This window comes from Talpa occidentalis, unplaced genomic scaffold, assembly GCF_014898055.3.
Source record: "Talpa occidentalis isolate TD23 unplaced genomic scaffold, MPIMG_talOcc4v2.1 talOcc4.10, whole genome shotgun sequence".
In the NCBI taxonomy this organism is placed as follows: domain Eukaryota; kingdom Metazoa; phylum Chordata; class Mammalia; order Eulipotyphla; family Talpidae; genus Talpa; species Talpa occidentalis.
This window is the reverse complement of record NW_023600993.1, coordinates 96,854,368-96,979,402: the sequence shown is the minus strand read 5'-3', so window position 1 is coordinate 96,979,402 and position 125,035 is coordinate 96,854,368. Positions and strand designations below refer to the sequence as shown.

At 51.7% G+C, this 125,035-nt stretch overlaps 4 protein-coding genes and 1 long non-coding RNA gene across 6 annotated transcripts in view; 2 read left to right on the top strand and 3 right to left on the bottom strand.

Moving 5' to 3' along the window:
• The window catches only part of CDH22 (cadherin 22), a 64,025-nt gene extending 61,248 nt beyond the window's left edge, over positions 1-2,777 (top strand). The window contains exon 11 of the mRNA XM_037499747.1: positions 2,233-2,777. Coding sequence (XP_037355644.1) covers positions 2,233-2,777 — 545 coding nt within the window. The remainder of the gene's footprint in view (positions 1-2,232) is intronic.
• A 40,864-nt stretch (positions 2,778-43,641) lies between these two features.
• CD40 (CD40 molecule) lies at positions 43,642-53,451 on the bottom strand. Its single transcript, XM_037499738.1, has 9 exons — positions 53,380-53,451; positions 50,302-50,380; positions 49,859-49,984; positions 49,473-49,619; positions 49,110-49,203; positions 46,594-46,655; positions 45,156-45,242; positions 45,015-45,043; positions 43,642-44,537 (listed from the first exon to the last, which is right to left on the bottom strand). Exons 1-9 carry the CDS (start codon positions 53,428-53,430, stop codon positions 44,397-44,399), a joined length of 816 nt encoding a protein of 271 aa, XP_037355635.1. The 5' UTR covers positions 53,431-53,451; the 3' UTR covers positions 43,642-44,396.
• Positions 53,452-58,154: 4,703 nt separating this feature from the next.
• On the bottom strand, positions 58,155-67,668 carry LOC119254519 (uncharacterized). Its single transcript, XR_005127292.2, has 4 exons — positions 67,329-67,668; positions 61,333-61,444; positions 58,521-58,575; positions 58,155-58,224 (listed from the first exon to the last, which is right to left on the bottom strand). It is a non-coding gene; the product is annotated as an uncharacterized LOC119254519 (long non-coding RNA).
• Positions 67,669-67,757: 89 nt separating this feature from the next.
• On the top strand, positions 67,758-95,957 carry NCOA5 (nuclear receptor coactivator 5). 2 transcript variants are annotated; one of them, XM_037499721.2, is made up of 8 exons: positions 67,758-67,877; positions 78,523-78,589; positions 86,294-86,611; positions 88,013-88,149; positions 89,109-89,235; positions 90,999-91,198; positions 92,711-93,031; positions 93,499-95,957. In XM_037499721.2, exons 2-8 carry the CDS (start codon positions 78,552-78,554, stop codon positions 94,086-94,088), a joined length of 1,731 nt encoding a protein of 576 aa, XP_037355618.1. In that variant the 5' UTR covers positions 67,758-67,877; positions 78,523-78,551; the 3' UTR covers positions 94,089-95,957. The 2 variants fall into 2 exon arrangements, with proteins under 2 accessions (XP_037355618.1, XP_037355625.1); XM_037499728.2 differs by having other exon boundaries at positions 67,759-67,877; positions 92,711-93,054; positions 93,499-93,587.
• Positions 95,958-98,447: 2,490 nt separating this feature from the next.
• On the bottom strand, positions 98,448-124,544 carry SLC12A5 (solute carrier family 12 member 5). The gene is made up of 25 exons (XM_054697980.1): positions 124,478-124,544; positions 118,838-118,932; positions 118,440-118,571; positions 117,985-118,131; positions 117,132-117,186; positions 116,543-116,673; positions 113,857-114,098; positions 112,945-113,156; positions 111,857-112,027; positions 111,439-111,537; positions 111,242-111,299; positions 109,575-109,749; positions 108,904-109,022; positions 108,496-108,594; positions 107,561-107,680; positions 107,209-107,313; positions 106,182-106,350; positions 104,007-104,202; positions 103,127-103,296; positions 102,633-102,764; positions 100,950-101,057; positions 99,777-99,899; positions 99,494-99,693; positions 98,764-98,897; positions 98,448-98,539 (listed from the first exon to the last, which is right to left on the bottom strand). Exons 1-25 carry the CDS (start codon positions 124,527-124,529, stop codon positions 98,448-98,450), a joined length of 3,336 nt encoding a protein of 1,111 aa, XP_054553955.1. The 5' UTR covers positions 124,530-124,544.
• Positions 124,545-125,035: the final 491 nt, after the last annotated feature.

The following is a 125,035-nucleotide window of genomic DNA, read 5'->3' as shown; positions in this document are numbered from 1 at the left end:
GGAAATGTCACCTGCCCCCCGGCCCCTTCACTGTTGACCACTGATGCGGACACGGCCCACCTCCTGCCCGCCCAGGACCTGCCCGTGGCCAAGCTGCACCTCCTCGGGTCCCCGCAGAGGCGCTGGCAGACTCCTCCATAGTTGAGAGGCCCGGGCCCCCCTTCTTTCCCCACCCCAGCCCATGGCTCAGAAACCCTTTTTCCAGAGGGTGCACTTTACAGCGGTTTCATTTTCCGAGGCTGTGCAAACAAATTTCTGCCTAATTGCCCACAAATGAAGAAAGTGCACATCAGTGCTCTAAAGGTGACGGGCGGAATCGCTGATCAGGCCTGGCACATCTGTCGCCCGCCGCCCGCGCTCCCCACCATCTGCTCTCACGGGCATCCCCCTAGCAGCTCCTGGCCTCCAGCTCCAAAAGTCGTCCATCCATCTTTCCTACTTCCCTCCTGACACCTTCCCTCCCTCTGGACCTGTCCCCAGCCCCCGCCCCCTTCCCTGTCACCAGCCACCTTGTTAGGTCACGAGCCAGCACCCTGCCCTGTGGCCCAGCAGCTGCTTCTCACCACTGGCTGGGGCATCCAGGAGAGTCTGGTGGCTGGCACAGTACCCAACACATGATGGCCCTCCATTCGCCCACCTCTGCATTTAATTCTCGCATCTATTCCTCAGGTCCCTTTTTGCCCACCCAGAGAGATGTCCTGTGTGCTAAACTATTGTAGATATCAGGATTTATCCGTGAACCAATGACACCCAGAGCTCCGAGTAGCTGGAAAGCAGAGGTCACCGTCACTGAGACAGAGAGACTGAAGTTGGGAAAGAGGAAAGATCATTATTTCCAAGTTGAACATGTTAAGTTGCGATTCTCTTGGTCAACCCAGAGGACTTGCTGGGTAGGAAACTGGCTGTACAATCGGGACGCCAAGGAAGGCCACGCTGGAGGCTGAGAGATGGGAGCTGTCAGCCTGTAAATGGAACTGAGAGCCCTGAGACCGGAGGAGGGCAGGGGAGAGGGAGTGTAGACCGAGGGCCAGGGGCGGAGTCCTGACAGCTGACATGGAGAAGCCAGAGGAGAGGAGAGGCCTGCTTAGGAGACTGAGGATGGAGGTCAGTGAGGTGGGGGAGGGAGAGAATGTGGCGTCCTGGGAGTCACAGAAGAGAGCAAAGGGAGATTCTTTCACTTGCCTTTCACTCACCAGGCCTCCAGCCAGCTCCCCCTGCAGGCACGCCCTCAGCAAGCTTTGATGCCTCCTGCATTACAGGCCTGTCCCTGGTCCTCAAGGGTGGCATGGGGTATCTTCTTTGGGGTAGGAAGAGACAGACATATTCAAGCAGCAGGGTCAGTGCTGAGTGGCCTGCAGGCCTTATTGAAATAGCGCTCAACCGCTGTGTTGCGAAGGTGCCCGCAGCCTCTTCAGCACCGGTTCAATCCCTGGCCACCGGGCAAGGGTCCCACATGGCGCGCAGACCTCTCCTGCCGCCCGCTGCTCCCCTCAGCAGTGTACTTCGGTCCTTCTGCCTGCTCTGCTCCCCGCTCTGGCTCTGTGAATTCTCTCACCCTCCCGCGCTTCTGACTGTACCCAGTGCTTGTATAAATAAATAAATAAATATTTTTAAAAAAATGAAATAATAGCTCTAGGAAGAGAGAGAATTTGCATTTCCAGCAAGTTTCTAGGAGCTAGACCTCTCTCCTACTGCCGGTCCAGGGACCTCTCTTTGAGAACCAGCGTGATAGAGAGAGGAACACCACCCCCCAAGCGGGCCTGGAGCTCTCTAGGAAGGGCTCCTGCAAGAAACTCCAAGAGCAGGGGTGAGAGGTCAAGGACAGGGACATCTGTCACTTCCCCAGCCCCATCTGCCCCTCAACTGCCCCCTTCACACCTCCCCCACCCCAGCACCTAGAGATCTCCTGGGATGCCTCTGTCCATGGGGCTGAGGATGGAGACCTCAGAGGTTGGCGTCAACCCTCAACACCCCATGAAATCTCAACGCTGCTCTGCCTGCCCTCACCCCAGCGGCGGCCTAGCCTCCGTGCACCTGCTTCCCCAGGTGGGCAGCTCACTGTCTTTCCTGATGGCCACTTCAGCACTGGCTGTAAAAAGGCTTTTTTTGCACAGAAATCTCAGGAAACTTGCACCTAAGACTTGCACCGGGCTGGCTCTGCAGGGGTGGGAGGGGGACAGAACGCCCTGGCGGGGCTCGGCCCTCACTCAGCCCCCTTCTGTCTCCCGCTAGTGCTGGTGCTGCTGATCCTCACGCTCAGGCGCCACCACAAGAGCCACCTGAGCTCGGAGGAGGACGAGGACATGCGGGACAATGTCATCAAATACAACGACGAGGGCGGCGGCGAGCAGGACACCGAGGCCTACGACATGTCGGCGCTGCGGAGCCTCTACGACTTCGGCGAGCTCAAGGGGGGCGACGCGGGCGGCGGCGGGGACGCGGGGGGCAGCCCCCCGGCCCCGGGGCTGCCCTCGGAGCGCCACGCGCTGCCGCAGGGGCCGCCGAGCCCCGAGCTGGACTTCTCGGTGTTCAGGGACTTCATCCGCCGCAAGGTGGCGCTGGCGGACGCGGACCTGTCGGTGCCGCCCTACGACGCCTTCCAGACCTACGCCTTCGAGGGCGCGGGCTCGCCGGCCGCCTCGCTCAGCTCGCTGCACAGCGGCTCGTCGGGCTCCGAGCAGGACTTCGCGTACCTGCGCGGCTGGGGCCCGCGGTTCCGGCCCCTGGCCGCGCTCTACGCCGGCCCCCGCGCGGACGACGAGGCCGAGGCCTCCTAGCCCCGCCGACGGCGCGTCCGCCCGCCCCACCCGGACCCGAGGGCGCCGAGGACAAAGCCTTCCCCCTGCTCGCCCCTGCCCCGAGGCTCCCACACTCCCAGGGCGACCGCACGGACGGACGGGAGGGGGTTCTGGGAGGGGTGCACTGCCCGGGGCCACCCCCCAGCCCCCCCAGTGCGGGGTGGGCTGCTCCGGCCCAGAGGTGCGGAATTTATGGCCGACGTCATTAAAGCTGCAGAGAACGGGCGCTGCGTGGCTCTGGGGCCTGGAGGGAGCCAGGGCGGCGTGGCTGTGGGGAGACGCGGTGGGCTTCGCACACCTGCCTTGGCGGGAGGATGCGGCTGTCCCCCGTGAGAGTGCAGAGGACGGCAGGGCTGATCATTTACTAAGTGCCTACTGTGTGCTGGGACACTGGACGGGACATCTTAGTCACCACAGAACCCGTGAGGTGGCACGCCGGGTAAAGGAGGGAGAAAGCCACCCAGAGAAGTGGCCGTGGCCTGGCCCAGGACACCCGGCCAGTGAACCCAGGAGCTTCTGGCACCTCCCCACTGCCTGGGCTCCGGCAAGTCACCTCACTTCTCTGGGCCTCAGTTTCCTCGTCTGTCAAATGAGGTTAATAACAGAACCTACCTCAAAGAGTTGAGAGGCTACAAAAGGGTTCGTGTGTGTGCAGTGATTGGGACAGTGCCTGGCACATAGTAGGTGTTCAATAAATGTTAGAGCCCCTGATGCTGCCAGTATCTTTGTCGTTTTTAGAAGAATAACTGCCTCCCAGGCAGGAGCTCTTTGCCTTCCCCAGTTGTCCTTGCCTTTTCCCCAACATTGCCAAGGGAGGAGGCAGGGGTCCCGGATAGAGGTCCTGCTCCTGCAAGAGGACAGGAGGGTTTCCAGCAGCTGTGTGGCCTCCTGGAGTTTTAGGCAACACTAGGGTAGGGCACCTGGCAGGAGTGCCAGGAGAAGCAGGGCTGGGCGACTCTGGACCTGGTTGAGAGGGAAGGGTTGGTGGGAGACAGAAAGGTCAGAAGCCACTGAGCATGATGGAGACCTCATCTGTCTGAGCCCAGCACTCGTCAGCCTCCCCGTCTGTGAACTTGAAGTTGAGAACCTCAGGGCTAAGTCACTTCTAAGAGCCTCCTGCTCTAAAACCATGATTGTAAGATAATAGCTTATTTGTTCTTCCGCCCCTAACCCCCAGAGATCCATTCATTCCACATTGACCAGCTGTAAATTCCAATTCCCACTAGTTGGGCCTCCTCCATCCAGGCCTTCAACTCCTGAAGCCTCAGTTTCCTCATCTGTAAAATGGGGCTAGAACACTCCCTCCCTTAAAGGGTTTGTCAAGAGGCTTAAAGGAGAGCCTCCCCTGGTGGCGCAGCGGTTGAGCGCTGGGCTGCGAGGCTGCCCGCAGCCTCTGCAGCGCCGGTTCGTTCCCTGGCCACCAGCGAGGGTCCCACAAAAAAAAAAAAAAAAAAAAAAGAGGCTTAAAAGAGATACTGAATGTTTAGCTCTGATCCCAGTGCCTTCCTGACACACAAAAGTGCTCAATAAATGCTCGTTAGCCTTATTTGTTTACCCTCCCAGGGATCATTCATTCATTCCCTCCACATCACCAAGATCCACTGTCACAGATCCAGAGGTGATCATTATGTCCTCAGTGCCTTATCTGTATTATTTCATCTAAGATACTATCAGCCTCAGTTTGCAGATGAGGAAACAGACTCAGAATGGTGTAACCCATCCAAAAGTCACGCAGATCATAAGTCGTAACTTCTAGTAACTCAAAGCTTGACTTAGGATCATGGGCAGAGGCAGAAACACCCAATAAAAATGGATTTGGTAAGAGTTATGGCAGAATTAACAAAACACCCTGGAAACTGAAGATGAAATAATTCCTGGAAGGCTTCCCAGAGGAGGTGACTCCACATGGATCTTTTTTTTTTTTTTTGTGGGACCCTCACTGGTGGCCGGGGATTGAACTGGCGCTGCAGAGGCTGCGGGCAGCCTCGCAACCCAGCGCTCAACCGCTGCGCCACCTGGGGAGGCCCTGCACATGGATCTTGAAGCATGAGTATGAGATTTATGAGATGCAAGCAGGAGCCTTCCAAGCAGAAGGAAGAGCATCTGCAAAGCCTGGGGGCGGGGAAGAGGCAAGAAGTATGGTGTGTGGTCCCAGAAGATGGATCCCAAGGTGGAGGAGTCACAGTGAGATATGAGGCAGGAAAGGCTGGTTGGAGGAAGCTGAAAAAAGATCTTGAAAGCCAGGCCAAGGAACTTCATGCTGCTCAACTTGAATGTGTCTTGGGAGGTCCACCGAAGGTGACTCATGGTAGGGATATGAGGTTAGTGGGGTCAACCCAAATGGGGATATTGGGATCTTCAACTCATTCCATGTAGGGCCCATAAGTCATGGTTCCTGTTTCCATGCTACAAATGGGTATGTAAGTTGGGTACCAGTGGGGGGAATGTGTGATCCATTCTCTCGCCCATGTGTGCCCAAGTCTCACATACAGCATCCCAGCAACAACTGTGAAGTTCGTTAATGCCATTTTCACTGAAGACGGGGATACGACCCAGAGGAGTGAAGTGACTGGCTCAAGGTCACCCGTCGGTACTGGACAGAGTCGGGACCACACAGGGCCCCTGATTCCCAGTCTCTGTTCCTTCCACACACACCAGTTGCCTTGACAGATTCTGATGCGGGCCAAGCAGGAAATCGCAGGCAGATTACACGTCTGCAGGGGAAACCATGGCGTCACCAGAACCCTAGAATATTTTGTCCAAACATAGGGAATGACTTCCCCAAGGCCGCAGCGTTAAAGATCTTGCCCAAAATAGAGCATTCTTTTTCCAGAGTTAACTTTGGAGCCTCTGGCTCCACCGTTTGCCAGCAAGGTGACTTTGGACAAGTGACTTACCCTCCCTGTGACTCTGCTTTCTTCCCCGCGCAGTGCCACACTCAGAACACCTACCCTGTAGCATCGTAGGACAAAACGCAGCAATAATGACTAACACTGAGCATTTCCCCGGTGCCAGGCATGGATCTGAGCCCCTTACATGAGCTCACTCATTTCACCTCACGACAGCCTGATGACGCAGCCCTCGATTTACAGGTGAGGAAACTGAGGCACAAAGAGGTTTGGTAACTTGCCCCAGGTCAAACTTCTGCTGAGTGGCGATGCCGTGACTTAACGGGGCCACTCTGGCCCCTGAAGCTGCGCTGTCAGCAGCACACACCATCCTCCAGCTGTGGGTATCCTCAGGCCTCCCCATAATTTCTGCCAAGTCCAGAGCGGGTTGTGGAGGGGAAGCCATGGTTCCCTCCACTCCCTGTGCTTCCAGTTACTGCATCCGCACAGCCGTCCCCACTAGTCTAGCCCCAGATGGGAGTGAGAGCCAATGAGCTCAGCCCCTTGCTGGGCTCCACCGGGGGCCCATGAATGCCAAGCCTGTTGTGAGCTTGCACATTTTTCTGATGACGGAGGTCACAGACAAGGGTCTCACTGTGGAGTGGACATCCTCTGGCCGTCTGTCTTCTTGGCTCCCCTAGGCTCCCCCCAGAGTTGCAAATTCTCTCCCTGGTCACGCACAGAGCACTGCCACCCAAGCACCAGGCTCTCGCTGGGCACACCGCCTCTGTCCAGGGGCACAAAGAGCCTCCATTTACCATGCTGCCCTCCTTGTGAGGCATCAGGGGAAACAAAAAGAAAAACTTCCCTTTTTATTGTCATCATCGTCATCCCTGTCACCATGAGATAAAAGAGCATTCTGGTCACAGAATTGATGTCTAATTGGCCAAGAATTTTAGAAGCGGGATGTTAATGACAATGATGTTGGTGGTGGTGGCGGTGGCGGGGGTGCGTTCACAGATGCTGGCTGTGTGCCAGGCTCCGCTGAGCCCTGTGCGTGAGTGTTACTGACACAGGTAACACCCATGAGGGATGGACTCTGGTTTCCCTGTGTCTAGTGCTTTACGGGTGCTGCCCGGCTTACTTCCCAGCAGCCGTACTCATCAGCCCCCTTGTAGGGAAGAGGGACCCAGTGGTCACAGATGAGGGGGCCTTGCTCACAGATGCTAAGCTTGGAAGGACCTGGAACCATTTCAATGCCCCATAATGAGCCTGCACAGAACCGGGACCACTCAATTCTGAATGGAGTTTCCGGGGGAATGTGGGGAGACGAAAGAAGCATTTGGAGGAGAGGGGAGGCCCTGGAGACAGATGGCCAAGCAGGGGCACAAGCTGGAGGTGGAGCCGAGGCCTCGGTCCATGCCTGGGTCTCTGCGTCTGGTATGCATCGCTGTGTGTGTCTGCATGTGGCTCTGGACAGGCACGAGGAAGGGGGAAGGCAGTGCTGAGCGCAGAGGTCAACAACTAACCTCCCACCTCCTGATTCAGGCGGCTCAGCGAGCTGGCTGCTGTCATAGGGGGCGGCTAAGCGCCGCATCCGTCAGCCAGCCGTCATCGCTGCCCACCCCCGGGTCACGAATCAGCAGCTCCACTTACCTCCTGCCAGCCAGAGCTCTCAGGCCAGCTCTGTCACTGGCCGCCCAGCCTTCGGAAAATGGAACCCTGTCAGCCCTCGCTCGGAGGCGGGTGCTCTCTGCTTCAGTGCATGCACATGACTGAGCAAGCATGCCCACCTATCATGCCAGCACAGGGCACGTGCACGTGTGCAGCCTCGGCCATCTCCCTGAGTGTGTGCACAATGCAGACAGTGCACGCACACAGCCGTGCACCCAGCATCTCCCTGCAGCTCTGCCACTGCAGCACGCCCAGGGTGGACCGGAGCACATGTGCACACACATGTACGTAGAGAGCACAAACATGCCTTCCATAGGTGTGTTCTCTTTAATCTATTTTCCCATTCAGGCATGCTCTCACACACATCCACAACATCTGTGTTCCCAGGTTCCCTCAATCAGTCCACAGTGCACATGTGTGCATCTTCCAGTGTATTTGTGCACATGAATTCCTAGCTCCTTGCCTGCCGTTCATAATGCATGTGCATCTTTGCATGCATGCAAGGGAAACATGCAAGGCCTCAGGAGCTGTCAGTTACAAACTAAATTCAAGTGCATGATGCATGTGAGCATAGAGGTCATATGTAAGCATATGCATGTGCACACCTAACACACATGATCACTTGTAAGCATCTAAACAGGAATCCTCCAACAAGCACTCAGGTCTACAACAAGTGTGCACACACATGCAGTGGTATAGACCCCCCACACCTGCCTGCCTGAATGCGTGTACTTCCCCTTCCAAACCACGTGTCCTCAGGACTGGTCACGCTATCCCTGTGCACCTTTGGGCAACTCTGGTTCACCCTTAGCCATGCTATATGTGCTTAACTCCACACATAAGCACACACACACACACACACACACACATGCCTTTAAAGTCTATCTCCCACACAGGCAGCGGGTCAGAGCCCTGGCATGTGAGAACATACATGCCCCCTCCGGGGTGCAGCCTGCCCAGCCCCAGATTGTCAGGTGTGCTGGGGACAGCAGGAATGGTGCCCACACACAGAAATCGCCACTCACGCAGAATTGCATCTGCCGCAAACTTCTCATCTGCTGTGCAAATGATGATTAAATGTTATTGTGCAAGAGAAAACGGCAAGGAGGGATTCATTAGCTTTATTGTCAGGGAGGACTCCATGGGCTCCAGCTCCCAATTCCAAGGCTGGCTTAACCCCTTGTGAGCTGGGGACTCCCTAGTGAAGGGTGGGTTTACAGAGAATGAAAGCTCAAGAGACATATCCCAGCACTGGCCCACATGAACCGACTCGCATGCAGAGAGCACTGTGGAGGGAGTTTCAAGGCCAGGCGCCTGCTCCAACCCTACCCCTCATTTGGTGCAGACTTGGGCCTGTTGTTTCTTTCATCAGATAAGCCCCCATCCCTTCCATATCCCAGGAATACAGACATACAGAGGCCATGGTCCCTCCCGGACACGTGGGGCTTTTCAGATGGAGAAAGGCAGACCAGGCTGATGAAACAACTTAAGCAAAAGCTTGGAGTCTTGGGGACATGGCAGCAGTGCCAGACTTACCCAGGAAACACTGGGGTGAGACAGCTCAGTCAGAGGACACTTTGTAAAGGGCCCAGTAAAGCCTTTCAAAGAGCTCAGATCTTTTCCAGGGAACAATGGGGAGCCATGAATGGTGTGGCTAGGGGTGACAGGTAAAATACAAGGTGCCCAGTTCAATGTGAATCTCAGATAAATAACAAATGATTGTTTTAACATAAGGATATCATAAAGATTGCACAGGACATACACTAAGTTTACATTGTTATAATGTACATGTTAAAAACATGTTTATATTGTTTACCTGAAACTCACATTATTTAGCCCAATCTGGAGACTCTATGTGCGGATTTGCATTTTTGAAAGACATTTCTGGCTGCTGCGTTCAGGGTAGATGAAAGGGTAAGAGAAGAGAGAGACCAATGAAGAAGTAAAGCCACTGTCTCACCTTAATTAGAGAACCACCAAGCTTTAGCTGGGCCCATAGCCCTCTATTACAAGCACCAACTTCCTTGCCTCCTCACAACTATATATTGCATGGATACATATTGCAGATAATACAACCTAAGCAGAAGTGTCATGTGGTAGCTTCTGGAGCACCTTCTACAAGACTGTTGGCTCATGCCTTTTGCCTCTTTTCCCTGCTCCTATATCCTTTTTGTTGGCTGAGCAGCTGAGATGGTTGGAGCTTAAGCAGCCATCTTGGGCCATGAGGACAAAGGCTGTACATTAAGAATGGTCAAACAGTGAACTAGGAGACTTGGTTTCTTTCAACCTCATAGGCCACCACACCAGCCCAGAATTGCCTGTCTTCACTCTTGGTTTATATGAGAGAGAAATAAATTTTCAACTTGTCGAAGTCACCGTTATTTTGGTTTTCTGTACCAAACAGCCAAGTCTAAATCTAACTGATTTGAGAAGTTAACATGGGAATCTCGGAGAGAAGCACTGAGGCTTAAATTGAGTCAGCAAGACGGGATTTGAGAAATACTTTAGCAGAAGACCCAGCAGGAGTAGGTAATTGACTGGATGTGGGCAAGGCAGGTGCAGAAGGTCAAAGGCTTAAGTGACAAGGACAGCAGAGTGGTGATAAGCCAGAGAATCCAGGAGAAGGCTTGAATCTCGAATCACACAAAATCGGGTTGGCTTGGGACATGTTGAGCTTGAGGGGACTGCAGGCCATGTCCATAGGGGTGGAAACTCAAGCCTGGAGCTCAGGAAAGAAGAGCTGCTAATGAGGGTTTGGGAGTCAACCTTGTCTCACAAAGTCATAAGAGCAAAGGAGGCCTGAGGAGAGTGCAGACTGAAGGGATCAGAGGGTCATCGGGGCAGGTGGAGGGAGAGGAGCAACTTGGGCCTCAGTTTCGCCAGCTGCAACTTGGGGAGGATGAGAGGGCTGGCTAAACTGATCCCTTAAGTTCCTTCCTCACCGAACATTCAAGAATTTTTATTTTTGTATAATTTATTTATTTATATATACTTTACATCATTGTTCATTTTTGTGCAATGTTTGCTTTCTCCTCCCAGGTGCAGTCCCTGTAAAATTCCCACCACCAGTTCACCCGTGCACCCTCACTGCAGTTCCTTGTGCCCTTCTCCACCCTGTTTTGACCCCTCTCCCTCCCGCTCTGCATGATCCCCTGCAGAATGTCTCTGATTTATATTTGCCTGTTAATGTTGGTTTTTTATTTATTGTTATTATTTTTTTCCTGATCCCTGAGTTGGTTCCCCTATATTCCTCCTATAAGTGAAACCATCTGATTGTTTACATTCAAGAATTTTTAAATGGGATCTCAGATCATTAATTTCTCCTCCCTGTGGTTCAGTTTCCCCTTTGGAAAATGGCACTAAAAATAGTACCTAGCTCATGGGGTTGTTTAGAGAATGAAGTGACCCAGACCAGCACCCAGCTCAGGCCCCGAATAACCAGCAGCTGTCAGAGCCCGGAGGCGGGGCTTTGGGTGGGTAAAGGTGGGGGAGGTGCTGGGAGGGGAGGGAGTCTTTTTCCCATGCCAAGTGGAGAAAGAGGCTGCAAGCCAGGAATCCCTCACCGAAACCTGCAGGTGGGACACAGAGCCAGACCTACTTGCTCCTGGAAAGATGACAGCCTTACAGGAGAGCTAGGAAGAAGGTAAGACCCCTGGGCAGGCAGGGGGTGAAGAGGGGCTGAGGTAGGGCCATGACACTGAAGACTTGAGAGCAGAGGCTGAAAGCAGGAAGGAGCCTAGTGGCTCCCACTGCAGAGCCAAGCTGGGGCAGCCCCCTGAATGCAGCACGGACTGCTGAGAAATGGATTTTTGGGGAACAGAAGAGAACTGGAAGGAGAAACACTTTTAACACCTCACATTCCTGTGTCAGCTTGCTCAGGCAGCCAAAAACAAAGCACCAAAGCTGGATGGTTTAAACAACAGAAATTTATTATCTTTTAATCCTGAAGGTTGAAAGCTTGAAATCAGGTATCGCAGGGCTGGGTCCTACTGAGGCCGTGAGGGAGGGGCGTGTGAGCCAGGCCTCCCTCCTCGGCTTCTGGCCGTGTCTCTTCACATCATCTTCCCTTCACGCGTGTCTCTCTGTGTCCAAATTTCCCCTCTTCAGAAGGACATCAGTCTCACTGGATTGGGGGCCCGCCTGAACCCCAGGATGACCTCAACTAATCACATCGGCAATGACCCCATTTACAAATAAGGTCACATTCTGAGCTCTTGCGGGTTAGGACTCCATCATTTGAATTTTAGGGGGGCACAGTTCAGCCCATAACATCCCCTATCCCAGATGTCACCACAGACTCTCCCCAGGCTCCCTTACTGGGAGGTGGGTGTCTGCCTACCCTTTGCTGGAAGCTTGTGCAGTCTGAGGGAGGAGGCCGTGGGGCCTGGTCACCAGCTAGGATAGGATGGGGAGGGGGCATAGATGTCTCTCTTCCACTTCCTTCAGACCCACCGAGTCACAGGTAACCAGACACACAGACACACAGGCTCCTTACTCAGAAAACCGGCCAAACACATGAAAATGCAAAATACATACACACACACAGAGACCGCCATGCAGAATCCTCGCATGCAAAGACACACAGAGTCACACATGCAGACACACATGCGCCCAGCCGTGGAGACACACTGACACGGGTCACAGCCCACACGCATCCCCAGACATCAGACACCAGCACACCGACCCAGGCACAACGGCAGCCAGGTAGATGGACAGACAGACATGTCTGTGACCTCATACCCAACAGACCTGCTCATGTGCATGCTCCTCCACCTACACATTCCCACATACCTACACACAGACACAGAACCATGGGCACGGGCCTCCGTGGCATGCACAGACCACAAACGCCATCTGCATTCTTTAATCCCACTGTGGCTGGCAGATTCTGCCAGGCACACACCATCCCTCTGGCCTCTGGCCTCACTGCTCACCACTCACTCCCTGGTAATTGGAGGCAATTTAATCCCCATCCCATGCAGCCAATCACAGGCTCCACGGAGCAGACAGCCATCAAAATGCCCCCACCCTGTGGGCAATGAAACAGACAGCCCTCTCCCCACCCCGGTTTTCCCTTCCACCTTTGTAGTTGAGATTGGCAAACCTAGAGGCATGTGCACACACAAACACACACATACACACACACACTCAGGTCCTGAGCCTGGGCATGCATGCACACACAATTACAAAGACACAGAAACACACACAAAGGCACACCCACTCAAATACACCTAGAGGCCCAGGAAACAGTGTAGCCAACACACAAAAGACACGGTAAGAAGGTGTCTATGGCTACACAGATGTACGCAGGTGGCTTAGTGCAAATGTGTATGTGTCGGCCCACTCAGACGTGCAGTGACGCCCTGTGATGCAGGACACACACACACAGCCACACTCTCCCAAGGTGCCAGTGGGTATGCACGCTGACTCACAAGGACAAGGAAGAGGTTTGCAGGCACAAAATGGCGGGGGCGGGGGTTGTGGGGGGGGCGGTATACACATTTGCAACCACACACCCAGAATACACAGGTCCTCACGTCCCGCCTGCCGAACCCACAGATGACACAGCTCCCCCCCAGCCAGGGTGATTCCCAGGAGGGAGGGGGGCCCGGCCCCACCTGTCAACCCGCTATTTGCCACTCATCACGGCCGGTGCGCTGACATTCAGAGCCGGTGCTGAGATGATCGCATTTAACTGTAATGTGCCACAGATTGCACTGACATTTGGAAAATATTCCACCTCGGGACCCATTCGATTTCAAACTTTTTTCCTGGAAAAGGAGAGAAATGGCAAAGGGGGCAGTTAGGGCCTGCAATGCTCTGAATAGGAGGTGCTTCCCAGCCGGGCCCCAGCGAACAAGACTCCCTGCCGCCCCTCCCGCTACCTGGGGGCAGGCCACGGTGAGGACAGCGGGTCCCCGAGGCAGAGACGAAGTCCCAGAGCATGCAGCACGTCTTCACAGAGGACCTACTGGGAGTGCCATCATCAAGTCTGGGCCCCGAGACAGCACCTGCTACCTGAAGAGCACCTGCTACGGGCCAGGCCATGGGAAGGTTTCCCCTTCCACCTGACACGCGTGACCTGACTTGCAATAACAGCCTCATGAGGTAAGAACTGTTCTTGCCCATTTGGATGATGAAGCTCGCCTCAGAGAGGCGAAGTGACTTTCCCGCGGTCCCACAGCCAGAAAAGGGTGGAGGTGACATTTGAACTCAAGTCTGTCTGGCTCCAGGGCCTTCCCGGTGGCGCAGCGGTTGAGCGCTGGGTTGCGAAGCTGCCCGCAGCCTCTGCAGCACCGGTTCGATCCCCGGCTGCTCCCCGGCCACCAGAGGAGGGTCCCACATGGCGCGCAGACCTCTCCTGCCACCCGCTGCTCCCCTTAGCAGTGTATTTCATCAGTCCGCCTGTTCTGTTCCCTGCTCTGGCTCTGGTGAATTCTCTCACCCTCCCGCGCTTCTGACTGTGCCCAGTACTTGTATAAATAAATAAATAAATAAATCTTAAAAAAAAAAAAGTCTGTCTGGCTCCAGATCCCTCCCTCTCTCCACCTACACCTGGTGAAAAGAGGTGTCGGGGCGGGAGGCAGAAGCTGAGTCCTCCCCAAGACTCCCACTGCCTTTCCTCTTCCTCCTCCTCTCCTCCCCCTCCCCCCCTGGCTTCCTCCCTCTCCCCCTCTCTGAGCAGCATCAATGTTCCCAAATGATGGCACAGTCGGGGGCAGCTTCCTGGAAGGGAGGCGGAGGCCTGGGCTGCACCTGGAAGCTGGGAGGAGTGGGTGGCGAGGACGGGCATCTGCAGCATCGATGTGCAAGCCTCGCAGAAAAGCCTCTGGAAGCCACCGCCTGTCAGGGAGTGGAGCGCTTGGCCCCTTCCGGCGCAGCAGCTGCAGAGCCGGGACTCGGATGGGGGAGGCTGGTCCGTGGTGACCCGGCCTTCTCTGAGGTGGTTCCCAGACAAGCCCGCCCTGGGAAACTGACGGCCGTCGGGGGAACCGTGCCTACTGGTTCCCAAAGAGAAGCCCCCAGGGGACCCTGCTTCACTGAAGCGGGAGTGAGGGTGGAAACAAAGGCGGGGTGGCGGGCGAAAGATATTTGGAAAGCAAGGTGAAAATGACATGGTCCCAGCCAGTCCAAAAAAAGATAGAATGGACAGGCAGATTATCTGGTTCTCTCATGAGCTGATTAATCTCCTTAAATAACTTGGAGTCCAACTTCCCAAAAGGCAAAAGAAAGTTAGGTTAATCTGCTCTAAATGATTCCTGAGCTACTTGGGGGTAGTAATCAATACACATGTTCTCTCTCTTCATAAGTAATTCTCAGTAATTGCAAGAAAGAGGGAGTGTGTGTGTGTGTGTGTGTGTGTGTGTGTGTGTGTGTGTGTGACTGAGTGAAATGATGTTCTAAACAGAGAGAATCCCAGGCAAGGGGATCAATTGGCCTCCAGTTCAGAGCCAACCCTGCCAGTGGGGGGAGGTGGAGGGACAGCCGCCATCACATCACGCCACAGGTCATCTCGAGGTCTGTCTGCCTGCCGGAGCTTTAATTGATTGAGACAGAAGGCTGAATGGCAAGGATAAGCCGAGATCTTCTGAAAAACCGAAGACTGGCCTCTCCCAGTGCCCACCACTGACGTCATTGGAAGCACCACTAATGCTCAGGATCAGGGAACACCCTGGATGCCACAGGGGCACCATCAATGTCCATTGCCAATGTCCTGGGGTGCACATCGGTGCTTGCACTGGTACCCCAAGGATGCTATCCAGCTGCATGCTACAAGTGCTCATCAATGATGACTTCGGGGCACTGCCGGTGCCCTTGCAGGCCCATCGCCTGTACTGTGAGGAGTACCCATCTGTGTCTACCCCCAAAGCCCCAGATAGGTACTCTCACTGGTGCCCCCAAGCATAAGAACTGTGTCCTTGCTCGGCATCCTCCATCTCCACAGTCACAGTGCCTGCACATGTAGGAGCTGAATAAACAGCTTTTGAATAGATGAGTGAAGAGCAGATGTTCTTGGAAAGAACAAAAATTCCTTTCTCCTGTTCACGATCCTACCACTCCATCCTCAGGAACTGACCCAATGCCCGGCCAAGAAGAGTAGTCCATAAACATCTGCACGATGGACAAGTGGGCGAGTGGATGGCTGGAGGATGGATGGGTGCTGGGCGGGTGGAGAGTGGGCAGGTAATGGATGCTGACTGGATGGTGGCTAGATGGATGATGGATACATATATGTGTGATGCATCCATGGAAGAAGGGATAACCTTGGGAGCACAGTTGGTATCATTTATAATTCAAGGCAATCAGCCTCCAAGACCAGAGTTCAGCGCAAAGTAATCCCGAGAGAGAGGACAAGCGTGCCTGCCGGCCCAGCCTGGTGGTTCTGGGCCTCCCAGTGGGCCCGACGACTTCACCATCTCCTTTACAGTGGGGAGTGGGGTAGAGGTAGAGATAGGAGAGAAAGGAAAAGCCTTTCACCTCCTGGCCCTACTCTTCCCCCTCCCACTCGCCAACACAAATACAATTTTCTAGACTGTCCCCAGGTCCCAGGAAAACTCATCACCTGTAATCTTCCCGTAAAAATATTAGTATCTGCCTGCCAGCTGGGGAGCCAGTTGCCATCAACTCAGCCTGGCAGCAGTGTAGGAAGGTAGCTGAGGCAGGGTAGACAGGCTGAGGAAATCAGCCCAGGCTCTCTGCAGACACCAGCCATGCACAGATCCAGCCAAGACCCAGTGCTCCCCAAAGTGCCACCCCAGGGTGGGAAATGCCCAGTCTACCTGCCACTTATCCCACCCACTGTGTGTGCCACCCATTCCCCTGGCGCACCTGATCTGCCCCCTTAGGAGTGTAGAGTCAGGGCCAGTCACTAAGAAGCCCCACTTCACAGCTGCGGAAACTGAGGCTCAGAGAGGCAAGGGAACTTACCTGAAGTCACACTACCAGGTGTGGCAGTAGCACCCAAACCCACGTTGATCTGGCTCCAAGGCCTGACTCCAGTGGACAGCAATCTGATGGAACCCAGGTCACACAATGCCACCAAGGTCAGCAGCACGCGTGACACTGGGCCAGCAGCAGCATCACTGCCAGCCGGGATGACTACGTGGCAACAAGGAGCAGCCTTCATCTCAGACACCTCTCACCTTGACTTGCCAGTCACCTGGCCCCATCCAAGATTCCCAGCCCCAAATGATTTGTTTTTTTTTTTTTTTTTTTTAAATATTTATTTTTATTTATTTATACAAGCACTGGGTACAGTCAGAAGCGCGGGAGGGCGAGAGAATTCACCAGAGCCAGAGCGGGGAGCAGAGCAGGCAGAAGGACCGAAGTACACTGCTGAGGGGAGCAGCGGGCGGCAGGAGAGGTCTGCACGCCATGCGGGACCCTCCTCCGGTGGCCGGGGAGCAGCCAGGAATCGAACCGGCGCTGCAGAGGCTGCAGGCAGCTTCGCAACCCAGCGCTCAACTGCTGCGCCACCGGGGAGGCCCCCCAAATGATTTGTATCTCAAGTCAGGGGGGAGTTGAACCTGGCTGGGGCACCTGCTGGCCCATAACACACCTTCATGCCAGCTAGAGAGAGTGACCTCTGCCTCCATTCTCGGGCCTGGCGACCTGGGTGGTGGCCAGACTGCACCACCACCCACGGCAGCATGCCCCTCACTTTGAGAAGACGTTCTGTTCTTAAATCGCAGAACCTGGAAACTTCAGTTCTAGAAACATTATTGCATCAATCAGTGTTTTGTCCCTTTCAGCCATTCAGATGCCATATTCGTGATTCCTGCCATATCCATGCACCACCTGGACTATCACTGCCTGCTTTTCTTCCACCAGCTCCCTTTTAACACTTAATTTTATTTTGAGAGCAAAACTTACATCAGTACATTAAATGGAAAAACAGTAACACAGGACATAGGTAGAGACATAAAAATAAACCCATAAAGTAAGACAAGGAGTGGTATTAATGCCTCTCTGATAATGTTACTGCTGTGGGCTTCCTGCCCAGCCCCACATCCTCTTTATCACCAAGGCGGATCACTAAGTGCTCCAAAGGTGCTAAGACACGCTAACCTAAACCCATCCTTTCTCTCTGAGGGAGTCCCGAAGAACAAAAGAGAGCTGAGAGGAGCCACCTTTCTCACCTGTGACAGGTCAGTGGCATTCAGTGCTGTATTTAGGGGTGCCCGGGGCCATGCAAACCACACGTTTGGAAGCTGTGCTGACTCTGGGATTCCCACACCCACCGCCTGGCCACGGCCTTCATCCCGTGCGGGAGACAAGGCCTCTCGCCCTGATCCTTCACTCTCTGCTGTGCGTCTCTGGCAGACCCTTCCCCTATAGGGGCCTCAGTTAGACAGAATATTCTCTGTGGATGCTTTCAGTTTCGGTTTTTTAGCATGCTGAGATTTAAAGGGGGCGTGACTATGTTGTCTAGGGTAAGTGTCGGCAAACTTGGTCTGTAAAGGGCTAGTAAAAATTTTGGTTTCGAGAGCCAGTGCACGCATCTGTGACATGGAGTGAAAGCGCCCCAGAAACAGGGCAGGAAACAGGTGGGTGCGGGGGCCGGAGGTTGTGGTAGAAAGTGGGCGTGGCTGGTGGGCACGAGTGGACGTGGCTACTGGAAGGTGTGTCTTGGTGGGCGTGGTAACGAGTGGGCGTGGCTAGCTGCCAACTAGCAGGTGCAGCAGGCAGACCCACTGATCTAGGTCTAGACGGACACCAGAGACCCCAGGGCCAAGTCTGCCATGGGCCATGGTCTGCCGCTGGCCCCCTGTGAGGATACCCCCATGCCTTCCCGGCAGCCAGTATGTGTCTGCTGGCCCCCATCCTTTTTAAAACTTACCGATAGGGGGATGAAAATCGTGGAATCCCTCAGCTGACAGCGCTGGAACTCCAGCCTCTCATTTCCATCTGGTGTAGCTAAGACACACCCTGGAGAACCACAGATTTGAACTTGAAATCCCTCTCCCCTTCTGGAGGAGCATCTTCACCCACTGGACCTATTTTTTCAACCATAAGACAAGCACTGATATATGCCCATCCCTATAAGGTTAGTTGCATGGATTAAAGAGTTAATCTCTACAAAGCCCTCAGCAAGTATCTTGGGGTGATAAGTCCTCAACACTGTACCTGTTATTATTATGCATAACAACATTGACAACCCAGGGTGAGGCATCCTTGCGCTGGCCTCCTCCCGAGCCCCTCCCATCATACAGCTCCCCTCAGTTCTGCAGGGTTTCCCTGCAGCCCATTTGCTGCCAAATCACTGCCATTGATTTCCTGGAAGATAGACTGGTGGGGGTGGGGGGCGGAGGAGTGTGATTTTTTTTCCTTTGGTTTCATTTTTGAATCCCAGTTTATTCTTATCACCTTAAGAGAAGAAGTTGAGGTTTGGGAGGTAGAACAGATCCTCCCTGTCACTGGGTTTTCCTGCTCTTTTACCCTTAACCTCCCCCTCCAAAACCCAGCCCATCTCTCCTACTCAGCATAACTTTTCTCTTCCCCAAAAAGGGGTGGCAATGATATTTCTTCCTTGCCCAGGGCTGGGCAGAGGGGTAAAGTCAAAGACAGGGATTAGAGACAGGTACTGTCCCCTCTCCTGCCGGGCACTCCCCCACCCAAGGCCCAGCCAGGGTATTTCAGGACTTCCTCTTCTCATCTACCCCCGGCCTTGGGTTTAGGGCACTGGTTCAAGGGGTCCCCCCAATTCTGCCACTTCCTTGCTGTGTAGTCTCAGGCACACCATTAAAACTCTCAAGATCTGTTTCTTCCTCTGAAAAGTGGGTACAGAGGGGCCATCTCCGCAGACTGTGGGAGGACTTGTCATCAAGTTCCGGGGGCCTCCAAGGGCTCTGCAGGCATGCGGTGTCCTCGGTGGCCATTGCCTGGCTGGGTGACAGTCAGGCCTCCTCCCGGGGGCTGCTGGGTCCAGGTGGAGTCAGGCAGACAGGCCTTCCCAGCTGAGTGTTTCAAGCTCAGGCTCTGGAAATGTTGCAGCTGCCACTCTGCTATGACCCAGCTGGGACCCACTGACAGCATCTTAATTTCAGCCCAAGCTCTTTTCCAGACGGGCTGCTAATTAGGGCTAATGGGCAGCTCTCCCCACTAGCTCCTACTGCCTCCTCCTCCTCCATTAAAGCAGGCCACTGTGCAGGGTCACTGGACTGACGCCCAGGTTCCCCACTGGCCAGTGAGTCCTCCAGGTTAAACATTGCTCTCCAAGTCTCTTAGCAAGGGTGAGATTCTTGTCGCTTTTTCGCCTGACAGATGGGAGCTGGGGGAAGGAGCTATAGTCCTCGGAGCAGGCAGGCAGGTACTCATTCTGTGACCACGTGCCCACTCTCCACTTTCTGCCAGGCTCTGGGAGGCACCAAGGTCATGCAGATAACTGAGCCAGAAGTCGGACCTTCCTGGATTCATGTCTTAGTTTAACCTTGTTCTGGCCGTGTGACCTTGAGCAAGTTACTTAACCTCTCTGAACCCAGGTCTCCACGTCTATAAAATAGTCCCTCCCTCACAGGAACGCCGTCAGGATGAGGTGAGACACATTGGACTGAGCACCGTGGCCAGTATTGCAGCCAGGGAGCTGGCAGGAGGCAGAAGGGACATAAAGTGTCTCAGAGCCACCCTGAGCAGCTGGAACTTGTGGCCGAGGGAGCAATAAACAGCAACTAGTATTCTTACCATGTTTACTTCTTTTCAGGGTGTTCATTAAGCCCCTCCAAAGCACTGCGGGTATAATCATAGCTACACTTATACAGTACGTACTCCATGCCAGCCGCTGTACCAAGTCCTAACTCATTTAATGCCCCCTGACATCCCGCGGCGTAGTTATGATCACCCCATTTTAAGATATAGCAAGCAAGACACAGAGAGGGCAGGTAGCTCTCCTGTGTACCCCTTGTTGGTTCTTCTTTATCTACCACTGTAAACAAACAAGCCCCCACTTAGCAGCTTAACACAGTGAATATTTATGACCTCCGGGTTCTGTGGCCAGGAATCCAGAGGCAGAGTAGCTGGTGTTTTGGGTCCACGTGGCTGCTGGGTGAGTCCCTTGCATATGGGGCTCTCAGGGATGCTTCCCTCATGGATAGCAAGCAAGAGAGGGGCCTCGCAAGGAAGCGATCTTGTAACCTGCTCTCTGAAATGGCAGCCCCTCACTCTGCTGTTTTGTATTTAGAAGCAAGTCCAGCCAAACTCAAGAGAAAGGTACTGTACACAAGCATGAGTGCTAGATGCCCTCACCCCACTGGGAGTCATCTTTGTTGTCAACTCCCACATCCAGGAAAGAGTGGAGCTGGGGCGGGCAGGCTGGCTGGCTCCAGAACCCGTGGTCTTAATCTGGATTCTCACCCTGATTAATATCCCATCTCTGCAATGAGTGAGAAACTATAGGCACCATCCCTGGCCTCCTGGAGTTCTCCATCTAGAGAGGAAAGTAAAGGGGGGGGTGAAAATGCATCAATAGAGGAAGGTAAGGTCAAGCAGAATGCCTTCCTGGAGGAGGTGACCCCTGAGCTGAGATGCAAAGATAAGGCAGGGTTGACCAAGCAGGGAGAGGTATGGAAGAGAGATGGGTAGCTGGGAGAATTTGTGTTCACATGGAACCACTGGTGCTTCATGCGAAGGCTGATGTGTTTCGGAGGAAGGGGATTGGAGTGGATGGAGAAGGAGCTGGAGGTAAACAGAGGCCATGTTATAAAAGGGCAAGTTAAGGAATTTAGATGTTATTCCAAACCAGGGAAGCTCATTCATGGTAAGATCTGTGTGTGGGGTTTTTTTTTTTTTTTAAAGATTTATTTATTCATACAAGAACTGGGGTACAGGCCAGAGGTGGGGGGGATTGAGAGGATTCACCAGAGACAGTGGGGAACAGAACAGGCAGACTGATTGAAATACACTGCTGAGGGGAGCAGCGGGCGAGGCAGGAGAGGTCTGCTGTGCCATGTGGGTAGCTCCCTGGCAGGGGATCAAACTCGTGCTGCAGTGGCTGCAGATAGCTTCATAGGTTGCGTCTTAACCTCTTGTGCCAACAGGGAGGCCCAAGATCTGTGTTTTAAGAAGATTTTCCCGAATGATGATGAGAATGGAAAAAGCTGGCTGGGAATAGGAACAGGAGTGAAAAGGCTCTTCCTTCCTTCTTCCTGGTAACACATATTTAACGAGGCCCAGTGTATGCACTGTTCTCGGCACTGAGGCTATAGCCATAGGTAAAACCAGGCTGTTCTCTCTTGGAAAGCATGTTCTAATGGAAAATAAACTACAAAATAAAGAAAGAAAATAATCAGAATATATGTGCTACCAAACAAACAAACAATAATAAAACAGCACAGTGTAAAAGCAAAAGTGACCCCACCTCATGGTCAGGGAAGGCAACCCTGACCTTAAACCTGAATGACAAGAAGAGGAGGCCACAGGAACACAGCAATGGAGACAGAGAAGCAGCGAGTGTAAAGGTCCCAAGGCAGAATGAGTTGGTGGAATAAAGGTCATTATGCTGAGACACACCAGCCATGGAGGGGGGCGGGGCAGGAGAGGAAACGGAAGAAGCCTCTGTCACCAGTAGGCTCCCGGGGACATGGGACTGCAGCCTTCAGTGAATATATGAAGAAACCCATTTCAGTCTGGGCTGACGGACACAAACACCAGTTACCTTCCCATAGCAAACTCCTGGGCACAAAGACATCGCCAAACTTCTAGAAAAAGCACTTCTAGCACACCACAATCATTTGTATTCATTCATTCATTTTCCAACCAGCTTATTCCAGTTCAGGGTTTTGAGTGGCAGAAGCGCACCCTGAAGTCCAGGTCCCTGGACAAGACTGTCTGTCTTGGTGTGCTTCTTTCCCAGACCCACCCTCACCCAGCCTGGGACATCTGACACCCCCCCCCCCAATGAACCACGCAGCACGTGCACATCTTTGGGGTATGAAGGAAACCAGCGTCCCTGGAGCAAAGCCATGCAGACTGGGGAGAAGGTGCAAACTCCTGCAGACGGTGGCCCCGATTGTCTCCCCTCATCAAGGCTATAGTGAAACCTTATTGAACAAAATGGCCTGATTCAAGGGTCTGCTGTAGATAGAAATGGGAAAAAAGAGAGCGTGGCACTGAGGCTGAGCCCTGGTGGCAAGAGACGAAGGATGAGGAGTGGCTTGGAGGAGACACGCCCCACTGTTTCTGGGTCAGCAGATTGGAATGATGCTGCAGGACCCAGGGGACCAGGGGAGCCATAGCAAGTGAGGATGAGTGAGAGACGGGACCGGTCCGGGCCCAGTTTGCCCGCTGGCCTCTCCCCATGGGCCCAGCCACAGATTAACAGTCATCCCCAGGGCAGACCCGGGCGAAGGCAGTCAGTGAGGCCACATTTGCATGTTTGTTTAATAAAAAGTTATGGATGTACAAAGACGGATGATTAATTACCCAGCATATTTTCCCTGGGCTTCATCCCTCCTCCCCACGTTACTACGGAGGCCCCAATCCTTATTCCTCTCTTCTGGCTGAGTCAGCAGATTCTTGTCTCTTCCGAGGCGGGGGGGTGCATAGACCCAATAAATATGTACTTATTAAGTGTGTATTGCAACCGCTCAGGCCTGCACAAGCAATCCTGGGCCGTTCTGCCTGAAGTATTTATGCCAGTACCTAGGGCCACTTTAGCTATTTATTTTTGCAAAGAAATTAAATTAGATAGTTTGATAGCTTTCAGTGTAATTATGAAAGAAATTTACATGAAATGTTTATAAGAAGGGGGATCATTAGGCACCCGAACCCCAAGGATATCCATTAGTTGGGGCCCCCCTTCATTCCTCCCCAGCTACTACAAGGGGTGGTAAAGTGTCCCTCCCAGGGAGAGTCAGAGGGGTGGGAATTCAAATTGGCTGGCCGTGTGCCCCAAGAGGGTGGCAGCTGTCTGTTTCAGCAGAGGGCTGGAGCCCCGTAGGTACTCAGAAAGTGCTCAGAGTGCATGGATGCCAGCCCTGCCAAGCAAGCGGTGCGTCCTCTCTGAGCCTTAGTTTCCGCCTCTGGAATAATGCCTCCCTCACCAAGTTGCTCTGAGAATTAAATGAGATAATGGGAGTGAAATGCTCCCTAAGCATAGCTGCTATTTATAGAGCACTTACAATATGTCAGGAAATGTTCCAAGGACCCTACCGAAACCCCGTAACAAATTTAAGCGGGTAGATGTCAGTACTGTCACCTTATCCCCATTTAACAGGTGGGAAAAGTAAGAGCTGAATAGACTTAATGAGTTACCCCAGCAGCTCGGGGCCGGCTGGGCTGAGCCCACACCTCTGGCCAGGTGCAACCACCCTTGCTTTCTTCAAGGTAGACAAGAGGCTCTTTCCCTGGCAGCGCAGGGTTAAAGACCTACTGCTTTCACCCACGCCTGTGCACAATCAGGAAAACCCAGCCCCAGGGAGGAAGAGCGCTGTGCCAGCGTCCCACTGAGCAAGCTGGGCTGGATCCCTCCTATTGCTGAGCTCACCTCACCACTCCCCATGGGCTGAGTAATTAGCTGAGGCTGATTAGCGCTGATTGCTGCACCCCCCGCAGGGCAGAGGAGGGAGCCCCACCTTGGGTTGGGCCTATGGAGTGGGGCAGTGGGGTGCTAGAGTCCCTTTCATCTACCCCACCCCTCGCCCAAGAGCCAATTGTCGACAAGGCTGGCTGCCTGGGGGCTACGGTCTGAGCCCCCATAGGATGCACCCTAGAACCTCAGGGCTGGGAAAAGCAGGCTTTAATCCAAAACTGGGAATCTGAAGCTGGGTTGAGGGCTCATCCGGGACCAGATCACTGGCTCTGCCACTTAAATTAGCTGTGTATCAAGTTACTTAACCTCTCTGAGCCTCGGTTTCTTCATCCAGAAAATGGGAAGATAATTAGAGTCCCTTTTTCCCTGGCTTGTCGTGAGCACAAAATAAGATTCTGCAGGTAACACATCTAATAGGAAGAAAGGCACTTGGGGAAACCTCACTGTTATTGTTATTACACAAAGTGGAAGAAGCGGAGAACTCTATTTAACCAGACACTGGGTGAGTGATGGCTGCAGGAGAAAGTTCTCCCCTTGGGAGCATAGAGGCCGGGTGTGGTGGCCCTCTTCCTACCCTGTGAAAGCCCCCTAAGTGTCAGAGGTGAGCTGAGGAAGAAAACCCATGTACTGAGCCTCTGTAAGTGCCAGGTGAAGCCAATCAGGTAAATCCCATTCCCAGATGAGGACCGGGTGCAGCCAGTAGGGTGCCTTGCCCCCATCACCACCGCCCCATGCAGGGAGTGGAGCCAAAATTCCAACCTGTGTCACTCTGAGACCCCAAGGCCTCCGGGGCAGCTGGAGAACCAGCCGGAAGCCCCCACTTTGCATGGAAAGCCACCTGGGCACGAGGCCCCCTGCCTGGCCTGGGCCCTGCCGAGGGCAGGAACCTGGCTAAACAGAGCACGGAGGATTGAATGGAGGAAGCTAATCAGGGAATCCTAGAGAGGATGCCAGACGAGATCCAATTAAAATGCCAGCTCTGTGAGTTCCCTGTTTTAATTTTCCACAAATTAGCTTGAAAGGGGGGATGGAAATGAAGATATTAGATTTTTTTTTAGAGCCAAGAGGGAAAATCCTTTGAGGATTATATTACTTGTTTCTTTAAAAAAAAAAAAATCCCTCTCAGCTGAGGGATTTGAATCCCTGCTCTACCCCGCCTTGGGGGCAATTTTCAGGGCCTGCTTGTCAGCGTGCAGGCATGGGATCCCTTTATAATATGAAGCACCATTTCCGGAATGAGCACCGACTTCCAACCTCACAGCTCAGGTCAGAGGCGCTACACCTGTTGCACAGAAGGTGGCTCAGGGAGGTGAGGTGATTGGCCTGGGGTCACACAGCTGAGGGGTGGGAGAGCCTGGTTCCTAAGGTCGTGTACTCCCCACACAGCCGGGCTCTTTTTGAGCCCCAGACGTGGTCCCAGACTCAACCGCACTCCCCGGTCCCTCTGCCCCCAATCTGTGGATTGAGAAGGGAGACACAGGTGGGCTCCAGTGGGCCTGCTGCATCCAGAAGGGCCAGTCAGAGGTTGTTAGTACAGACTTCCTGGCCTTCACCCAGGCTCTCCTGGTCTCCAGGGTGGCGGTGATTTCCGCCCCCCTCACACAAGCAGGAACCAGGTCTCCATTTGCGATTCGGCACCCTGGAGTCGGGACCCAGCCCATTCATCACTGTCTCCCGGCAAAGGCCAGCTCTGCTCCCCCTCACCCCTGTGACTGGCCCCAGCAATCGGCGCCCTTGATCTCGTTGCAGTGCCTGCTGCATCATGCACCTCCCACCCTCCTGTCTTCTGGAAATAATTCACTTTGCCAGTGTGGAAATGATGCAAACTTAGGCTCAATAACCACACCCCCTTCCAGTCTCCCAGGTAAGCAACAACCCCTTAAATCCCAAAGCCTGAGGGTCCTCCCAAGCCCTGGAGCAGGGTCCTGGCAGGGACAAAGCTCCCACCTTTCTGGGCTGCGTGACTTTGAACAGTGACTTAACCTTTCTCTGTGCCTGTTTCCTCATCTGCTGAATGGGTGTGATGAAAATCTAGCTCAAAAGGCTGTAGGGGAGGCTGGGACATGTGTGTGTCGGGGGGAAGATCTCAGACTCTCAGGCTCTGCACACAGAGAATTCCTTCCCAAACCGGGAGGTGAAGCAGCCAGCAGGGTGAGGCCCCCACATGAGAGACGAGGCCAGAGACAGCTGAGAAGATGAGACAAGACTTCCCTTCGTCTCCAGTGCCCTGACAGGGAGGGCTGTGAGGCACAGGGTGGCAGGAGATAACTGAAAAAACTTCAACTGCCCCCCTGGAGAAGGAGGCCAAGATGCATCTGAAACTGCCCAAGGCAGTGCGCCGAAAGCAGCTGCTCGGCACCAGAGCGGACAGTGGGAGAGCCAGGGAGGACATTGGGGGTGCCAGGGCGGACATTGGGGGAGCCAGGGCTGGACACTGGGGGAGCCAGGGCAGACACTGGAGGAGCCAGGGCGGACATTGGGGAACCAGGCTAGAGACTGGGGGAGCCAGGGCTGGCAGATCTCCATGAACTTGTTTACATGGGGTTCCTGAACCTGAGGGGTCCCCTCAGATCCTGGTGGCATCCTCAGGCCACCGGGAGGTCAGAGCCTAGTTTGGGGAGAGGCCTGAATGTGGGATTGTATCAGATCTGAGTGTAAGCCCAGGTCTGGGGCACTGACACTAGTGAGCCCTCTGGACTTGGAGCTGGTTCTGGTGGTGAAGCTCCAGGCTTGGGAGTCTGCACATCTGTATGGGTGTTATCAAGGCTGAGTTAATCCCCCACATCTAAATAAATTTGATTCATTCATGGAGAGATACACTGAATTTGGGGTACACTGATTGTGAAGCACCAAATCGAAGCCTAAGTGTGAGGATCATCTGAATGTGAATCCCCCAACTGAGGGATGGGTCTGTTTGGGTGCCCTGCATGTGAGGGTGTCCAGACTAACCCTGGAGTCATGTTGGGCAGGAACCAAGGCAGTAAAGAAGGGGTCTTGGGTAGATCCCAGGGCAGCAAGTGAAGTCCCATCCGGTCCCCCATCCTTTTGTTCATCCTTCACATGAAGTCTTCGGTCTCACCCCCTTCCCACCTCTCTGTGCCCTCCCTCAACCCCACCTCTGCCCTGAATCATTGACCCTCCAGGAACTGCTATTGCTGAACCCCAAACCTCAGGCACCCCACATTCCTTCCTCAGGGTGAGACAGATCAAGGGACCAGGGCTAAAGAAAACCCAATGCTTCTCCCCAACAGGGAAAATCCTTCCGGCCCAGGGAAAGCAGATCCAATTCTTGAGGAGCTTGGAGGCCTGCTGCCTTATCTGAGTCTCCGGAACAAGCATTTTGCATTTATTCCCCCAAATGTGTTGCCGAATTGCGTTCCAGCCCATGGCTCCCAGCCATCTGCAGAGAGAAATCCAGTTAGACCTTGTATAATAAGTTCCTGACAATCTTGCCGAGGACGCTGGGTCATAAAAGTCTCCTGGTTTTATCGCCGGTAACAGACACGGAGTGAAATTAAGTTGTCTTATCAAATTTAGATAATATATATCCCTCTAGAGTAGAAGACTCTGCATGGGGCTTTCATGGTATGAGCCCAGGAGGAGGACAGAGAGTGGGGGAGCGCTCCCAGGGCGGGGTGGGGTGGGGGGGCCTTCCTGGAGAGCCTGCAGACCTGACCCGCGGGGTACAAGAAGGACTGGTGTCCCAGGTTTCAAAGTGAGCCAGGCCGGGATTTGAGTTTTAAAGCCTTTCATGCTGGATGAACCTAGACACCTTACTCCACTTCTGAGGCCTCAGTTTCCTCATCTGTTAAGTGGGTATGACAATAATAGTACTCACCCCCTGGGTGGTGGTGAGGTTGCAAGGCAGTGCATGCCAGGCTCAGCCCAGTCTTGGTGAGTGCTCAATGCGTGTGGTCTGTAGCTGGGGACGGGGAGAAGGAAAACCAGCACTGAGCACTGGTGCTTTCTGGTGCATTCTCTTCCCATTTCACAAGTGGGAAAACTGACATATTTCTGTGCGCGCGCGTGCTCACACACACGTATACAGTTGGGTCTACGCTTCCATTTTCTCTTTCCTTCCTCCATTTCAAGTAAGCTTTAGAGGTCCTGGGAGGTAAGAGAAAAGCTCTGGACTCTTACTGCCTGCATTTTTTTTTTAAGATTTATTTATTTATTTATACAAGCACTGGGTACAGTCAGAAGCGCGGGAGGGTGAGAGAATCCACCAGAGCCAGAGTGGGGAGCAGAACAGGCAGACTGACGAAGTACACTGCTGAGGGGAGCAGTGGGTGCAGCAGGAGAGGTCTGCGCGCCATGTGGGACTCTCGCTGGTGGCCGGGGATAGAACCAGCGCTGCAGAGCCTGGGGATCGAACCAGCGCTGCAGAGGCTGCAGGCAGCTTCGCAGCCCAGCACTCAACTGCTGCACCACCAGGGAGGCCCTCTTACTGCCTGCATTTATATCCTGGTTCTAGCATGTTCTGGCTGTGTGACCAAGAACCATCCCAACGACCTCCCACCCCAACTCCAGCTTCCTAAAGAGGCAGACATTGCTTTTGCCCTTGGGCCTACCGTTTAGTAACTTGCCCAGGGAATGGCCAGACCTGGTGGTTGCCTGCTGCCCCTTTATGAGAGGAATGGCATCCCAGGGCCTTGCACAGGCCAGCCCAACTGCTCCTGGGAAAAATTGTCCCACCGTCAAACAGCATCTGCTCATGGAATTCACCTCCTTCCTCCCACGGCTGCAATCTTTTCTGTGGCAACCTCACCCTTGAGCAGACCCCGGAGAGCTCACTTGCTATCTGACCAGGCTATTGTTTGTTTCACTTCCCTAGTCTGGGCTTAAGACAACCCCAGCTCACCTGACTTAAGCTAAAATTCATTCATTCTAGAGGAAGCACACACTGTCGTCACAACTTTCTTTCGCACAGCCAAGGTGTAAGGGAGCCTGTGAGTGTTTATGGATTTCTCTGCATGTTCCACACTCTGGGTTCAAAGGAGAGAGGAAACAGGACACCGCAGCTCTGTGTTCCTAAGGGACAGTGTCTGGCACACAAAAGGTGTTTTTTTTTTTTTTTTTAAATAGCTAACATTTACTGAGTGCTTGCCATGTGTCAGGCATGAGTTACATTCATCAACTCATTTAATGGTATGTAATATATAATTCATTATAATAATCCTGAGATGCTGGTACCAGGATTAACTCCAGTTTACAGAGAAGAAACCTGAGGCAAAGAGAGGTGAGGCAACTTGCTCAAGGTCTCACAGCCAGAACATGCTAGAACCAGGATGTAAATGCAGGCAGTAAGAGCCCAGAGCCTTTACTCTTACCTCCCAGGATTCCTAAAGCTTACTTGAAATGGAGGAAGGAAAGAGAAAATGGAAGCGTAGACCCAACTGTATACGTGTGTGTGTGTGTGTGTGTGTGAGTGTGTGTGCAGGAAAATATACAACTCATCTCTCTCCCCCAGGAGCCAACAGAGTGCTTGGCAAACATTAGGTGCTTGATAGATGTTTGTTAAATGACTGTTTTCTCATCATAGGCATGTATTTCCTCCCCCACAATCCCAAGACCCCTTGGATTGGGACCTGAATTACCTTCATCTCTACAGAGCTGTCACTAGCGCATTGTGTATGGACTAGGCAAAAGCACCCACTCTGTCAGGCACAAGTCCATGGGTATGGCTTGGCAAGCTGATGCCCATTGTGCAAAGAAAAGAACCATCTTCTTCCTCTGGCATCTGGGTAATAAGTTGATAGGTAAAGCCCCACTCTCCTAGGGGTGAACCTTTGTGCAGTACACAACCTGAAGAACTGTCCATGGAAATCCTACTCTGGTTCCCAGGGGTCCAGCACTGTGCTTGGTCATGCAACAGACATGTTTGTTGAATGACTATTTGTCAGCAGTTGTCTCTCTCCTTCCCTGTATCACAGGTAGCCAGTTTGAGCTCCAGGAGAATGACTGGTAGAAGAGCCACCAGCTGGGTGTCATGCAGCCATGGTGCTGATGGGGGAGTTTGCAGACATAAGAGGGACAGACAGGGTCAGGCATAATTGGTAAATATTTGTCTATCTAATCAGAGGGCCTTTTAATTAGCAATTTCATCCTTGCAACTGGTTTATTTTTTTTTCTTTCTGCGGGAAGTCAATTAAATGTAACAGATGGAGGAGAACATGGGGGTTTCCTTGTCTCCCACCATCTGTCCCATCCCACCACAACCCCCAGCTGTGCCCACACCTCATTGGTGGGGCGGCCTGTCAGTCACCAGAGAGGAACAGGGTCTCTAAGCACTGATAAGCTGGAATAGGGTCTCTGAGCCCCTGGATGCCCCTTGGTGCTCCTGGGTCCCCTGGCCACCCCACACACCCAGGCTGATCTTGCTGGCACAGCCTGACTCCAGGCCCTGAGACCTTTTGCCAGCAGGGCATCTCCCCTCCTGCCTGCCTGGGTTACTTGTTTTAGCTCTTGCTGCAGGCCTGCCAGGGGCCACACCCAGAAGATACCCTTGTTCAGGTCCCCAAATATGTATTGAGTGTCTGCTTTCTGCCAGGCCATGTGTTGGGCACTGAGAACATAAATCAGGTTGTTCCTGCCTTCAGGAATTTGTTGCTCACTGGGGGAAACATTCATTCATTCATTCACTCACTTATTCTTTAAATATTCACTGGCAGCATGTGTATTCCGAGCTCTGTGCTAGGCCCTGAGGACACAGTGATGAATCCAACTGTTCCCTGACTTTAAATAACTCAGTTAAACAGAGGAGACAGGCACGTAAATCCATGTATTCAATAAGTATTTATTGAGCGTCTACACGAGCCAGCCACTGTTCTGGCTGCCGGGGACACAGCCGTGAGCAGCACACAGTCCATGTCCTTTCCAGGAGGGAGAGACAATAAACAGGCGCATGCATAATGGCAGGAGTGACGGGGATTTGAAGATGAAATAACCACGGCATTGTGTAGTGTGGAATCCAAGCGAGCTCCGAAACATCCAGACTCCTTGACATGGGCGACAAGAGCTCTGATCTCAGGCCAACTATGTAGGGCCGTTTGTCACCACTCGCTGGGGACCCCCACCCCACTCCCCCAGCAGCCACATCTGCTGCTGATCCCTCCAACCTGGCCTTCTGTCTTGAGGTCTTCACCCAGGCCCTCTCCTCTGCCTGCCACACTCTTCCCCTATTCTTTGCCTGGCCAGCTCATTAGCTGAAATGTCCCCTTTTCTCCCCTCCGGATCTCTCAAGCTGTGTTAAGTCCTCCTGCTGCTTTCCCACGTAGCCCCACGTGCCGACAGGCCCTGCATCCAGAATCTTTACCCAGCTTTGTTGTTCCCGGGTAAAGTGTCTCCCTCATCCTGTCTGGGAGCCAGCCCAAGGCCCAGACTGTGTTTTCATCCTGTGCACTGTGCCTCGCAGCTGCCTCTTTGCCTCTCAACCCCACCAACCTAGGCTGGACTGAATTAAACCAGGTAGAGAAGAGCAGAAAGGGCACCCCAGTTAGGGACCAAGATCTGCACAAACAAGGCAGCTAGAAAGATTCCTCAGTGTTTCAGAAATAGGCAGCAGCCCAGGGTGGCTGGATTAAGGGTAAGAGCAGGGCACGCAACTGGAGTTAAGCTTTGAATGTTAAACTAGGATGTCTAGACTTTATCCTTATAAGCCCATAAGCCAACACCAATCATTCACGTTCCTCCTCCATGATTTTGCCAGAGCATGCTTCTCTGCCTGACTGTTGACTTTTTTATTTCAATGATCACTTTTTCACTTTATTTTTTTAATGATAGCTTCATTGAGATATAATTCACCTGGCATAACATCACCTTTTTAAAAAGAGTCTGAGTCAGTTTTTAGCCTGTTCAGAGTTGTGCAACTATCACCCTATCTAATTCATCACCCCAAAAAAAATCCTGTAGCCTTTATCAATCACTTCTCATTACCCCTTCCCCAGCCCCAGCAGCCACTAAATCTATCCCCTGGTTCTAAGGATTTGCCTACTCAGGACAATTCATGTAAATGGAATCATAATAAATGGCCTTTCATGATGTTTTTTTTTTCTAATTAGCAAACTGGTTTCGAGAGCCCTTTCTACTGCTGAGTAATCGTCCGTGGTACCTCTCTTCCACATGTCATTCAGCCAGTCCTCGGTGGACGAGAATTTTGATTTCCACTTGGCTATTTTGAATAATCTTGCTATCAAAGTTTATTTCCAAGTTTTTGCGTGGACATGTTTTCAGTTCTCTTTGATACAGACCTAGGAGTGGAATTGCTGGGTCATCTTGGCACCCCATGTTTAACTTTGCGAGGAACAGCCCAAATGTTTCCAAAGTGACTGAACCATTTTACCATCCCACCAGCAATGTATGAGATTCTAATTTCTTCACACCCTTGTCAACACTTGTTAGTGTCTCTTTTTTATCTTAGCCATCCTGGTGGCTAAATTCTAATGGGACTGAAATGATAGCTCATTGTGGTTTTGCTTTGTGTTTCCCTAATTGGACATCATTTTGTGGGTTAATTGGCCATTTGTATGTCTTCGAAAAACTTCCATTCAGATCCTTTGCCCATTTTTTAATTGTGTTATTTGTCTTTTTATTGTTAAGAGTTATAAGAGTTCTGTATATATTCTGGATACAAGTCTCTTTTCAGATCTTTTCAGCTTTGTTCTTGAAAGGAAATTTTACATCACTCTCTAAAATGCAAAGAGAAATTACACTTGTCATAAATCAAAGGTGCTTATAAAAATAAAAACAATTCATTAATTCACCAGCAAATAGTTAATCATCTCCAATGACCCAGGCATAGTTCTTGGTACTCGGGTTATAGCAATGAACAAGACAGGTAACATTCCCACTAACATTTCTGGCTTATAATTATATGGGGAAAAGCAAATACCAAACAAAGGAAGCCGATCAAAATATCATATTCAGCAGAAAACTAAGTGGCAGATTTGGTCATGTCTGGGGGTGACATTAGTGTCGAATGACCAGGAAAGTCCTCTCTGAGGGGACCCTCAACTAAAAGCAGCGAAGTCACCAAACATGCAAAGATCAAGGGGAGAAGGTTCTGGACACAGAGATTAAGGTAGAACTGAGCTCTGTGGGTTTGAAAGAGAGTGAGCAAGGGGTAGAGTCACAGGGGATGAAGGACAAAAGAGAGACCAAAAAAAGAACCCCATCACGTGGGCCTTGTAAACCAGAGCACAAGGCTTAGGTTGATTGCAAGCTCAAGGGAATGCCTTTTGAGAGTTTTAAGTAGTGGAGAGGCATGATCTGATCCGTGTTTTTAAAAGCCCCTCCAGCTGCTACTTGGGGGGTTCTGGGGGTGCAAGGTGAACCAGTGCGACACGCTGGTGAGGGGAGGTGATGACTTGGACCAAGGGAAGGCGGTGCAGTGAAGAGCAGTGGCTGTCTGGGGTGTCTGCCGGTGAGGTGAGGTGTGAATGACAGGTTGGATGGGGCAGGCGAGGGAGACAGGAGAATCAGGCTAACTCCTAGATGTGTAACCATCTCCTGAAACAGGGCAGATTAGAGGGTAGGCAGAGAAGCCAGTAACTCGAGGCTCCATTTTGGACTTTCAGGTTAAGGATACCTATAGGACAACCACGTGGAGATGTCAAAAAGGCAGCTGGAAATTTCTCTGAGTCTGAAGAAATGCATTTAGGAATCACGGTGGTTTTAAGGCCACTAAACTGGATAGAGCTCCAGACGAGAAGGCGCCGGAGGAGAACTGGAGGGGACACAGCAATTAAAGGGCCAGCCAACCCCAGAGGAAAAACCAAAACTGCAGATTGCGGGGAGCAGCCAGGGGAGCAGGGTGAAACAAGAAACTGCAGAGCTGGAGAGCCAAGAGAAGGTGTTTGGAGCAGAAGGAAGGGTTGAGAAATCAAGGTCTAAAACAAATCAGTGTTGCTGAGTTCTAGCTAGATCCAGGCATCTGCTGATGGCGCAGAAACTGAGTCTGATCTCCCTTTGGCAAGAAGTGTGAAATGTGCTCCTTGTCACCATTGAAAGAGAACTGGAAAGTCTCCAAGGGATACCAGATCACAGACCACTTAAGGCCATCCCCCAACCTCTACAGAGCTTTCCCTGGCAAACTTGGAGAACCACTTCCATGAGCAAAGAGGTGCCATTAAAGGCCGTGGACAAGGGGTGATGATGAAGAATGGCCTGGGGGAGAAGCAACTAAGCAGGAAAAGCAGGAAGAGGGAGAAGATGTGAGGTCTGGATGAAGCAGAGGAGATCAAGCAGAGAGCCCCAGGGGGTCACCTGAACCCCTCTCAACCCTTCAACTTCAGAGCTAACACCTGCATTTCTACCTTGCTTCTGCTCATCCCAAATCCCACCTCTCCCCCAGTTCTCTCCTACCCTCCACACCCCCCATCCATTCCCACTTAACATACAAGGCTCGAATTTAGTGAGTGCTTACCGGGAGCCAGGCAAGAGGAATGCAAATTCATTTCGCACTTAACATGAATTACCTATTCAATTCACTCTCCCTTGCGCTTTATAGACGAGAAAACTGAAGTACAGAGAGGGCTAGCAAGTTGCCCAAAGTCACACAGTAGTGAGTGGGTGATGGTGGGATTCAAACCTATGGGTTCTGACTCAAGAACATATTATAATCAGTGCTGGAAAGAATGGAACCTGACCTCCCAGCCCTCCTAGTGTCTGTGAGCCACTCATTGGGTCCCTCCAGTGATGGGCATCTCACAACCTCCCGGGTCTGCCAGCTATGCTGGTCAGTTTCATTCATAAATCCCTCCTCTTCTGCTGTCTTCTGTAACTTCTCCTCACTGGTCATGCAGCAGAGGCTGGGGGGTAGCTCTGTGGCCTAAAGGCTAAATGGGGGGCTGTAAAGTTGAGTCCCCTGGACTCATAGCTGTGCAGACTTGAGCAAGTCCCCTCAAGTGCTCTGAGCACCCCTTTACGCTTTCGGGAGACTGGCTGATGGCAGAATCAGCTTTTGTGCTGTGAGGATCATGTGGCAGATGCTGAGCTGGTCGCCAGACCCACTGTGAGCTCCGGGTAGGCAGGAGCTGCTCCATCAGGCTGTCCTTCCTCCCCCAGCACCCCACTCCTACCCACATGGTGACTGGTCATCGGGACCGGTGGCCCTGCTGCAATTTGTCCCCACCCCATGCCTAGGCGTCCCCCTCTCTACCCCCACTGCTTGCCCTCCTGCCGCTCAGGTAAGCCCAGCTGCACCTGCTCCCTAATCAGGATGCCAGCCACCTCCCACCGCCCCCTGCAGGGTCCCCATGAGGGTCCTAGCTAATTCCTCTTCCTCAATCAGTCAGTGCTCTCCTGGCCTCTCAACTGATTGCCCCTTTGTTCCCTGCCAGGCCGGAGCCTCTGGAAGGTGCCCAGACCCGCCACCTCCAGATCGCCCTGTGGGTGCCTGGCACCTGGGTTCTGTCCCTGAGGCTATATCTGGGCCTGTGGTCTTCAGAAAGGGCTGGGGTATGTTGGGGGCTATACAAGCAAAACTACAGGGTGTATGTGGTTGTACAGGCACACACACACACACACACACACACTCTAAAGACAAATATCAACACACATGAGCAGGAAGCAAAGCACTTACACACACGCTGTGGACACACAAAAAACACACAAATACAAAACAACTGGTTGTTAGTCTCGCTCTCTGGTCTCTGTCTCTGGCAGGTGCTCTATCCAGTCCAGCCTGGGTTTCAGCTCCCCCCTAACCCCCCACCCCACCTCTTAACTCTTTGAATGGGTTAGTTAATGCCCAAGGCCCTAGGCCTGAGCAAGCACAGATAACAAGGCAAATCTCATTTCCAGAGCCAGTCTGTGTCTGGCTCCCACCCCCACTGAGAGCCTCTGGGCAGCACGCACACGGCAGCCCCGACCCAGCCTGCATCATCGAGAGGGGCTGATGGTCTGGCTGTCCCGCCCTTATCACCCCCTAAAATCACTGTGCCCCTTCCTGGAAAGAGAAAATGGAGGGGTCCCGGGGCAAGAGCAGGGCTGGCTACAGAGGGCCTGTCCTGTCCAGCAATCCCAGCAGAGCCTGGACTCTGGGGGGGGTGGCGCGGAGCGGGGGCCAGGGTGGTGTTCTTCCCTAGGGCTGCCCTTGCTCAGAGGGCTGGCTGATCTCATCCCAGCGGGCTGTCTGCATCTACTTCCAGCTCAGGGCTTGGGGAGGACAAGGGCCTCCTAATCCTGGCTGAGGTGGGCGGGGGAGGCTGGAGGGCCCTGGCACTGAGCCTGGAGAATACCCTGGGGACACTTCAGCCCTGGCTGTGTCCCTTGATCTGCAGACCTAAAGGCCATCGGTCTTGCTGGGACTTTGGGGAGGGTGCCCAGACAAGGCTGGCCGAAAGGGAGGAGGGAGGCCCCAGGGGCAAGATCTACTGCCCCAAACCATCGCCCTGCCCAGGACGGGCATTCACAGAAACACACCAGTCCTGCTGAGGAGGTTTAAGCGTCGAACTTCTTCCAATAGGCTGCTTCCAAGCTCCCCAAGAGCCCCAACACTCCAGCCCCTTCCCTGGCTCTCTCCTCACTCACTCCCAGAAATTAAGGAGTTAACACCGTGGGTGGGAGGGGGTGGAGAAGGAAGCCCACCCTCCCAGCGCCTCTCTGATTGGTTCCTGACCATTGGTTACAGGTGAGTAACCCAAGCTGAACCGCTCACCCCGGACCAGGGTCCTGCCCCAACTCCAGTGCCCTCACCCCTCCCCTTGAGCCCACCCTTTCTCCTGCACCCCCACCCCCATCCAGCTCCCTGCTCCTCCCTCTGGCTATGGAACTCGGGAAGGAAGGGCAACTCTGAACGCAGCAGGCTGGTGGGCCCTGCATCTAGCCCTGAGGTAAGATTCTGATTGAGCAGGGCCTTCCAGGGAGAGCTGGTGGCCTGCATGGAACACAGCCCCCCCAAACCAAGACTGCAAAGAGGGGAGAGTCAGGGAGCCTCCTCTCTGGGTCTCAGCCAAGAAGGAGTGGCCTAGGCCCCCCCCAGCACCCCAGCTTCCTCAAGTGCCGAAACCCCTGTCTGCCCCCACCCCCGCCAGTACCTCCATCATCTGTACAGATTTATTTCACAATAATTTCATTCCACCCGTGGCTCCAGAAAGATGGATCGGCTGGCGAGGTGATTAGGGAATCTGTGTTGGGCTCATAAATTTGCTGCCCCTCTATGAAGCTCCCAGGAAGCCCCCCACCCTTGGGGAGGGTGAGCGGAGGCGAGGGTGACCTGTCCCTCTCTCCCAGCACGTACTGCGTGGGCAGATGGGGGACGGACAGCGGCAAAGCAGGGGCAGAAGGGATTTCCCTGCCCTACAACTACCCAGGCTTCTCCTCCACCTTGGCTGCAAGCAAGGCTGTTTGTCACTAGGCTGGCAGGACCACCCGCCTTCCCCGCCCCTCACCAGCCCCCATCCGCCCCCGGGGAGGCGCTCGCCTGCTGAGTGCAACTACAGTTGGCTGAGAGAAGGGGGGGCCAGAAGCAGGGGTCCGTGCCCCCTCCGTGCCCCACCACGCCCACATTGGTCAGCAGATGGCACTGCGCTGGGCGGGCGTGGGGGGTTCCGACAGCTAGGCCCTCTCAGGAGGGGGAGCGCGCGTGCACGCTCACATAACAAGCTGGCACACACACGCAGAATAGTAGCACGCCCACAGCAGCACCTGCTAGAGAAGCAATCACAAGCCAGTAACGGAATCAAAGCAGCGTGGGCAAAGGAGCACGGAATCCGGGAGAGCCCAAGACAGGACATGGCTGTGCTGTTGTTCCCCGGGTGACGAAACCTCTCTGAGCCTCACCTTGTTCAGCTGCGAGGATGACTATGCGCCCTCAGAGGGCTTTGTCAGGGTCAAGTGAGAAGTGCCTGGTATGGAAATGGAGGCAGAATTATGGTTACTCTGCCCACACACCCCCCCCACACACACACACACACACTCATACCTCTTCATTCTCCTTTCTCTATCTCCCCAGAGCCCAGTTCACCTTTCTTTCCATTTCTGCACAATCCCTAACTGACCTCTCACCTCTGACCTCCAGGACCTGCCCAGGATGGCCCAGCCCAGAGGCCCCAAGGGCCCCATTCAGGTCTTCTTCCCTCACTGCTCCCTGCCAGCCACCTCCACCACCCTACCCCCCACAGGCCCTCCCCCTGCTCCTCGGCCGCAGGAAACCTGAAGTCACAGAGAAGGCTAGGGCTTGGAGGTCATTCAGGATGGGTTGAGTGAAAGGTCAGAAGCAAAAGAGCAGGGGCCTCCCCGGTGTCCTAGGGTTGCATCTCAGCATTATCATGATCACCTCTATGGCCTGAGTTCGATCTCCGGCCGGGGAGCTGACCCACAGGGTGCAGCAGGCCTCTCCTTTCATGCCCACTGCTCCCCTCAGCAGTGTATTTCAGTAGATCCACCTGTTCTGCTCCCCACTCTGTCCTGATGAATCCTCTCACTGCCCCCCTACTCCTCTGGCCTACACCCCAGCTCGTCTATGAAGTAAATATTTTTTAAAAAGTGAAAGGAGGAGGGGGCCTCCCTGGTGGCGCAAGGGTTAAGATGCAACTGTGAAGTTATCTGCAGCCACTGCAGCAAGAGTTTGATCCCCGGGCAGCCAGGGAGCTACCCACATGGCGCAGCAGCCCTCTTCTGTCTCGCCCGCTGCTCCCCTCAGCAGTGTACTTTGGTCAATTTGCCTGTTCTGTTCCCCACTCTGTCTCTGGTGAATCCTCTCACCCCCCTCCACCCACCCCCCCACCCCATGCCTCTGGCCTGTACCCCAGCTCTTGTATGCATAAAAAAATAAATCTTTTTTAAAAAAAGGTGAAAGGAGGAAAGGATGCCACAAACAATATGAATTCAGAGACAAGTCTCACAGAGCAAACTGAGGGTTAAATGGTTTTAGGTCCTGGCTGAATGTTGGAATCCCCAGAGACACTCTAAAGACACTGATGCTGGGCTACCCGCATCACCCCCCAATGGCACAGACGCAGGTCAGGGATGAGGCAGGGTAACTCTGGGTTGTGAGGCCCTCCAGCTCCGCCCACAGAGGCCCTCTGACTTTGGACTCCACGCACCCCCTGTCTGAGCCTCAGTGGTCCCCATCTGAGGTGTGGCGGGTGCTGGCGGGTGCCAGTGGGCACTGCGATGCTGCCTGCAGGCTCAGGCATCTTTAAGCAGTGCAGGAGGGGACCCTCTAGATGCCAGCTGGGTGCCCTGGCACCCACAGGGCCTGCCCTCCAGGCATTGTGCCTCCTGCCCCTCCCCTTCCAAACAACCCCCACCTCAGCCTGCAGTCTCCGCATTTCATTTCCCCAAGCCCCCCCCCCCCCCATTAACCCTTCCCTGGGGTCCGGGGTGGGTCAGTTACCTGCACTTGGGGATAGGTTTCTCCAGCCTGCCAGCTCCAGGAGGGGCACAGAGGCTCTGCTCTGATTTTATCCCCTTGTCACTCCTGCCCTAATTAGTATTCCGAGGAGAGCTGGCTCCACAGGCCCCGGGATTTGCTTGCCAGGCGGCCAGTTCCCTGTCTCCCAGTTCAGAGTGAGTAATTCTGTCCCTCCCAGGCCCATTTAAGGGAGTGAATAATTAGTTACATTCAATTAGGCCTCTGCTTCCACTGTGGCTCCTGCCTGCCTCACTTGGGGGGACAGGCGCACTAATGAGTCGGCACATGTCTGACACGGGGAGCAGGTGTTAAACTGCAATGACCCCCACCCCTCCGCAAGCGAGGGAATGGGGGGGGGCAGAGATGTCCTGGAAGAGTGGGGTGTGCAGGGGAGAAACTAAGGGTAGGGATGAAGGCCTGAGGGGAGAGGCGGAGAGGAAAAGGGAGGTGGGCAAGGAAGGGTGGAGAGAGAGGAAGGCGGCAGAGGCTGGGGGTGGGGAGCAGGACGAGAAAGAGGGACAAGAGGGAACCCACACCAGCGTCCAGCCGAGTCCTTCCAGGAATGGGGCTCCCACACAATGGAATTCTATGCAGCAATTAAAAAGCATGTAGTCGATCTATATTTATTGGCAGGAAGACACCCCCCAGAGGCTGCCAAGCACGGAAGGCTGCTTATGAAACAGAGTAATAATAGCCCAAGTATAAAAAATATTTTTTGGCACAGAGCAGAAGTCTGGAGGGACCTGTAGCTTGTGGTTGGTGGGAGGCTCACGGGGGGTCTCGTTTTCTTGTTTCCGGAAGGGGGTGCGATGCACAGGTATGACTTACCCATAATTAGCCCAAACAGTAACACTTATTCAAAGGAGAGCAAGAGAGAGATGGAATTGTGGGAGAAGGGAACGTAGTGGTGGTCAGGGAGCCAGGCGGAAGGCTGGGAGGGACAGGCAGAGACCGCAGAGGGTGGGCAGAGACAGCAGAGGGACTCCTGCAGGGAGGAGGCTGGGAGCTGCCAGCGCCAAGGCCCAGCGGGATGTGCCAGTCGGCTGGGAGAGAGGCAGAGAGCCCTGGGGACAGGGCAGGGGAGAGGAAGAGAGGAGGAGAGCCCCCTTTTGCCTGTTTGAGCAAAAGCTGCTCACAGGGCTTACTGAGCCCTCTGGAGCCCCCCAGCCTGGCTGCAGGTCCCAGGAGAGCCCCCTCTGCCTGTGAGCTTCCCCCACCCCAGACTCCAGGACCACAGCATGGGATTCTTTTCTTTTTTTCTTTTTTTTTCAAATTAAAACTGTATCTCCCCACCCCTGCAGGTGGGTTTGTAATTTTCTGTGCCAGAATCACTCTGGGGGAGAGAAACCCTTCGGGGCAGAGTCTTTAATAACTTCTGTTCCCAAGGAATCGACTGCAGGGCCCTGACAGCTTAAGGGGAGGGCATGGGGGAGGGGAGGTGTGCACAGGCCTGGGGGGCTGGGAGTGGCCCATATGGGGTAGAATTCAGAGGACTTCTACACCCAGCTCAGCCCTTGCACCCCAGTCCTGGCACCTTCAACCCCCCATAGCCAAGGCACCTGCGGGACCCAAGCCCCAAAGGGCTCTCACTGGGTTCTGAAGAAGCAGACAACTTGCCTAGGACACATGACTTAACTCAGCTGGATCCTCCCAGGGCCTCAGTTTCCCCATATATAAAACAAAAAGCAGATGCCTGAAGCCCCCTGTCTGCTTAAGCCCTGGCCCTCTATGCCATGCATTCTCAGCTTTCCTGGTGGTTTTGATGCCAGGAACTGGTAGCATTTAAACATCAGGACCTTTAGAAATCTGGATTCCAAGCTATACACAGCTCCCATTGCTTCAGGGCAACCAGGGATGAAACTGCTACATGCTGCCCCACCCCAAGTTGGGCAGAGCCTCTGCCTTACTGACTGCTCCAGGCCTGGCCTGGCCTGACCTGGCCTGCCCTGCCCTGCGCTGCCCTGGCCCTCATGGATGCGAGTTTGCAACCCCTCCCCTAGAGCTTAGCCGCCTCTCAGGCTTCCCCTCTGCCCTGGTCTCTCCCATGACCTTTCCTGTTATATGTACCTATTTCCCTGCTCTCTGGGTGGGGGAAAAGCTACAGGCTTTTGGGTCAATCTAATGAGGTCCCAAATCCCAGCTCTAACTCTCAGACCTTTACAAGTCATTTAGCCTTTGAGCCTCTGAGACCCATGCCTTCGGTGGGGCTCTCCTAAGACAGGCATGGAAAGCTCTCAGAGCCGCACCTGGCACAGAGTGGGCACAGGGTCCACACACTCTCCCAGCAGTCCCCGTGCCGAGCCCTAGCTGAGGATGCAAGAGGTGAGGCTTGTGAAAGGAAGGAGGAGCGGAGAAGGGGACACTGAGGGGACTGATGAAGTCACAGAGTAGAGGCTGCAGAGGCTCCGGCCATGGGGCCGAGGGAAGTAAGGGAAGGATGTGGCTTGAGGGTAAAGCCAGCTTCACACGGGTGTCCAAGAAGCCATAAGTCCCTTTGGACGTGGCCTTGGCGCCACCTTCCGGCTGACACACGCCTCACATCCATCCCCCCATACTGGCCAGAGCAGACCCTACAGTAGGTTGATCCTCTTGGTTTATTTTTAGAATTGGCAGGACCCCTAGGCCTCAGTGGGGTCCCAGCAACACCCACCACCAGAGAGTAACTTTGCCAAGGTCACGCAGAAAGCTCTTGGCTGAGCTCCACTCGGAACCCAGAACTTGCTACAGCTGCCAAGAATAGCAACTCCTCTTTGTCAAGACGCTGATACACAAAATCATACCTGCTCATGCATGAACCCGGCTGACTCTAAGGGGTGACTTCTCCTGGAAGCGCTCTGGGACAAGGCACGAAGGCAGGTGGTTTACTGAGGAGTTGAACCCCAAAGCAGGAGCAGCCGGTGGGAGAGTGGACAGGGAAGGGAAGGGAGCCAGGGCAGAAGGGCCCTGGTCCCTCGAGGGATCCCAGGAGACAGGACAGAACACACTCAGATATCCCCCCTTCCACACCCCACCCCAAGGCCAAGGAGGCTTTCTTGCCTGATTGGTTGAGCATTCTGGGACATTACTCCCCAGGTACATCTCCCCTGCACCACGCGTGTTTTCAAGACCAAGGAAATCTCAATGCCTGCCACAGGAGACCGGCTGTTCATAGAGAAATATGGACGCAAAGGGTGGTAGTTCTCCAAGTGTGGTCCCCAGACCACAGCATCAGCACCACCTGGAAAACTTGCTAGAAATGCAAATTCGTGAGCACCACCCCAGACCTACTGACCAGAGACCCAGGCAGTGGGCCCAGCACTATCTAGCATGTCCGGCAGGGGCTCTGAAACATGGGACAACGGAGACCTTCTGCCCTGGGTGCAAACAAAGGGGGCGGCGAGAGCATCCTAGTCGTAACATACACCCCCCAAAGCCACAGGTATTGTCTCCCCTTTGCCAGACGAAGAAATGAAAAGTTGAGCAGTGGAAGTGACCTACCCAAGGTCACCCAGATGAGTAAGTGGCAGGGGTGGTTATGTTGTGTCTTCCCACCATAGTGCCGTGCTTGAAATGAGTCCCAGGAGCATTTAGACTCTAGGTAGGAGGTGAGGGCGAGGGCCCACCCCCATCACCACCATTTTGCTCCATTTTCTAAATGAAACATCTCCACCTGGTACATCCAAATGGTTCTGGAAGCGCTCCTGGGAGGTGTGCCAAGCCAGGTGCCCCTCTCTTGGCTCCCAGCTGCCCTCACAGCCTCCATCAGGGACAAAATCGCTCCACCCCCACCCCCACCCTCCGGGCAGCAGATTACACTGGGAATTCCAGAGCAGCTTCTGGGGGGAGGACCCCTGGCTAAATCAGCCTGGCCTCCTCAGTGCCACGAGTCTCTCTGCCACGGCTTTGCACTGCTCTGCCTCCTCCCTTCCCTCCCCTCCCATCCCCTCTGCTCCCACTCCATCTGCTGCTCCTCCTGGCTAGGCTCCCCCTCAGTTGGCACAGCAGGAAAAGAGAACAGGATGGTTTATTTTTATCCTAAGATACTGCTGGGGGGAAGGGGGCACCATCTGACCAAGAAGCAGCCGCTCCTGAAGCAGTTGGGAGGTCACAAGGAGGTGGGAAGGCCAGGAGCCCCCAGGAAGGAGTTAACAGATGTAGCCAGGTCTGGAAGGAGCACAAGACCCAGAGCAGGACGCTCTGAGGCCCGAGGCCCACTGCCCACTGCTGTGTGGCCACAGGCAAGTCACATCACCTCTCTGGGCCTCCATTTCTACCTCTATTAAAGACCCCACAGGCCGTTCGGTGAACATGAATCCCATGGGAAGAAGGCTCTGCAGGGATGATGTGTCTACAGAAACCCCCCTGGAGGGGCAGCAGGCTGGGGACATTCTTATTTCTCCTCCGAAAGTGCCCTAACGCTGTGAGCCTGACGGTGAGTTTAGCAGCTCATGTTACCGAGCATGTCCACCCTCATTTTGCTTTTTACATAGATGATGCCTTTTTAATTACATAAGCATTATGTGAAGTCACTCTCCTTTTGCGGGGGAAAGATGAAGCCTTATGGGAAAGTCAAGTCGGCCTTTAACCACACCTCCCCTTCGTCTTCTTCCCCATCCCAGAACGACAACGCTTTGAGCTGTGTATCCTTCCAGAACCCTGGGACACCCACATAGAGAACGCACACCATGTTTAGATACAGGTCCACCGGATACATTATATTATTAGGGGCCACGTGCTTTAAAAAAAAAAAAAGGCTTCTGTACCCACCATCCTGCCACCTTTTTCCCCCCACGACAGTGATTTTGAGATTCTGCTGTACAAATAGATTACAGTTTTATTTCGCCAGCCCCCGTTGGTGGACAGGTACGGAGCTTCCAGTAAGTCACTGCCCCAGGCGCTGCTGTGATGATACGGGGTGCAAGTCTCTCCCGGCTCCTAGGAATCCCTGTCTCCGTCTCTGGGCACGGTACCGCTGGCTCAGAGGGCCTGGTGGGTATTACCATGTGGTCCTCTCCCCCCCTCAAATGATCTGCCTCCATCTTTAAAAGCAAGTCGGGAGACTGCTCAGGTGAGAGGTTCCCCCCGAAACCTGTGTTAGGGTTCCTTTCTCAAACCACGGGTACAGGTGGGGCGAGGCTGACCCAGTGCCAGCCGCTCGCCCTCCCTCCGCAGCAGCAGCAACTCTAGGCTCTCCAGGCGTGTGCCCATCTGCCCACACCAGGGCACCTGCCACCTTACAGTCTCTCCTGCACCGAGATGCGGCTTTCTTTGCCATCCTCCTGGGCGACGGGCTGGCACCCATGTAAGGTCTCCTGCACAGGAGATGAATCTTCCATCTCCACCGGCAAACTCTTACTGTTGTTGAGTTGGATCACCTGAGGAGCCAAGGTAGGTGGTTACCCCAGCAACACCTCTGAGGGTCCTTCCCTCCTAGTGGAGGAAGTGCCCCCTCCAGACGCCTTCCCTTTCCCAGAGGGTCAGGCTGATTCCATGGGTGCCTCCTGCCCCCTGCTGGCCACACCAACAGTGTCAAGAAACTTCCAGAGTGGGAGCCATTGGGTTCAGGGAGCTGTTCCTCTGGCACCCCCCCCCACCCTGTGCCCAGGCCCCCAAGACATGGCTCCCCAAGTACTTAATGCCAAGAGAGCAGCAAATATCAGACTTTGCCCATGGCACCAGGTACTCTCTGGTGAGATGAGCTCTGGAGATGACAAAAGCTGGCACTGAGTCAGTATAGGGTAGGGGGCACAGAGAAGGACCCCGAGTGGGTTTTAATGCCAGGTCAGCAACCAGGAGACTATCTTTCCTCCCAGTTTGCTAAAACTTTGTTCTGGTTCCCAGGGGTGACCAACCTCCTCCTCTGGCTTCTTGGCCACCTTTTCTGGGGGAAAAAAAAAAAAGGAGAGTTAGTGAGCCCAGATCAGGAAACAGGTGTCCAATTCTGTTGTACCCCTTCCCTTGCTTTCCCATCACCTCCTCGCCCAGGGACTCACTGATACAGGCAGACACCAACAGGCCAACCAGCACGACACCCATGATGATGGGGATCACCAGCAGGACTCGCATCCGATTCTGGAAACCTAGAGAAATCAAAACTTCAGCAATGGCTCCCCAGCCCCGTGGCTGGAGCCGCTCACTTTGCTAAAAGCCTTCCATTCTGAGGGCACCCGCCTCAGACACTCCAAACAGGCAGTCCCTGGCCAAAGGTGGCCCGCAGGTATCTGTAGAGTGATCAGCACATTTTTTTTAGCCAACATTTTTAAATTGGGAGACTGCATGTTGAAAATCTAGGTACTCAGATTTCTCTTAGAAATTTAGAAGCTCTGGCCCCAGTGAGCCAGCAAGCCCACTTGGCACATCAGCCTGAATTGCACAGTGCCACCTGCTTGCCGCACTCCCCAGCCCTCCCTACTCTCTGCCCATACTAAGGTCCAACATCATTTATGCCTGCCCTGCTCCTTTCCTTGAAGATGGATGGAAGAAGAGGGAATAGAAGAAGGGAAAGTAAGTATTCCTTGTACCTAAGCCTCTGTTCTAAGTGGGAAAGTGAAAGAAAAATCAAGAGGTGGGGCAGAGACTGGGATAAGGCAAGTAAGGTAGTTGCCTGGGACAAAATTTAGGGGGACACACACACAACCTCAGTAATCAAGATAAGAAATAACAATGTCACATTTTTGAAAAATCAGCAAACTGTGATCTTCAGGCCAGCTACCTGCTTTTTCAATAGTTTTATTGGCAATGAGGCTGGGATAGGGTGAAGCAAGTGAGGGAGGTTGGATTCTGTCTTTAATATTTTAGTATTTTGTTTACTATGGATTTTTTGCATTGTGATTTCTTTAACTATTGGATCAAAATGTTACATATCTGAATTACTGCATTTTCCTGGCACTCCCTTAAATATTGTGTCCAAAGCAAGGGCCTTGCTCACCTCACTTTAGTTCCTGCCCTGCCAAGAGGAAAGCGAATTTCAAGAAAAAGCAAAGAGAGTGTATCTTTCTTGCCCCTGACCTCTTTCACTCATTAACATGCCCAGTGCTTGCAGCCTGTGCTCTGTGCTGCCAGGCCCCTCCTCATTCTAAAATCAAAACAGAGGCTCTGGGAGGAAACTTGTCACACCATGCAGGTGGCAGAAGAGCACAGAAGAGCCCCTCCCGAGCATGAGAACCCCTGCCTGCCCCTTACACCAGCCTTCTAAGGGGAGTTCTGTTATCCCATTTCACAGATGGAGAAACTGAGGCTCAGAGAAGGGAAGTGGCTTGTCCAGGAGCCACGGATAAGTGGCAGAGCTGGGATGTTGTAACCCCAGACTGCCTTTCCTCTTGCCTCACCCCATCTTCCGTTTGCCCTCCCAATTGTTATGTGTGCCTCAGTCTCCCCCTTCCAGGCCCCAGCCCCCAAGCCTGCTCCCAAGGCCCATTCTTCAGGACTCACCACAGACAACATCTGTCTTGTCAGTCCCAGCCTGTTGCTCCACTAGGCCTTTGGCCTCACAGCTGCAGACAGACACATGCGCAAAGAGAGAGAGAAAGAAGGAAAAAGAGAGATGTTCAGTTTCCCCAGTGTAAGATTTCCAACCTCAGGGAGAGAGAGTCAACCACCCCCAAGTGCAAGTTCACTGAGCATGTATGACATGTACCCGCCCAGGCTGCCCATCCTGGGCACAACATAAATCTGGTCTAGGGAGCTCGTGAGTGCAGAAGAAGAGTATTGCACATCTTGAAGGAATAATAACAAGAGAGTTTCCAGTGAGGGCCAAGCTTGGTGACATTGGAAAGTGAACCTGGAGTATTCAGAGAAGAGACAAAACCCATAATGACTGGAACTGAGAGATGAGGTCTTCACACTTTAAGGCAGGGTTTCTCGGCCCTGCAGCTTAGCAGCATCCCTGGCCTCTACCCACTAGATGCCTGCAGCCTCTCCCTTCCTAGTCGTGACAACCAAAATGTCTCCAGACGTTATCAAATGTCCCCTGGGGAGAAGAATCGCTCAGTTGAAAAACCTCTGGTTTAAGGGCCATCCAGAAAGACTTCCCCGGGGAAGGAAGATGTGAGTGGCCCTGAATCTATCAAATTTAGAACAATGGGGCATTCCCGCGAAGCAGGGTAACGTGATGCAAGGAACTCGGTGTGCAGCCTGCCAGGAGGTGATGGGGAACGTTGGAAAACCGAAAACCGGGTGTTTAGTGCCAGATCATTGATAATCGGGCCTGAAGGTTTCCCCTGAGTTCATCTGGCGAGTCCTATCAGCCTCCAACCAAATGATTTAAGTGGTGACAAGACTCAGTGGCCTGCGAGCTCACAGGAGAAATTTCAGGAAAGTGGCCAGCCAGGAGGCCCTGCGGGTGTCTGAACATGAGCTGATGCAGACCTGGCCTGAGGTGGCCCCACGAGGAGTGGGGAGGAAGGGCCGGAGAAGGACATCCCAAAGGAAAAGCCCACGGGGAAGGGAAAGAGAAGGGCTTGGAAGAAAGCCCGTGGGAGAAGCGTCTTACATGAGAAGGGTGCGTGAGCGTTTACAAGATCCCTTTACAGGTCCCCGCCCAGCCTGCTGAGACTGAAGTCACCCCCATTTTCCAAAGGAGGCACCGCACACCTCCCCCAGGTCACGCCCTTTCTAAGCTACAGTGAGACTGGAACTCGGTGCTGAATCCTCGCACCCCCGGGCACCTCTGGCTGCCAGCCAACATTTGTCAGTAAAGACATGGGTAAAGATGTGCTGCGCCTACTAAGCGCCTGGAGCTATTCTAGGCTTAAGGGGCACAGCGTGGAGGGGAAAAGTCTCTACATTTGAGGCGTTTGCAATCTACTGGAGAGAGGCTGTAAACAAATAAGAAAGTTCATATGGGATGATACCATGTGTATGGACGGGGTGGGTGTGTGTGTGTTTCAGTCTCTGGAAGGACACGCGTGAGCAGTGGCTGCCTCCAGGGAGAAGGGGTGGCCGAGAGACGTGGGGAAAGGGAGGCATCACTGTGACCCTTGTGGCTTCTGCCCCGCGTGCCTATCTTATCCATTTTTAAGAATAAAATGTAAAGGGTTATTGGGCTGTGTTTAAGGGTATTAGACAGAAAAGGTTGATGCAAGAGGATGAACAGGGTGTTGGGGGGCAGCGAGCAACAGGATCGGGGAGGTCAGCGGCTGTGGGAAGGAGTCTGGCTTGGGTTCCGGGGGCAGCAGAAGCCACGAGGCATTTTAAGGAGGGAATGCTGTGACTTGAAGCGACCCACAGAAAGCACACTCCTGTGAGAGGCTGGGGAGGCAGCTGAAGGGGAGAGACGAGAGGCGGGGGGGGGGGGGAGCAGCAAGGAGGCCAAGGCGCCACCCAGACAAGGTGATGGTGACTGGGCCCAAAGTGCAGTGGTGGCCGTGGACCCAGCGAGGAGGCAGCCCCGAGACATTTAGAAGGCCGAGGGACAGGAGCTGGCGGCTGATGTGGGCTGAGGCCACAGGCAGGGGCTCGTGGAAAGAGTGCCCCAGAGGCACAGTGGAGCCCTTTATGGGTGACAAGGGGAGCAATTGGGGAGTCTGAGGTGCTTGTGGGTCACCCCAGTGGAGGGGCACCGTCGGCAGTTGGACATGACAGCCTGGGACGCAGGAGATGACTCTGGACAGGAGATGCTGATCAGGAACCATCTGAGGGAATTGGGAGCTGAAGCCACGGACACAGGAAATGGCCAGGAGAGGCAGACAAAGAGGCTGGAGAGTAGAGTCTAGAACCGAGGCCCAGAAAGCCAGTTACGGAGGGGGTGAGCTGAGGAGAAAGACATCGGGGTGTCTGTTACCACAAAGAGAGAACAGGCAAGAAGCTGCAGCCGTCTGGTGGGCCACGAGGCTACTCCAGATGCTTGTTAAGTGCGAGAGTGTGTGGGGGGGAGAGGGGCTGGGACTCAGGACAGGTAGCCAGGGAGGGAGGCAGGTCCCACGCTCCTAGGAGATAAGCCTTTATACCTTGTCCAAGGGTTACACTTTTCAGAAGCAGATGACACATTGGAGAAGGAGCCGGCGCCGCAGGGTTCACAGACGGTGTCAGAAGTCCCTGTAGCTGGAAGGGAGGAGAGGGCACTGGTCATCACGGTGGCCCCCCCGGCTCTCCGGTGGGGTGTGTCCTTCCTCCCACTGCCACCCCCCAGAAGGTTCCTCCCCCTCTCCTCCAAGGCAGGGGTCCATGGCAGGAAATTGAACAAGAAGTTTCCATGTCCTGTTCAGCCAAATGGAGGCGGGCTGGCGACTCCAATCCATTCCCTCTGCTTCCTGGACCCTGGTCCTCTACTGGGTGCTGGCCTTAGAGCTGATCCCTGATGGGGCGCTTACCCATCTGCTTGACGCCATAGCCCGGGGAGCACGTGCTGTGTGGGGAGCATCTCTCACAGCCTTTGCCGGTGCAGTGCTGGCCTTCCTCACACATGCAAATGGTGTCTGTCTTCAAGGTGCCCTTCACGAGAACCCGGAGCCCTAGGTCTGAGCAGAGATGAGCAAGAAGGATGGGGGCGCTGCTCGTACTACCTGCTCCTTCTTTAGACCTTCTTCCAGGTAGGAACAGCAGCCAAATTATTTAACAACCAGTACAACCAAGGTGCCAGCCTTTCAGAATGGACCCTCTCTAGTAAAACAAAACCACACTAGAGTGGCTACATGGTCGGGAATGAGCTAGAACATGAGCCCCTGCTCCCAAGCAACCTGCCCCGCAGCCCACGCACTGGGGTCACAGTATTTGTGCTGGTGACAGCGTCTCTCTTTGTTAAAGGTGGCTTGGAATTCGTCTCTACTGCAAGAAGCACATTCCGTTGGCGCGCTCTCTGTGCAATCCTTCACCAGCTTCTCTCCTGGAAAACATCAGGAAATGAGGCAGTTCGGGACAACCCAGTGAGTCAGACACTTATCGAAAAGAGATCAGACTGGGCTCTAGATTGAAAGGTGAGTGTCTGGACCCTTCCAAGCCTTCGTGTCTAGTGGGGGACATGGACGAGATAGGTACCTTCGTCCTGGGTAGGCAGAGGGAACCCAGAACATTCTAACAGCAGGACAAGAGTGGTAAATCCCAGGGGTCATGTAAGATTCAAGTTCACAGTTCACACCTAGGGTCTGCATCTGCTAGCAAGTCGAAAGGGTTCCCACTCAGGCTAAAGGAGTGGCATCTCACCTGGCTGGCAGAAATCACAACACAGGTTGTCTTTTGGGTATTGGTTATGTCCGCATGCAGTGGATGGTTCTGGGTGGATCTAAAAACAGAATTGTGCAATTGGAAGGGATCTTGACATCTCTGCGGTCTCCTCCTTGGCAAGACGGCCAGGACAGAGGCTGATCTGTCAGATCTGTTAGAACCGAAGTGGAACTCCAAAGCAGGGAAATTGGAGGCACCGATTGCTGGGTGTGTTTGTTTTCAGCTAAACTGCCAAGTTATGTGATCAAAAAAGTACCCAGAGGATCATTCTGGTGTTTTATAGTGTTGGCACTAGAACCTCACAGTATTCTCGGATCTTCTGTTTGGTTTGACCCTCGGTCTTTCCTCTTTCCAAAGATCCAGAAGGACCTGGGACTCCGGTAGCTCCCCTGAAACCCGGAGATTGTTGGCTTCAGCTGGCCCCAGTCCTGTGGGGGCTATATTTAGCACTGCCTCTTCCTTCTATTCTTCTGCTCCCCCTCCCTCTCCCTCTCCCAGCCTCATCTGCTTTCTCCCACCAACCCTCATCCTCTGCTCATCTCACCCCTCCCCCAAGAAATGCCAGGATGGAGAGGTTGAGTAGGTAAAAATCCAACTCCTTCACTTTGCAAACAGGGGGACAGAGAAATGGAGGCTGGGTCCTTTGCCCAGGGTCACACAGTGATAGAATCTGAAGAACTCATCACCTCTCTGTCAACTTGGGTCTCACTGCACTTTTTTTACCTCTCCCTGGTACTGCCCAAGCTATTATTTCTTTTTAATATAAATACATTTATTTTAAACCTAAGCCTTCTATCATTGCCATGGGCAGAGAATCAGCATCACTCCTCTCGAAGAAGAGGTGAGCCTCAAAATAAAGTCAACAGAAAACCGAAGGCATTAAATCACGTGCATTGCTTTGCTTTTGGAAGGCCCCCCACCCAGGCCTGCTCTTGATTGTTGCTTATAAAGGAGGATTAGTAAGCACTTGAAAGGTCTTAACTATGGTCCCCACAGACTTCTCCCTCGAACAACGAGAAGAGTTTTTACAAGAACTGTAAAGTGAACCTACGCTGTTTAATTCTACACCCTGTGCTCCCTAAAATCACCCCACACCTGGGAAACATCCAGGGAAAACAGCACAGACTTGAGAGTCAAACACGATTCCAGTTGTGGCTTGGTGACACTCGGTAGCTACTTTGCTTCTCTTAGCCTCAGTTTCCACATCTCTAAAATGGGAGTCAAAATGCCTGCCCCACCCCAGGTGGGTCTGAGAAGAGATAACAAAGGTTACATGCATATGGCCTGGCACAGAGTCTGCATAGTAGGTCCTCAGTAGTCCATAGCAGGTGCTCATTAGTAGATGTTCATTAAGTGGCAGTTTGAATATCATACATATGTGAGTATCCACTTGGATGCCCAGTACCCCGCTAACTGCCCGGCTGCCCAGCATCCTGCCTAACTGGTGGCTCTCATGCAGCCTCTGTGGGTAAATTACTTATAGAAATGATCTTGCCCCAAATGGGGAAGGAAGTAAAGGCTGCAGCCCCACCATCACATCACAACACACCACCCTGTGATGTTCTTCCTGCAACTCTGTAGACCTTCCCACCACCCTCTGGGAGCAACAAAAGCCCTGTGTGCATTTGCAAACATGGGAGAAATATGACTTCCTCCCCCTCCATAACTCTGGTCCTTCTGATCCAGAAAGGAGTCCGGGCTCAGGCTGCTGACTCCCATCAGCTGAGAGGCCAGCCCAAGAATCAGACAGATGTAGGTTTATATGCAGCTCCCACCAGCTAGGAGAATATTGGCAAGGTATTTCTCCTGAGCCTCAGTTTACTCATCTGTGTAATGGGGGAGTTAAGAGAAATCAGACCAAGAAAGCAGGTAAAGCCTTTTACTTGCAGTCTGACCCCCAGGAAGCTCTCTATAAATAGCTCCTGCCCTTGTGGCCACAGCCCAGTCTCTACCCGAAGCCAAAACTGGGAGGATGTGCTTGAGAAGCCACGCTCCTACGCTCGCTCCTCTGCGGCTCCTCTCCAGGCTCTTACTCCACCAAGAGTTCCCTTTCTTCTGTCTCCAGCTCCACCCCTTCCTGCCTCTTATCTCCCTAGGAGCCATTGCTTAGAGTGAAAATGAAAGCCCTGGGACCAAAGCAGCTTCCTCACCAGGTCTCTTCCCTTGCTGTCCACCCACAACTTCACATGGGTCATCCCCCGCCCCAGACTTCATGCCAGAATGTACAGCCCTTGAGAGTCAGGGGTGGCCAGAAGCCTTGGATGAACGAGTCAGGTACTTGGGGGAATCCCGCCTCCCAAATGAGGAACTACAAGAATACATTTAAAACAAAAAAAAATGAGTCAAGTGTGGCCTTCCGAAAATCCCGGAGATGTGCTCGGCCGGGCATAGCTGAGTCCTTCTGGTGCCTGTAGAAAAACCCCTGCTGGCCCTCCAGCCCCTTCTTGGGTCCCATGAACGGTCCATCTCCCCCCAGGAATCCCCTCTACCATCTTAAATTCATCATTTCAGGAGGCAGAGACACAGCCTCGGGTATTCCTAAACTGGATCAGCCAGGATTTGAGGGTGTTAAAAGCGCCTGGCTTCTTGAAGAAGTACCCGGGGCTCTGCACCCTCTCCTTGTTCCCACATCACGCCTTGGAAGAAGGCAGCGCGCGCCGGCCAGGAGAGGATCCCCACTCCCAGAGGCCGGCATCTGTCCACAAGGCAAAGGGACAGGAAACCCTCCAGACCCTCTCCCTCCTGCTTCTGAAGCCCCTCACCCACGTCTGCCCGCCCAGCCGCTGGGGCAATGCCGACCGACGCCAGCCTTTCGACCAGATGAAGATTCAGGCCAAACCCCAACCCCACCCACACCGCCCAGGAACCCCATTACGACCCCAGCCTGGGCGGCCACCTATTCAGCCAAGACCTGGCTATTTGCCCAGCTCCCACCTACCCTCCTGTGCACCCCCAAATAAGCTAAGGACGTCTCTTCCCCCAGTTTTGCTGCTCTTCCCATTCCCCTCTCTCGAACCCCAAACTCTCCCGTGGGGTGGGAGCAGGAACTCAACTCACCGCGGTCAGCAGGCAGCCCCAGAGGAGACACCGCAGCAGCCGGCGAACCATGGCGAGCGGAGGCGGCGCGGCCGAGAGGGCGCGGGACCCGCTTCTAGTAACTCGGGGTCCCGGCCCCGCCCAGGAAAGGGGGGGCCCTCAGGGACCAATCGCAGCCCACCTGGCTGGAGGGGGCGGGGCTCCCGGAGGCTCCGGCCCAGGGGTTTCCCGGGACTCGTCCCAGAGTCCGGTCCCCGCAGCTTCGGGACGCGCCTGGGGAGCGGCGGGGCTGGGGACGGAGGAGGGAGCAGGGCAGCCCGGGGCAAGCCTGGCTCCTCGCCCCCTGGACCCACAAAGGCCAAGCCGAGGGGGGTAGTAGTCACCCCGCTTTCGGGGGTGGAGGTGAGGACCGGGAGAGAAGAGAGATTCCCCCACGGTTACTGTGAAGACGCCGCTGCGACCCCCCGATTCTCCGCCGCCGCCCCCGGAAATCCCGGCAGAACCGAAAGCTCACCCCTCGCAGATGGGGGGGCCTGAGGAAGTCCCCCCCCAGCCCCAGAAAACGGGAAGGCCGCATCTGGGTGTGGGGAGCGGGAGAGCTGGGGAGGCGGCTGGAGGAAAAGTTTCCCGACAGTTTCGTTCTCTTTCAAAGGAAATTCCCTCCCGGGGGGCAGGCCCGGCGCCCCGCCCGCCCGCAGGCGCTGGACCTGGCGTCCCGCGGGCCCTGCTCCCGGCCCTGCCCCGCTCCAGGCGCCGTCAGCGCCCGGGGAGAGGCTTCGGCTCAGCCAGCCTTGGAGGGCGCGGAGGGCCCCCTGAGAATCCAGGGAGGCTGGGGACCCCCTAGCTCCACAAAGACACACTCACGACTGCGCGGGGGCGCGGCCTCCGCACCCCGAGTGTCCTCGCCCTACCCCCAGAAGGATGCCCGGGCTCTGGCTTAGGCCCTGCAGCTGACGGGCTGGATTCCCTTGAGCTTCCATTTTCCCCCCACTGAAAGCGAGGGCGCTTGAGCCACACGGGTTTTTGGGTGATAAACCTCTGAACTCTGACTCTGCGTCAAGCCAAAAGTCCAGGCTAAACAGATCAGGGAGGATGGGCGAGGTGGGCCCAGCTAACCCCAGGGTCCTGGTTTCTGCTGCAAAAGACACACTTGCAGCCCTGAGGCTTTTCCCTCTAGAATCCATGCCCTGTTCCCCTGGGCTCTGATTTAGAGGTTCATCATCTTTCATCTGAGTTGCCCCCCCCCAGACCTTCTCTTTCTTTTTCTTTCTCTTTCTCTTCCTCCAGTTCTCTTTGAAAACCCCAGCTCTGATCTGATGATCTAATTGGGGCAGTTCCCTTCTTAAAAACTTCTTCGGGATCCCCTACAAACTCCTCCAGGTGGCAAGCCCATCCCCACTCAGCCCAACCTCTCCCCTACACTCACTCATTGCCATGCCCTCCGGCACACACTGACATCAGCCATGCCCACCTTCTCCCCATTTTCCAAACATGCAGTTGGTTTTTCTTGTACTATTTTTCTATCTTCATGTCTCCTTCCTTCCCTTCTGCTTCCAGTTTAATTTTTTAAATTTTTTAAAAAGATTTATTTATTTCTATACAAGAGCTGGGGTACAGCCCAGAGGCACAAGAGGGTGAGAGGATTCACCAGAGACAGAGCGGGGAGCAGAGCAGGCAGACCACGGAAATACACCTCTGAGGGGTGCAGCAGGTGCGACAGGAAAGGTCTGCCACGCCATGTGAGTAACTTCCTGTCTGGTGGGGAATCAAACCGGCGCTGCAGAGGCTGCATACAGCTTCATAGCGCTGCATTCAACCTGCTGCACCACCAGGGAGGCCCATCCAGTTTAAATTTTGCCTCCTCTTCAGTTCAGCCTCCTCTTAACACTGAAACAGAGACAGACCCCAACCCACCCCAGGGATCGTGCATACTGGACCCTATAGCTCCATTTACCTGCATTTGATAGTGAGCTCCTTGAGGACAGGACTGAATCTCTCCCAGTGCTGGGCACATACACACCAATACCCACCCACACTTGCTGGGTGAATAAATAAATAGGTTAATGGGTTCAGTAACTGCTCATTCTAAGCACAGCCTCCATCAGGAATGATGGGGAGCAGGAGATGCAAAGTTGGTCATGCCCAAAACCAACTTTAGAAACCTAAATATAAAACTGAGGCCACAAGAAGGGTGGGGGTGGGGAGCAAAGGGAGGAGGGGGCTCCATGGACTATGATGGAAGATCACTGGTGCTTTGATGGTGGGTGTGGCATGACTTACATTTGTAGAGGTATAAACCAATACATCCCTAAAACATATGCAATTTTGTAAATTAACATTACATCAATAAACATTTTTAAAAAATTTAAGCTGGGGTCTCCCTGGTGGCGCAGTGGTTGAGCGTCCGGTTGCGAAGCTGCCGGCAGCCTCTGTAGCCTCTGCAGTGCCGGTTCGATCCCCGGCTGCTCCCCGGCCACTAGAGGAAGGTCCCACATGGCGCGCAGACCTCTCCTGCCGCCCGCTGCTTCCCCTCAGCAGTGCACTTGGTCAGTCTGCCTGCTCTGCTCCCCGCTCTGGCTCTGGTGAATTCTCTCACCCTCCCGCGCTTCTGACTGTACCCAGTGCTTGTATAAATAAATAAGTAAATAAATCTTAAAAAAAAAATTTAAGCTGGCTGTGCCAATGCTGACCTTGAGCTGGTGGTCGGACACCAACAAGTGAGGAATGCTGGAAATCAGGGTCCAGGGAAGGTCATGAATGCCCCTGAACAGACCCAGGACTAAGAGAATATTAAACTATCTTTTCCCTTTTTAATCCACTTGGAAAGAAACAAGCACAGTTTTAATTCCTTGGGGAGGGGGGAGGCGTTACTATAATGACGTTGGCCATTCCTTATTCTTTATTTGCTTGATTCCAAAATTGGGCCCTTCACAAAACTGCCTTGGGAGGCAAGTACACAGAATTAAAACATTAATTATATTATATAAAACATCATAGCAGCAATTAAGGCAGCTTAAATTAATGTGTGAAAGAATAAATAGTAGCCTTCGGGTTGCCCCATGGGGTGAAGACCAGATAAGATAAAGGGAAGATATTTTAGTGTATGCATATCCCGAGGAGACGTGTGCTGGCAGGCGCATGCCCTGCAAAGGCATGGAATCTTCTTGGGCTGAGAAGTGCATGCTGCAGTGGGGAGAAAAGAAGGTGGTTTATGAAGAAGGTGGCAATATACCAGAGTCCCATGGGGGTGGGGGGGCGGGTAGGAAGGGCTTGGTCATCGCAGGAAAGCAAAAGATATACAAAAAAGCCAGGACCCAGGATTAAGAATCACAGAGGAAATGGCCCTTATAAGGATGGGGTGGGAGGGAATCACAGGGCTGGGTATATGAGTGAGAAGTGTGCCTGGAGGTCAAGTCTATGGTGGTGCCAGAATCTGGTGACCAGATAATTCTAATATGCAAACTGATTGCGTTGCTCCAGGTTTATAATAGAAACCATGCTGCCTAAGCTCGTGGGGTCCCTGGCCTGAGTGTCTGTCCTTTCAGCCTGCAAGCTGCTGCTCCAGCACCTCTCCCCACATGGCCCCACTGTCACCTCTGCCTGGAAAGGCCTCCTCTACTCTTCATTGAGCCAGTTCTTTCTGGTCCTTCAAGGCTCACACTTGGGTGCTCTGATTCTGGAAAGCCCTCTCCGACAGCCAACCTTGGGTGTGCACAGCTTCTACCCTGGGTACTCCCTCAGCACCCTGGGGCTGCTTACCTAGGCAAGACACCAGCCCTACCACACCATATTTCAGTTATTCTGCTTATTCATGGAACCAGTGTATTGAGGCGACTCAGCTCGCTGGGGCATAATAATGAAGCTTTTTCCCCCTAATGTCTGCCTCCAGTCATGCTGTGCGGGCGCTCCCTTTTCTATCCCTTAATGACATCTTGGGCAGATTGCATTACTTGTGGATCACTTTCTGTTGTTAAACCTCCATCCTGGAAAGTTTTATTCTCAACTCAATTTAAATCTCATTTTATCTTCTCCTTTCCTCATCCAAGGGTTGACTTGCGCCAAGACCCTACCTGCTTGGATAAAAAATGGGGGGTTTTGGCCTGGGGACCCACAGAAAAGGGTCAGAAACAACCGGACAAGCCCAGAAGGAAAAGAGCAAAATCAACATCAAGATAAAAGCTGCCGTTGTCACCTCCCCACGGGTCTCACCCACATCTGTGTCACCCCGTCCACGACCACAAGGCCAGCGCAGTTTCTTCATGTGTCTCTAGGCTCCATGCGCCTCCTCCAGGTCTCCTTCTGGCTCCATCCTGCTTCCTTCCTCAGTCTCTTCTGCAGCTTCTCCTCTCCCTACTCAGCTCCACCCTCTCTTGGGTGGGACAGGGAACCTCCCCTTTTTCTGGGGACCACCCTGTTACAATTCCTGGAGTGGAGGACCAATGCCCACACAGCCCAGCGCAACATGCTGTGTCCAACATGGACACTGAATGGTGTTTGTTGAGTAAATGCAGGACTATGAAGAAATGGGGCAGAAGAAATCCAGCAGGACCCACTAGCTCATTGCACACCTTCCTGGGTAGCTACTCTTCTCCACCAGATGATGAGCCTCTCCAGCTGGGATTCCCAGGCCCAACTGTGCACAAAAATCTCCCCTTCAGGTTGGGCTGGAATTTATCAAAGAGAACTAAGAAACTCAGGAGAGAAACCAGATAGAAATTAAGAAAACCTGAGAACCAGCAAAACAAATGGGTGAGTTGACAAACTTCTTTATTGTGATCTAATTAAAGCTACTTACTGACTTGGCTGTTCCTGATTCCTAGATCAGGAGAGCTGGGGTCTGGTCCTGTGGCCATCCTAGGCTCGTGTCTGTAATAAGAGATGGTTTTGATGGGGGTGGGAATCCAGTTCCTTTCCAGGCTCAACACCAGCATGATCTGGCTTCTGCTGACCTCTCCCTCTGTTCACCCACCTGCTGACTACGTGCCAGCCATCCAGACCTCTCAGTTCCCACCTCAGCCTTTGTCTGTGCTGCTCCCTCTGCCAGAATGCCCCTCCCCCTGATGATTCTCCTCCACCATTCAGGTTTCTGGCAAATGGCACCTCCTCAGAGAGGCATTCCCTGATTACTTCATCTGGAGTGAGTTCCTCCACTGCCAACCCACCTTCCCCACTGCTGTCTTCTCTCTTCCAGCACCTGTTCTACTCATTCTTGTTGTCCTTGCAAGCAAGAGAAAAAAGAGGTGGTGAACTTAAATACAAGAGAAGCTACTGGAAGGGTTTCTCCCTCCTTCCCTCTCTCTCTCCCTCCCTCCCTCTCTATCCCTTTAGGGAAAGCCAGCTGCCATGTCCTGGGGACATTCAGGCAGTCTTCAGAGAAAGTCTCTTGACAAGGACCTGAAACTCAGGTCACCAGCCACGTGAGAGGTGAGAAGTGCACCCTTCTGGTCTGAGGCTTCCAGTCAAGCCTCAGATGACAGGAACCCCAACTGTTACTTCGGCTGTGAGCTCATGTGATAATAAACATGTGTTGGTTCAAAATCCCTGTGTTGAGGATAACCTCTTACACAGCAATAGATAATGAATACACTCTCTAACTGACCCTGAACTTGAGTATCCTCCCCTCAGGGAGGGTTTGAAGTTTGAAGTTTGGAGGAGAGACAGCAGAGGGTCCACACTTGGCTTTCACCCCACTTTTCACAGTGCTGCTCATTAAACCACCCAGTGGTGGCTTCCTTCCTCCTAGGGTCACCTCTCAAATGGAAACTTTCTCTCAGTTTCTGTTTCTTGATTTGCAGATCAGAAAGTAGCAGCAGGAGGCAGTGGGGCTGCATGGGTAGGAGAGCAGCCCCTCCTGTCAGAGATCTGGTTCTAACGCCTGATTCTGCTCCTGACTGTGTGACCTTGAGGGTGTTCTTGATGATATAAATGACATTCATCACAAATATTAGAACTATTAGAAAAATTAGACCTAAGAAGTATAAATTGCTCAACTAAGGTTATAAGGAAGCCTGGGGCTCATGTTCAACTTCAGAACACTCTACTCTTCTGTATTCCCGTGGACCAGAGGTGACACAGGCATGGGGATCTCACCTGTCCTGGACCTGAGGACTCCTCCCCTTATAGGTGCAATTGGGATTTTATCAGCGGAGTCCAGCTGAACTTTCTGAGCTGGTGGGAACATTCTATGTCTGCAGAGTAGGGCAGTCGCTAGCTACCTGTGCCTATTAAACATTGGGGATGTAGTTAGTGTAAACAAGGAAGTGGAATTTTTATTTTGTTTGCTCATATATGTACAAATAATCACATAAAGCTAGTGGCTACCACATTAGACAGCTCAAGTGTAGAGATGGGGGTTTCGGGCAATGGTGCAAAGAATCTCTCCTAGTTCATATCTTCTCCCCCTATTCTTACTCTTTCCTCCTGTCACCTCTCTCAGCCCCAGCAATTCATCACCCTTACACATCTCCCTCCTTCTTACAGCCTAGGTCTATGGAAGAAAGCAGCAGGAACTGTGACAACCGTTGTATTTTCATACACCCAGCAAGGTGAAGCAAACTCCTTTGTGACTCCCGTGTTGAAAGACAAGACGAATACCTGCTATAAATAAAGCTGAATAAAGATCCTTTTCTAGATGGCTTCCATTGTTCCCTACTCCCTTATCATATTCATGCTGAGATAATTTCCAGCTTCTCAGATCCTCAATAGTTATAAAACATACCATTACCTCATTTTCATTTCATTAGATTTACAGGTCACAAGACTACTTTGATCCTTACCAAGTTCATCATTAATAGTTTCAGAATAATGATTCTTTCCGCTTCAGCATGAACCCGATACAGAACTTCCTACTTGTGTATTCTTTTATCTCCTACTTCCCACTTTTAACTCTCTGTCTAGACAATAGCAGTTAATGGAGTTTTGGAAATGCCAGTGTGCATTTCACATCCATGAACACGGTCCCCACGCTGCTCTGTAACCTCACAGCAAAAGCAGTCATTTCTTTCCAAACCATCTAATCCTGATGGATGTCATGAGGAAGTCTGCCTGGGTCACATAGCTAATAAACCAACAGCTCTCCGAGGCTATGTGCCTATGGTATCTTTAATTAACTCTACAGAGTCCTTCAGGAGACGTGGGCTTTGGAGGCTGACAGTCATGGATTTGAATCCTGACTACATTGCTTACCGGTGAAGAAAACATCACCCAACCTCTTTAAGACTCAGTTTTCTTATCTGTAGCATGGAAGAATGAGATACTGCATTTGCACGGTAGTGGAAGTGTTATAGGGCAACCCCAATATAAAACAGGTTGCCTGGCTGTAGGTCCTCACCCGTGCACTTAAAAGGGACTTATTAATACTCCACTGCAGGCATACACAAAAGGTTCATAAAAGGTTTATTTACAAGGGAAAGGGAATTAAGGAAATGTACAACTCAGGGAGAAAATAGGGAAATAAAGTCTTTAATGCGTCCTACCCGATCTGCCGACCTGGAAATCCAAAGGCACTCTCCGAGCTGGCCGGCGCTGCAAGCTGGCGGGGAGCCAAAGTGGGGGATCCCCTCCAAAGCCCACGTGTCTGGCTTTATACCAAACCTGGCTGCTTAACCCCACCCTCAGGTCCCAGCCACCTTCCCTTTGGTGGTGACGGGATTTGGAGTTCCCAAGTGTCTTTGGCTTTGGCCTGGAGTGGGGGTGGAGTCCACAAAGCCTGCATGGAATTAGGACATCCTTTTCCCCCAACAGAAGGACCGAGGATTTATATGTTAAGTAAAATATTGGAGTCGTTAAAAGCATGGACTCTACTACTAATACACTGCTCTGTGATCTTGGGAGATTTACCCACCTCTTTGAGCCTCAATTGTCACATCTATAAGATGGGAACAATAACACTACCCACCTCTTGGCATGTCAGGGGGATTAATAAAGGACATACACAAAGGCTTCAGAACAATGTGTGACTCAGGAAGCATTCACCTACTAGTGTGTCCTGGGAGAGCTGCTCAGTCATTGACCATTCTCTTTATAGCAGATTCTTCTGGTTTTCTATGTTGTGGCCTCCTCTGGCCATCGGAGAGGTACATGCACACTTCCAGAAAGGAAAAAGAAAAAAATCTCTTGCAAGTGCATAAAATGTGATTAAAGGAGAAACAAAGAAAACCAATTAATTATACTGAAGTGCAGTCATCAAAATATTAAAAAGACAAAGATGAGCCATAATGCAGTATGTGTGTCTTTATTAAGGGATTACATAATATGATCTAGTGGCAAGCCTTACATACCTATAATTTCAAAGTTATTACAAGTGCAAACAATATTTCAATAGTTCAACACATATGCAACATGTGTAATGTGCTGTGTATTAACAAGTGGCGTTGATGTAGCCAGCTCTGCTATTACTTCTGTTTGTTGCCCGCTGCATAATGGAAAGAGATGCTGTATTTTAGTCAGTGGTAAATGAAAATGAGGAGGTAGGTTTTTCCCATCCAAGCTCATGAAGCCAGGTTAAGCAACCCTTATTCTCAGTTGCAGGTCCAAAGACACAGATTAGGAGCTGACCCCAAAACTCGCCTCCTGTCCCATTACATGGCCTCTGGTTGGAAAAGTAACAACTTTTCAAAACAGAAGCACACAGTCTAACATGAGTTTGCAGAAGGGGACAGGCTTCTACAGGCTCATGCTTGCTGAGCTGTCTTGGCTGGCACTGCTCTGTGTGTTACATATGTTAAAGCAACAACATTCGCAGTTGTCCTTTGAGATAGGGCTTATCACTATTCCTATCTTACAAAGGAAGAAACTAAGCGATTAGGTAACAGCCAGTAAATGGTGGAGCCAGGATTTGGACCCAAGCAGTCTGAATCCATAGTCTATGCTCCTAGCTACTATGCTATTCTACCTCTGTGCCTGAGTAAGGAGGGGAAGGGATATGTAAACTAACACCTCTAGGATGAGTAAGAGTTAATTAAAGAAGTGAAAGGGAAGGAAGAAGGAAGGATGAAGGCGTTGGAAAAGGGACAGGAGAGTATCTTAAGCAGAGGGAAGGAGAGGTGCAAAATCCCTGAGGTATAAAGAATATGGTGTGTGGTTAATGTCTCTTTTGCTGTGCAGAAGCTTTTTAGTTCGACGTAATCCCAGGTGTTGATCTTTTCCTTGACTGTCTTTGCTTTGGGTGATGAGTCTTCAAAGATGTTACTGCGATGCATGTCTTATAGTGTTTTACCTAGTTCTTTTTTTTAAAGATATATTTTTTTAATTTATCTTTAAAGATTTATTTATTTATACAAGAACTAGGGTACAGACCAGGGGTGCAGGAGGGTGAGAGGATGCACCAGAGACAGAGTGGGGAACAGAGCAGGCAGACTGAAGAAATACACTGCTGAGGGGAGCAGTGGGCGAGACAGGAGAGGTCTTCCGCGCCATATGGGACCCTCGCCGGCCAGGGGGATCAAACCGGTGCTGCAGAGGCTGCGGACAGCTTCACAGCACTGCGCTCAACTGCCTGCGCCACCAGGGGGGGCACATGTCCAGTTCTTTTATCCATTTTGAGTAGATTTTTGAGCACAGTGAGAGGTAGTGGTCTAGTTTCATTTTTTTGCATGTGGTGGTCCACTTTTCCCAGCACCATTTATTGAACAAACTGTCCATGTTCCATTGCATAGTCTTTGCCCCTTTGTCAAAGATCAGTTGTCCATGTAAGTGTGGTTTTATAGATGACTGGATCAAGAAGATGTGGCACATATACAATATGGAATATTACTCGGCAATCAAAAAAGATAAACTCATGTCATTCGCAGCAACGTGGATGGAGCTGGAAGGAATTATGCTCAGTGAAATAAGCCAGAAGGAAAAAGAAAAATACTGGATGGTTTCACTTATAGCAGGAATATAGGGGAACCCAATAAAACATCAGTGTAAAAAAAATAATAACAGTACAAAGCACAACAAAGCAAAAATGAACAATTATAAATCAGAGCCATCCTGCAGGGGAGGAGGCGGGAGAGGGATCAGAGGGAGGGAGGGAGGAGCACAGGGGACTGAGGTGATGGTGCACAGGGGCATTGGTGAAGGAAATTCTATGGGGACTACACCTGAGGGGGGGAAGCAAATATTGTTTAAAAATGAACAATGATGTAAAAAAATAAAAAAAATTAATATAAAAAAAGAATATGGTGAGTTTAGGGCACAAAAGTATACAAACGGGGTTGCAAGTTAGAAAGCAAGAGGAAGATGGTATCATACATGGCATAAAAGTTCCACATTTTGCAGAGACTTGAAAGCAGCTTCGTCATTATTCTAAGGACATAGGGAATGATAATCAAGTTTGTTATATAATAATATCGCTCCAGGAATAGGAGAGAAAGAATTGGAGTGGAAGCAAAAGGTTTAGTTTGGAGGCTGGCGAAATGGTCCAAGCTAAGGAGGATGATATTTTGGACTACAGGGACACAGAGAAATGGACAGACTTTAGAAAGATTTGGGGGAAAGTATCTGGTCCATCAGATGTGAGGGCAAGGGATACCTCTGTAGCTGACTGTATTTCCCAGTTGTATCTCCCATACACACTTTATGCTTAATATCATAGATATTATCGACAAAAGAGGAATCAAAAAAATCTCCCCAAGAACAAAAACAAGGGCCAGGTGGCTTTACAAGCACATGCTATTGCATAAAATTCCAGTTAAAAAATATCAGTCTGACAAGGACACAGCATCACTTCTATGTAGTCCTGCCCAAAATGTATAACCTAAATCTAACAACAAAGCAATCTCAGACAAGCATCTGTGAGGTATGTTCTATAAAGCAAATGGCCTGGAATCATCAAAAATGCCAAGGTCATGAGAGACAAAGAAAGTCTGAAGAACTGTTGCAGGTTAAAGTTGACTAAAGAGACTTAAAAACCAAAGGTAATATGTAATCGTAGACAGGTCAGAAAAAAAAGGGTTCCCTTTGTTCTATAGAACATTCATCAGACAACTGGTGAAATTCAAAGAAGGCCTTTAGATTAGATAATACTGAGATGATACAGAGAAAGAGACACACAGGAATTATAAAGCAAACATGGTGAAATATTCAACATTTGGGGCATCTGGGTGAAGGACGTGGAATACCGTGCAACCCAGAGGATCAAAAATTCAAGACACCCATCTCCTGTGGGTGTGATCTTGGGGAGGCTGTATAAGCGCTCTGTGCCTCAGCTGACCTGTAAAATGGACACAATCAAAGTATTTATCAAGGAGAATATATGACACAGAATGCTACAAACTATAAGGGGAGAGGTGAAAACAAACCTACCATTACATTAAAAATTTAAACAATTGAATGACAAGATACAATTAAGAAGGCCAAACAAATGCAGAAAAAAGACCTAAACCTGACTCCAGACATATGCAGACCATGTAAATACTGTAATTCTTAGGCATCTTAAGAAAAATATAAATAAACCCAGTAGAAAAATGATCTAGACATATCAACAGGCTAGGAAGAAACCTGGATAAACTGTAAGAAAGGATGCTCAATGTTACTAAACTCAGGAAAATTAAAAAAGAAAAACAAAGATATCATTTCACACTATCATCAAACATAAGCAAAAATAAATGAAAAAAGTCTGAAAATATCAAAAGTTGGCAAGGATATCTAGAAATGGTACTTCTTATACATCATTGGCAGGAGTGTACACTATGCTTCTTCGGAGAGCAATCTGGCTAAACCTTCTGAAGTTCAAGATGTGCTATACACCAAAGTCATCAATTCTACACCTACTTGTGTATCCTAGAAAACTCTAACACGTGCAACAAGGAGAGATACACTAATATGCTCCATGCAGCACTCATGACGATAGGAAAGAAATTTAACTGTTGGGCCTCCCCGGTGGCGCAGTGGTTGAGCGCTGGGTTGCGAAGCTGCCCGCAGCCTCTGCGGCGCCGGTTCGATCCCCGGCTGCTCCCCGGCCACCAGAGGAGGGTCCCACATGGCGCACAGACCTCTCCTGCCGCCCGCTGCTCCCCTCAGCAGTGTACTTCGATCCTTCTGCCTGCTCTGCTTCCCGCTCTGGCTCTGGTGAATTCTCTCACCCTCCCACGCTTCTGACTGTACCCAATGCATGTATAAACAAAAACAAACAAACAAATAAATAAAAACATGCCTCTAAAAAAAAAAATGTTTAAAAAAAAAAAAAGAAATTTAACTGTTTCTTAGCACAGATACATAAACCGTGGCTGACCCACGCAATAAAATACTGTGCGGAAAATAAACTGAACAAGTTAAAGCAGTAGTTTTCAGACTTTAGGATAGACTGGTGAAGGGAAAAAATGCTGGTCCTACCCCTAGAACTTCTGATTCAATGGATTTCAGGTGGGGCCAAAATTTTGCATTTCTAACAACTTTTCAGAGATTGCTGGTCCAGTAGCATCACTTTGAGAACCACTAAACTCGTTATACATTTTGACACAGTTAAATCCCAAAAACCTAGTACAGTTAAAACAAAATAAAAGCTAGTTGTGAAGGATACATAGCATATACGTAAACATATTAAACAACAGTCTATAGTTGATACATATACATGTATATATTTTTATAATAAAATTACATAATATACATGGAAAAGTATTTCAGAAGAGTGATTACCTCTGGGAAGGGTGGAGAAGGAAATGGGGGGAGAGTCTTGACTGTTAATATATCGTTTTATTTCTGAAGTGCAAATTTTCAAAGATATTTGCATTTGCTCAATCATAGTGGTGAAGAAAGGTATGCATTATTTTATGTACTTTAACATATGTTTGAATTTTCAGGAATTTTAAAAGTTGAAATTGTATAGTATCTACCACATAAGGTTGTTGTGAAGACCAAATGAGATCATGTGAAATTTCTGGTAGATAAAAATAGCAAGATGAAGTTGAGTCATCAAATCTCTGTCCCTGTATATCTAACCAAAATAATAATAATAAATTAAGATATAAAAATTTAAGGGAATCAGTTAAACAACAAAAAGGGTACAAAGTGATGGCACAGCATCAAAAAGTGGGTAACCAAGGAAAGAAACGGAATATTCTGGACTAAGTCAAATGTGATTCTTAATCTGCCCCACAAAAGGATACTAGGAGAGCAGAATACTAGGAAACTTTTCACCTAGAGGGAGCTTACAACCTGGGACAAAGTAAAAGAAAATTTCCTGGGCGTAGAAGTCTCTATCTGCCTCCAGGAACAATCACCTGGAATGGGGAAAAAAATACCTAGATTCCATTTTCCCATTATGATCCACCACATGGATCTGAAGCCAAATATCTGTTCATATGCATTGGACATGCCTTGCACTATTCATAAGGAGAAAATCTAGACAATAAAGTGTGTCCCTAGCTCTTCAAGTTTTTACCTGTTTGCAACTACATACTCTAACGATTATTCACCTAATTCTATCTCTCCAATAGACAGTAATATCTATGACAGTATTTGTTCAGGACAGTACACAGCAAGTAGGGTATAATAAATCACAGGGCCACCAACTAGGAGTAAATGAGTGGAAGAGTGAGCGTATTAGCAGGTGTCAAAGAAACTGACTTCCCATTGTATTCCCTGACTTCCCACTGTATTCAAATGACAAACCTAACGTTTTTTACTTGGCATGCACTGTACACCAGCAGAAAAACGAGACCCCATGGGGGTCTCAGGCATTTCCTAATAAAAGGGTCTACCTGATTCATACAGATGGCTGTGAGTAATAGAGTGTACTTACAATCAAGTGAGCAAATTCTATTCCCTGTGATAGATATATTCTATAGGCCAATGAACAACACAACATTTTACATATTTCACAGTCGACAGTTACATTCTGAGAAATTTATTCTTGACATTGAATGAAGAAGGAAGAAATAACTCAAGAAACCGTGACTATATCACCAGAGACTTTTAGCCTCTTGTCAGTTAAATAGGCTACACCGCCTATTTAAATGTAAATTAAAATAAATCATTTTCTCTACCTCTCTGCTCTCTTTGTTCCGTGTGATCCGGAGGTTACAAGAAATAACCTCCAATACAAACCCCTATAGGTGTTTTGGGTTTTGTTCTATTTAGAACTAAATCAAAGTATTTTAGGATTTAAATGTTCTACTTCCACAGTTGACGAGGAAAGCGGGCGGTCTGAAAACCAGAAGAAAAGCAGCGCCTTTGGGGTGGGGGTGGAGGGAGCAGAAAACAGGTCTGAGACCCATCCCCAGCCTGAGGACGCCGTTGCTAGGCAACCCTCGCGTGCCCAACCGCCGCGGGAGGGCCGCCGTCTCCTCGTTGCTAAGGAGCTCCACGCCCCAACTCAGCCCTGCCGTAAACCCGCGCGCTCTTGCGACACCGCCGCGCCTGCCGCTGCGTGCGCGCCCTCTGCCCCCACTCTCCGCCCCGGCCGCCATTGCCTCGTGCCCGCGCCGGTCGGTTGGTGGCGCCTTTGTCCTACGGCGGGCAGGTGGGCTGAGGCGGAGGCGACAGCGGCGGGCCTGAGGCGAAGGAGCGGCCGGGCGCCCGCCGCACTGGTAGCGGTGAGTGCCGGGAAGCGATGGCCGCCCGCCAAGGCGAGGGGCTGACGGGCCGGCGGTTGAGGGGGGGCCCGGGCCGGATGGGGAGGCCGAGCCGGGAGGGCCCGCTCGACGCGCGGCCGCGGCCTCCGCTCCTCCGCGGGCGCGCGCGGGGCTGCGCATGCCCGGTGCGGGGCGCGGCCTCCTGCTCCCGTCAGGCCCGGGCCGGGGCGGCCGCGGGGGCCTCGGGTCAGCGGCGCCGCGCCCCGGCGCCCCTCCGCGCACGCCGCCGCCCCGCGTCCTCGGAGCCGCCCGGAGGCCGGGCTCGCGCGCCCGCGCCCCGTTCTCCGGGAGGCGAAGCCGCGCGCCCGCTGGGCCTCAGCGAGGAGGCGGCGCCGCGGGCGCTCTGACCCGGGCGCGGCGGGGCGCCCGGCCGCGCGTTCTCGGGGTGCCCGGCGCCGCGCGGCGGGTCGAGCGCGGCCCCCCTTCGCCGCCGCCGCGCGGCCCCCTGACAGCATCCTCGAGGCGTCTCCTTGTCCTGTGACACCCCACCCATTTTATAGCGCGGACCCCAGGCCCGAGCACGGGGAGCACTGTGCCTGAGGGGACCCTGGAACCTGGCGACGCGCCCTCGCCCCGACCTGCTGGCCCGGGGCGCGCCTGGCGCCCGCCCGCCCGCCAGGGGCGGCTTTTAGGACGGCGTTTCCCAAACTCCAGCCTCGCGTTGCACCCTGGCGCCCGCCCGCCCGCCCGCCCTCCGCACGGCCGCTCACCACACGTCACTCTCTCTCCCTCTTCCTTTCTCCAATGCGTTTGTTGAAGGTGGAATCGTAAATCACACACCGTGCCATGGAAAGCCAGTTATTCGAACGCTCATAAAAAATAATAAATACCTATCTATGAAAAGAAACAGCGCGTCCTTGTTCCTCCTGAAGTTATTCTGCGTTCCACGCTTTGGGAAACGCTGTCCTAGGAGTGCGGGGTTCGTGGCGAGCCTCTGGCTTCCGCTCTGCGTCCAGGAGTTTTCCCTGAGGCATTGCCGAGTCCACGAAATGCCCCAGGATCTTGGGGACTGATGATTAACGTTACACGCTTTCTCCTTGTAAACTGGGCTCATTGTTAGTCGGCAGCGAGCGCCTGAGGGAGCGGCCAGGACCCGCCTCTCAAGGACACGGGGCGCCTCCTGGGCGCCTCCTGGGTGCCTCCTGGGTGCCTCCTCGCTGCTCTGGTTGCGTTGCGGTGCAGCACCCGCCTGACAGTTCACAGAAGAGATTTCCGCAGACGCCCGTTGAGCTGTTTTGGTTTTTGACAACTCTAGACTTCATGTTTTCTGTATGAGTCAGTCTGGGTGTGAAAACTAACTTTGTGTTGACTTTTTCGAACCAGTAAAGCCCAAGCTTTGCATTGTGGGAATTGGCGCTCACGTGGCTGTTCAACATCACTTTGTTCCTTCATTCTGGTTTCTTTGCCTTTCTTTTGGCTTGGCTACTACCAGATATCCTTTGAAACCTCTGACCTTTTAGCCTAGAAGATGAGAACAACGATCTTATGTGTAGGACGGGCTGGAGGAAACCATATCACAAGGCCTAGTGACAGGGGTTTTTCTAGGTGCAGGTGGCTCAACGTCACATGCCTGTGAACGCCACATGGTTAAAGGAGGCATTGACAGATTCACTTATTTATAGGTTGACAGCAGTCTCTTCTATTTGTATTGTGCTCATAAGCTCTGTTTTTGTGTGTGAGAGCAGGCTAACTTTATTTCATTGAAAGGAAACTCAGAAAAGTCAGCTCAAACCAAAAGTCAGCTCAAAGGTTTTTGCCCCCAAACTGTAAAGTAAAAAAAAAATAATATTCCTTGGGGTTATTTTGGTATGAGCACAACGGAGAACTTACATCAGGGCGCAGTAATTTTTTCCACATTGCTAAGCAGAAGTTCTGTTAAAGAAGAAACAAGGATCTTATTTTACTTGAGTCCATTTCAGAACTTAAACAAGTGGAACCTCATCTGCCAGCTTTAGAAGTTAGAGAAAGAGCCCAATAGTTTGACACTTCATATTCAATAACTGTTGCAAGTATTCCATCTGTGTGGCCTGCAGATGGCAGTGCCTTTGTGCAATCTATTACTACTGGGAGCTTTTTGGAATTCAGTTGTGCTTTGAAGAATGGAAAACCTTAGGAGGAAATACAGTTAATGCTTTGTTACCTTCTGTTTACATTGTTTGTTTGCGCTGGACTCCCCACCTGAGGATTGAAAGGTCTACTCCTGACTCACTTTATCCTTCATGGTTGTGATCACATACAGCCAGCAGGCATATGGCTTACAAAGATCATCTCCTTTGCTCCTACCAGTCATCTTGTGAGATAGGTAGATGGGATGATGATGACGATGATGATGATGATGTCTTTGCCACTGAGGAAACAATGGCTAAGAGAGATTAGATTTCTTGCCCAAATCACATATTTTGTAGAACATATGTAAGATAATGAAAATAAAGGATTTCATGATCAAGCAAAATTGAGAAATGTTGAGGTAGAGCGGTCCTTGTCCAGAACTTCTCAGAGGCGTGAACGTATTAAGCATGTGCGATGTAGATGTCCAAGAGAAGAAGGTATCCTTGCGCCCTGCTCTGGCAGTCTCCCACAGACATCTTGAAGTACTAGTGTTCCCCCAAACTCCTCTTTCCTTTCTGTACCTTGTGGTTTACTAATTACTGTGTATCTTTCAGAAAAGTGCTTTTTAAAGCTCAGTTGGCTTTATTGTGCCAAAAGACTTGTCCTGTGCACAGTATGGACTAAACTGTTCAGCTTAAGCAAAGTTAAACTCTCGAGTTAAAAGGGCAGTACCCAATAGAAATAACCCTCTCTGTTATTCTCGTTAAATGAGAGGCATTAGTGAAAGGATAGGGTATAACCACTCTCTGAAGCAGCAGCACATTAGGGAAATATGAAGTATACTGACAGCTAAATATATAATACCAGCATGCCTGCTGCTTTTTAAATGGTGGTTTTATTACCACCAAATATGAATATTTATAGGAACAGTCATTTTCATTAGTTATCCTATCACTAAGACGTAATAGGTCAACTGGACCAATTACTTTCATGTTTAGAAAATAATTCCCCTCAAAAAATCAGAATTTGGGCCTCCCTGGTGGTGCCGGCGGTTGAGTGCAGCGCTGTGAAGCTGTCTGTGGCCTCCGCAGCGCCAGTTCCATCCCTGCCGGCCCTGGAGATACCCCCATGGCGAGCAGACCTCTCCTGTCTCGCCTGCTGCTCCCCTCACCAGTGTATTTCGTCAGTCTGCCTGTTTTGCTCCCCACTCTGTCTCTGGTGAATCCTCTCACCCTCCCGCACATTTGGCCTATCCCCTGGTTCTTGTATAAATAAATACATCTTTTTTAAAAAAAAATCAGAATTCTTCCAGACTATAAAACTCTTCTTCCCTTTATTTCATATTCAGAATAACAGTATCGTTGACCTATATAAAGACTGGCAACTTTAGGCAAGGATCATGGCAACTAAAGATTCACCGGAGATCAGTCATAAAGCAGAGTGTCTTGTGAGTTAGCTCTGTGCAGAGTATCTGATAGCTTAACTGTGGAATTATTTGAGTGGTCCCTGGTTTGGATCTGGAATAACGGAATTACTAAAGATTAGGTTGATTCTGCATCTAGTGGCAAAGCTTTTGAGAACTCTGAATGATAAATAATTTGGCTTAAGTGAGTACATTTTATTATGCAATTGGAAATTGAGATAGTAATAACATATATTTAGGTTGAGAGATGATACAAGACGTTTATTTGTAATCTCACCAGGAAATATTTTGATATCATAAAAATAGGGAAAACATGGTTTTCTTTCAGTTTCCAAATTTAGGACTGTAAAGATATAACTGAACCTTTTGCAGCCTTTGGGAGACTCACATCAGACAACATTGGAATCACCAGAACAGCTTGTTGGAAATGCAAACTCCTAGATGCCGCTCCTTATCCCCAGCTCCCAAGTGACTAGTGTCTGGAAGTAGAGCACAGGGAATCTGACTTTCAAAAGCCACTTTTGTGGTTTTGTGTACATAAAAGTTTGAAAACTCCTAGTTTGGACAATGAGTTTTTGCTCATTTTGACAGTAGAAGAAATTCTAGAGCTAATATACTCATCCCAGATTACTAATAGGAATTAGCATTCTGATTTATGGTTAGATTTTCATCAATGGGTTCATTTAAGCGAGACCTCAATTTATTTATATATATATATATATATATATATATAGGCTTTATCATTTGAACTAGAAATCATAGTAAGAGTTAGAATATCTGTAGAGTTTTCAATACTTTAATTTTCTCCATTCACATCAGTAGGATGCTTTCACCTTCTTGAGAGCAAGGAAAGCAGACATACCAAGTTCCACAGTCTGCTTATTAACTTTAAATTTGCTCCATTTTACAAATGTAGTAGTGTGGATGTAAAATTCTGTGTGGCCCTTTTCCTCTTTTTGCAAGGATTTGCATTTAGAAATGAAGACAAAATACTTCAAAAGAAGCAGGAGTCGTAGCCCCTGCCAGAAAAATAGAACTGGACAGCTCTGGTTTGCAAAATTTAGAGAGAACTTTAGTTGGCAATTTGCTCTTTATTTGCCAAAGAAGTGGTAAATGTACTATCAAAAAGTGGCAAACTCAGTGGTTAATATTTTTCTTGTCATTTTATAACTAGCTAATTAGAAAAAGAAATTTAAAAGTTTAGGATACTTTTTATTTTTTTTATTTTTTTTTTTTTTAAAGATTTATTATTTATTTATTTATTTGTTTGTTTGTTTATACATACAAGCACTGGGCACAGTCAGAAGTGCGGGAAGGCGAGAGAATTCACCAGAGCGGGGAGCAGAGCAGGCAGAAGGACCGAAGTACACTGCTGAGGGGAGCAGTGGGCGGCAGGAGAGGTCTGCGTGCCATGTGGGACCCTCCTTTGGTGGCCGGGGAGCAGCCGGGGATCGAACCGGCGCCGCAGAGGCTGCGGGCAGCTTCGCAACCCAGCGCTCAACCGCTGCGCCACCGGGGAGGCCCTAGGATACTTTTTAAATGATCAAATGAAATTGAAGAGAAGTGAAAGGGGGCAAGTGGACTGACCTTATGATGACCATTATTACTTTGGTCACTTTGCAAATGGGTTGAGTCCACTTCCTTTGGGTGGACTCAAGGGGGCCAAGGGATTATGCTTTCTGTACTGTTTTCAGGGATTATATCTTTACAGATTTTCACCATTGTCATGACATTTTCTTTGTAACAGATAATGAGTTATTTCCCTTTGAGCACAGTTTAGAGAGGTTTATTGGACTTAATTACATCGTATGATATATATGCTAAAAGGATGAATAGGAGTTCCCACAACACTTGCCAAGAATCAGTGGAGAAATTTGTTTAAGTACTGATTCCTAAGTTTCTTGCTCAGAGTAAATTTGAGCTGTGGCCTGGAATCTGCTTTTTAACCATCCTTTCAGTTTGTGTTGATGTATCTTCATTAAACAAATGGGATCTGGAGAATGAAAAATACAGATAATGCTAATGGGAGGAATGGGGAGTTGTTTCATGAGTCTAGAGAATTTTGATTCTGCAAGATGAAAGTGTTCTGGAGAGCTATTGCTTGACAATATACTGAATACTACTGAACACTTCAAAATGGTTATGGTAAGAAATTGTGTGTGAGCGTGTTTTTAATTTTTAGATTTTTTTTTTTTCCCCACATAGGCTAGTTGTTTCTTTCTGGACAAGGAAGTGGACTTATGGATTGTTAGCTATTAATTGCTGATTGCTCTGGCCATTGGTTCACTTTATAGATCTTTATTGAAGGTAAAATCATGACTGCTTAAGTATTTTTCCCCACCTGTTTCCTTTAGTGGTAAGCCAGCGATACTTGAAAAACTTTACTGTAATACTCAATATTTTGAATGTCTTAGATTTCAGTCTTCCTTCTCTCATTTTTTGGATAACATACATCCAGTAAGCCTTCATCAATTTGGCTTCACCGAGACTCTGTTTATGGTAGTTCACGTCACAGCTTCACAGCGGGCCTGTTACCACCAACCCCGCCAAAGACTAGAACTCAGATTTGCTGATCCTGGCCAAGTGCGCTTCCCTCAAAAGAAGTAAAATAGGCAGGAAGTCAAATGTTAAGAGAAAATACTCATCTGAAGGATTGGAATAAATAGAATCTTAGTAGCAAAACTCAGAAACTTCTAGTAGTTTGGGGTGATAGAAATGAAAGTGGCAGTTGAATAAGTAGGGTCTACCCCTATGGAGTGTCGAGGCATTTAAAGATTGGAGTGACTGGCCTTTTCCAGGTTCCATCAGCGCTTGTGAGGAAGAATGTTCCTCACAAGAGTGAGGAAGTAAAAGTAGTCAGGATGCAATATAACATTGTATTTAAACCCTTTGGAATTGGGCAAATTTGGCTTTGACTCCTCCTTCTGCCTCTTGATCATTGTATGGTCCCAGGTAAATCACTTGATTTCTCTAAACCTTAAAATTTTCCATTCACATAATAAAGAGCTTAGTAGTATTTAACTCCCAAGAATTAGAGAAAGAATTAAATGACATAGGGCACATAATATTCTTGGTACAGACTCTGGGACATAGTTCACATTCTGCAAATGTAAGTTACCATTGCTGTTCCTAGGATTGATAGTCTAATATAATTGAAGATATGATTATTTTAATTCAAGAATTAAGGAGATAATCAATATGAGGAAATGAGTAGTTTTCAAAGTGAGCTTTAGGGGTTGATTTTAAAACAGAGCACTCTCTTACCCCTCAATGGGTACAGTATACTTTGTTATACTATCCCTGATGGAACAATACACCATCAAAAGTCACCTTCATAAATACAGTTCGTGAGCAGTCCTGTCCTTCCCCCTCCCAGTTTAGGGAATTTACTGTGTGATATCTGCTGTCTCGTCAGTATCGCTTTCCAAGTTACATTATCTTTACTGTCTGTCATCATGTCTTTTTCAATTTAGTAATTCCTGATTGTTAGTTGGTTTTCAACTAAACCTTTTGGGCAGTTTTATTTCATTTGTAGTGTCTCATTAATTTACACAGGTTTCTAGATTCTCTCAGCAGCTAATGGTGGCACTTTTACTAAATGCTGTCATCCTACCCTTGTTTAGAATAGTCGTCTTTCCATTGCAGTAACCTGTCAACTATAAAAATTGATTTTAAGGTAAAGAGTTGGTGGTTTAATTGAAAAATAGATGGCACGAAGCAGTTCTTAATGTAGGAATGAAACATGCATTTTTATTTATGGTATTTTCCAGGGACCATTGTGTGATCCCTGTCTGGCATGCTAGTCTAAAATAAAACTGTAGATTAGGTATTGTGTCTTTCTTTGGGTGTTGTTTACCCCGTTCTTTGTGATTTAAAACAGCTCTGCCCCTTCCTATGTAATAACATGTTTTCTAGATTTTTTTCTGACTTCTTTTATAAAATCCCTTCAGTTGGCACTGTTTTACTTGTCTAAAAAATTCCTTACTGAGAAGTGCTTTTAAAATATTTTCAGAAGACCACTTGGAAATCATAAATATTCTGACCAAAGTTAAACATCTTGTGGTGATAGTGATTTTGAATGCCACTCACATTGCTAATAAATGAACACGGTGTAGAAATACCAACCAAGTTGAAGTGGCAGAGACACTGAGAGACTAGAGACTGCCTTCTGGTTTAAGGGCAGTTGGCTGTGATAAAATATAGCAGGAGGAGAAAGAATTACCATTTCTTCCCATATCTCCAGTTTCCTCCAATGCAGAGGAGGGTTTTCCACGTCTCCTTACTGCTGTTGCTCTTGTTGATTAAATGGTTACTATCTTTACGATTATAGTTCCCCACCTCATGTCCAGAATGGCCCCCAAATTTTCCATCTTTTCCCCCTTCTCCTTTTAACGTTATTTCTATTTACTTGGTGTAGACTATATATCTCTGTCAGGGACTGGGAAGAAAATAATTGATTAAATTAACTAACCCTTTACCATTCCCAGTATTTGCATTTGCTCAAATGAACCTCCAATAGATAGATTTTCAAATCGTGAAAAATTGGAATGGGCTTTTTTTTTTTTTTTTTCTTGACTCTTTATTATCCTCTGGTCAACTCCCTGAAGTTATTTGTGCTTTTGGTAGCTTCTCTGTTCCTTCTGTATCTCTGAACTCATGGGTTTTCCATAAGTTCTGTGTGCAGGTGTGTTAAGATTTTTTTGTGTGGGAATTGGTGATAATGATCGTTTTGCTTGCACAGCTCTCACTGAGTCTCCCCTCCCCAGTCTTACTCTAACCTGAGCAGGCCTCTCGGACTCAAAAATCTCCAGGTCTCACTTTCTCTGTAACTCATTCCACATGAAGTTAATAAACTCCTAAATAGGAGGGTGAATTAAAAAACACTTCACATACCACACTAAAAGTTTGCTAATCCCTAAAATTAAGAAAATGACTCGAGAGTTCCCTTTTTTGCAGAAGAAACATAATCTATGCCAACCAAATATAATTGCTTTGGACTACTCAGTGGAAATAGATACTAGGAGGCCAATGACAATAAAAATAGTTTAAAGGTATAATCTTTACTTTCTAAATAATCTTTCAACTAATTGCAAAATTATTTCACCAACTTCAAAGTTATTTATCTCCTTCATTCTAAGTGTAACTAGTTTTGCCCCAAAGATGTATAATCCGTGACCATTTCGGTCTCCCTAGTTCTATATGTAGACACAGAACCAGATGTAATTACTATACAGTATAATAGTCCTTTTCATATGAGGTGAGTAAATTGCATAGCTTTAATAGGAACACACCAGTTAAAGTAATACTATATGTTCTGTACTCATCTAAATGTTTGCCAGGTAAAATCAATATTTTGATGAGTTTTCTTTATTCACAAGACCATTTAATAATATATAGAATCCTGCTGGGAGATATGGTATACCTATTGAAATAGCCTCAACACCACCACCACCTGTGATATTTTGAAAACTACTTAAATAACCAAAGACATCACATTGTCTCTGAATCATAGCCACCCTAATATTAGAAAGTAGTGCAAAAGCAAGTGAGCAGACTAGGTCAGTGGGCCCTTCTATACCTGAACTGATATTCTTCACAATTGCATATAAAAGAACCAGATATTCCCAGTAAGAACTAGAATCACATATGTAATTCAGACAGTAGTGAACTTTGAGGGCTATGAATTGTAAAAGTACCCCATCCAATACTGAAATCATAATCAGCTATTTCTGTCCTGTATAGAATTTCTGTGTAGAAAATATTGCCTGATTTCTTAAAAATAAAGGGATTATGGTTTATGTTTGTTCAGTTGAAAAGGTAAGAGGCGCTACAGGTAGAGTCAGCTTCTCTGACTGTCTATCTAGATTGATGTTACCGTCAGTTTGTCAAAAGTCATTCTCCTTGACATGATAAAAGAGACTTTTGACTTAAAATGAATTGGATATTCCTAACTAGAAACTGCAAGGTTAGCAACATAGCAGGGTCAAGTCTATACCAGACCTCTTAGGTTTTATTGTTACTGTGTTCTTTCACTTGCTAGGACTCTGGTTGAAATTTTTTAAATACTTAATTACTGTTTTTAAAACACTCTTGATTATAGGAGTGCTTAATACCATTTAATGTCATTGGATACATGATTAATTGCTTAATACGGGAGCAAGGGGGACAAAACTACAGGGCAGCAGAAAAGTTTTATTTCTACATTCAGCTTAAGTATGACATTTTTAATGCGTTTATTTAACTTTACGTCATATAAAAGTTGTCACTTGTTTTGTTTGGGTACAGATTGGTACATTTCTATATATACTTCATCTATTCTTATTTCTGTGCATGATGTATTATTTACCTCAGTTTTCACAAAGCAGGTTTGTTTGTTTTTAAGCAAGCGGGTTTTAGTTACACAACTTGTCTTTTCTATAAGTGTGTGTGATTCTACTGCTGCCCCTTTTCTAGTTGTGTATGCCACACTTCTCTCGTGGAAACTTTTGAGGAGTATTTTATCGCCTAACCCTACTATACTAAATGCCAGTTCTTATTCTTAGGTGATTATCTATGAGGGTTATTGATGCTACTAGCATGCCATATACATTGTCTAGGAAAAAATTCAATCTCTTTCTTACATCTCATTCTGGAAGACTCTACCCAATGGAATTCAACACAAGCCACACTAAAAGGAGGCCCTGCTTCATGGATTGTCGGAAGTTTTAAGATAACAGAGTCCAGCTATTACTCTTTGTAACATAAAATAAAATTATTTGCCTTTGGACTTATTAAAAAAATTCTCTTCCCCTCAAAAAAGAATCTTATAGCTGACTCTTCTAGAATTTAGAAGACAACCTTTTCCCCATTTGGAGGGGACAGGTATTAGGTTTAGGACTTGTTGAAGCATTGACGTTATCAGCTTTTTTTTAATTATGTGTTAGCTAGAAAACTGAGGGACATTCCTTACCCAGCCATACCAATGTACCACCATAATTTAATAAAAATTCCCAAGTGACAGTGTGTCTGCTGAATGGATTTTCTTACACCATCTGGTGTCATTGTAGTTTTTTTGTTGTTGCTTTCATTTGAATGTGCTGATGATCTTGTTTTTATTCCGTAGCATTGAACAGATGGGTTGATTATTCTTTTCAGATATTAATAAGGCAGCGGAAAGAAGAAATATGAATACGGCTCCATCAAGACCCAGCCCCACACGAAGGTAAAGTACCCTGAAGCAGTGAGTTACCTTGGGAGAGTTGGGCTCTGGGGAGTTAAGCCCAACTCCGTACCTCAAGGGTCTTTTCTTCCCCCCAACAAATCAGAAACGCTCAAGCAAACAATAAGAACATGCACCTTGTGTGAAGGGCCTTGCTGCTTTTTAAAAAACATACATCAGGAGATACAGAGGAAGCTTTGTGTTTTCGGTGGCAAACCAGCAAGTTCAGCTTGCAACAAGAGTTGCAGGCAATTGGAAGAGGATAAACCTCTGTCTGTCCCCAGCTCACGTGTCAATGGGAGCCTCCAGAGAGGAGGAGGGCCCCCGGGGTCCCTGGTGTGTGCCATGCTGCACTGCAGCAGGCAGCAGAGATTCGACTCTTCATTCCAAATGGCTGCCGGTCCAGATGTTAACCCAGGTTTATGGAAAGTGCTGCTTGAGAGATTGCTGCTGTGCCTGTACTGCAATCCCTGTTTGCTCGCATGCTTGGGTTACTGTGAAGGGAAATAAAAAGGGCAAAAACACTCCAACTCTCAGAAGTCTCCCTTTTTCTTAGTTTTCCTGAAAATGAAAGGCATTTCCCCAATATATCCTTCCTTCTAGTATACAGGAGTCCTGATGTCTACTCTGCTGATATGCATTAAATCAGCCCCTTCTCTGGCAGAAGAGCCTTATTATTGTTACCATTTACACCAAAAATGAGTGTATGTATCCAGAATGACCCACCAGAGAGCATGCACACAGGGATGCAGTGTGTGCAGTTCTCTGTGGAATGCAGGCAGATATATTTTATATTTGGTGTCCCTTCGTGGACCCAATGAATAGTATGGATTTTGCCATTGCCCCTAAGTAAAAATGCTAATTTTCCACTGTAAACTACATACCTGGACTACATGACGCAGTAAAACTACATTTTCTATAATAAACTAAGCCCTGCTGAGTATAATGAATTCTGATATGTACTGGTAGCTCCACAGGTCACCTGGGGACATATATCCCCAACTAACTGAGCACTTACACATAATATACAGCTTTCCTGCTTTGGAACAAAAATACTTGTATTTTGTTTACTACTTACAGGAAAGAATGGTTGCTTTTTGTTTGGTATATTTGCCTCCACTTTAATATACGCTACCAGGAATCGATTACACACATCTGCAGAGTTCAAGCAGAACCTAGGGGCAACGTAATGCTGCTGATTTCAGTGGAATTCTTAGAGCTCTCTACCTGGACAGAGGTGTTGAATATGACACCACAACTACAGCTACACTGTGGCTGTTCAGTGGATGCCCTGGTCATCCATTGCTTCCGCTGCAGAAGTGAGCATATACATTGGCATTCTGTCTGTGCTCTCTTAACACCATAAGGAATGCCTGCAGCTTGCAGGTTAATACTGTGTGATTGATTTTGTGTGTACGTGTGAGTATCCTAAAGAACATAAAGGATTCCTACAGGACTCCCACAGTTCCATATTATGTCTGGTTCTGTTACATGCATCTAACCATACTGCAGATGTTGAGCGTCCCATCTGTGTCGCTCCTCATTGTCCCAATAAACATGGAGTGCAGGTGGCTAGAAGCTTGCATCTAATGATCATTAATATGGGACTCCCATTGGAATCTGGTGTTGCCAAATGGTTTGAAAGGAAATACGGTGTGTATCTGGCTTCCAAAGAGCTCTGATATGTGTGTTTGTGAACTAGGTAACTTACCACAAGCTAAGTGGAATTAGTAACTCTAAAGACGGGTGTCTTTATTCCACTAGTAAAATCTTCTCCTATCCCTTCTTCCCCATGATACTTAGAATCTCTGCATAATTATGTATTTCTGCAGGCAAAAAATTAAAAACAGAGGATATTATAGAATACAGAGTAATTCTTATTTGTGCTATACATTGAAAAGAGTATATCATCCTACTAATTATATTTAAGTAAATACTTTTTAACATTTCCAATTGATTGTAGGTATTTAACATTTGCGATGTTGAAGACATAACCAATTCCTCTCCCCCATTGGAATCTAATATAGCCTTTGCCAAGGCATTAAATTGAAAAGATTCATTTCATCCCAACCTAAATCCAAAATGTCATCATTTTAAAGTAACTTCTTATTTTAATAATAGCCTCCCCACCCCACACCCCCAAAAAAAACAGTGTTGGAGAGGACCTTCTACAATACCTTCCTTAGAAATCAGTTCTAAAATTACATTGTTTGGAATGTCGATGGGGCTGTGGCTCCCTCCTTTATTCACAATCAGTAGGATGGTCAGTTAGTCAAATTCAGATTACATATCTGTCTTCCCCTTGGTGCTATGTCCCTGACTGTGTCCCCTCAGTGTGTTACTAAACATGATGACGTTTCATGCAATCATACTTAATATGGTTCAGGGAAGAGGGATGTTCACATTTAGTAAAATCTGTCCTAAACTCCATGTAAAACCTGAGCAGAGAGTCCCAGTTTTTTATTTTAATAACAATAAATTTAAAACCCTAAAGCTAGACAAATTGACCATTGTATTCAAAATATAATACTAACATTTTGATCACTATCCTGATCATGTATTCTCTTAAGGGCAATGAATAGGGCAGAAATAAAATGCAGTAAGTTAACAAAATGGGTAAGTGGTTAGCCTGGAAGGGGTGCCTCATTTTTTGAGAGTGAACACTGGATATCACTCTTTGGTACATGTTTCCAGTCAAAGCCTTAAGACAATTCCACATGTACCGGTGTGTTGATGGCAGTCAAACTGCCTTCATATGACATCCCTAATTGGTTTGTGTGCCCTTGGGTCTTAGGGATGCTTTGTTCAGAGTGGGGGGCGGGGAGGGACTGGCAAATATTTCCCCTAGTTGTATCTCTCTGTCTTCAGTGCTGCTACTTTTGATAAGAAAAATGTTTTTTAAGCATGCTGGCAAGACCTTTGTAACACCTTGTTTTGCTGGACTATTAACCTTGAGTGTCGAAACACCTAGCTGTCTTTGGGAGCTTTCACAGGATTATCACCTCTTCCTTTGTCTCTGTAAGCCACAGTTCTGGGATTGCTCTCTGTTTGGTAATGTACCTCCCTAATGACTCCCAACTGTCAGTGTGTAATAATGACAACGTTGACCTGACCAAGCACAGGACTCTGCATCAGGGATGCCTGCTCTGGATCAAATTTCAGCCCAAATTCTCATTGTTTAGCCCTCGGACCACTTCACTGGACTCTTAGTGCATTGCATGGTTACCACTGACTCCAGGCAATAGTCCTCGCTGTCTTCAGAGACTGCCGTGATTCTGGGTGTATCTAAGATGTTCTCAATTTCCATCTTCAGTTCAATACTTTGGCATTCCAGGACCTGGAGTATATTCCTCAAAGACATGCCCTCCAAGTATTTGTAGTGAGACTGTATCCGGAACCTCCTCGCACTACCTAAGGAAGACTTGTCTACACGAAAAACTTTAAAGATTCTCCCTGTGTGTCCGTGGAGCATGTTAGGCCTGATATCTCTATGGTGAAAGTCATCTGAGATTGGCTCATCAGAAATAATCTAGCTGTAGACACATTTCTTACATGACCCAAGATCATTTCTTCATATCCACAGTGTTAATTCCATTGATAACTGCTTGCTCCTTGGGTGTGAGACAGTCCTAGCTCTAGGTGGGCCTCACAATAAGATTCCAGGCCATGATTGCCTCTGCTGTGAAACCACAAGAAGAGCCATCAGTTCTCAGCAAGCACCACCTCTGCCAACAGAAATATCCAATTTGTGCTTGAGAAAATCATCAGTGTGCTTCCTAGGGAGTAGCATGAGCACTTACAAAATCTGAATCTCTGAGGTGTGATTAACTCATTCACCCCATATCCTTCCTGCACCTAATGGCAAATCCTGCTCAAGTCTCATATCCGATACAACAGCATGGTGCCGTCCTAGTGGGGGACCAGCGTCACACCAGACCTTTAGATAACGGTATTTGTGGACAGTGTCTATGACAGAACAGAAACACGAAGAACTGGTGAAGGATTTTTTTTTCCCAGGAGCAAAAACAGACTGGCCCTCCCAAGGACAGTATTTCAGCAAACAAAAAGAGATGTTGACAGAAGCAAGTAAAGGACAGGCCTTCTTCCCCAACCTTACTGTATAGCCAAGACCAAAGAACATCCCGTACTTGAGATTTCAGTCTCTTGCTGAAGAGAACCTCGGAATCCATCAGTTTTCTAAGATCATCAACTATCAGTTCTTATTCTGAGGGCTCTCAGATGCTTGGTTCCCTAAATAGCCCTTAGTGCCCAGGAAGAGAAGCAGTTCTGCGAGAAGCAGCGTGTCACCTGCCATCTGGGCCGTGGTTTCCTCCCCTTTACCCACTCCTCCCTTGTGATATGACTTTATTTCTCTCAAAACAAAGAGCATTTGACTTTCTTCCCCTGCTGGATAGATGAGGAATTATAACAGAATTTTAGTAGTGTTTTTCACCTGCTTTCAGTTTGTGAGCTACGTGCTGAAATTTATTTAACCACTGTTCCGTTTCTTCTTAGTCTCTCTAGCGACCTGGTACATGAGGGTACACTGCATTCAGGTCTCCAGTAAATACTTCTGGTGCCTTGGGATGATACTATGAACTTTATTCTCTAGAAACTTCTTTTTAACCCACTTGTTATCTGAGGTCAAGCATCTCATTCAGCAGGCTTCATCCAAGCGATACTCAGAATCCTGCACACTGTGCCACCCTTTGGTTAGCTGGTTCTTGTTTGGAGAAACGTGTTGGGGGAAGCAGCAGAGGCCCATTTATTCTGGGGAGTTCTTTGTTCGGGTCCTAACGTGACCCTTAAGGGTGTTTGTTTTGTTTTTGTCTCCAGATGAACATCAGTATACCATACTGCTCATCTTTTGGAGAAAGGGAAAAAGCTTACCTTTTCATTTTAAAGAATTATCTTCTCCATTCCTGCTTCCACCACACCTTTGGTTCCTTCTACATTTTTACACAGAAGGCGGTTGAAGGGGCATTGAGGGAATGGGAGTGCTTGCCTTCTTAAACCAGAAGCATAAACCCAAACTTAGGCGATTCAGGGTTATGGTGAATTTCCAGGGATGGGCTCTGACAAGTGAGTGAGGCATTCTAGTGGATTCAAAAGAATGTGAACCAAATACGACATCTGTAATTATCCTAAGGCAGTGAATAATGTGCTGTGACATGGGGTTCTTATCTGTGTCCTCACCTCCATTTCCACCAGCCCAAGGTTTTGTGTGTGGTCTGTGGTCTGTCAGGTTCATGATCTCTCTCGGCCCTGATTGCCAAGAACACTTGAAATCTGATTCCACTACTAATGACAGCTTCTAACTGCTCCCCAAGGCGGGCTTATCTGCCTGTCATTAATCCAGAAATACTTTACAGTTGTCCTTTCCCATTGGATCTGAGTGTTTACCCACGCTGTATACTAGATCAGATGTTACGTCATGTTAGAAGAATTATATGACCTAATAAGAAAAACTGAACAAAGAAATCTTGGTCAGTCTGTACTTTATTCTAATAAGGAAAGTGATTAGCAGCCCTCATTGAAATCCCTTGGTCTTCTATATCAGGAGTACTTTAGGGCCTTAAAATATACGATGTGGACTTGTCATTGAAGCAGAATTGGCATTTTAAAGAGTGCTGTGATTGTAGATGAGGGTGAGGTAAGGTAAAATGAGAGCTGCTGGCATCTGGATGAACGCCTACTGTGTGTAATCTTGGTAGATGACAAAAGTATAAACAAAACATGGTGCCTGCACTTGAGAGGCTTGTAGTTTAGTTGAATAACTCATTAAACATTTCCTGATATCTGCTGTGTCATAGGGAGAAAAAGCTTTCAGGAGGTCTTTTTGGTAGGAAAGTCTTGTAAGCAGATAGCTATGGAACAGTGTGATAAGTGCCATAATAGAAATATATGCAGGAGCAAGATTCATTCCAAATACTCAAGGAACATCTACCTTGTGCCAGATGTTATAAACCCACAGAGTAGGTTTACACTGGAGAGTTCAACTGTCCTTGCCTTCGTGCACTTGCAGCCTAGTGAGACAGACAGCCATTAAGCAAATATGTCAAATCGTAAATAACAAGTAAAAATAGTGAGATGCTAGGAGAGATTGTAGTCAGGAGTTAGGGACAGAAGGTAAATGTTAAACTAGCAAAATCAGGGGTTAGGAGATACTTTTGCTGAGAGCTGGAAAATGAGTAGAAGCATCAGGAAATACTGTGGTTGATAGCTAAAAGACCAGTATAGAAAGAGAAGTGAACTTTGAATAGGTCATTGGAGAAAATAGGACCCCAATTTTTTTTTTTAATATGGGCAAGATTAATACTAATTTCAGAGCAAAACAATGTGGAAATATAATTGGATGAGTGGGTGGAGCTTTAAGGCAAAAGTGACATCTAATTTACTGGCTGAGTGAGTGAATGTGCTATTTATTGAGGTGGAAAGGACTAGAGGTAGAACATTTGTTGGGAATGATCATGGTCCAGGGCACGTTTTATGGAGGAGGTAATCTTTAAAGTGGGTGAAACAAGAAGACATTTTAAATAGTAGATTGAGCTGAGCAGTAGAAATAGTACTCAAAAGAGGAGAGATCAGCAGTTACTAGGGAAATTAGAGAATATTTTTTAGAAACCACAGGACATGAACTTGCTTGTGAGGATTGGGTAATAGTTGCATTAATGCAAGAAAAGTATCCCAAGAGGAAAAACCATGTGAACAGAAACAGTGAAACAAACATGTCGCGTGAGCTAAGTCATAAAAACAGCCTAAGTAGAACTGAGGTAGAATCAAGAAGTGGGAGAAAGATAATGGTTGGGGAAGGATCAGACTTGTTAAATACAGGTGCCCGGAAGCATGATGGCCAGGTTGTGATTGGTAATAGGTGGGAATTAGTGTGGCTAATCTGGTATTTATGTGTTGAGTTCTTTGAAATCTGGAAAGACTGGCTTTTGGTTTTTTTGGAAACTTGGTGACAACACAGAAATAAGGGTTTGAGTTGAACTTATATATCCATAAGAAAAATGAACAGGATTCAAGTGACTTAATGGGGACAGGGAAGGAAAAACCAAAAGTTAATTTTTTTTTTTAACTTAAACCTTGGTAACTGGGAAGATGATTAGCAGAAGTGAAAAAAAGTCCAGAATAAGACTGAGTGAATTATATATAAAAAGTTTAATTTGAAAAATGTTGGGAGGGGCCTCCCTGATGGCACAAGGGATTAAATAACATGTCAGCACTAAGAAGCTATCAACGGCCACTACAGCACAAATTTGATCCCCGGCCAGGGAGGTGACCCACATGGTGCAGCAGACCTCTCCTGACTTGCCCACTGCTCCCCTCAGCAGTGTATTTCAGTCTGCCTGTTCTGTTCCCCACTCTGCCTCTGGTGAATCTTCTCACATACACCCCAAACCTCTGGACCCCTCACCTCCCCTCCCCTGCACCCCAGCTCTGTATGCATAAATAAATAAATATTTTTAAAAAAAAAAAATGTTGGGAATGGATTTTTAATGGGTGGAATCTCTCATGAAGCAAAGTCTTTATTTGCTGACCAGATGGGTGACTCTTCTTAAAATTTTTAGTCATGTTCTCACTGTTTGACTGCTATATTTTAGTGAAAAACACTTGGAGGGTGGGGGCTTCCTCCAATAAAGAGCTGAAAGGTTGGCTACCTTCAATTTCTCTGTCTCAGCATTTTCTTGCTCCCTCCCGCAGAGATCCGTATGGCTTTGGAGATGGACGAGATACAAGACGTGATCGATCCCCCATTCGAGGAAGCCCAAGAAGAGAGCCCAGGGATGGCAGAAACGGCCGGGATAGCAGAGACATGCGAGACCCCCGAGACCTGCGGGACCACAGAGATAGCAGAGACATTCGGGATCACAGAGACAGCAGGAGTATGCGCGATGCTCGGGACATGAGGGATCTCAGAGACTTTCGTGATCTAAGAGACTCTAGGGATTTTCGAGATCACCGGGAACCCATGTATGACAGATACAGAGATATGAGGGACTCCCGAGATCCCATGTACAGGTGCAGTAAACAGCTCCTCTGCTTTCTTGCTCTAACAGTTTTTCTTAAGTGTGTGCTGCTGAATTAATTGAATGCTCTGTAAGGTCAGGACTGTTCAGCCTTCTATTTTCAGTGTCAAATGGTAGGTGATGTGCTGCTCAATAAATATTTGCTGAACGTGTGAATGATTGATGAACTATACTTAGTGAATCTGGATATCTGTGGCCTATGAAACTTCATGCAAATGGCAAAATAGACAGAGTACAGATTGTTTGGGTAGTACAAAAGCACAGGGAGCATGTGTAAATGGCCAGTGAATACATGCAAAGATGCTCAACATCACTAGTCATTGGGAAAATGCAGTCAAAGCCACAGTGAGATACCAGGTCATACCTGCGAAGATAGCTATAATAGTTTATTTTTTTAAAAACCCAAGTGTTGGCAAGTTGTGGAGAAGTTGGGACTCACATATGTTACTGGCGGGGCTCTAAAAATGGTGTGACCACTGTGAGAAGTGGTTTGGTAGTTCCTCATAAGGCTAAACATAGAATTACTGGGACTCATCAATTCCACTCCTGAGTATATGCTCATAAGAACAGAAAAGAGGGAGTCAAACAGATACTTGTGCATAAATATGCAGAGCAGCACTATTCACAAAAGGTGGACACACCCCAAATATCCGTAGATATATGGGTATTTTTTTTTAATGTGCTATAACCACACAATAGAATGTTTCAGCCATAAAAAGGAAGCCAGTTCTGACACATGCTATAACCTGGATGAACCTTGAGAACATTCCACTGAGAGAAGTAAGCCAAACGTTGTAATGCTTCCACCTACTTGAAGTATCTAAAAAAGACAAATTCATACAGACTTAAAGTTACTAGAAGTTACAGGAATGGGGCATGAAGAGATTTTGCCTAATGGGTACAAGAATGTTCTGTTCAGGGTGATGAAAACATATATATATATTATGACATGTATGTATAAATTATGTAAAATACATGTTGGTTTTAACCACATTTTTTTAAAGTGGAAGGGGTGGGGGCAGGTGGAGGGGCCGTGGATAGATTCCTCAAAAGTCTTACCAGTAATTACTACCAGTTATTTCACATCTGCTTTATGCCAGGGACTATGCCTGAACTTTCCGTACCCCCTCCCTGGACATCCTTGCATGACAGGTTAACCTAGGTGGAGCTGTGGAAATGATAAGCAGCAAGTCCCAAACCTGATTAACTGAATCGAAGTCCTGTGGCTTACTAATGTGACATCCTCACAGAATACTGGGACTGGGGAAATTCTCGGATTTTTGCAGAATAGCATAGTTTTAACTTTATGCAAATTTGTTTAACTTTTTTTTTTTTTTTTTTTTTTTTTTTTCCGGGAAGAGGAAAACTTTATTAAATTTGTTTAACTTTTCAGGAGAGAAGGCTCATATGACCGATACCTACGAATGGATGATTATTGCAGGAGAAAGGATGACTCTTACTTTGATCGTTACAGAGATAGCTTTGATGGCCGAGGCCCTCCAGGCCCAGAAAGTCAGTCTCGAGCAAAAGGTAAAGTAGCAGAAATGGTTTATCCTTATTCATGGTAGAACACTTTACAAAAGAAAGAGGAAATTAATGATCAACGGAAAAGGTATTAAACAATTCACAAAATGAAGAAATACAAATATTAATGTGTAGAGAATATTCAGCTTAAAATTAGTTTTTAAAATACAAATTGGTATTATCATCTGGTTCAGTCATCTAGTAAGAAGAAACAAATAGGAAGTTCCAGCAGTAAGAAATGAATAAAAGATTGAAGAGTTTAGGTGCTTGCTTTTTGCCCATGACTAAACCACAGCATTCCCTATGTGACATGCGGAGTTTTTGTTTCTTCTGGTTTTTACCTAACAGCATCTCTTCTTTAGGTAAAGACAAACATTTTTTTAAATCCTGGTTTTTCTCAGTTCATCTTTTAAGATTTTAAAATCACTTTATATGTAGCCATTGAGTTAAGAATCTCATTTTTAATTTGTTGTAAAACTTTACTATCTGATTTTTTTCCAAAGTAAAGCAGATTACAAGTACCTATCAATAAGGATCTTAAATAGCTGTCCCAACATTGTAAATTAGAATAATAATGAAATACCAACTTCTGCCAGTGAAGTTGGTGGGAATTTTTTTAAACGGTAGTACCTAATGCTACCTAAGATGTAGAGAAATAGCACTAGGTAATCCACCCCTGTGGAGAGATAACTAATAATAACATTTCTAGAGGGCAGTCTGGCAGTATGTATCTGGTGAAACATTAAAACACCCTTAGCATGCCCTTTAATCCAACCATTCTGTGTTGATATATTTGTAATAGTAAAAAATTATAATCCTGGTTGTTTTTAGGAGGTAGTCCAGAGAATTCAGTGTATGTGTTACGACCTTTACCTACAAGTAGTTCAGTTAGAAGTGAGGCCTGTGACTTATTTTTATAGAAAGACAGAGTCCATATTTCAGTTTTCCCTGGTGGTATCTTGCAGAGCGTTTGAAACGTGAGGAACGGCGTAGAGAAGAGCTTTATCGTCAATATTTTGAGGAAATCCAGAGACGCTTTGATGCTGAGAGGCCTGTTGATTGTTCTGTGATTGTGGTCAACAAGCAGACTAAGTAAGAACCCTTTGCTATTTCTCTTGAGTAAGGAGAAGGATCAGAAAAGAAATTCAGGCTCCCTCTTGGCATCTCTGCCCACTGAACTTGGGCTGTGTATTCTGGCATTGCCGTGCTGTGCTGGCCAGAGTTCTTTCGGTTGTAGGTGATAGAAAGCCCTTTGCAAACTGGATTAGCCTCTGGAGGGGAATTCTTAGCTTATTGACTAGGACGTTCAGGCATGCATTGTCAGACAGGCTTTCTGTTTGAAAAGGCAGAATGGCATTGGTCATAGACATGTATCTTCTTAACAAACCCAGTGGGACGAGACCTTCACTTTCCCAGCGCGTCTACCTAAAGTCTTGGAATTGTTTCTCGTAAGACTGGCCTGGCTCACTTTCCCATCCCTGAACCAGTTACCATAGCTATAGTGCTGGGATTGTCTGTTTGGCCAGAGCTAGGTCATGTGCCCATCCCTGAAGTTAAAGGTGGGATTGCGCGTGTAGACAGAGCCAGGTGGACTGAATGAGGGGAGAAGTGCCTTCCCAAAGGAAAATCACAGAAATTTAGGCTGGTCGGACAAAGTAATAGAAGCCACCTTCATGGGATACCCTGAATCCCCCAATCCTTTGGGAGGTATATGTGTCTACATCTGGCACTCAAGAACCAAGCCTTCTTTGTGACATGCCATGGCCAGCAGGACTGTTAGGTGGCCATGCTAGTGAAGCCAGGGTTCCCAGTGCCATTTGATTGCACCTCTCTTTTACATTCTTTCCTGGAAGAGGAAAGCCAGTTGCAGGATTGACAGTACCTATGTTCCCTCTCCCCAGGTGGTCCGTAAATAACTTCATGTATTTCCTAGCAGTTTGGGGTCAAAGAGCTAATTTCAAGGCAGAGACTGGGGAAATTCGTGTTGAGAAACCAAGCAGCAGGCAGAGTTCACAGACTCTGGGTTACCTTGAGAGATTGGTGATGTTTTAACTGCAGGCTCAGGCTTTTGTTTTTGTGGGGTGTTTGTTTTTTGTTTTTTTTGTTTTTTTTTTTTTTGACACATGTTAATAGCCATCATTATCTGAGCACTTCCTTTGTACTACCCCATGCTGAGGGTTTTACTTAAATTGTTTTTGATCTTCACAATAATCATGTTACATATGTATTCGTCCAGCAAATTTTTATATGTATGGCATATGCTGGGAAGTGGGGCAGTAATGCTAAGCAAATGCATGGCCCCTCCACACCCTAGTTGGTAGATGACCAAAATAAATGTATTGGTGATAAGTCCTATGAGAAGAACTATGTCAAGACTCTTAATTTAGATCGAAGAAAAGGTCAAGGAAATGACATACAAACTGAGCCATATTATTCCTGTTTTATTGGTAAAGAAACTGAGGTTTATAAGAGGTAAAAGGACTTACTTAAAGCTTCACAACTTTGCAAGTAAATGTAAGAAGCAGGCTGCAAACCCGTCTTTCAGCATTGAAGCCCATCCTTTCCCAATTATGTTATGTACCCTTCCCCCACCACCACCACACACACACAGATAATGTGCCACCAGTTCTTAGGCAATCAAAAGAAGGACCCACGTCCTAAATACTGTGCTACTGGTGACTTTGTGACCTACCTGAGCCTGTGTAAAGAGGAGTTAGTCTAGATCCTTGGAGCCTGAAGAGGGCACGAGAAATTTGAACTTGGGCAGAAAGATTTGAAAATGCCATAGGAGCATGATAGCGTACAGGCTAGGTATCGGTCAAAGGGTCTCACCTGGATGCTGTTTATTTCTACAGAGATTATGCTGAATCTGTGGGGCGGAAGGTGCGAGACCTAGGCATGGTAGTGGACTTGATCTTCCTCAACACAGAAGTGTCATTGTCACAAGCCTTGGAAGATGTTAGCAGAGGAGGGTCTCCTTTTGCTATCGTCATCACCCAGCAACACCAGATTCACCGCTCCTGTACAGTCAACATCATGTTTGGGACCCCACAAGGTACAGAGGCCCACGTGGTTCAGAATTGCAGAGGTGGTCCCTAGTCCATTAACTCTTTTATGCCTTCCTCAGCTGAAACATGGTAGGGCCCATTATCTTTAACTGTGACTATGCTGTTTCCAGAAAAACAGCAAACAGCCTAGTTTCTCTAGTGGGATACTTTTTTATTTTTTTTATTTTTTTTAATTTTTTTTAAAGATTTACTTATTTATACAAGCACTGGGTACAGTCAGAAGCGCGGGAGGGTGAGAGAATTCACCAGAGCCAGAGCGGGGAGCAGAACAGGCAGATGGACGAAGTACACTGCTGAGGGGAGCAGCGGGCGGCAGGAGAGGTCTGTGCACCTTGTGGGACCCTCCTCCGGTGGCCGGGGATCAAACCGGCGCTGCAGAGGCTGCGGGCAGCTTCGCAGCCCAGCGCTCAACTGCTGCGCCACCAGGGAGGCCCCGGGATACTTTTTTAAAAAGACATCCATCTTGGTTATTAGGGAGCCAGCAATACTACTCCACCTAACACCAGAATTCAGTATCCAAGTCTTACACAAGGAATCAAAATTCAGTACCCAAATTTTACATAGTCTTCTGTAGTTGTTTATTCATCTGATACTCTTTCATGGGATACAGTTCTGGGCCAGCTACATATTAGACATCATATTTAGCCATCAGATAAATACGATGGTATACTGGCAGATGTCTGATAACCTGTGGCCGGGCGGGGGTGGGGGATCAATACTTCCACTGTGTCTTATTTCTCACCACCACTGTGAGGCAGCTTCAGGAGGGAGGGTTGGAGAAGAGATGTATGAGTGGTCTTTGCTGGTGAGAGCTGGCTCATCAGACCTGTGGCACATACAGCACTAAATATGATAAAAGCCTTGTTTTCACCAAACTTTCTAGAGGGGGGGGGGGGAGAGAATACATCTGGCGATAGGATACTGTTTATAAGTATGCCAGAGAAGTGAGCAGAGGAGCTGTGAACAGGAGCGAGGCCCAGGGTGGTACAAGTACTGAGCAGTTGTAAATCATGTTCCCCAAAGGTAAGGGTAGAAGGTTGTATAGGGTCACAGTTTGATCTTCATCCATGACCTTTGAACTGATGAATAAAAAAAGCAGTAGGCCAGCTCTATCCTGAGGTGCACAGTGGAGAGCAGGCTTTACAGAAGAGCGCTTCAGCCCCCTGCAGCCTACCTCCTATGGTCAGTCCCCACGTGATATTTGTGAATCTGTGGGGAACTGTCATGCCTCTTTGGTTTTTACTATAAGTCTGTGATCTCGGAATTCCCCAGAGAACCAGCTGTACAAAGGTTCATGTTCCTCGCCAGAGAGATCCTGTCACCTGTTTTCCCACCCTTCCTCCTGCCCCTCCTGCCCCTCCCGAGCTTCCATCCCAAGAGTCCTTTCACTAAAATGGTTTTCTTTTTGGTTTGAGATTAGGAAAGGCTTGGTGTAAGTCCAGCAGGTGGGCACTCAGATCTGTCATGGGAGAAATAACTCGCGTCATTCCCTCCTGCAGAGCATCGCAACATGCCCCAGGCAGACGCCATGGTGCTAGTGGCCAGAAATTATGAGCGATATAAGAACGAGTGCCGGGAAAAGGAACGTGAGGAGATTGCCAGACAGGCAGCCAAAATGGCTGATGAAACCATCCTACAGGAAAGAGAACGAGGCGGCCCTGAGGAAGGGGTGCGTGGGGGGCACCCTCCAGCCATCCAGAGCCTCATCAACCTGCTGGCAGACAACAGGTACCTCACTGCTGAAGAGACTGACAAGATCATCAACTACCTGCGAGAGCGGAAGGAGCGGCTTATGAGGAGCAGCACCGACTCTCTGCCTGGTGAGCTACGTGGCAGGGCCGAGGTGAAGTTCTGACTCTGCATTTCTCTAATCCCCAGGCTCTGTGGGGAGGGTGGCAGCCCAGGGCTCCCTGGGGCGGGTACGGGAAATGAGCCTGTCCTTGGGCTCTCCCCCGGGCCATCCGCGGTGATGCAATGATAATTTAAGATTTGGGTGCTGAATTCTGGTCCCAGTAGTTAATAGGGTGGTGGGTGAACTGGTATAGCTGGCTCCCTAGTAACTAAAATGGATGTTCTTTTTTTTTTAAAGTAGTTCTCTGGGGAAACCAGGCTGTTTGCTGAAAACAGCCTATGCCATGAGGTGGCCTGGCCCCTTGGGGAAATTGATGTTCTAGTCTGTGTACTGTGTGATTGATGTGATCAGTGATTGCTGTTCTTCCCTGGGCTGCTAAGCCTCCTGCCAGTGGGGGGTACTTTGAACCAGATACCTCCTCCTTCTGTCTCCTAGGCCCGATTTCCCGCCAACCACTCGGGGCGACCTCGGGTGCCTCGCTGAAGACACAGCCAAGTTCTCAATCGCTCCCCAGCGGCCAAGTGCTCCCCTCTGCTACACCCACTCCAGCTGCACCCCCCACCTCCCAGCAAGAGCTTCAGGCCAAAATCCTCAGCCTCTTCAATAGTGGCGCGGTTACGGCCAATAGCAGCTCTACATCCCCCTCAGTTGCTGCCGGAAACACCCAGAACCAGAATTTTTCCACAGCAGCGAACAGCCAGCCTCAACAAAGATCACAGGCCTCTGGCAATCAGCCTCCAAACATTTTGGGACAGGCAGGATCTGCTCGGAACATGGGCCCCAGGCCTGGGGCTCCTTCCCAAGGGCTCTTTGGCCAGCCTTCCAGTCGCCTGGCACCTGCCAGCAATATGGCTAGCCAGAGGCCCGTGTCTTCCACAGGTATCAACTTTGACAATCCAAGTGTACAGAAGGCTCTGGACACCCTGATCCAGAGTGGCCCTGCTCTCTCCCACCTGGTTAGCCAGACCACAGCACAGGTGGGGCGGCCCCAGGCCCCCATGGGATCTTACCAGAGGCATTACTGAGGCTAAATCTCTCAACTCCTCCCAGATCCCTCATCCCCTGGCCTCCTCTCACTCACTGCGTTCTAGATAGAGTTATTTGGAGGATGTTCTTTGCGCCTGTCCAGGTCCACATCAAATGTCGTAAGTTTCTACCACCTGCTCTCCTGCCCAAGGCTGTGTTGCTTATTCGAGTCAGAGTTTATACTGCATTTGGGGGTCTTTTTTTTTTCTTTTTTATAGAAAATTATCTCTGGGGTCATTGGGCACTGTAAGTGTCTGGGCTCTGTCCGTTTTTCTTCAGTTTCTCTGTTGATCTGGGGAGAGAAGCCAGGCCCTCAGTGCTTGAGTCTGCAGTGGCATTTTCACGTCAGCACTGCCTTTGTTCATCTTGGACCCACCAAGGCGTTCCAGCCTCATGCAGCCTGGCGTTCTGCCTGAGGACGCAGGGAGCAGACAGCCGGTCACGGGCCCATTGCTCTGGGACTTCTGCTTGTGGATTCGAGAATCGGCTGCTCCCGAGCTGTTAAGGAGTGGCTGTGGCAGCCGCAACACAGGCGCTTTGCTGCCTGACCCGGGGTTCTTTTTTTTTTTTTCTTTTTTTTCTCTCTTCCCCATTTCATTGGAGGCTCTCCAGTGGAAAGAACTGCTCCAGTCACCAGCAGTTTGACCAGACCTGTGGAGCTGGGCCCAGCACTGAACCCCCCTTAACACTTCTGTCACCATCTCCCTCTCCAGTGGTAGTTTCTTGGAGTTGGTTCTCAGAAGGCAGCTCTGGACTCTGGCAGTGAACACCCGCTTCAGTGACTGTTTTGAGCATTTGGCTCAAAAATCAGGCTCTTGTTTTCACCTAGAATCTTAATTTTGTTTTCTGAGCAGCAGGAGGTAGAGACCATTTTGATGTCAGGCTTCTGGTAGCTGGACGTGTTCTCGATGCAGGCGGCTGTTCTTAACTTTTGAGCCGGAATGAAATTGCTAGAGGGAGGACTTCTGGCTGCTGCTCTAAATGGAGCCAAAGGAGGCTGCTCCCTCCCTAGGGAGGCGCCCATCAGAGCCCTGAGGGTGATGTCGTGGTCTTGGTCCGTAGGGGCCCCGCAGGGATGAGGGAGAACAGTGACTTGAGCTGCTTCCCTGTCGGTGGCTCAGCAAACAATGGTTTCCAAACTCAAGGTCCCCAGATGGCAGCGTTTTTTGTTCTGACCTGTTTGTGTTATATAGTGGGTTTTTTTCCCCCTCTTTGGAACTCTTGTGTTGTTAATAATATGAAATGATTACTTTTTAATTAAAATGAAAATGTAAAAGCTGCGTCATCTCTTTGCGGTGTGGCTGGCTGCAGGACCTCTTTGCGGGGCACCCCCCCAGGCTCGGAAGGGACGGTCCCCAGCGCAGCACTGCCTGATTTCAGTCTGCTGTGACATCTGCCCCTTCCGTCCCCGACCCGCGCTCAGGCCTCGAAGCCTCATTAACCTAGTAGCTTCTCTCGCGATGTAGCGCACCTAGTTAGGTTTAATAACAGTTCAGAGCAAAAGCCCGCGCTGGCTGATGACGGTCTTGTCAAGCATCCTAGTTGATGGGAAACTCTCCTTGGCAGCAGGCTCCTCCTCCTCCTCTGAGAAGGAAAACGGGACCCTGAGGCTGTGCCTGGCTGGCGGCCAGTGGAGTGGGGCACTTTCCCGTTCAGATTTCATCTCACTCGCCACCCTCTGTTCTGCCCGTGGTGCACAGAGTTGGCAGAACCATAGTGTCGCAGAACCTTGGAGAACACTTACTAGCCAGCTGCAGCAGGACATGTGGGGCTGAGGAAGATGTGGGGAAGTGATTGGCACGAGGCCTCCCGTGGGTCGGCGACCAAGGTGCTGGCAGCGCTGAGCCTGACCTAGTAAGAGTGTGAGGTGTGCGCTCTGCTCCACCAGCCCTGCGGCCCCCGGGGCACGGGCCCCACAGCTGTCCTACGTGCCACACCGCAGCCCTGCCGGCTCTGCTGTCCTCCCGCCAGGGCATGCCGGCCTTTCTGACTAAGTCTCCAGGGTCCTCCTGGCTGGGGCCGCCTTGGGTTCCCCTGTGTCCCCTCCAGTGTCGGAACAGCATAGCTCAAGCTGTGAAGGGTATAATAAAATTATTTTTATTGCATTTTCTGCAGACGGGAGTCTAAAAAATTAATACAGTAAAAGCTGTAAAGCATTAAATGGGAGCATTCAACAGTAAAGGAAAGAACCAACCCTCTCCTTTTCATATTGGCACAAAGAACACAAGATCAATACTGAGGCAGAATGCGGAATACTGAAACACTTACACTGGAAATTAAAGGCAGGCCTAATAATAGTAATAAATACTCTTGATTTGGTTGCAACCTCTCCTATTTACAAGGGTTTTCAACTTCATTGCATTGCCCTGCACATAGATCTTCTAAAACAAAAGCAACACTAGTTATCACTACAAGGCTATTGAAATATTGCACTCAGAATAAAAGTCACTTGAATGGACATGAAACATCTAGCTACAATGGTCGTGAAGATAATCTGATGAATGACTTGTGAGAACATCAGAACAAATATTGCACATGTAGCACAGAAAACTTGGGTGGTGGTTGTGGGATGTTTGTTTTCATCAACGGAAGCTGCTCTTGCCAACCAGCCTGGCCCAGATAGTGCAACTTTGGTTCCCTAATTGGTGTTGATGCAACCCCCTTCCCCCTCGACCCAGCACACCCCTTGAGCCCTGGAATGCTCAGACCCCCAGAAGCTAGACCCAGCTGTGGTTCTCAAGAGGAGGTCTTTGGAGGATTGGTGGGGAGGCTTTCTGATGACCGCCTGGAAGAATCCATCCAGCCCGGGACCAGGTCTCGGGCTTGGGCCCAAGCAGATGTCCAGACCTACCTCCGGCCGCGCCTGACCCAGGCTAGATGGCACCGGCTCCAGCTCTGGTTGGGGTCAAAGGAAGGGAGGGGGCGGGGTCAGGAGCTCCCAGCAGCCCCCGCGCTGGGAGGTGGCGGGATGTCTGACTAGGTGTGAAAGCCGGGGCCCTGGGGCTGGAGTACTCTACGCCCCGCCCCGGAGGGCGCTGCGCCCGGCATGCAGTGCCTGACCCCTTGGCCGAGTGCCCTGGGGAAGGGAACCCAGCCGAGGGCGCCTTCTCGAGGGGCGGAAGGCGCCTCCCACCGGGCTGGTGGAGCTGAAGCGCCGCGGACTGGACTTGGAGAAGCCGAGGACCTCGGGTCCTAGGTGGAGGACAGAGGCGCTGAGAACGAAGCACGCAGCGGCTCCAGCCCTCCCGCGGGCCCAGGCGCCCGGGAGACGCAGCTCGAGACCGCGGCGGGCGGCGAGCCCGGCGGAGACCGGAGAGGGGGCGAGGTCCCCGAGACCCGGGCCGCCGGCGGGGCGGGGGAGGACGCGTCAGGGGGGCGCGGGGGCCTGCGCGGGGGGCCCGCCCGAGCCGGAATCCGCCTCCTCCCTCAGCTGTCCGAGAGGGAGCTCCGGGGAGAGGGCGCCCTCCGGCGCCCCGATTTCAGTCTTTGGCGAGGAGCCATGGGCCAGGGGAGCGGGCAGCGGCCGGCCGGAGAGCCGCCGGCTCCCCCAGCGAAGGCACCGGGGCGGGGCTTCCTCGGTGGGGCGAGGGCCTCTCGCCTCCCCGCTCGCGGGCGCCTCCCCGGCCTGGCCCGGCGGGCGCGGCAGCCGCGAGGGGGGCGCGCGCCCGCGGGGAGGCGAGTCCGGGGCGGCCGGCGCGGGCTCCCCTCGTCCCCGGCCGGAGCGGGAGGGAGGGGTCGGGAGCCGGGGGCTCGCGGGGGATGCGGCGGCGGGAGCGCGGCGGGGCTGTCGAGGGCCGGACCCCGACGCCCGCCCGCGCCTAAAGCGCTTGGTTCTCGGACGCGGCCGTCCAGGGCGCCCCGCGGGGGGCGCGGCGGCGGCGGGAAGAGAAGTCCGTAGCGCGGCTGGTCACAGAAATATGGGGACGTTAAAAATACACGCGATGTCTCCTGTACACTATGTATAGCCCGCGCCGCCCCCGCCCGCCCGGCCGCCGGGACGGGGGTGCGCCGGGGAGCGCGCAGGAGGGCGCGGGGGGCGGGGCCGCGCGGGCGCGCCGGGGTCCCCCAGGCCCGGCTCCGCGCCTCCCCGCGCCTCCTCCCGACCTTTATTGCAGCGTCTCCCCCCGCGGGGCGAGGTCGGGCCCCAAGGGGGCGGCGCGGCCGGGGCGCGCGGGGCGCGGGGCTCCGGCGGCCGGTCCTCTCCAGTCGCCGCGGCAGGCGAGGCCTCGGGACCGGCAGGCAGCGGGGGAGGGGCCGGGCGCGGGCGCGGGGTCTCATGTAAACGGTGACAGCGGGGGGCGCGCGAGGGCTCGGGCCGCGGGCCGGGCGCGCTCGGGCCCGGGGGCAGGTCCTGGCCCTCAGGAGTAGATGGTGATGACCTCGCGGCCGCCGCCGCGCACCAGCATCACGCGGTCCAGGTGCTCGGTGAGGACCTCGAGGAACTCCATGTCTGCGCCACGTCAAGGAGCAAGACCGGCCCCCTCGGGAGGCGGCGGACCCGCGCCCCGCAGCCAGGGAACCCCGGGCCCCGCAGCCAGGGAACCCCGGGCCCGCGACCCCGTCCGTCCCCCCCCCCCCGGGGCAGCGCCGGCTCAGCTCTCCCAGCCCAGAACCGAGACCCAGGCCCCAGCCGTCCGCTCCCGCCCCCCACCCCCAAATGCGGGTGCAGGATACAATTTTCGTCACCGTTGCGGTTTCGGGGAGGCCCCGGCATGTTGAGCAAGACGAGCTTGGCGTCCTGGGATTTGTTCACGATGACCTCGTTCAACCGCACCGCCGTGTGCATGCGCCGCACGTTGGACTGGTTCCTGCGGGGGAGGAGCCGGCCTGAGCCTGCCAGAAGCCAGCGCGCCGCCCGTCTTCCTCCCAGGCCCTGGCGACCTGGCCTGCCCCACCGGCCCTTGCAGCCGGGAGCCCCAGACCTCTCCGGACTACGCCATTCCGAGACCCCAGAGGTCAGGGCTACGACTTGAGGGTTCAAGACAGAGCGAAGAGACAGGGACCCTGGCCGTCTCAGGAAAGAGAACAAAAAAAAATCTGAAGCACTTACAAGTTCTCCCACTCCCTTCAGGAAACACAAGAGAAGCAAAGAAGAAGAAAAGAGAGAGGGGTCAGAAAAAAGAGACCGGAGGACTCGAGCTGCCAGCATCCACCCTCCACCCTGCGCCCCACAGCGGGGCCTCCCAGCCCCCCGGCCTTCCCCTGCACACCGCCTCCGCCTGCCAGGCCTGGCCTCCGCCATCAGGCCCTGGCCCTGAGGCCTCAGATCCCGAGCCCAAGACAAGCTCTGGGCTTTGCCTTCCAGCTGCAGACCAGGACCCCTTCGCTACCTTTGCTCTGCCAGGAGGAGCGAAGAGCCTGTAAGCTCACCCCAGACCCCTGCCCTTAGCCCCCAGGCTCGTACGGCTTCATGCTGAAGAATTCTTTGATGCCCTCAGAGGAGACAGGACTGGGGCCCTTATTCTTCTCTGCCACCGACTTGTCCTTGGTCCAGGTGAGATGCACCTTCTCAGGGTCTGCCTCTCCCTCCCCCTCCGGCTCCTCCCCAGGAGAAGGTGAGCTGCTGGGGCACCCGGGAGCACTCTGGTCATGGATCAGCTGCACCTAAAGAAAGAAGGGACAGCAGGTGACTCCTCTGGCAGCCAAAGATTCCGCCCCACTAGCCAGGGTCACCCCACCCAGCGCACCTCCTCCTCTGGCTTCTCCTCGCTGTCCCCAGCCATCTCCTCTGGGACGTTGAGGCGGAGCCGCGTGTTGGCCGGGTTCTTTCTCCGGATTGAGCCGCGAGACTCATCCGTGATACTCTGGATCTGGGGGGTGACACAGGTTGGCACCAGCTCTACTGGGAGTCACCGCCCAGCCCTGCAAAGAGCTTCCACCAGAGCTGATGCTCTGCCAGGGGGCACACCAGACAGCTATGGCCCCTCGCTTAGCCAGTTCACTCCTCTCCAGCATCCCTGACCCCCCCACATACGGCCACCAAAGAGTTAACTCCTGCATCGAGCTTGGCACAGTGGGCTGGTGCCAGTTCACTGGTCAGCACACATGCCATTTCCTGCCATTTTTGCTGTTGCCCCTGCTAATATGCCGGTAAACACCCCTGAAGGGTCCTCCCGTCCCAGTTGAAAGGGGCACCGATCACTCATCCCCCTAAGTGCCCATCAGCCTGGGAAATATGCCATCCACACCTGGGAGACCCTTCATTCAAGGCCACCCTCCCCTGTAGAATCTGCTGCCAGTTCCCCAGGCACCTTCTCACCCGCCTCGGAGACTCTTCTGTCCCCAACCCCAGGGCACCATTACTCATTTCCCCAATGTCCCAGTCCCTGGGTTGAGTCTTTCGTTCATTACCCACACTTGGGAGACCTGACAGCCACACCCCCGGGGGGGGGGGCTTATCATCATTACCCTCCAAACCCATCAAGTGCACCCAAAGAGGTTTTTCCCCAACTCCCACCACCAGATCATCCCCAAATTTCCATCTGCTACCCACTCTCTGAGGCAGTAGCCCCTGATCCTTGTCGCCTACACTGGCAGCCCAAGCCCCTGAGAAATCACCATCCACTATGCTCCCGTGGGCTCCAGACGTCACGTACAGAGGAAAAGGTTGTCACCCAGGACAAAGGCCCTCTCCCGGGTAACTGGGAGACTTAGCAGGTGCAGCTGCAGTGTGTACCCCCACTGCTGGGAGCTCAGTGCCAGGAGGCAGCGTTGGGGGGCGTAAGGGCAATGAGTCATGCTCTCCAGTGAGCGAGGCGGTACAATGGCCAGGAATGTCAGTCCTGGGCCGTCCCAAACCTGTGCAGACCCAGCGCAGGCAGCGGCTTGTGGCTTTCAGAGCCCAGTCTGGGCAACCTCACCTCCCGCTCCCGCTCATTCTTGGTTAAATGCATCTGTTTGAGGATCTGGGAACGCTGCTCCATCACCAAGGTCTTCTCGTAGGTGTAAGCCGATATGTCGCTCTCATGCTGCGGGCAGGCGGGGGTGGGGGTGGGCGGGGGTGGGAGCGAGGGAGAAAAACTTAAGTTCTCAGCTCAGGGGCTAGGCCCAGGAAAGGGAGGCAGACAGACCCCTTCCCTCTGGCAGCCTTGGGCTTCCCTATCCCATGACCTAGTTTAACCAGCAGTCGTGGGAGGCGAGGATAGAGCGGAGGGCAACGCTTCTGGAAAGCAACGCAGTGCATTCCCTTCTCAACCCAGCAGGGAACCAGGTGGATGAATGGGTGAATTAATGAATGAGCAGATTAATTAATTACCTGGGTGAATGGAGAAGAGGAAAAAAATTTTCAAGCAACAAAGGGATGAATGAACACCTACAGGGATGAATGGCCGGGTGAGTGAGTGAAGGAATATATTAATGACTCTACGGGCTGGTTAGTGAACACACAGCACGCTGAGTGGATGGAGGAGTAAACCGAGGCAAATGGAGGGAGACACCCCGGACAGTCTCATCCCAGGAGCCTGGACTCTAATTTTTTTTTTAAAGATTTGTTTATTGATTGATTGATTGATTGATTGATTTACACATACAAGCACTTGGGTACAGTCAGAAGCGCGGGAGGGCGAGAGAATTCACCAGAGCCAGAGCAAGGAGCAGAGCAGGCAGAAGGACCGAAGTACACTGCTGAGGAGTGCAGCGGGCGGCAGGAGAGGGCTGCGCGCCATGTGGGACCCTCCTCCGGTGGCCGGGGAGCAGCCGGGGGTCGAACCGGCGCTACAGAGGCTGCGGGCAGCTTCGCAACCCAGCGCTCAACCGCTGCGCCACCGGGGAGGCCCGGAGCCTGGACTCTAAAGCCAGCCTTCCCCGCTTGAATCCTGGCTCTGCCACTTAGTGTGTGTTGTTGGGCAAATTAGTTAAACTTTCTGTGCTTCAGCGTTCTCATCTGTAAAATGGAAGTGCTCATAATTCTATCCGTTTCATCGGTTGCTATGAGAATTACTGTATATAAAGTGCTCACGTGCCATGAGCGCTGCAGACATGGCTGTTCTTACAAAGGAGAAAGAGGAGGCCTCCCCTGGTGGCGCACCGGTTCAGCGCTGGGCTGCGAAGCTGCCCACAGCCTCTGCAGCGCCAGTTCGATCCCCGGCCACCGGTCGAGAGTCCCACATGGCACAGCAGACCTCTCCTGCCGCGCCCACTGCTCCCCTCAGCAGTGTATTTTGTCGGTCTGCCTGTTCTGCTCCCCGCTCTGGCTCTGGTGGATTCTCTCACCCTCCCGCGCTTCTGACTGTATCCAGTGCTTGTATAAATAAATAAATAAATCTTTAAAAAAAAAAAAAAAAGAAGAAGAAGAAGAAGAAGGAAATTGGACTTAAAAGTTAGGATGCTCCAGTGTCTTTAGGAAAAAAAAAAAGAGAGAGAGAGTGGGGTGGATGGGTGGGTGGATGGGTGGATGGACGGACCCTCAAGTGGACATGAGGGATCCAGTATCATAGCTGACGGGCGCCGGGGTTTCCCTATTTGGTGCTGGAATCAGGGACTAGATGCTGGAAATAGGGCCAGGTGGGACTTGAAAGCCCTGGGCGTGGCTCCTGGCAACTCACCATCTCCACCACCTCCACCTCTGCGGTGATCCGTAAATGGTACAGAAACGTGGTCAGGTCCTTCTTCATCTGGATGCTGTTGTCATCCATCTGAGCCACCGTGAAGATGCGCATCTTGCACTTCCGCCAGACCTGCCAAGGGTGAAGGAGACCCAGAAGGTCCAGCCCAATGCAGTGAGGGGCTCCAGGGCCAGAACCTAGAAAGGACCCTGTCCCTCCCCATTCCTCCCACCTTCCCACGCACCCAAGCCCATCTAAAGTCCCCGGTCTCAGCAGCCACTCCCTACGAAATCCCCCTCTTAGGTCTGAGGATCCCCAAAAAAGTATCCCTCGCTTGGCTTTCCTCCGCAATGCAAGGACCCCTGCAAGGGGCCATGGAAGCAGCACCCAACATCTCAGAAGGAAGGAGGTGATCAGGGTCCTTCCCGGGAGGGAGGACAGAGGCTGCCTGCGGAGCCCCTGGCACCCCACCCAGGATGTCCTCAGGTGCTCACCTTGTGGTGCCGCAGCAGGAAAGGCAGCAGCATGAGCATCCCCCCGTCGTGCACGATCCACCAGACGTCGATGCTGCCCTCGGAGAAGCGCTCGGGATTCCCCGGAAACATGGAGACGTTCTTGGTGACCAGGAGGGCCAGGTGACCAGCTGTGGTTTCCCGGACCAGCTCTGCAGAGGGCCAGAGGCAAAACAGTGACCTTCGGGCACCAGGAAGCAGCCAAGGGCTCCTGGCTCCCAGCCCCCACCCACCCACCCCCAGCCTTGACCTTGGGCTGAGCGGTCAGAAAACCAGCATCTACCTGGCCTCAACTTATATGTTGTCCGGATTGGGGAGAGTCCCACAACCTCTCTGGGCCTCAGTTTCCCCACCTGTCAAATGGCAATAACACCACCTGCCCTTGCTGATGATTACGGCCTCTCCCATGCATGGCCTCATTTAATCTTCCCAACCACCTCACAACTAGGCTCTACCTAAAAAGGAGACAGAAGAGCTGGAGTTAACAGTGCAGCCTCTGGGTTAGCCAGCTGTGTGACCTGAGCAAGCTCCTGAGTCTCTCCGTGCCTTAGTTTCACACGGATAAAATGGGGAGAGCAATGCCAGGACTGCTGAGAGAAGTAGAAACTTAGCGAAAGCGCGACTTGTCTGGCACACGGAGGTGGATTCTCAACACTGCTATTACCAGCCATCCCCAAGGATGCTCAGAGACGGTGAGTCACTTATGCACAGTCACACAGCTGGGAAGGGCCAGAGGTGAAGTTTAGACTCAGGCCTCAGTGACTTCGCAGCTCTAGCTCTTCCCACTGCCCTGTGGGTCCTCCTGGGGCTCCCCCAGACCCCGTCCCCGAGCACCCCACCACCCTCCCAGCCCACGCCTTACCGATGAAGTTCCGCCACGTCTGGTGATCCTCCTTCTGCCGCCAGTTGCGGGGCCAGCCAACGAGCACAGTGTTGTGCTGCAGCCCCCCGAGGCCCCCGGACTGGATCAGATGGGACACGCCGTCACGCAGGTTGGAGGAGATCACTACCTGGCAGAAGCCTTTCACCTTCTCCGCCTCCATCAGGCGCCGTATGGACTGCAGGGGCGGGGGTGCCAGACAAGACCCACCTCAGACCCCCTTTGTGGCCTCCCTGCTCCATGGCTCCCCTCCCACCACCCTGCCTTCCCGATGCTCAGCTGTGACGGTGACAGACCCCCCCACACCTGCACCAGGGGCTCAGCTCCCCTTCATTCACGGCCCATTCCTTGTGGGCCCATCGGAGCTCTTCGGGACGGACCCCACCCTAGTCCCACAGTCCCCCACGGGCTCTCCGACGCCCCCCTCCGCTGTACATTACACCCTGCCTGGGGACACAACGTCCCTTTGCAGACGCCAGGCCGGAATGAACCTGGGCTCCTCTGCGAGGCTGGACAATCGGATCTACCATTTCTCAAAGTTAGCAAAATGAGGCCTGCTTGCAGCGCACTTTCAATCTGCCATCTGAGGGAAGTATTTTATTTATTTTTTTTAAAGATTTATTTATATAAGAGCTGGGGTACAGGCCAGAGGCACGGGAGAGTGAGAGGATTCACCAGAGACAGAGCGGGGAGCAGAACAGGCAGACTAACTGAAATACACTGCTGAGGGGAGCAGCGGGCGAGACAAGAGAGGTCTGCTGCGCCAACTGGGACTCTCCCTGGCCGGTAGGGGATCGAACCCGTGCTGCACTCATCCACCTGCGGTGCCAGGGAGGCCCAAGGGAAGTATTTCATTACTTTCCTTTTTCAGAGGAGGAAACTGAGGCTCAGAGCAATTACAACTTAAGGCCACACAGCTAATGGGTATCACTGTAGGGTTCAACCCCAAGGCTCTGCTCCATCCCCCACTCTGCCCTGCTGTCAAACAGATGGCCCTTCAGTTCCTACCCGCCTCTGCCACCTCCTGGCTGTGTGATATAGGACAAATCACCTAACCTCTCTGAATTGTTTTCTCACCTGTCAAATGCGGATCAGGACAGCTACCTCTTTCAGGAAGAGAGAGAACTGGTAGAGGATTATGGGGCTTTGGTGGTGGGTATGGTAACATGCATCTGAACCCTGTACCCCTAAATCATGTAGTGTTGCCAATCAAACTATATCAATTTAAAAAAAAACACAATTTTTTAAAAGAAAAAAAGTAGAAAGAGTTCTGTGCCCTCCGGAAACACGCTGCTGTGAACACTCAGCGCACTCGGCCGCTCTGCAGTTCTGATCTGGGGCCCCGGGGGCCATTCTGACGCACCTGCTCAGCCACAGCCTGTGGAGCTAAACTGACCCATGAGGGCCTCCGGCTCTGGGCCCTCACAGCTCAGTGTGAACAGCCCAGTGAGGCGAAAGAGCAACTGTCATGAGCTCTTAGCGGTGCCCCTCCTGCCTCGTCTCCTTTGGGCCTCTTTTCCTCTCTCTGCTCTTGCAAAGCCCTGGGGGGAGAGGCCTGACTGCAGACAGAAACCACTTCCCTGCTACCCCCAGGTCACAGACCCCTGCTGGTGCCTGGGGTCATGGGCACCGGCTGCCTGGCCACATGGCTCTGGACACGGCTCCGCGGCGTGGGCGAGGGCCGGGGACAAGAGCTGGAGAGCCCAGCTCGGAATCCTGACTGCTCCCAGCCAGCAAGTTGCTGTCCCCCTCTGGGCCTCAGTTTCTTCCTGCGCCCAGTGTGGATGCTCACACTACAGACCCCCGATGCGTGGGGACAGGAGGAATCCACGAATGGGAAGACACTGCAAGAGTTGTACCTTGGCAGGAAAAGGCCTGGAGTAGGACCCAACAGTCCTGGTTTTCTAAGGGACCTGACTTCCTCTCCAAACCTCAGTTTCCTTACCCATACAACGGGCCCTTCTGACTCCCCGGGTCCTTGGCTCTGCACGCCGGATTCTAAGGGGTTCGCTCCCCAGGCCCGGAGACTCCTCTTCTAAGGACAGGGCCACGCAGCCTGCACTCCCTTTGGTCCCAGGGGTGGTTTGGAAGAAAGTGTCGGGGCAAGGCCACTCCTATATGCCCTGTCCTTCCCGCTCCCCCGGGGCCTCTGCTCACCTCCTCTGCCCGCTGGGCCTGGGGATGGTTGTCCAGAAAGGTGCCCTCAAGGACAGAGCCCACAATGGTCAGCCCCTTCCCTGCCTTGAGCTGGGAGGTCAACGAGAGCAGCTGTGGGTGCACCACGTTCTGGTCTTGGTCCACACGCACCAGCACCAGCAGCTGCGGCCTAAAGAGGGTGCAGGGTCACCGCCTGCCCAGCCACCACCCCCTTACACAGATGAGGTCCCAGCCTGCCATTCTCTCTAGCCCCGTGTACCCAGACCCTCTCCCACCATACACCTGAACATCCATCCGTCCATCTCCTACACACCCATCTGTCCACCCATCCATCCGCCCACCACCCACCACCCACCCTCCAGCCCTCCATTCACCTCGCTCATCCATCCATCCATTCAACCACCCACCCATGTATTTCATCCTTCAGTCATCCAGTCATATCCATATTAATTTACCTACGCATGTATTATTCACTCAATTATCCACACGCCCACCTACCACCACCCAGTCACACATCCATCTCTCCGCCCAGCCCTCCCATACAGACACACTTAGCCATCCACCCATCTGTCTGGCCATTCACTTCCTGATTCATTGAGCCACCCCATCCCTCCAGCTACCCATCCGCTCAACAGCATCCTCGAAGCACCGACTCTGGGCTAGACCCTGTGCTGAGCACTGGAACATTCACAGACAAATGATGCAGAGCCCTGGTCTAGCAGAACCATAGGCCAAACAATGGCAGCCGGGTTTAGCAGACATAAGCAAGGACACGCCCACGACGTCCGAGGCAGAGTCCAGCGTTCCAGGCCTTTCTCTTGGCAAAGCGAACCTAAAGATGAGTGGAGTCCTGGGCCTGCCCCGCTTCCGTTAGAAGGGCTCTGACAGGGCTGAGTCTCGAGGAAGAGAGGCTCAGGGCACACTCTGTGGCAGGAACCCACTCAGCGAAACAGAGCAAGTGGGGTGGTCAGGCCCTGCTTCCTTCCTCTCCACCCCCCCAGGCCCCAGCATCACCCCCACCACTGACCTCCAGTTCTTGGTGTGTGGGGGCCCTTCCTCCAGGCGTAAGAGGGCGTAGCGAGCAGCGCTGAGAGACAGGCCTCGGATCCCATCGCCCCACTCCTTCTCGGCCCTGGGAGCCACGAGGGGACATCACTTGAGGGCCAAGAGCCGGGGGCAGCAGGGAGAGACACCCACACTGCCATGGTTGCCCCAGGCAGCTCAGCACGAAAGGGCCAGCAAGCCGCTCCTGCCACCTGACTTGGCCAAGCCTTGACTAAGTTTTTTGGAAAGTTGCTTAACTTTCAGCCCTCTCCTCCTTGGCCCCGCCTCGCCCTGTCTCCCCTCCGTGTCTCCCAGCACCCCACTTCCACACCTACCCGCGGTACTCGATGTACTTGTAGATGAGGCCGGCGATGAGCATGGCCACCAGCGCGTAGTACCAGGAGCAGATGAACATGAGGGCCAGGCAGAGGCTCATGCCCAGGAAGGAGAGTGTCCTGGACAGGGGAGGGAGACCCAGCCTCTGAGCCCTGGGGCTGTCACAGGTGCCAGCTGCGAGATTAGATGGGGCAGGGCCTAGGCGAGACCCGGGGCACTACAGCCAGCTCTGGGGGCCTCACACCATCCTCCCCGTGAGACCCCACCGGACGGACGGCGAGCCCCACCCTCAGTAGGCACGCCGCCCCGCCCAGGGCCTTAGACCCTGCCACCTGCCCTGCTGGGAGGGTTCTGAAGCAGGGGTTTGCGGGGCGGGCTGGAGACAGGGTCTCCCCGGGAGCGTGTGCCCCAGGCGTAAGCCCCGCCAAGCAGGAGCGTTGAGATGGGAGTCAGGCCACCCAGATTCTGGCCCTGCCGCCACTGTCCTGCAGGGCCACACTGGGCCTGTTTGAGACTCCGTTTCCTTTTCGTGGACCAAGCACCATCATTCCTGCCCTGCCTGCCCCAAGGGCTCATGGAGACCGAAGTCCACTGAGTGGACTGGCCAGAAGCCGCCCGGCATCCAGTCAAGAGCCTCTCCCGTGCGCCAAGCCCTGTCCTGTCCACACGGGTCCCCTAAGGTGGGCGTTGCTGTCACTCCCGCCTCCCATCTAGACATGGAGCTTTCCAGATGAGGGAAGGAACTGGCCGATACTGGTTACACTGCGTTACGTTATGAGTGACCAAGGCCCTCCCCATGCTGGGTGGGCTATACAAGCTGCAGAAAACGGGACCCCCTATTTAAGTTTGGGATCCTTAGACCCGGGGCGGGGGTGGGGGTGAGGCAGGATGAGACCATGGCCTGCGGGGTGGGGTTTCAGGAAGCGGCACCAACCAGTGGTAATAGCGAAAGCGGGGCCTCCAGTTGGGCGTCCTCAGCAGCGTCTGCACCGCGCAGGCCAGATTCACAAACATGTAGCACATTAGGAAGAACCTAGAACACAGAAAGGCCCCGGAGAGACAGAGATGCCAGGGGAGGCAGAAAGAGAAACAGGGAAAGACAGGGGCTACGGGGGGGGGGGAGAGGAAAAGAAATGAGGGGGTGCTGAATCACATTCTGGTGCTTAGGACGGGGTTCAAAGGTCAAATCCCCCTACAACACACCCCGCGTGGGGGAATGAAGTCCCATCTGAGAAAAGATGGCTCCTGTGACTAAGGTGGGGGGGTGGGCTGTCCCGGGTCCCAGCTGGAGGATCCGGGCAGAGACACCCAGGGGTGACAACACCCAGGGGCCAGCACGCACATGGAGAGGATGGGGGCCACCTCGTCCAGGGAGGCGATGAGGATGCCGATCTCGCAGATGCAGGCGGTCAGGAGCAAGGCCCACGTGGGCTCGCCGTTGGCTTTGCCGTGGCCAAAGACCTGGGGACAGAGCAACTGTCAGGGGGCCTGAGGCCTGTAGGACTTCTTGTCTCTCTTCTCCAGCCTTGGGGACCAGCGCGGCGGAAGCAGGAGTCCCCTGATCAAGGAGGAGGCAGGGAGATGATTCTGTGTCCGCATCCTTTAGGGGGAGCCAAGGGAATGCCACCCTGACATTGGCACCCAAATGCAGGGAAGTTCAAGGGGTCCCTCGAGGAGAGAGAAGGCGCGGGGGGGCGGGGGGACAGATGGGAGAGAGGCTGCGGGAGGCCAGCAGCGGCCAAGGCTGTGTGTCAGGAACCTTTTTCTAAGTACCACGGAGAGGGCCACGCTTTTCTTGCCCTTTATTTTTCCGCAAGAGCAGACAACTCTGCCCAAAGAGGTGGTACTGACCATGGGCCAAACCCTAAACACAGCGCCCACTCTTCCTGCTGCAGCCAGAGCAGACCAGTCCAGTCTGGGCACAGCCCTGGCTTGCTGTGCAGAGTCCCGGGCAGGGGCCCGGCTGGCTGGAGGGGAGTGCGGGCTCTTCTCTCACCCTCTGCCCTCACTGACCTGCAGGAAGGGCACTATGCCGTCGCGGGAGATGGCCTGCAGCAGGCGGGGGGCCCCCGTGAGGCTCTGCAGCCCAGCCCCACAGGTGGAGAAGAAGGATCCGATGACGATAACCCAGGGGGACGGCCAGGCCAGCGTGCCCACCACCAGGTTGCCGTTCACAGCTTCACCAAACCTGGAATGAAACAGCGGGGGGACAGGAGATCTGAGGGAGCAACACCACCTGCATGTCCAGGGCAGGTCCCCCACACCCCTGCATGCCTCCCAGGGGGCTGAGCTGAGTAAGATGAGGGGGAGACAAAAACCCAGGACACTTTCTGTCCTGTGACCTTGAGAAGTCACGTAACCTCTCCTTGTCTCAGAAGCTCACTCCAAACCTTCTCATACAGTTGGTGAGAAGAGGAAAGGAGGTAACACGTGTGTGGAATGTGGGGTGACAGGTGCTAGCAAGTGGTCCACGATTAATACTGCGTGACGTGCCATCACATAACATGATGTCGCCCTGGGCAAATCTCTTAGAACCTCAGTGTCTTCATCTGAAAAATTAGGGTCCTGGCCTCATCATGGGGTGAAGGTGTGTGGCGTGAGAATCAAAGGAAAGAATTTCCTAACATGGACACTCTTAAAAGGGGGGTGCTGACGCAGCAGGTAGGAGAGCCCTGCCCCCGAAGTTGGGCAGTTATGTCCAAGCAGGCTTTGGTTGGTGGCTTCAAGAATCTGACAAAGGGCTACTCTGGGTGCCCTGCCAAGTCCCCTGAAATCTTGTGGGAGGGCTACAATTAAATCAAATGAGCTAAGTGGAGGTTAAGCTGCCAGGGTGTGATATATGCAAATTGTCCCTTTGACCAGGTCACTCCCTACTTAAAACCCTCTGGGATTTTCCCCGTCTTTTTAAAAATCCGATTTCCTGGTACTGAACACCAGGCCTCCAGGACGAGGTCCCGCCTAGGTGCCCAGCCTCAAGGGGGCCCTATTTTCCAGGATGGTATCATGGAAACTGCTGTCTGTGCTGGGATCTGCGACTTCCCCTCCCTGGCTGTGTAGGTGTCAGAGTGTGAGCTTCAGAAGTTCTGAGCTGCTTGTGGCTACAGGCACATGTGTGTGCCCACCCCCTCCCAGTCACCTAAGTAATCTTTGCTCAACATTCAAAGCAGGGAGAAGAGAGAAAAATGTGTATAAGGCGCTTTCAGCCTCACCCTCTGGGAGGCCTGCTGAGGACTGGTCTGCAGCCCCCTGTGCTCACCCGTCACCCCTGCACTTCACTTTACCACCACCCCTATTGCTCTGCATTTCAAGTGTGTTGAGAGGTGTGGTTACCACCCCCAAAGCGCTCCTTCAGGACAATATGATGCCTCATGTGTCTTTGTTTCCCCAGGACCCGGGACAGTGGCCAACCTACAGACAGCCAAGTGAATGAATTAACAGATTTTAAAGAAAAAGAAGAGCATCGTTATCCTAAAGGAAATGAGACACCAAGCTTCTTGAACTTGAGTGACATGAGAAAGGTGAGCTATCATATCAGAAGGTGGGTTTGCAAGCAATCCCCTGCCGCCTCACTCTCACCGGGCCCCCAGCACAGGCCATCAATCCCTGCTGAATCTGTCTCCTAGAACTTGTCCTCTGTGCCCACCCCCCAGGATAGGATCAACTCTGATTCCCTTACTTACTTGTCCCGCAGAACGACCCCCTCTATACAGGCCCCAAACAGAACAACGGAGCTGATATCTGCAGCAAAGGATAAAGGAGAATCCTCTGGGTGGTGCCACCCTTCCGCTCACTGCTGCTGAGCGGCCAGGCCCTGCCCCAGATGCCCTCCCTCTAGAATCCCTGCCCACAGTGGCCCCGGCCCAGCAGTGCAGGATACAGACGGCAGAGGTGGTGGCGATGGCCAGGATGGTGCCCGTGGGAATTGATTTCTGGGCATCCCGCAGGTCCCCGGAGCGGTTAGAACCAGCCATGATCCCTGTGAACAGAGAAGCAGCTAGGACAGGAGGGCTGGCAGACCACGAGGGAGACACCAGCTTCGGAGTCACAAAGACTGGGATCTAGTCCTGGCATACAGTGAGGACTTGGGCACATTGCTTGGCTTCTCCTGGCCTTAATTCCCTCATCTGAGATTAATGGAATGGAATTCCAACCAAATTCTTTCACATGGGAATGGAATCATTGGCTTCTGCCTATGTAATGAAGTTGCTGGACTAAGAAATTCCCCACATCATCACTGACTTTCTCCTACCCCTCCACTCCCGGGCAGAGCCCCCCCTCTCTGAGCAACCCTTCACCTGTGACAGAGGGGAAGTAGATGCCAACCAGCAGGGTGAAGTAGGAGGTCATATCACTGAAGACATAGGGATGGTCCATGTCGACAGGGGCGCCATCTGCCAGGCCCACTGAGGGCATCCCTCGCCGCTCCACAATCACCCCCTTGGTCAGGTAGGAGCTCCAGAGGTTTTCTGTGGGCGGGGAGGGGCAGGATGTGCAGGAGAAAGACCAGAAGTCGGGGTTCCCATACTCTGGGGTCAGGGGGTCCAGTGTGAACGAGAAGGGTCAAGGTCAACCACCTCTCCTCTCCCCCTCCCCGAGTCTTGGCACTATTTTATTTCCACCAACATTCCCTAAGCTCCAGTCTAGAGGGGTAAACAAATACTTTCCTTACTTGAAACCCTTTGGTGGTTCTCACTATCCTTGGGTCCCAGCCCAAACTCCTCAACAGGGCACCAAGGCCCACAGTCCAGCTCATTCCAACCCCCCTATATCATTTCTTGCCTCTCCCTCCTTTGCACGGTATGCCCCAGTCATACCACATTACTTGTGCTTGGAAGGACATGATGTGCCTTTCCATGCCTGCAAGCTTTCAGGCAAGCTGTTCTTCTGCCTGCAATTCCCTCATTCCCCTAATATAACAGAAAATCTCTTATTTGTCCTTCAAAACCCTCCTCGGATGAGTCCAGGAAGCCTTATCTCACAGCTTTCTACACCTGACCACTCACTCTCCTGGGACATCTCTGTTCATGTTGAAGCACATCTGCACCGATCACAATTTATTTGCTCATAATCTGTCTCTGCCATTAGACTCCTTAAGGTCAAGAACTATGACTTATTTATGTTAGGTTCCTCATGCTCAGGGCAGTGTTGGCTCTTAATAGGTGCTTAATGAATACTTATTAAATGGATGACTTTCTTCCCTACCAGGTGGTTGAGATGGGTGAAGTCTCATCTCTACCCCTTCATGATTCAAGAGCAGAGTAGTTGCTCAATGAAAACTGATTGCTATGAGCCGAATCCCAAAGAGAATCCCTTAATCCTGACTGTTCAACCCACAATCCCTGCAGTGCAACCTGGACACCAACCCTTTTCCCTCCCCCCAGACCTTTGATGAGGCCACTGGCAGCTCCAGGAATGCCCTGGATCTCTGTGACATTGTTTCGGGTGAAGTACTCATCACAGGTGGCGTTGAGGAAGCGGGAGGAGCAGAAAAGGCCCCAGAGCCGTGTGGTCACTGTCTCATTTCCTTCCCAAGCCAACTTGGCACAAACATCAAAACCATGGCGAGACAGTGTGCGGTTCCCCAGGAGGCAGATCCTAGGGAGAGAAACAAGGGAGGGAGAGGGAGTGAACCTCGCCCTGAATTCACACTAGAACCACGGGGGGCGGGGTGGGGGAGCTTTCAAAAAACACAGATGCCAGGGCTCTGTATCCAAATTCTGATTTAATTGGGACAGAGCCCAAAATCAGTGTTTTTCAAAGCTCTCCCCAAATGATTCTAATATGCAGTCACAGCAGGAGAACAACAGCTTTAGTGCAATCTATGTTTCAGCACCATGGACAACGGTCTCTGTGCTCCTTGGGGCGTAGGAGAAACTATTCTAGAGGGAGAGATGCAGAACCACCAGGGATCCGAAGCCCCAGACCCTCTATTCTATGTCCTTTCCCATTGTAGAGAAGGTATCCCACACCAAGGCGGTGCCCCATCCCAGGAGGTCCCCAGAAGATGTTTCTCTAAACACCGAACTCATCCCTTCAGAAATCATTCCCACTTAGTGTTTCCTGAGTCCACCCCACCAACAAGCAGCTGACCTTCACAAGGGAAACTGCCCACCTCCAGAAATATTCCCATCCTGAACAGATTTCCCCCAAACCAGGGGAGATTTTTCTTCCCAAGGGAGCTTGCTCTGAATTCACAACCACACATATTCTGAAAGATGGAGAAGGCTGGTGTGAAGACCCCCAAACTGAGCCAGGGAGGAAGACGATGCCTTAGACTCAAAGAGTCAGCACTCACGGGAAGTTAGGTGGGTCGAAGGCAGACTTGATGACCCCAGCGTAGATGGCCAGGATGGAGAGGATGACACAACCCAGGAAGACAAGGGCAAACTTGTTGACATACTTGACACCCACAAATACCACGGTGGCCATGCAGGTGAGCACACAGGTGCCATACACACGCATATTGTTCAACATAGCTGCTGCTTCCCCGCTGGCATCTTCCGCCTTAAAAATGGCCATTGCTGGGAAGAGGTAAGCCTGTGGGAAGGGGGTGAGGAGGCCTGGTGAGTAACCCAGTAGCCAACTGAACATGGTCCCGAGGAAATAATCTGAGGTGCATGCAGGGTTTGTGGAAAAAACATTTGTCACAGAATATTTTATAGTAGTGCAAGGCTAGAAATGACATCCAGCAGGAACGTGGCCTATCCTGTAAGGACTATTACACAGTCATGAAAAATACATTGCAAAGATGTTGGGAGCCATGATAATTTCTATTATTTTTGCCACCAAGTATAATTCTTAATGGTTATTTATTTTTATTACCTCTAATAAAAAGTAAAAAATTAATTAGATATTCATCACTAAAGGATGGGGTAAAACAATCACTACATTATTTCCATGTAGACTAGTCTATGTGAAAAAGATGGCATAAATGTATATGAATTGACTAAAAAGGCCATGGATGTTATGTTAGATAAGAACGGTTTTTAAGAACATAGAGGAAAAAAACAAAGGATTTTTAAGTCAACAACAAACCCCAGAAATCTGACTGTAGAATTGATTACCAGAGAGAGGAGAGGGTTCTTAATAGAATCTGGTGAAGGACTAGGGATGCCTCGGTGGTGTGTAACATATATCTGGAGAGGTGTGACCCTGTACCCCTAAACCATATACAATGTAGTAAACCAAGGTACCTCTATAAAAAAAATTAAATAAAAGGCATTTACCTAAAAAAGGAAAGACTGTGTCTTATGATCACAGCTTTATAAAGACATGGTACTTATACACAAATACATGCATACACAGTTCTGCATGTGTGTAGATATGTCAAAATAACAGTTTTCCCTGAATGGTAAAATGGAATAATAATTTTGATCCTTTTTGCACATCTGTATTTTCCAAAATGTCTCCATTACATAAGTGACCCCCCGCCCTTATCTGTCATTTTGCTTTCTGCAGCTTCAGTGATGGGCAGTCAGCCACACTTGGAAAATATACTGTACAATGAGATGTTTTGAGAGACTGACCACATTCACATAACTCTTATTACAGAGTATTGTTCTATTTTATTATTAATTATTGTAGTAAATCCCTCATGTGCCTAATGTATAAATTAAGCATTATCAAAGGCCTGTGTGTCTAGGGAGAAGAAAAGGCACAGGGCCTGGTACTATCCCTGGTGTCAGGCATCCCTCACCGATAAGGGGGGAAATGACTGTATTTATCATATAATGTTTACATTTTCACAAAAATTATATTCACTTATGAATGATATTTACAAAGAGGTTTTGAGTTATTTAGGGAAAGTCGTAGACTTATATTTTACAACACAATCCAATATCACGTCGAAAAACAAAAACTAGAAGGAAATACACCAAAATGGATGATTTTGGTGATTTTCTTCAGCCAACCGCTATTTCCTTTTTCATATTCTTTGACACCATGCAATATAGATGCAATGGGCAGAACTGTTTTTGTAATAATTTTTTAAATTATCGAATTTTGTGAAAGCTGGGGGAGTCTCTTATTGTTCTCTCGTAATTTGGGTCCTTGTCTTTGGGCCTTTCCCCTCAACCCAGAACTGCACATCTCTTAGCTCTGGTTCTCCCGGGCAGTGTGGCAGAGGGGCCGGAACAGGCCTTCGGGTGAGACAGACAAGGCTCCTATCTTCCCACCGTGTTCCTTAATCTCTGAGACTTGCTTTCCCCCTCTGTGGAACAGGGACAACTGATTCTCAGGAGAGCCACAAGGATGACATGAGACGAGGTATCGCAGGTCACGGGACCGGGGCAGTGCAGGAGTTTGCAAACATCAGTTCCACTGTCTCTGCGCCCGGGAAGCGAAGCCCCCTCCTCCTGGGAGAGGCAGGAAGGATGGTGACCGGTCAGCAGGCCCCTCCTTCAAGCACTGCCCACTGGCCGTACTGGGGTCTCTGCTCCTGACAGATTTCTTCACCCAGCTCCCTCACATCCTTCCTCCCTTGTGCAGTCCCCCAGCCATCAGCCCTAACAGTGAACACTCCCGGAGGGCTTCGAACATTCCCTGCATGCAGCAGACAATCACAGAATGGTGGCTACTGTGTGGCACCACCGGTGTTATTCCTACCGCGACTTTACTCCTCTCAACCCACCTCTGCAACTTGGCAGCTGAGCGACTTTGAACAAGACACTTCACCTCTCTGAGCTTCTCATTTGTGAAGCGGGCATCTTCATACCTGAACCTCATGAGGATGGACGGTAACGCCTCGGAAGCACTTGGGACCTCTGCTAAGAGCCCAGTGGGCGCCTACCAACGGCAGCTGTTCCTGTTACATAATTACTGGATCTTGCCTCCCCAACTAGACTGGGGACTCTTTACAGACCAAAGCACATCTCATTTCTCTGCAGCCTTCCTGGGTGGCCTGGCCTGTAGGAGGTGTCCAGGGAGCACCAGTTAATGACTGACAGCCTGGGAGCCCACACCTCCTCCTTGGCCCCTCTCACCAGTAGGATTTCGATGGTGCCCAGGATGTACATGGCCCCAGCAAAGGTAGTGCCCAGGTAGAAGCAGAGGCCCACGGCGCCCCCAAACTCTGGGCCCAGAGACCTGGAAATCATGTAGTAGGAGCCGCCAGCTGCAGAAAGAACCTAGTATCAGCAAGAGGTTTGAGGGGCGCGGGGCCACTGTAGAGCATGAGGGGGCTCGGACAGAGGGGGTCGGGGGTTGCTCTGGGCCACACGAGCCTTTCAGGCTGCAGCCCTGGGCCTGGTGAGAGCCCCAGCCAGCCACTGTGAGTGGATCTCGCAGCACTAATTACCATGTTGCTAATTACCCCTCTAAGGAGGTCAAGGCTCAGAAAATAGGATGACGGAGCAGAGGGTCTCAGGCAGAGCGGAGATCTTGCACTGCCCTGTTCAACGCCAGCACGTCTTCCTGCCCTCCCCTCACAGGGCTGCCCCCACCTGCCAACTACAAGGCCCCACCCCCAGGTCTGCAATATTGCCCGCTTGGTTCCTGACGGCCCCCCAGGCCAGAGGCACTGTTTCTCCCTCCACCTGGGCAGGCCCCCCTCTGGAAGCCCCAGGGACATACCGGGCACGACGCCGTTGGTGGCGATGGCGCTCATCGAGATGGCCGTGAGCATGGTCTGCAGGAGAGAGAGCATCGAATGCCGCTGGGCGGGGCTGCCGCGGCCTGGGGGCCAAACCCTACAGTCCACAAACACCCGCCAAGCCCGCAAGTCCTCTTCGCCGAGCTTCTCCCTGGTCCTGTTCCAACTCCTACTCCTGCCAAGCCCTTGTCGAGAAAGCCTCTTGTTCACACCTGCGTGGAGGAGCCTGCGGCTGCGGCACAGGGCTCCGGGCGGCCCGGCGCGGCCCCCGGCGAGGGGTCTGACCTCAGGCAAGCCCCTTCCCTTCTCTAAGCCTCAGCTTCTTCCTCTATAAACCAGGAGCCATGGCTGCAGCACGGGTTGCCGCGCACGCAGAGGTGGCGGCTCGAGGGCTATGTGTGAGGAAGTAGAAGTGTGTCGATTAAGTAGGTGTTTAGTGAATGCTTGATTTTTTTAGAAAGGGCTGGAACCATTCGGTCCCAAAGCTGTTTTTGACACATAATCTATTTTTTCCAGTCTGGACTTAGGAGAATGTTAACCATCTTGGGCTTAGAAGCGAAATGCACGTCTTTCTCTACACTGATCCTTTTCATCAATGAATCTGCATCGCGCAGCCCCCCGCGCTTGCCCAGGGGAGACCAGGTTAACGGGGTTAGGGACCTGCGTGGAGAGGCAGGAAGGACCGGTCAGACCTAATTGACGGGCAGAGATCACAGGCAGTGGTTCCTATAAAAAGCTCCGTTCTCATGCTTCCCCCCACCCTCGCCTCCTCCCGCCCCCAGGTCCCACTCAGCCCCAGCTGTCAGCGGGCGGGGAGGGGAGGGCGTCACTCACACAGGAGCAGCAGATGAAGACCATGCAGAAGGACTCCATGATGCCCGCGATGCCCACCACCCAGGTGAGCCGCAGGAAGAGGATGACACCGAAGATGTTCTGCAGGCACGGCAGGTACACGCCCATGAAGGTGCCCATGCGGGGAGCCTGCGGGAGGCCAGCGTCCTTTTCTGCAGCCCCCAACCACTGCCAACACCCCCGGCCCTCCCCCGCTGCACCCCCACGTCTCTCCAGCTCTTCTCTCCCTCTTCTCTGCGACTCCATCCTGCTGCTTCTCCCCATGCCGCCCTGCCAGCCCCTTCACCTGCCTCAGGCCTCCACTACTACCCTTCCAGCCCCCACCCCTCCATCTCTGCCCCGACCTCCCTCCACCCCCCATGCCTCCATTTTCCGGGTGCCACCCCCTCCCCGCCCAGCCCACCCTCAGGCCCCTCCCTTCTTCCCAAGATGCTCACCTGCACCGGCTTCTTTTTCCCCCCCTCATTGTTTTCTGCCTCTTCATGCTCCCTGCTTCCCTGGGGCAGGTTGGTGTAGTTGGCCAGGCCACTGAGCAGGGAGGACACCATGGGGCTGGTGTCCATCTCCTCCTGTGGAGGGGGTGGCAGTGTCAGGGCCTCAGGGAGTGAGTGGGGGGAGCCGGAAGGCAGAAGCACTGAGGATGGGCTGCGATGGGGAGAGGATAAAGCAAAGGGCATGGGGGGGGGTGCAGAAGGGAGAAACAAGGGTGCAGTGGCTCAAGGAAGAAGGTGCATCTGAGGCAGAGAGCGAGGGCACTGTTCCCAGAGCGACAGGAAGCAGCTGGTGAGCGGGGCAGTGACTTGAGGGTGGGGGCCCAGTACCCCCTGCAGCCCACCTCGAACAGGGCCATGTTCTTGCCATCATACTCCTTCCCCTTCTCCGTGTCGGTGCTGTTGATGAAGGGGCTGCTCTCCTTGGGGTTGCCATCACCTGAGAAGACAAGAGGAGCCCAGGGTCCGCACCACCGCTCTGGGCATACACCGGCCTGTGTAGCCAACTTTCTGAAGCTCGCTTTGCCCACTGGGAAAATGGAGCTCATACCTCCTTGCAGAACTGTAGCTGCCAGCGTGGATAAAAGCCTGGGCCCTCCCTGGCGTGTGCTGGGCGTTTAATGAATACATTTGCTCTAAGGAGTCCTGCTTCATTCTCCAGGGCACCCTAGACTCTCCAGGGTCCCCTCCTTGAATGTAACTGATATTTTGGGGTGGAAGCGTGCTCTTTCCAGGGCAGAGAGGCAGAGAACTCTACCGCCTGTGACCCCAGGGATATTCCACCTCTTGCAGAAGTGACCCCCTTTGACACCTCCTTAGCCCCTCGTTCACCTTCAACCCACATGTATTTACTGGATATCTACCAGGTGCCAACGTGGACACAGAGGGTGGAGTAAAACATGAGATAGACACTGTGTACCCTCAAGGAAACCAAGAGCAGGGGAGAGGACCAGTCACCGGGAACTTCCAATCCAGAGTGAAGTTCTGTGATGAACAGGGGACTGTGGGAACACGGGAGAAGCAGGCAGCCTAGGCTGGGAGGTCATGGAAGGCTTCCCAGAGGAAGTGACGTGTCAGCTGAAAACTGAAGAATGAGTAAGAGCTAGACTGGGAGGGAGGAGGGAGGGTGTTCCGGGCAGAGAGAACAGCAGAACAGCATGTTCAACGGCCCAGAGGCGAGAGTGAATAGAGCAGGCTAGAGGACCTGAGAGAAGCCTGACAGGGTGGGAGTCTGAGGAAGGAGTGGGCCAAGGTGGGGGCGGGGGATGACATGTGAAAAGAGTTGCCTGGGAAGGTGAGTGTGGGTCCTTAGACAACTAGCAGACTGGATTCAAGACGTGAGGCCTCACCCAGAGGACAAGAGGAAGTCACTGAAGAGTTTCAGATAAAGAAAGGCGATGAAGGGCCTCCCTGGTGGCACAAGGGGTTAAGCACCGCACTGTGAAGCCATCCGCAGCCTCTGCAGCACGAGTTTGGTCCCCAGGCCGGCCAGGGAGCAACCCACATGGCGCAGCAGACCTCTCCTGTCTCACCCGCTGCTCCCCTCAGCAGTGTATTTCGGTCCTTCTGCCTGTTCTGTTCCCCACTCTGTCTCTGGTGAATCCTCTCATCCTCCTGCATCTCTGGCCTGTACCCCAGCTCTTGTATGCATAAGTAAAGTAAATTTTTTTTTTAATAAAAAGAAAGAAAGAAAGGCGATGAAGAAACACAGCGTTAGGGCAACCACGCTAGCCTTCAGACGGGGAATCCTGAAGCTGGTCGGAGACCTTCAGCACTTCAGGCCAGGGCTGACAATGACCCAGACCAGCATGTGGGACAATGGAGACTCAAGAATGACGGACATGTTTCTGTGCCATATGTTTGAGGACAGCAGAAGGGGGAATCTAGGATAATTCCTGGGTTTCCTAGCACGGGTAAATGGATGGTTGATGGTGCTTTTTAATAAATGGGGGGGGATTAGAAGTGGGGAAGGTGCTGGATTTGGCTGAGGGTGAGGCGCTGCTGGATGTGACTGTTCCCAGAAGCTGCTTGGATATGTGGGTCAATCTAGAATGGGGGGGGGGCAGGCAAGAGAAAGAGATGGGAATTAATCTTTGAAAAAGTGAGTTGGAAGTGGATGGATCACCCAAGAAGAAAGTCCCTTGGGGATCAAGGAGAGGCCCTTTCAAAGAGATACAAGGGACCCCCTAAGCCCGTCCCCTAGGCTGCAGCCATCCTCCTTCCTCAGTCCCAGGGCTGAGCCCGCGCAGCAGACATCTCCCTGGGCCCCGGGGAAACTTCCCAATGACCAAATCCCAAGTGAAGTTGCATCTCCCACTATTCTGAATTTCTTGTCCCCTCACCTGCCGGCCTGTCACCTCCCTACCTGAGGAAAAACTTCCTTAGTTGCCCGGTCTGGGGCCATCCCCAGAGCATGCTCCATCACGGACACAACCCCACCGCAACTCAAAGTTGTGGAAGGGGAACTAAGAGCCCCTGCCCCTGGAGGGAAGCCCGCCACCCGCTGTCTCCTGCCACAGCCACCACCACGACCAATAACCCAGGACTCCTGGTCCCCAGGGAGGAGGTGCGGCCGTCCCTGTTCTCACACGTATTAGTGGCCAGGAACAGCAGCCACATCCTCCTAGTGGGAAACTGGCACATAGTAGGTGCTCAGGGAAGTTTTGGAGATCAAATCCCTCCGACTTTTCCTGGCTCCTAAGACTCAGCAGAGTTTTCTGGGGCCAGAAAACAGGAGAACTAAAAGTGGGGTGGATCCCTCCGTTTAAAATGCTAATAAGATGCCTGTGTCTCAGCGCACGGAGAGGCTGAGGGGAAATGACATTAAATGCCTTAAAGGTTAAGAAGCGGGGTTGAAGTCAAGACTGAAGTTCAGTTCCAGCTTCCCAGGGAGTGTCTACAAATTGCACAAGTAACAAACTCTAGGCCTCAGTTTCCTCCCTCGCAAAGGGAGGAAGGTGCTTCACCCCCAGGGCTGCTGAGGGGGTGAAGCGCATCCTGCCTGCCGGAGCGCCTGACCCAAGCGCAGCTGTTGCTGCTACTATGACAATCATGAAGATGAGGCTGGTTCGTGGTGCCCCACCCAGTCAGGGCTCCCCAACCCACACCCCCCTCCCGCCTCAAGGCTGGGGGGTCTCCCCCGAGCGCCTGCTCTGAGGACCAGGGTACCCACAGGAGAGCCTCGCCGCTCGCGCCCAGCTCCAGGCCCCTCCTCCCTCGTGGGTGCCCAGGGCCAGCACCCGGCCCGAGCAGGGTCGTCCTGGCCCAAGACCCCGCAACTAGGCGGCCCTGCACCGGTCTCCATGGCGACCGCGCGGGCCGGGAGCGCAGCGCCGAGCCGAGCAGGCCACGCGCCCGCAGTCGCTTATGTAACGCGGCGCGCAGCGCGGAGCCGACTCGGGGCGGGAGCCCAGCCAGAGAGCAGTGGCGGGGAGGGGGCGGCTCGACGGGCTGGTCCCGGGCCCCGCCTCTCCTCCCGCCGTCTGCGCCCGACGCCGGGGCCGGGGCTCCTCCGCCAGGGCTGGTTCCGTGCGCTCCCCCGGACGCCGCGCGCCGGCCGAGGGGGGGCCGGCTGGCTTCGCGAGTTCTCGGAGGCGCAGGACTGCGAATGGGGAGCTCGCCCTCCTTGCCCGGAGCCAGGAGTCGGGGAGACGGGCGAGAGGCAGGGCCAGACTGAGCCAGAGCCCTCCCGGCCGCCGCCCCCACCCCCTGGGAACGCTCAGCCCCAATCGGCTTTCAATTAAGCTGCGGCCGCCAGAGCTCCCCGGGAGGACACAGGCTCGCGGCTCCGGCTGAGGAGCCTCCCTGGGGGCCTGGGGCAGGGCCTGGAGGAATCTCCCGGCAAGACTGGGGGAGAGAGGGTGACCCACCCTCAGGGGGAAGAAGACCTGGGGTCAGAGACAATATCCTTGGGGTCTGCGTTAGCCCAGAGCTCTGCCACTCCGTCCTCGCCCACCTGCCCGGGTCAGCGCCCGCATGTCTCCTGCATCCTCCAGAACCTAGAATCCGAGATGCCAGGGGCTGGTGAGCCTATAGTCCTTCTTCCCTCAAACCCAGCAGGTCCTTACAGCTCTCTGCCACCAACTCCAGGTGCCACTGGGAAGCCTTCTCTACCTGGGCCCCTAAATGTCTCCCCAGCCTTGGCCACTCTAGTTCCGGGCCCTGGACCTCACATGCAGAAAGAATGTCTGCAGAAGGGCCCGCTGCACTCAGAGTCTAGAAAGTAATGGGGAGAGGGTAAAACTGAAGGAAGTTCCTGGGGTGCCTCTTCTCTAGGCATCCTGAGACCCCCAGAATCCCTGAGGCCCAGTAAAGTGCCATCACTGGGGTAGAGGAAGCAGGGGCTGGATGATCACGCCGCACCGTCCATGTCTGGGAGAGCAGAGAGCTTATTTCTCCGGCTGAGCCCCTCTCCTCATAATACAAGTATCCGAAGGGGATCCCCGATAGAAATGACCCTGTTGGTTCCCTGGGCTCCGCGTCGGGATGCCTGGCACTGCCGCAGGCTTGACTTTGCCAAACCCCCTCCCCCACTAGCAGCCTGAGCCCATGAGGAGGAGGGGGCAGCTGCCAGATGAGAGAACTCCAGGGTCACCGGAGAGATGGATGAGGCAGTCAGCTGGGAGCTCCAAGCCCCACATACTACTCAGCCTCAGGGGTAAGGGAGCGTTAGACAAATGACGGGGCCCCTGGTGTCCAGCCCTCTCAAGTGGCCACTTGGCTCTGAGTTTGATCCAAGACCCGGAGGACTTCAAGCCAAGGCTGCCAGTCCCTGGAAGACCCCGCTCTTTCAGCCCTTGGGGCCACTGGGTCATCCCCGGGAGGTCTGCAAGAGTCTCGGTCCAGAGGGTCAAGCAATGCCCAGGGGAGCGTTTGGAGGCGCCGAGCGCAGACTGCCGGCGCGGGAGGGGAGCTAGTGCGCAAGGGACGCAGCGCAGCTGGGGGTGGGGGGTGGGGGCGGCTGACAGCCGTGATGGATGGCTGAGACCGCTGGGGGGCGGCGGGGGGCCTGGGAGCCGGAGGAGGTGGCTGGCCCCAAGACCTCGGAGCAGGGAAACCGCGGAGGAGGGCGGGGGAGGCCAGAGCGGCGAAAGGACTCGCTCCAAGCCCCTCGGTTCCTGGCGAGTCTCCGCACCCACCGCAGCGCGTCCGCAGTGTCCACGCCGCGGCGCGGAGAATTCAGCCGCCGGGACCCCATTCCTGAGGCCTCCCGGGGAAGCGAGCAGAGCTGCCCGGAGAGATTCGCCTGCCCCCTCCCCCGCCCCACCCTGGAAACCTCACTGCCACCCTCGGGCGCCGAGGGGAAGGGGAACCGGGAAGAAAGGGGGGTGATCTTGCTCCCCGTCCTGAATAAGAACCCACGGGGACGCGAGAGGGAGATTCCGCAAAGTAGAGCTGAAAACCCTGGGGGGGGGGTGCGCTTCAAGCTGGGGTCGGACCTCGGGCAGCTCTGGGGGAGGGGCCCCGACTGCACCAAGTGTCCCCTTAAGGAGACGCCGCAGCCCGGACGGGGGCTGTCACACAGCTCGGCCCCGCGCCGGCTCCTTCCCCCACCTTCCAGCCGCAAGTCCGAGCGCGGGGACTGCAGCAGGCTGCGCCCCTCCGCCGGCCAGCGCTCTGCGCCAGGACGCCGGGGTCCCTTCTCGGGGAGCGCAGCCCCCCGCCCGCCCGTCGGGCTCCACGTCAGCCCATCCGGCTCTGCCTTCCCTTCCCCACCGCCGCCCCGCGCGGCTCACCCACGGCGGCCCCCGGCCGGCGCCGGGCAGCGCGGCCCCCGCGCCCCCAGCCCTGCCCGCGGGCGCGGCGCATTCCAGCACCTCGGACAGCGCCCGGCGCATTCCAGCGGAGCGGGGCTCGGCCGCGCGCGCCCCCCGCCCGGCCCTCCGGCCCCCCGGGGAGGGAGGCGGCCCCCGCGCCGCTTCCAGCCCCAGAGCCGCCCTCGCTCCCCGCCGCCCCCTCCCGCGCCGCCCCCGGGCTGCGCTTACCGGGGTTGGCGCCCCCCTCGCCGTCCTCGCAGTCCGTCAGGTTGTTCAGCATGGTGGCGGCGCGGCCGGGCCCGGGGATGGCAGCGCCGCCTCGCCCGCGCCCCGCGCTCTCGCCCGCTCGCTCCCCGCTCCACGGAGGAAGAAGCTGCAGTGCCCGCCCGCCCGGCGCACACACACTCGCACACGGACACACGCTCACACCCGCGCGCGCCCCCTCTCAGCGGCGGCGCTGCTCACCTCATCCCGTATGCAGGAGGCGTGAGCCACTGGCGGGGTTTTGGGGGGGAGCCCGGGAGGGAGGAAGAAGAGGGGACGCGGGGCGGGCCTAGGGCGCCCGGCCGCCCCTTCGCACTAAAGCTGGGGGCTTGCACGGGTGGGAACGGAAGGGGCGCTGCGGGGGACGGAGGCCTCGCCTCCCTTGAGCAGACGCAGCTCCGTCTGCCCCCCACTCTCCGGCGCAGGCGGGGCCGGCACGTGGGCAGGTGCCATCCCGCGCCCTAAAAATAACGGCAGGGAACTAGGTCGCGGCCGCGGGGAGGCGGCCCCGCAGCGGCTGCC

Coding starts and splice junctions, on each gene's coding strand:
- CD40 (XM_037499738.1), bottom strand. CDS start 53,430: ATGGTTCGCCGGCTGCTGCGGTGTCTCCTCTGGGGCTGCCTGCTGACC. Junction 49,620..49,858: donor GCACAAATACTGTGACCCCA/GTGCGTGGGCTG, acceptor ATCTCTGCTCAG/ACCTAGGGCTCCGGGTTCTC. Junction 49,204..49,472: donor CTATGGCGTCAAGCAGATGG/GTAAGCGCCCCA, acceptor CCTCCCTTCCAG/CTACAGGGACTTCTGACACC.
- NCOA5 (XM_037499721.2), top strand. CDS start 78,552: ATGAATACGGCTCCATCAAGACCCAGCCCCACACGAAG. Junction 88,150..89,108: donor AAGTCAGTCTCGAGCAAAAG/GTAAAGTAGCAG, acceptor GGTATCTTGCAG/AGCGTTTGAAACGTGAGGAA. Junction 91,199..92,710: donor CATGTTTGGGACCCCACAAG/GTACAGAGGCCC, acceptor TCCCTCCTGCAG/AGCATCGCAACATGCCCCAG.
- SLC12A5 (XM_054697980.1), bottom strand. CDS start 124,529: ATGCTGAACAACCTGACGGACTGCGAGGACGGCGAGGGGGGCGCCAAC. Junction 118,933..124,477: donor CGAGGGGGGCGCCAACCCCG/GTAAGCGCAGCC, acceptor TTGTCTTCTCAG/GTGATGGCAACCCCAAGGAG. Junction 99,694..99,776: donor AGGAGAAGCCAGAGGAGGAG/GTGCGCTGGGTG, acceptor TTCTTTCTTTAG/GTGCAGCTGATCCATGACCA.